This window comes from Vigna umbellata, chromosome 2, assembly GCF_029865625.1.
Source record: "Vigna umbellata cultivar VRB3 chromosome 2, Vumbellata_1.0, whole genome shotgun sequence".
NCBI classification, from domain to species: domain Eukaryota; kingdom Viridiplantae; phylum Streptophyta; class Magnoliopsida; order Fabales; family Fabaceae; genus Vigna; species Vigna umbellata.
Window position 1 is genome coordinate 11433725 of NC_142166.1, and position 110445 is coordinate 11544169.

A 110445-nucleotide genomic window follows, 5' to 3' on the forward strand; every position below is an offset into this window, starting at 1 on the left:
ATGACCTTGGATCCAATTAACAGCGAGGACTGTGCTATTGCTCACGAGCATCTCTCATTTCTTTATTTATTTCTTTATTTATTTCTTTATTTCTGCCATTAAAAATGAATCAAACCCTGAAACTCCAACAATCATATATATATCATGCTATGCGCATATGCTCTCTGAACCATTTACTCATTAAACTATATATTAAACCCTGTTAAGTAACTAGTCCCTTTTATCATTCACCATTTCTTAATTATCAATCTTCTCGAACTTGCTGAGATTTTGATCTCGATTTTTCAGAGTCGGTGTTAACTGCTTCTGCTTTTTAATAATTCATCCCAATAATTCGCCCTCAACTTCATCAATCCATCCTCAAATATTGCCTCATTAAATTAACTTCCCACCAGATTGCTTACTACTTTACTGTACGTGTGATTTAGAAATACGCATCCTATACCATGCCTTTTCTACTAGTGTTATATATAAAAGATAAGGCAACCTTCACAACCACGAGTAATTTTTCGTACCATAATTCATTTTAATAAAACATGTTTATCTGGAAGCCTTCGTCAAGAAGACTTTTGATATAAAGATCATTGTACTCGTCTGAGCCAGTCATCAAGACGAATATGGATTTTAGTGTAGAGTTTATCACTTTTATATAGTGTTTTACTTTTTCATTTCTATCCAATATGTAACTTGAACTCACATTTAAATTTTCAATAATATTCATTATTGTGATATCCGTTATTGGTTTGTTATGATACTATTATTGTTTAATCTCACACCAGAAATATATGCCTTGACATAATAGATGTATTATAGATCCCAAGTAGATTAAAGTTGAGTGAGACTACGAGAGCCACATCCATTTGTATCGTAATTGATGGTGTCAACCGTTACGCAAATATCTATAGGAAATATGAAAGACCCCCAAGAGTGAAGAGTGAGAAAGGAGACGTTTAATTATTCCGAAAGACCGGGTTATTGCGATTAGATTGTATTATTAGTTTGGTTTGAGGTAGCATCGCAGAGGAACGAAAATAGTTAAAAAGGGAGTGCACGTGTTGAGAGTTAGAAGGAGCATCTTTATCTTGCCTCCATGCATTGAGGGAATAAAACAAAGGCGTAGGAACACAACCATACAAACAAAGAGTTGAAACTTAAATGCTTTCTTTAAGCTTTGGACAAAAGGTGAAATCAACGATCGGTGATTCCTGCGAACAAACCGCAGACTCAGAAACCAACAAAGCTTTAATTCCACATTTTTGTATTTGACAAGTTTCTAGGCTTAACTCAACCCACTCACTTCTTCTTTCCTGCTTTGCATGCAAATTTCCACTTAGCTTCTCGTAAAACTCATCATCTACACTATCATTATCACTTTCTGCACTTTTTACAGAACTTTAATTTCACCAATGCAACTGCTCTAAATTATCTAATGTTGTTCATCTTCTCCCAAACAATAATGTCGGTAGCTTTCCTTAGTATGCAATACCTACATATGGCTACGTGAATTAGATTTGATGCTTCGACTAGCTAACATAGGCTGTAATCCGTAGATGTAACATATTGCATTCGAGGTTTGTTGGAAAATCCATGTTTTTGTTTTGTTCTTACAAAAAATTATTGTAGAGGAGTCAAATCAGAGGTTTGACGTGTTTTCAAAATAGTAGATGATTGATATGGAGATAGATACAAGGACTTGTTACACTACAATCTGCTTGATAAAAATATAAAAGAAAGTGATTCTTGTCCATTAAGAATAGTAATGACTTTATATATTTAAAGAGAGAATCAACATAATGAATTTATAGAATATAAAATGTGATTAGAAGACAGATAAATAAAGAAAAATTATGTTTAATTAGTATATATAAAATAAAAATGCATTTGTATTATTACTCCACCTTAATTGTAAAGTTGGAAAGAGATCACTCAATATATTCGTATTATAATAAATCTAAATCTTTAAGAGGAATAATACAAACATATAGATGGACAAGTTTGAGTGTGTATGGTTAGAGTAATGCATGATGGGCTACAAAGAGAGACATTTTTTTCTTTTAGCTTGGAAAAAGTCCCGTTTAAACATTATAACAAACATTCTTTTATATTGAAAACAAATTGAAAAAGTAGGTTTGATTAAGAACAAAAACAATTATTAAAACCGAAATTAAAATTAAATGTAACACTATCAAGAACCCAATCACATAATTCATATACATAATCCATTAAAATTAAAATAAAATCACAAAACACATAAGAACGTAAGATTGAAGCACAATGTCTGATTAAATATTTTCCCTCTCTTTCTGTCCATCAAAATTTTTCCCTTCCAATTTGATGTACTAAATAAGAACAATTTGAAGTCCTTTTTATAATCGTAATTCTAAGACTTAATTTAATAAAATTGGTTTATGAGAAAAATTTGTTCAATTATAATTAGGGAATAAAACTATGTTATCTCCAAGATTATCTTTAAGATTATCTCTAAGATTATATTATCCTTTGGATTTTGTGTAGAATAAAACCTTAATCAATAGCTTTTTAGAAAGTCTAATTTAGCAAATGATCTAATGGGCTTAACATTCAGTTAAGCAAAGCACAATTAGAACGCATAGGAACATGTATGCATTTTATTAAATTATTAAAACTAAGTTCCTGGATAAATGTTTTAATTTAAAGTTCATTTTATCCTATTTGGTCAAATTCCACTTAAAACAATATATTTAAAAATAATTTTTATTCAATGAAGAAAAAATTAAATGAGGCATGAGTGTATAAAAGTGCACTCATCAATGTCACACCATGATTATTTCACATCCTATATATTGTTGGAGATTTTGGACATGTGAATATAAGAAACCAAGGGGTAAGCAATGTTGTTGGCATTTTGGAGAAAGTGATTGCTTTTTGTTAGAGGTATATATATCCCTTGAAACTTATTATGATTGTCGTTGGTAAGCAACATAAAGTTTCTTGTTGCACTTATCTTCCACGTAGAAGAACATATGTCTTAAATTTAATTCACATTGATGTTTTCACTATGGATGTTGAATCAATTAATGCTTGCTTTTATTTTTTTCACTTTTATTGATGACAATTCTATAAAGATTTGGAATTTTGTTTTGAAATCTAAAGACCAAGTACTTGAAGTGTACAAGCATTTACATGCAAGTGTTGAAAGAGAAACAAGCATATTATTGAAATGTGTTAGAATAAATAATGGTAGTGAATACATGAATCCTTTTAAGAATTATTGAAATGAGCATGGCATAATTGAACCCACTGTGTTCATTGGTTATAAATTGTACAATGTTGAAACTAGCTAGCAAGATTGTAGTTTCTATGAATATTCTCTTCTACGGAGAAATTATGCCCTTTATTCTTCAGTAGATCAAATCCCTACCAAAACTCAATCAAAATCAAGATCTTTTTAGTCATATTATTATTCCTAAGCTAGTAGCTAATCACTCCATTGGGCCTAATTGTTTTGATAAACCTTTAAATACAAACCAAGATGCTCCTACTCTTCCTATTGGTGGAACTAATATAACGTCAACACTAATAATCAAACTTTACATACACTTATACTACAAGAAGATCATCTAAACGAACCAACCTTTGTTCATATCTAAGTGAGTACCAAGTCTCCATTCCCAACCTAAAGTTTTCACACTTAATACACAACTTCCTTTCTAATGAAAAATTGTCAACTACGCACACAAAATTTTCTCTACAAGTAGGGAGTGCCTATGACCTAATATACTATCATCAAGCTTAGTTTCTCCAAATGGTGATGACTTGGGTCCAACCAATGGACTCATCACAAGGAGTATGGCTCGAAGGATCCAAGAAGGCTGAAAGGATAAGACACTAGATGCAAGGGAATCAATTCACAACATGTTCACTTGGAAAGCTTGAAGACTCACCCAATGAGCTCTGTTTTTCGCTCAACGACCAGGCGCTAAGTGCGTGCTGCTTGCGCTCAGTGTTTTCCACCTCCCGGTCTTTATAGCTACCTTTACATGTTTTTAAGTACATGTTGAATGAGTTGGCCATGTGGTATGCCACTTGACAACTGATCCTTCAATCACGACTGATCATAAGTCAAGTAGTTGTTAAGTAAGAGCATTGTGGCTATTATAAATAATGAAATTGTTCATCTGTAGAGATCGTTCCAATGCACTTTTTTTACCTTGAGAGTCACGAATAGAGAGTCTGAAAAAGCATCCTTTAGCCACCTTCCATCACCGAGACTACCTTTATTCCAAACCTCCATAAACTCACCATTGATCTTAGCCTATACACATAAAACACCTTTGCTTTCATTTATCCTTTTGGCTACATCATCCAAATCGAGTTATGGCCATTGGTTCATCCAATTGTTGCTCATCAACAATACATGGGAAATATTTCCTTAACTAAAGAAAAAAAAGTTATAAGTTGTAAGTGGATCTATAAGGCAAAGTACAATGTTGATGAAACTCTAACCAAAAGAAAAGTTAGACTTGTTGCAAGAAACTTTACAAAAAAATCTACCATAAACTTCCTTGACACTTTTTCACTAGTAGCAATTATAATTATTATAAGAATCCTTTTATCCCTTACAACCATTTAGAAAGGTCTTTTATTTAACTAAATGTCCAAAATGATTTTCAAAATGATGTATGAATGAAGAAGTTGAAGATACAACGAGTTAAAATATAAAACAATAAGATCAAAGTAATCTTGTGTGAAAGTTGAATAGGTCCTTATATGGTTTAAAACAAGTCTTAAGATAATGGTTTAAGGGATTCTCTACACCCCTGCAATCTCATGATTTTATTCAGTGCACAAGTAATTATTCTCTATTCAGGTTTGGTAATGGAAACAACATAGTTTATTTTCTAGTACATGTAAATGGCATAATATTAGCATGACTAAATACAAAATCTTTAAACAGTTGTCAAAATTTTATTCAGAATTTGTTCAAACTCATATTGTAGGAGATATAAAGTTTTTCTTTGGTTTTGAAATTTTTAAGTCAAATCAAAACATTCACTTACATCGAAGGAAGAATATCATTCTCATCTTGAAAGACATAAGATTCAACCGTGCAAAATTTATTATAATTTCAATGTGTCATAATCAACATTTTAACTTAACTGATGGAGAACTTCTTCAAGACCCTTATGCTACTAGGAAAACTATGTACATATGAACATATTCATATTATTGATCAGATTCTAAGATATCTAAAGACAACTCCTTGATCAAAGGATTATTTTTTCTTCAAAATTTAAATTTGAGTGCTTATACTGGTGCTGGCTATGGAAGTTGTATTGACAACAAAGAGTTCACCACTAATTTTTGTATCTTTATGAGAAATTATCTTCTTACATGGAAATAAAAAAAGCAAACTATTATTTTTAGATCTTCAACAAAAGTTTACACTACAAAAATTATTAATATTACCGATGGAATTTTACATACAGATACATTTCCGTAGGTAAATTTTCATTACCGACGGCGTTATCGACGGATTTTGAATTTTATTTACCGACGGTCATAAACCTTCGGTAAATTTGTCGGTAACTGACATACACATTATCGACGGACATGTTCCATCGGTAAATCCATCGGTAATGTCAATGTCACTTACCGACGATTTTACCGAAGGCTTTTGACCGTCGGTAAAAAAAGCGGAAATTTTCTCGCCCATTATTTCACTTACCGACGGATTTACCGAAGGTCCATGTCCGTCGGTAAAAAGAGCGGGAATTTTCCCGCCCAAATTCTGCCTTCAGTGTCAATATATGTGGCAAAGACGTTCATTTCTCCTCATTTTCTTTACCAACTCAGTTTCACACCACCACTACTCATTTCTCCTTACCGTCTTATGGCTTCAGCTCTCTACCATTACGGGTTGCTCTCCACCATCGCAGGATAGTCTCCACCATCACGGGATGCTCTCAACTTTTCCAGCGAGCTCCACTTTTCCGGCAAGCTCAAGTTTTTTGGTGGGCTGTTGTAGAGTTTATTTGTGCAATTAGGAACATCACCAGTGCTAAACTTTTCCGGCGAGTGTTAACTTTTTGGCAAGTATACCAAATCGTTCCAAGTAATACAGTGAATAAGTAAAAGTATCGCCTCCCAAGGGACTTGTGCAACACATGACAATTCTTCCTTTTATAACTCAATTAGACATCAAAATGCACAAAACAACACAAGAAACTATTTTTGGTATTTTATCAAACAGTTGGTGTGCAAGGAATTTATATTTAAAAGAAACTTCGTTGGAATTGGGTATCATGAATCATATGAATATAAAACTCTGTTCAATATTTCATTACTTCATTCAAACATTCACATCAAGGCATACTAGTCCTAACCCCTTAGCAACTAGTTCTAAATTAATATATTAAAATGATAATCCTTTAGTCAATTTAATATACAGTTTGCATTAAGTTTGATGTTAAGAATGATCAAGTTATTGAGTCTATCCCTAGATCCCAAATCACTTAAGTGCTCTATCTACGTTCATGTTCAAAGTTACTTTCCAGTAATCAAAGACATTCAAAATGATAATAAATTCAAGAAAGAGCATATGAACGAACAACGATATATTGAGCAGGAAAATTAAATCACAATGAGTTCATTACATCCAATCCCAACGAAAGAGAAATTTAACTACTCCTAGTCATCTAAAACGTACACCTTTGAAGCAATCCCTTGCAACAATGGTGTCTTGATGCCTTGAAGTAGTCTCCGGAAGTTCCTGAGATGTTTTCGTTTCTTTCTTTTGTCCGGAACTTCTGTTAGAAGAGAATGTTTCTGTCTTTATGTCACGTCTTTTAAAGCCACTTAATTTTATTAATTCGCTCAGCGCACATGTACTAGTGCGCTATGCGAATTTTCTTAATTGTTGTACTTTAACTGATGTTATTCGCTCAGCGCACAGGTACTGGTGCGCTATGCGAATTTTCTTCTTCTGGCAATGCGAATTTTGGCTTTCGCTTTGCGAAAATTGGCTGACAGAGTCTAAATAATACACCATTTCCTGTACAATATTTTACATAACAATCTACTACCTATTACAACTTTTCAATGAGAAACAACATGAATAATTACAAGATTGAGCTCATTTATAAGTATAAAAACAACTCTTTTTCACACTTATCAGCGAGCTCAACTCTGCATGATAAAATGACACAACATCACCGGTCCTAAACCGGTCCTAAATTTTTTCGGCGAGCTCAACTCTCTATGATAAAATGACACAACATCACCGGTCCTAAACTTTTCCGGCGAGCTCAACTCTCCATGACTCCATATGGTTATTCGCGTGATGCCGTTTTGGTGGCGGAGTTCGTGGAAATGAAAAAAAAAATTGACACAGCGACGAAGAAAGAGGAAGAAGATGAACCAGGTCGCGACATTTACCAACGGATTTACCGAAGGCCTAGATCCTTTGGTAATTACCGGAGGCTTTACCGATGGCCAAAAGCCTTCGGTAATTACCGACGGACGAAAGATTCTTCGGTAAAGTTTACCGACAACGTTTTTACCGACGATATATTGGTCGTCGATAAGCCGTCGATAAATGCTAATTACCGACGAATTTTATACATTATCGACGAATTATGACCGTCGATAATCTCAATCATTCTTGTAGTGTTAGTATAAGACTATTAATTCTATAACTTCGTAATTATATGGCCTAAACAACTTCTCAAACTCTTTTAAAATCAATCTCAAATAGAGTTGTCAAAACGGGTAACCCGGTCCAACCCGACCCACCACGGGTTGGCCACTTAGTGAGCCAACCCAACCCGGCTCATTTATTAGCGAGCCAAAAAAATTCGAACCCGACCCACCACGGGTTGGTGGGTTAAACGGGTTAGCTCATTGGCTCACTTAATTAACTTTCTTTTCACCCTCTTCTTCTCAAATTTTTATAACATGTTACTTTGATCGATCAAATTGAAACAATAATAATTGGACCAATTGATATAAAATAAAATGAAACAAGAGAAATATATTGTTATATATATTTTAAGCTATCAAGCATAAAATTTTGTCAATTTAGTTTAATGAGACATACACAATCGTTTGACCAAGAAACTACATATAGTCGTTAACAAAAATATATAGCACAAGATAAAACTGTCATGATAGGTCTAAAAACAAGATAAAACAAATGATATATTCCTGAATTATCCAATCTATAATACTATCCATCCATTAAATTGGAGTCCTTAATGGATAAATCCATAGTATTATGCTCTCTTGAAGCATCTTCTTCTTTATCTCCATCTATAATATTATCCAATCTATAATCTTAGGGTTTTATTTGCAAAGAGAAACTTTTGGAAAGACAACAGTGTGAAAAGTGTGAAAGGCTCTATTGCTAAGTAAAGGTTGTGCATTTTTAATAATTAATTTGATTTTAATAAAACAAATAGGATTTGAATAATTAATTTAATTAAAAAAATAGGTGGGTTGGTGAGCCAACCCGACCCACCACGGGTTCAACCCGTGTAAGCCAGGTTCTTAGTGAACCGGATCAAAATTGGCTCACATCAAAACTTTTTGCATTTTTTTCAACCCAACCCGGTTCAAACTCGTGGTGAGCCGAATTGACTCACGGGTTTCAACCGTTTTTTACGACACTAATCTCAAATGGTCATGGTATTATATGATAATATTTATGTTATCTATTTGTCAAAAATCCTATCTTACATCATAAATCAATATTAATGTTTATGTCCATTTTTTTCATAGAATATGTAAAATATGGTTTCATAAGGCTCATCCATGTGATGTGAAGTTACATCAACAAACAACCAATAACTTTACAAAAGCTATTCAAACACAAGTTTAAACATCTAACAAGTAAGTTAGCTCTAAAACATTTGTTTTGTCCAATTTGTTAATTTTCTTCTTCTTCTGTATTTCTTGAAGCTTATATATCTTTGTATTCCATCTTTTGTCAATAAGATTTTTTTTTCTTTTCTGTATCTTCTTCTATTTTTCTATTCTTTATTACCTCATCCTCAATTTCGAAGAATCTCTAAGTGCTTGATATCTGAAATCGTTAATTAAGTTATTTAATAAAAAGAATAAAACATATAACCAATGTATTTGGAACATTAATAAAATTATATAATGTAAAAAAAACAAAACATGTTATTATTTCCATGCGTCTAAAAGGCTGTGATTACTATTCAACATTATCTTCCTCAATTCCAGTTTTTTATCTCATTTTGTGCCAATAGCTATGTAGAATTTACTATTTATGTAAAAGTTAAAATTTGATTGTAACTTAATAAAGATTAATTATCTTTAAATCACTTTTAAAAAAGATTTAAATAAAAAGTAATTGAATAATATTTATGATTATAATAATGAATTATAAAGGTAGTTGTGTATGAGTAGGTGGTAGTATAGAAATGAAGGTGGTTAATTAGACTCCACCATGTAGATGATGGAATTCCAGGTGTCAACATATGAAAGAGGGGATGGTTGTACAGTTGTTATTTATTCCTTTGTGTGAAAGTTTTAGTCCTATAATTAGAGACAATAAATGTGCGTTATGAACTAGGACCATACATTAAGGAAGTACTTAGAAAAAGTTTGTATGACGATGATCGTAAATCTCCAAGAATATGGTAATAGGTTTTGTCCATTTCTTAGCCCAAAATGAGAAAGCACCTTCACTAGTGAATAGGAGGGATCGAATCAGCTTCCTATTGCAAAAGGAAAGTTGATAGTTCCAATGGGATCGTTAATTATGCCACCTTCTTATTTGATGCTAAACCAAAGCTGTCCAGAATAGAATCTTACTGTCAAATCCCCCAAGGGCTGAATGGGAGAGAGACACTATCAAAGCTTTTCTTTCAACTTCAATTTTTCATTAATAGAAAAGAAATAAGAATAATTTACGGTATATAGAATATCCGTAAATCTCATTTCAAAAATTTATTTTATAAAATTAAATTAAGTATTTCTTAAGATGATACTAAAATTATTTGAAATATATTTTAATAATATTTATTGTTTGATAAATTTATCATGTTTTTATTATTCGACTATCTATATAGTTTCATATTATATATATATATATACTCTTTAATGTTACTGTATATAAAATGATTAAAAAATTTATTTTATAAGTTAATTTTATAAATTAAATTAAACTTAAAATATAAAATTTTTGAAAGGGTTACATAACACACTTTGTATTTTTAAATGAATAGCAAAAGGAGATGATTTAATGTATTTAAAGTTGTAGTTCTAAAGTTTAATATTTCACTCTTTCTCTTGTTTTATATTTAGAGTTCTTCACTTTTACAAATTTACTTGCCAGTGTATTTCAGTCGTTCTCACCCACTCACTTGATTGTAAGTTCTTTTTAAATAATAAAAAATTACAATTCTTTTTAATTCAAATTTAAATAATTTTACTGTTAAATGATGTTAAACTTTAAAGACAATAAAAAATAAAAAATTAACATATATCTCAAATATAATCCAAAAACAAATCCAAAAAGTGAATAAATAAGTTTATAATTTATAATTTTTTGTCACTTATCCATTTATAATATTAGAGTCTTAAATGGATAAATTTGCAATATTTTTCTCACTTAAAACATCTATTTTTATTCTCACTTACAATATGATAAAAAATATTAACTAATAATATTAAAACACAATATAATAAATAATTAAATTAAATTAAGTGGGTTGGTGAGCCAATCCAGCTCACAACGGGTTCAATTCGGATGAGCCGAGTTTTATCCCAATCCGACTTAAATTCGTGATAGGCCAAGTTAGACTATAGATTCTAATCCATTTCGACAATATTATTTGTGTAGTACCATGAAGACTTAAATTTTTTTTTTACAGATTGTTCATATAGGAAATAGTTATTGAGCTACTGTAAACTATATGTAATGTTCACGCATAGGTTTGGATAAGAATGTCCAAACCAACGTTTTTATTGCTTAATATTGGTAAAGAACTTAAGCAATTAAAAAACTAATTCAATTAAGAGTTAATGGACCTTTGATTTGATTAAGACAAGCATTTAGGGTTCGTATTTCTTAACCAGGTGATCTAGGATACTAATGCATGATGTCATTTATATATATGTTTCGAGAAAAAATATATTCACCTTATACGTTGAAAATATTTGACTATATATTAATCATTGTGTCTGAAAGTAAAACGTTTTTACAAAAACTATGATTAAGAAATAAAATTAAATATTTTATTTGTTTTATATTAATTAATTAACTTTATAAATGATAAATATATTTTATTGGTTGGATGTTGTTCTTGAAGAAGCTTGTATGAATATCTATATCTATTGGTAGTTTGGTTATTAACTCAATGGGGGTTTCTTGGCCAAGACAATAGTTGACTTGTTACAATTTTTTTATTTTTATTTTTTGTTTTGTTTTCCTGTAGCAAAAAATATCTAGGTTCATTCAATTTGTATATTCCATATGCTTAGTTGGACCAGTTACTATTAAATTTGATTGATGCGGTTTTAATTCAATTAATCCAAGACTTGGACAAATTTGGTTGGTTCTATTTAAATGCTCAAATCAGTCAATTAATCCAAATAATTTATCACCTCTAATTATTTCGGTATCAAGGTTCACTAAATTAGAGCATCGGAAAATTTATATTTCCTTTTTTTTCTTTTATAATAGTTTGTTAAGTTTTTTTTTTATTTTCTTTGAAATACTCTCTTTTTTTCTATTTTTTATACAATTTTGAGCCTTTTTTTATTAGAATATCTTTTACTTTCTCATTTCAATGTATTCTTTTCATGTGTCATTATATGTTCTGGTTTTTTTTATCTTAATTCATTTTTTTTCTCTTCACATTAATTAAAATGATAGGATTAAATACGTTTTCCTATCCTTAATCTATTTAAAACATTATGTTTAGTCCTTAAAATATATTATATATTTATTTTTATCAAATTTGGATTTTTTTATTGAACTTTTGTTGTGTTATCAATATTATATACTTTTAAAATATACTTATATTTATTGACTTTAATGTTTTAAACTCTATTATTATTTTTAATATGTTAAAACAGTGTATTTTGAAAACATAGCAGAAAAAAAGAAGAAATATTAACAAAACAATTGAACTCCTATTTGTCTTTACATTATTTTATAAAATTAATGTGAATTATATAACAATATAAGTATTTTCTATATAATAAATAAAATTTCTCAATTAATTAGAATATAACATTTACATGTTTTAAGAATACATTTTACATTACTTTTATATAGTGTTGAAATGAAATATATGTATTTGATTTAGCTTAAAAATAAAGAAAAAATGTATTTAACCTGAAAGATATTTACAGATTCTTGACCAACAAAATCATCACATAATTATTGGAATCAAACGTTGGTCTCTGATATAAGAATTTGTTCTTTATTGACTGATATTTTATTTTATTTTCTTGCTTTTGAGAAAGGATGAGATGCTTTTATTCTTTGAATAATAATAGTTCCTTCTGGGTATTTTTTTTCTTCTCTCTTTCAGCTCATGAATAGATATGGCAATAATGGTAGGTTGTAGCTATCTAATACATATGTTGTTACTATCATATCTAATATCCAATAATTTTTTTATAATTAGTTATTTTTCCAATATTTCGATTAAAAGTTTAGGTTTTTACTATATTCAATCATTTCACATGGTTTAAGATATTTTAAATATTTTTTCTTTTTTTTATCTTCTAAACACTTTTTAAAAAAAAATTCTAATAGAAATCCAATCTTCATCTTTCTTAGCATCTGGTAATGGCGGATGCAGAACCATATTGAAAATGCAATATTATTCCATTTGGTTAACAATTCCATGAACGATCACATCATATAAATTCCCATGCATTCTTTGATAGTTATTATGAATACAAACTGAATAGAGCATCAGCATGTATAACTTGGACACGTTTTCTTATTCCCATTACTGATGCATTTGAAGAATATATAAAGAAGGGATTGAAACTTTTCCACTTCGTATTCATTCTTTCAGCTTCCAAGTTGGGATAGTAATCTTAATATTTTTATTTCATTTTCTTCACAAAGGCAGACAACTAATTAACATCATTAATTACTTGCTTCCATCTTCATTACATATCTCTTCTGTCTTCAGGAATGACAAAACCATTTTCTTTGCAAATGGGTTTAATTGTGATATATTTTTTTAATTTTTACTCTTACACTCTTATTCATCTTTTATTTTATTATTAATATACTATCAGAAAATCTTTAAATAACAATCAATTTTAAATAAAAATAATAATTGATTAGTATAGTAATTAATTTATATAAATTTACAAACTAAAAATTGGTTAGTCTCTAAAATAGTTACAACTATAAATAAAAAATTATTATTAGTGGATAATTAGACTCTAAATTGGTTACTAACCTCACCGATCAATATTTTTGTTACTAACAAAATTGGTGTCTTAATATATTAATTAAATATTAATTCCTTTGGTAATAGACATCAATTCCTTTGATAACCAAAACATTCATAACTAATGTTAATGACCAATTTAAAATCTAATTAGTTATTAATTATAATTTTTTATTTATTATAGTAATTAACTACTTTAGAGATCAATAATTTTTAGTTTATAAATTAGTCACTATAATAACTAATTATTTTATGAAATATATATTTTTAAGGTATTTTTTTTTCTTATGACTGATGATCTTAATTAAGATTCTGACTCTTAATTTTTATGTTATGTCCATCCTTTGATACACACTGTTTGTCGTTCCTACCCATTGAATGGTCTAGTGAAGTGTTCGGATTGGGGCGATGCAGGCAGTTTGCTGCTCGCGACATGGTGAGAAGTTCAGTGAACCTTATCATTTAAAGGTAGGAGAATTTATAACAAGATTTTTTTTTAATTATAGTCTTAATTAAATGTTTACCTTGATCTTGCATGAATTTTGATGTTGGAAGAATAATTTTTGTTTGTGTATTAAATTGTCAAATAAATTAAAAAAGAAACAAATATATATTAAAAAAAAGAAAGAAAGTAAGGAACAAGTTGGCTTTGACAAAGTGGTTTACCGATACTGCACATTTCTTTTAAATAAAAAAATACAAACACAAGGCAACATGGATATCGTAATAAACGAAAATAAATTAGATTTCTTAAATTTTCGTTGTGATTGAATTGGTCATTAAGAAGTTAATTAGGTACATTTAATTCTGTATAAGTATTCTTTTATTGTATTTCAACATTTATAAGTAATTTATGTGACAAATACAAATAAACATTAATTATTAAAAAAAATACAATATTTACGTATGTACAATTTAATAAAGAGAAGACTCGTGATTTTTGTACTGTACTTTTGTTCAGTAGTGTATAAAATGCATGAAAATATTAAACATAGTGACATGATTAAGCCAGAAGGAAGTGAAGGGCATGTTGGTATAAAAGTTAGTTCAGAACGGTGGTTGCCCTCATGAGAGTGTGGGAGACGCACGAACAAAGAAATTCATCAGAGATTTGATCATAGAGTGTGGTTACAGCCATGTTTATGCGAGAAATAAGCGAGCTTGATCATAAGAGAGATATAATATCCACATAGTTATTGAGGGTATCGTGTAGAAAATTGAACAATAGATTTACCACTATGGTGTGGCTATGCCCATATAATTGGAGGAGGTGAGCTCCTATAGGAAAAGGTTCGACCACACGAGTGTAAGAGACACTATATATGTAGAAAAATGCACTTAATATTTGACCACAAATATATATATATATATATATATATATATATATATATATATATATATATATATATATATATATATATGAATGATGTACATAGTTGATTTTACCTCGATTCACTGTATCCAAGAGCTACATTACCATATCAATCAATATAAAGTCTTTAAAAGCATACAACCAATACAATGAAAGTAAATAACTCAATAAAAACATATTTTGAACCTTACAAGATTGGTTTACACACCAAATAGCACCCTGTCAGTGCATTGATCTAGAAACCATATCCAAAGATAGTATAAGAACAAAAAGATTACTAAAAAAAATGAAAACAATATCACCTGAAATCAAGATAATCACAACAACAAAGAATAAATCGGATGAAGATCTATGTTTCTTTTCAAACACAATTTTCATATCATATTTGGATAAAAGGAAGCTTTAATAATATTTTTCAACTCACTTTGATGAACCTTGTCTCGATAGTAGAAAAGATTTCAAAGACATATGTTTTGATACTGTGTAAAATGATTTTGAAATGAGAGACTTGTATAAAATTCAAATGATTTTTTTTAATGGATTAAGATTATAGAACCCAGTAGGATCATTTACCTGGTCTTATGCTCACATATAATACATATATGATCATTCTAACACATTCAATATCAATATATTATAATAGATCGTGTTCACTAAGATTTACAATATTTACCTATAACAATTCTAGCCTAACTAAAACTTCATATCAAGAATCCAATGTCTATAAAATAACACAACCTTCATGACTAAACAATATAACATAATCCCATGCCTTAACCATAATGTACCCGTTTGATTCTATTTCTGAAAAACTAGTGTATTAAGAAATTCAGAGACTCTACACTTGTTATAACCTATTATTGTCGCTCAAGAGCTATTACTATAGATTTTATATTAGGACTGCAATCCCTCTAAAATGACACTAGTTATTTTCTCAATCCGCTAGAAACGATCTTATTTCATATTTGAACCTTTAGACGGGCTAAAATCTCCTAGACTCTCACGACTAGATCTCTTCCTCTATATAAATCCATTACTAGTAGAGTCAGGATAGTCTCTTCGGAATCTCTCTCAATATACTACCTAACACCGTTCAACATCTTTGTACTTAATTCGAAGAAGTTATTACATTCACAACATCCAAACACATTAATTTACATATCACATACTCATATATCATCAACCACATATTATTTATTTTAAATACTAAAAGTTTATCATTAAATTTTCTTTTCCACATTTTAACTAGTCTTATCTCATGTTATGAAATACCTAACTCGTATTTTCTTCTCACTTATAAACTCCATTTTCATACATCATAGTAACTATCAATCAATGACAACTTATATTGAATAAACATCATATGCATGCAATCTGTTATTCAAACCAACATATTTCATAACTCAAGGTTGTTCAATCATGCCCTTTCTAACTTCTAATTTTTCCTTTTTCACACTAATGATTCATAACTAAATTATTTTGCTATTATAAATCAAGATTACGAGATGAATTTTTGTAGTCCTTTATTTGAAAATCACAACAGTTAAATTGAAGAGACATATTTTATGATCTATATATAAAAAACCTTCAGATCGATCCAACGATTAACAAAGTAGATATCATGGTTTTACTAAGACAACACAAAAACAATAGAAACAAGATGGCATTCAAATCTCTCCCAAAACTTTGAACTAATTCCTCTAACAACAAACCTTTATTTGAAAATACCCATAGTCAAAGTAAAGAACCACTTTTTAGGAACTACATATCAAGATTTTAGCTTGATCTAATCGTTGATGAAATGAAAATTGAGATTTAACTCCAAAGACATAAAACAAGAGTGAAATGTAGGAAAACACTAGAAAAGGGGGGGTGAGAAGGAGGGAGGGAAGGTTGAATAGTGTTTTAAACATTTTTTAAATTCAACGCTTAAAGACTATTGCGAGGGTTAGACAATCTGTAATAGTTATTAGACGTGTGTATTTTCAGTAAGGCTTTTAGGAAAACATTTTAAACTAAAGAAGCAATAACATAAGTATTTTCATACTGATTCACTAAACCTAAGTTACGTCCAATCTCCCTGAAGACCTCTCAAGGGGTTCCACTAATCTTTTATAAGATTACAACGAGTACAAACCACTCTGAGGATTATCAACCGCTCTTGGTTCCCAAGTATTATCAACCACTCCTAGTTTTAACCCTAGTCAACCTGACTAGATTGAGTTTAACTAATCTTGGTATCCATCTTAGATAAACTATCTAGAATGTTTAACTCAATTGAGTTAAACAATACAAGTGTTTTGATTCACTTCTGAATCTACAAACACAACAAGTGTTTTGAGGACAAGTACAAATTCAAATAACTCTCAGAGAAGAGAGGATAAATTCAGTGCAATGAAATTTGAGAACTTGTAAAGTTCTTTCTCTTAGAATGAAAGACTTTAGACGATGTAAGCTTAGAGCAGTAAAGTAAGTATTCAATGATAGCTCTCTTGTTCTTTTATGTATTGTTTTTTTTTTCTCTTCTACGAGTCCTCTTTATATAACCTTCTTCAATAGATGACCTCTAGACACAAAGTTGACTTCTAGATAAACTTAATAGCCTTTTTAGGTAGTTATTCATAATCAGGTCTACGTTGTAGAGTGACAATACTTTATCAGCGTTTTCTTTCATAAGTAGCTTGTACAGTCTTTCAGAGCTATAAGCTTTGAGGAAACATTCCATGAATGTCTTCCTATCTCTCAACATCTTTCTATTCTTTGTGCAAAGCTTATGAATAAAGTTTGGTGTTGTCATTACCTACACAGACAAGGAGAGAAAAACATACAAGTAAAGAAGCACTTTTTCATACAACATTAAATGTTTTATATGTTGATGATCATAACGTACATTGTGTGTTCAAAGCATATTGGCACATGTTAACATCGTTTGAAGCAAAGTGTTTGATGTATTAGATTAGATTATATAATTTTTAAATGCTTATTTCATATAATTGTCTAAGCTACTTTACCTCGTTTAGTAGAGCTAAAGTTTATACGCTTTATCATTTGCTCAGACACTATATCTTTTGTTCAGAAGTTATAATGTTTAGACACTCTATTAGGAGTTCTATAGCGCTTAGCGCTTTTTGTGTCAATGCTTTATAAGCGTTTGAGATATCAAATAATCATATATCATTGATAGCATTTAGCGTTGTACAAATAATTCGATCATATGCTTAGTTGCTCAGCACATTTGGATATTAAATCTTAAGCATTAACGTTTAACTCAACATTCACTTGGATGTTTTCATTATGTCAGACGTTTTTAGTTGTTGGACATAATTTACTTAAAACACTTCATTCATTACAAATGTTTATCTCGTTCAATACTTTAGCTAAACAATTATATTTGATAAACACTTATTTCATTCAATATTATTCTTTAGCACATACAATCGTTAGATGCTACATTATAGAAACAATATTTCGTTGAGTATTGTTTGTTAAACTTCAAAATATGAGTTGTTAGACAATTTAGTCTTTCTAGACAATCTTGTCTTAACAAAGAGAAATCATAAACATAAAAACAAGATAATGTTAATGTAAGTATACACAATCAAATCACGTACGAGAGATCAAATTGATGAGGCAATAGTCCATGCAATACTGGCTAAGGGAAAATGATATATGAAAACATAAAAACTTAGAAATCTAAAACATAACTTATCACACCAAATAAACATAAACATGCATAAAACATTATTTCTAATTTTTGTGACAACTATCATTATCACACAAAATCCAAAAATTTAACAATAGATTAATCATAAATCAACTCAACATAACACTCCAATAAGCATGCCGTTAAAATCAAATTATAAAATTCAAAACAAGACAATTTTAAAATTAAACTAGCATCTCTCACCTAGATTTCTCATTGGCATAAAATACTCCTAAGCAATCTAACTAAACTACAATGTGTTACCAACTTCTAGAAAATTTGAAAGAATTGAAAAATATAGGAATGGTGTTATGTGGAAGAGTAGATGAACACCCTCCTTTCTCTTCTATTATATTTCTCAATTCACACTTTATTACATTATAAAATATAATTATTTACCTAAATAATTATTTTATATTTATGGAGCATTATGTGGTAGAATGGAGTAGATGAAGATATAAATAAATGATACCAGTATATACATCACTATCATGATTTATTTATTTATTTCAATTATTTCTCTTTACTTTACATAATTCACACTTATTACATTATAATAATACATCATTATTTATCTAAATTATTATTTTATTATGGGTGAAATGAAGTAGATGAGGACATAAAAATAAGATCAATATGTTCATCATTATGTTTATTACTAATTTTATTTATTTATTACAATTATTAGTTTTCTTTACTTTACATTTGACTTCGTAATCTTAGAAAATACTAGTTTGTAGATGTGGTGATTGAATCTGGAAAACACAAGTTTTTTTTTTATGAATCTTTTTTTATTTACTTATTAAAATTTTTTTATATATTCATATTTAAATAGATTCATTAATTATTTTTTAACCTGTTATTAGTTCTCTTGAAAAAAGTAATAAAGGGGAAAAAGAGAGTAGTAAAGGGTTAGAGTTTGAAAATAGATACGGTGGTGAGGTCAGATAAAAAATAAGAGATATATTGAATGAGGTTGTATTATGATCATGTTAAAAATTATTCATGCTTTTGTATTTCCTAAGGAATTTAAAGCGTTTTAAATGAATGTAAAAAGTACATTTTTAAATAGATATATAAAGAAGAAAATGTATGTGGACTAATCTCATGATTTTATTGATTTTGAAAAATAAAATATGTATACAAGTTTTAAAAAACTTTGTATGAGTTAAAATAACCATCAATACTTCATATAAAAGGTTAAGTATTTTTTATTAGAAATGGATTTACTAGAGATAAAGATTATTCCATCTATTCATTCTAAAATTGAATAATTATATTTTAGTTGTACAATTTATGACATAATTTTTAGGTCAATTCATTTTTCTTTATGTTAATAGTTTGCTAGCATGATGAATTTGAAATGACCATGATGAAAGAATTGATTTTTTTCTAGGACTTCAAATCAAACAACTTAAAGGATGAAATTCATATTTGTCCAAACAAGTATTATAATGAACTTCTAAAAGAAAAATCCAATTTCTCTATAAAAGTTATAAATGACAACTAATTTCTACTTAGATGCAAATAAGGGATGTAAATCCATAAATCAAACCACTTAAAATATATGATTGGATCTATACTTTATCTCACTGCAAGTAAATCATACATCCTGCATTTGTACGTGTTTGTGTTAGGTTTCAAGCTAATATATAGTAAAGAATTACATGTAATTGCAGTAAAAAGATTAAAAGGAACAATCCATTTTGGCTTTTGTATCCTATAGGAGAATCTCTTATCTTAATAAATTTTTCAGATTAAGACTTTGACAGTTGTAAAATACATAGAAAAGGCACAAGCTACACTTGTCATTTGTTAAGAAGTTCTTTAGTATTATGGCATTATAAGAAGGGTTAAATATGTTTTTATCCCTTAACTTTTAGTGAAAATTGGAATTAGTCCCTCTTCAAAATTTTGGACTAATTTAGTCCCCAAACTTTAGAAATGTGTGAATTTAGTCCTTTTAACCAAATTTTGTTAACTTTATTTGATGTTTCTAACGCATTTCTTAGTTAACATTGAAGCAAAAATGTGTCAAATGGTATAAACAACTCAAATGCTATCATGAAACGCACTTGAAACATCAAATAAACCTAACAAAATTTAGTTAAAAGGACTAAATTCACACATTTTTAAAGTTTGGGGATTAAATTAGAAGTTAAAGAATCAAAAACATATTTAACCCTTCTAAGAAATAGACATGCGTAGTTTTGTCTACTAAAAAAGTTAAATACATAGTCGGTGAAAACTCTTGTGCTCAAATTCTTTAGATGAAAATATAGTTGGAAGACTTTGATATCTTCCTTAATCACATTTTAGTGAGAAGTGGTAGTACCGATTTAATAAATTTTTACTAGGAATTCAATTTTTCATTCTCAAACAAAACATATTGAGGTATAATAAAATGAGATTGCATTATAGAATATATGAGCACAAATGACCAATTAGCTTATATTTTCATTAAGCCTTTACTCAAATATCAATTCTATGAAACTAGAAGGAATTTAGAAATTATTGATGAATCATAAATTAATTAATGTGTTTGATTAAGCTCAAGTTTCATATTTATACTACACATTCAATGTATATTATATGTTCATAGTTTCAGTTTTAACATTTTAAAATGTGAAATATTGATTAAATTGGTCATACAATGGATCCAATAATCATATATCAAATTAAAAACTCATGAAATCCACTTTTATTATGTTTTCTAGGTAAATAATCAATTTCAAGATATGATAATCCACTATGTTTCAAAAGAGTTGTGCATTTTGAAACTAAAGTTTTTGTTTAGTTTAATTAACTGCCTTTTAAGCATAATCAATTATTATGTAATTTTCCAAATCATTCTTATATTTTTCTCTTACCGATGTTGTTTTGTATAATTATTATTGTTTTGTATAATTATTTTATATATATTTTTCAAATGGTTTGAGTGGCAATGGTAATGTCCAGCGATATGCTTATATATGTTTTGAACTCTTAGTTCTGACTCTTTTGCTATTGTTTTTCCTTGTACTTTATATTGGGAAAACTTACAGAAAAAAATGTCATAGGGGAGTTCATATGCTATGAAATTTTATGCTTCTACTTATGAAATTTTATGCTTCTACTTTCTCTGTATCTCTTTTCTCATTTCTCTACAAGAATGAATTTGACAATGTTTCAACATTTTATCTTTTCCTCTCCATCTTCTCTTTTTCGTCTAGGTCTTCATATACAAATACATATATGTATATACATATACATATATGTATATACATAGTTACCCTTGTATCACTTGACCGTTGATGTAGAGTTGATTTTAAAATATCTTAGTATCTTCGTAAATATTATTTTTCATTCCTCACTCTGGAAGTTCTTGATAATAAAAAAGATGGTATTCCTTCTTGTGAATTATCATCTCTTTCCTTTTCAGCATTTTGACAACTTGAATTTCAAATATTCTAACATTGAAGCTTCAATCATTTAGAGATTCTCTTGTAGTCTTCTATATGCAAAGTCCTTTTCTTGTCTCGTAATTGGTTGATATTCATATAAATATATTTTAGAATAATAAATCACAAAAGAATTTGAAATACTTCCTTATTTGGATAATTTGATATGTGATCAACATTTTGGATATTCTTCAAATATATATTCATCAATATCTTCAATTATTATTTGTTTCCATATTATGTCTTCAATTAGAATATCTACTAATATTTTTAGACTTGTTAAGCAATTCTATTAATCATCTAAATCATCAACTTCAAGGTTCAGATTCCTTTGATCAATTTGCAGTTGACTTTGATAACCTTATAATTGGATATAATTCTTTCGCGCTATTCCGAACTTGATTTGCTTGATCAATTTGATACTCGTTTAGTACATATACTCTTGACTCATCTAGTCATCCTTCTAGTTAGGTTGTCTAATGGATATTACATACTCGCTTAATGGGGGTGTTTTCATCATTCAGCTCATTGAGTTGACTTTGACCCATCTTATGGCTATGTCTTGTCTAGCATAGATACTCGTCTAATGCTTTTGTGTGTAATTGTTTGACTTGTCTAACATCATGTTGACTCATCTAATAGATACTTGTCTAATGTTTTTGTATGCTAGCTTTGACTTGTTTGATACATACTCATCTAGTATCCTTTATATGTCTTTTGCATTGACTCGATTAATGCATTATGTTAACTTGTTCTAGTGCTTCTGACTCGTATAATGCTTTTCCTCTACTTGTCTACTTGCTTGCCTTGACTATTGTAATGCTTCTTTTTACTCATCTACTCCTTTGTAGAAGTCTAGTGTTTTGTTACTCTAGGTTGACTCATTTGGTCAATGTAGTTGTTTGATACTATATTTTGCTCTTTCGCAATTTGAATTATTTGGTACTTATACTTTGACCTATTGTCTTGAGTCTCCTAACATATTCAACTTCACCTAAGTTATCTAAAACTTGTGTACCTAGTGCTTTCAACTGAGCTTGTTTAAGCCTTGCCTTTTCATGTGTTTGCTTCTTTCTTTCCAACATTAACTTGTTCTTTGTTGCATTATGTTATTAAACTCATTGAACACACATTAGTTGAACAAAACATATGCATATATACATTCATATTCACAAGCAGTATGTGCATACACATTCTTGGGACGTTTAATAGTCATGTTCATATATCTAATGAAGTTTAATGCTTGTCAGACCCTTTCCTATGTCCAAAGCTTTGTCTAAGATATAGTTCTAATTAGTCTAAGTTTATTTTGAGTATTTATAATTACTTAACTCTATTTGCTTCATCATACATTTTGTTATCATAAAAATCTATTCAATCTTATACTCGTCTAATAGGGTTTTCTAGTGTTTAATGCTAACACTTTGACCTACAAAAACATTTTGAATTAAGACAAGGAAAGTGAGTCATATGGAATAAATACATGTTATCTTACCCTTTTCGGCTCATCTGAAAGTTTCTTTGCCGCTATCATGTTTTTAAGGGTTTAAGAATGTATCTTAGGCATATACTATCCAGGAAGTAGCTTAGTCCCTGGTTTCTTCCCATAGAACAAATCTAGAATAGAATTTGAGCTCTTTTAGTATCCAAACCTTTATTATTTCTTTCCTATTAGTTTTATTAAATTGTTGCTAGTGTCTACATCTAACACTTTTGTATTCAAACTTGTGGTAAGGAAGACAAACACCTTTAACTTTTGCAGAAATGTTTTCTTTTTCACTTTCTTACCAATAAGATCATATCCTAGTCTAGATTTTTTAGAAGAATGACTGGAAGTAGAAAATAAGTTAGAACTTTTTGAATGTTTTTTAAAATTATGATTATAGCATGGTACTTTTTTTTTGTAAAGTTTTAATTTTCTCAATATTTGACTTTTGAGTTTGTTTCGGTTAGAGATCTTTTCATCAATTTCTACTTTATCTTTTTTCAAATTTTCATTTTTAACTACCAAAGTTTGAAACTTTTCCTTTAATTTGAAAGTTCGCTTAGAGATTGAGTTGTAGCTTATGAGAAAAATTTGTAAGAAATATAATTCTTGTCTTCTTCACTAGATGATAAATGTGAAAAATAAGTTAAAACACAAAAAGGATAATTGAACTATGTTTTAGAACTTGTTTTTAGTGTTGGCAAAATATTGTCTAATGATATATAGTGAAACAATGGCTTTACTTCACAAATGTATTATCAAGTCATTTTCTTAGTAGATTATGTTTGATGAGAAATGTCAAATGCAACTTCAAGTTTCATAAATGGACTATTTTCATAAAACTTTCCTTTTGAGATTAGTTAAAGTTAAATACTACGCAATTTAAAAATATGAGATAAAGATAAGTTACATTGTTTTTCTAATAGTTCTCTTGTTAACAATACATCTAATTCTTAAACAATAGATAAATTTTACTATAGAGATTATTATTTAAAAATACAAATGAATATTATTTAAACTTTAGTCATTGTTGACTAAAATTGAGTATTACTTGCATAATAATCACTCATGGCTAAGACTTAGCATTATTTAAAACAAAATAACTTTTAGGTAGGCTTAAGTATTATTCGGAGCACAACCACTCTATATCAAGACAAAATATTATTTGGAATACAACAACTTCTAACTAAAATTAAGTATTATTTGAAACATAATCACTTCTAATTTAGATTGGGTATTATTTTGAATGTCATCCACTCATTACTAAGATTAAGTATTATTTGAAATGCAACACTCATGATAAAGACATAATATTATTTGAAAAAGGTTTGCATAGATACGTTATTACAAACATCTTATTACATATATAAAGTTCATTCATTCTATTAATCTACTATTTGAACATAGTGTTCTCGTGATAATTTGGTCACTTGCTACTTCTCAACCTTATTCCCATAAGAAAATTCTAACTATTTATTGAATATTTGAATTAAGCTATGAGACAATTCACAAATACTTTACAATATAAATATACCGAGTTCTCTTATTGTATGTTACAATTGGTGATATTACATAACAAAATTTGCCCCGAACATATTCTTTATATTGGAATATTATAGACAGGGTTGATGAAACATTGTGTCCATGAAATCTATAAAAAAAAAAGGGTTAAATATGTTTTTAGTCCCTAAACTATTGGTCGTTTTTGGTTTTCGTCCCTCTTCCAAAGTAAGGTACAATTTGGTCCTCATTCTTTAGAAAAACGTTCGTTTTAGTCCTCAAATTTTTGTTTTTAGTCCTCGTTTTAGTCCTCAAAACGTTCGTTTTTTCGACTAAAACGAACGTTTTTTAAAGATTGAGGACTAAATTGTACCTTACTTTGGAAGAGGGACGAAAACCAGAAACGGTCAATAGTTTAGGGACTAAAAACATATTTAACCCAAAAAAAAATTATGTTTACGCCTTACAATTTGTACATGGAAAGTGCCTTCATTTCTTTTACTTTGAAGAACTAAAAAATTAATTCTGATATTTAAATAAAAAATTAGTACTTACTCATTATAATTATTGATATTTAATAAACCAATTTGTACATGTAAATAATTAGTTTAAATCGATAAATATTGATATATTTCAACTTTAATATAATAAAAAAAATTATATTTTCAATTTTATTAATTTTATTTGAATTTTATTAAAAAGTAAGATAATAATCAGTGTTTAATAATTATCATATATATTTTTAAAAAATTAATGTTAATATTTAATTAGTTTAGTTGTTAACGAAATTCACCTTCTACCTTTATTAAAGATTTAGATCATGGCAACACGTGCACAAAACAGCCGTTAACTTAGCCATCCAGGCCAGGCCACAATTCAAACGGCGACTCCACCCATCCCATTTACCATTACCAATTCCTTTTCTTTCTTTGTGTTTTAATCATTTTTCTCTATTTTCTCTTTCATTATTTTTATTATTACTATTCACACAAAAAAAATTATATAAATATATATAATACTTAGATTCTTCGTTCTGGCGGCTACAATTTGTTTATTATTACTTTTATTTATCATATATAATAAAATAATTAAATATATTATTTATAATATTTTATTTATATAATTAACTTTTATGTATTATTATAAACTTTGATGTGTTAATTAAGTTGATTCTATCACTAATTTATTAATTTATTAAAAAGAATAAAAATATAGAATCATATCAAATTTATAATAAAAAATTATATTTTACGAAATCATACTTATTATAAAAAAAATTAAATAATAAAATATTAAACTATTTATATTATTTTTAATAAATTAAAATTAAATTAACTAACTTATACAGACTTAAACAAAATATAAGAAAGTTTAGATTATATATGTTTAAACATCGTAAACATAACATCAACTTTTCTAATACTCCAAAAATATTTAATGATAAAAAATCATGACAAACTAATAATATGAATAAAATGTTTTCTTTTTCTTAATTTTATTATTTAAATTTTTTTACATTGATTCTCTTTTTATCATCAATTTTGTAACTTCACTTTAAGATACTACGAAGATAAAATAGAAAAATAATTTATACAATAAAGAATCTATTACATATTAGCATATATTATAGTAATATTATTATTATAAATAAAGAAATCTCACCCTTGCATCGAGTGTTCTATTGACACAACATGAAACACACACATGACAGAACAGGCTGCAACAACAACATAGCCCCAACTAAATGACACCCACGAAGAGGGAGAGAAAGAGAGACGCCACTACCTCTCTGCGTGGCTCGCTCGCACAACCGTGACCCAGAGAAACCCGTTTGGAATTTGCTTCTCTTTTATCTAAATTCGTAAGCTTTTCTATCTGCCTTGGTTTTTGTTTTGTAATCTTTTTGGGGGGGAGGGGTTAATTGATGGTTTATTTTCTTGGCTTTTGAGCTTTTGTTGCGTTGTTGTCTGTGTTTCTCTTTCTTTTTTCCAGACTTAGAGCTCGGAAAGGGGAAAAGTGTATATGGGGTTGCTGCCAATGTAAATTACAAGTGATCTTCTTTTGTTTATTTTAATTTTTTATTTTTCTTCTGTTGATTTATTGGCGGATGAGAAACTTCGGGATTTGAATTTTTACTTACACGTTGTCATTTTGATTCTACTTTTCTGTTTTTAATTCGACTAATTCTTCAAATTTTACGACTTTTTATTAGACTTTTATGCCAATTCACCTAATGAGATCTGTCTTTTTTTGTGGTTTAATTTTCTTTTGAAGTCTGGTTATTATGTGTGATTGTTCTTGTGAACACTTGCATGTTTGAAGTAGTGCTTCTGATCTGTGTGCATGCTCTAAATTTTTTGCCACATCATGATTGTAAACTTTCCAATTCTGGGTGAGTATTGTTAATATTCCTTATTTGATTGGTATTTGATTGATATCAGATGTGCATGCGTTGATTATGGGTATCATGTTGAAAAATTGATGCTTGTGGTTTTTGTGATTTTAACTTAAAATTGTCATATGTTTGTGGTAAGTATTTTTGTCATCGGTATAGTGGTGTTGTCCTAGTTAATGTTTCTAATTTTGATGAATAAAAATGAAGACTTTTTCTTTGTAACCAGATTGATTCTTTCGGTCGACATGTTGGAGGGTCCAACCTTTCTTGTTTCGAGGGACTTACCGAGCTCATGCGAGCAAGAGACCAGGTGGATTTACAATTCCTTCTGCGTGATGCAGCTGACAAAAAATAAGCGTGGACTGGAGCTAGAGGAAGAAGCTGTGCTGAGAAAGTCATGCAAGCTTTCAGATGCTCCTGAGGAAGGGGAAACAAAGAAGAACATCCAAGATCTTTCCCCATCCCTTAACCAAGCAAATGACCAAAATCATGCAAGTGACCAGTCAGACTCGACTTCACTTATCTACCAACTTGGTCGGGACATCTCAATTAATTGTCTCCTACGATGTTCAAGGTCTGACTATGGTTCGATTGCCTCATTGAACCAAAGTTTTCGGTCTCTCATCCGGACCGGAGAGCTTTACAGGCTGAGGCGGCAGATGGGTATCATAGAGCATTGGGTTTACTTCTCTTGCAATCTCCCTGAATGGGAGGCATTTGATCCAAACACTGGTAGATGGATGCGCTTGCCTAGAATGCCTTCTAATGAATGCTTTATCTGTTCAGATAAGGAGTCATTGGCTGTTGGTACAGAGCTTCTTGTTTTTGGAAAGGAGATAATGTCTCCTGTCATATACAGATATAGCATTCTGATGAACTCATGGTCATCTGGTATGGAAATGAATGTTCCTAGATGCCTGTTTGGTTCTGCCAGCCTTGGAGAAGTTGCCATATTAGCTGGTGGTTGTGATCCGCGTGGCAACATTTTGAGCTCTGCAGAGCTTTATAACTCAGAAACTGGGACATGGGAGCTTCTACCAAACATGAATAAAGCTAGGAAAATGTGTTCTGGTGTATTTATAGATGGGAAATTTTATGTCATTGGTGGGATTGGAGTAGGTAACTCACGGCAGTTAACATGTGGTGAAGAGTTTGATCTGCAGACAAGAAAGTGGAGAGAAATACCCAACATGTTCCCTAGGAGAAATGGAGGATCTGAGGTGACTGATATTTCGGCTGCTGCTGAGGCACCTCCGTTGGTTGCAGTTGTAAATAATGTATTGTATGCTGCAGATTATGCCCTACAAGAGGTAAGGAGATATGATAAAGACAATAATTCATGGGTCACTATTGGAAGATTACCTGATCGAATAGTCTCAATGAATGGCTGGGGATTAGCCTTTCGTGCATGTGGGAATAGGCTAATTGTTATTGGTGGGCCAAGAGCTTTGGATGGAAGGGTAATTGAGATCAATGCATGTGTCCCTGGTGAAGGTGTTCCAGAGTGGAACCTGCTTGCTAGCCGGCAATCAGGAAGCTTTGTGTATAACTGCGCAGTGATGGGATGCTGAGAAGTGTGCTTTTGGTGATAAAGCTGTATGGATTTCTTCTGAATGGAATTAACATTCTTCACTTTCAAGGAGAGATGATTCTGCTAATGGGTAATATGCCCACTTTTTGGGGTAAATGTTTACTCCTATTTAGAGTAATAGATACAGTTTTAGAAGGTTCACAAATATGGGTCTTTTCATTTTAAGTGATCATGATGGTTTTCAAATGTTGACACCATGAATGGTGAATAATTAGCTCTCGGTACATGTTGGGTTGCAATTACCTTTTTCATAAGTTCAATTGATGCGTTGCAGAATTGTAACTGATCTCAGTTTTGTCTGTTCTGCTTTCTCTTACCCTCTTTAAATATGTATTCTAATTGTCTTCAGATGCTCTCATACCCTTTTTGTGTTGCCTGAAATTCACCACCTCCTGCCCAAGTTGCAGAAAGAAATGAGACATAAGCAATAACTTATTTTTTGTCTTTTGACTGTTGCTTTAGTAGGTCTTGATTGTTTGGGAAACTGTTCAATTGCATAATCCAAGCTGTATCATTCTGTTTGTCTCAGTTTGAGACAAAAAGAACTCAAACAAGGTTGTGTGTGCTTCTATTGTGATAAATCTTGGAGAATCAATGATATTGTTTTCAATTTAATCAATCACAATACTCCACAAATTGAGTTATAGAAAGCAAATTAGAATATTTGGAGATTTTATTTCATTTTTAACATTAATTATCTATATTAGGGCTGATGAAGTTAGTCGGAGGCTAGAGCAGTACACACTTTAAAAATATAAAAGATGAGCATGAAATCTAGTTTGGAATGATATTATTTACATAATTTCAGAATTTGTAAACTTTCAGCTTTCTTGAACGCTATCTATAGATTGTGTTTAGATACTTATTTCATGATTTTCAGTGAAGTTTGTGTTGATGATGATACTATTGAACTTCAATAATTAATATTCATTGTTAATTGCAGTTAGTTTATTCAACAAAATTGAAACAAGCAAATCATAGTTTTCTTAAACGATTTGGATGTAAGATAGAATGGTCTTGTGTTTTGAAACTGACATAACAGTTATTGAGTCTTAATTGTTAGAAAATACAAGACCTAATCAATCTTCTGAGAAGATTCTACTTTTCAGTTCCAGCAATACTGAAAGTATAAGGTCTGTTTGTATCAAGATTTTTTATAAACACATTTGAAGTAAAATAAGAAAAAATAAAATAAACTTGTTTGAAAGATAAGTTTAGTTTATGTAAAAGATAGTACCTAGAAACATTCTAGGATTGGTTTTTCTGAGGTAGTTTTTAATGTATACATAAACTAATTTTGGTTTGTTGAAAAGCTTTTTTCTTTCATTTTTATAACTAATAATGGAAAAATTTATGAAAAAAAATTATTTAGTTTGAGAGATGATTGTTTTATAATGGAGCAATTTTGTTTTTTATTATGTACAACTTTTTATGTATGTAGGATTAAATAAATGCATAGAAAAAATGTCTGGTCAGTCTTGTTTCTTTGTCTACATCATTGTGGAAAAATACACTTATCATTGATCAAATAAACTAGAGTTTGGTGATGATATGTTGTTGATATTGGAAAACATTAGGCTTTTAAGAGACAACCAAAGACAAAATGTCATGTGCACTTAGTTTTCATAGTAACTATTTTTAGGAGTGTAAAACTTCTATCACATGTATCTGTAGCTCATCTTTATCAGTGCTTGCTATCAGATTCTGTAGTTCATGATTTGCCAAGTTGGGAATCAAGTATTTTCCTTGTTGTATGAAGTGACAGAAGAAGAGTTTCACCAGCACACTCACACCACAACCATATTTTTCTTTTTTTGCTTCTATGAGGTTGGATAATGTGAGTTAGAAAATAATAAATATATATATGTTGGAGACAACATGGAAAGTACAAATTGTACAATGTAACTATGCGAGTAATGGAAACAGATGGTGATGTGTGCCCCATCAACATGTGCACTGACCCATGATGAAACTGTTAGAGTGACACGTGTGTAGGAGTGGGTGATAACATCTAATGCTTCACTCATGTTCCAACTTTTTTCCACTACCATCTTACTTCTTTTGTAATTTGTACTTTACTATCTCTGTTGTTTCAGATTTTGTCTAAATTCATTCAAATGTCTTAGAAACAGAAAAATAAAGCAAATAAGAAGAAACATGCAAAACCCATAAAAAAGAAGAAGAAGCAAATCTAGACACAATAACCCAAACCAGCATCAAAATTGCTTTCTGGTTGGACTTCACTTTCACCTTGCCCTAGAAGTACATTATCAGTATAGAAAGGATTCAATTGATATATGATAGTCATAGAAGAAAACTAGAGATATTACCAGAATGAATGCATATTTAGGCATATCACGTTAAATCAGAAAAAAAAATGAATTTCTTTTAAGTTAAATATATAATTTATAGATAATAGATGACAATATATAATAATGATTTATTGACATATAGAACAAATTTGAACAACAAAAGAATATAATAATTTATTATGTATAATATTTAATCCTATTTCATAATCATTTAATACATGTAATGTACTCATGTAGAGCAAATTTATTTGTACACCATACAAAAAAGAGAGCAAATGCATGTATAAAGAAATAATTAACACTTACAAATAAACATTAATTATCTCATTATCATTACTACAAAGGTAATTAATGTCCAATGTAAATTTTGTTATGATGTTTAACAAAATTTTATTATCTACCCAAGATGTAAACTTACTAAGGCAACCATTTTCTTTTTTACTTTTTATGCTATATTGTGACAGAGACATTCATGGATAAAATACTCCAAATATTAATATTTCCGAGGTAATTATAGAATTCATAAAAACTAATTCCACATTTTTATTTTTATCAACAATTTGAATAGTAGAATTAACTTTTATTTGTAATGGTTAACTTTATATGACATTTTAACATCTACAAACAAATCATAGTTTATCATCTTTCATGGAATAAAATATTCCACCATACTAACAGTGACAGGTAAAAAAAATATTTAACTAACAAATTGAGTAAAACAATTATTAAACTAGCACCTTTTTTAGAAGAGTAGAAGTCAAATTCTGACATTAGTTCTGTACGCCTTTATAGGAAGCCTGACCCGAATTAATTTGATCCTTGGGAAGATCAATCCTCGTTACATCTTCCAATACTTTTGTTTTTTTTCTTATATTTAATAAATTAAATAATTAATTGATCTTTTGTAAATTTAAAATTAATTTTTATAATTAGTTTAAAATAATTAGTTGTTTGATAAACTATACTTTTCTTAAGTTTAACAAATATTTTTAAATTTAATATATAAATAAAATTAAGAAAATAAGTATTTTTTCTATATGATAAATACTAAAGAGTGTGATATGATAAGGTTTATTAAGTATTTTCATTATAAAACCAATCCAAACCTCAATTATAATCATATATCATAACTAATTTCGGTAATTTAGTATTATGGTTATTATTTATGATAATGTATTATTATGTTATTATTAACCACACTATTAATTAAATAGAAATATAGATTTACCATTCATGTTAATCTCATAAATACAATTAGTATTTCTTAAGAAATACTCATATCATAATCACTTACATCATATTCATAAAGATCTTAAACTCTCTTATTAAGAGTTTTTTCAAGGTACATCTTTTCTCTTTTAACCATAATGAGATTGTAAATCATCAACCCGATAGGGTTCGCGTGGAAACCGTGATTGTAGTCCGTCAACCTGGTGAGGTTCATGTGAGAGTCGAGCCCATAGCCTGCTAGTTCGACGAGGCTCACCAGAGAGCCTGAACTGCTCTCTTCAATGTCGGGCTCGAAGAAACTGAAGCATATCAACTTGACATCGGACTGAAGAAACCCACATATATAACACTCCTTTCAGGATGCCACAAGTAATGTATAAAACATTCTTTGATTGTGAAAAATTAAGATATCATACCATTGCGGAAAAACTAAAGTAATAAAAACCTTAATTCATTTAACACTAAATAGATAAAAACATAATCCTCACGTTTAAAACTTCCAAATAATAATATGAAATCATTACATTATAATAAAATGAAACCATTTAAAACATAAATTGGAAAAATCCCCACAACACTCCCTAGCATCTCGATGTGCATATGTAGGATCGTTTGCTCCCGTATAACAACACAAGTTATATGATCATCGCATAACACAACAAACAATAAGGGTGACCTAACAGAAAAACCATTGAATATGAGAACACAAATACAATAAACATTGATCATCTTATTAATACTATCGACATGTCACACCAAAAAGACCATCTCAATTATAAGTCACACCCATAACACACCACAATCAAGCAATTCCAAAACCATGTGTCGTTCTTCCATACCCTGCTATACAAAACTTGTTCACTAAAACAAGTTCATTCGAGTCATCTTCTTCTGCAACTTTGGACTTATTTCCCCTGCTCCTCAAGTACTTACGAGTATAAACTTTGTTGTTGCTGACAGTGGGCATTATACTTAGCACAAGTCGGAAACCTACGGTCAGGACATCCTTCCATTTCTACCGCCTCGAAAAACAAAAGACAACACTCGAACCTCTTTTCTACCATCTCTCATAAACAAAGAGATCCATTTTTCTATGTCTCTCATAGACCAAAGGTATGACTCCAACTTTATAAGGTACGAGGAGAAGACATATCATCCACACATCATTACAATTAACACTACTGAGCACACATTTTAACCTATGATAAACAACTCAACAACTAATCAAAACAACACAACCAAAATGTACAGATCTCAAAAACACAAAGCGGAACTCAACATTCACAACAACAACTCAATCGACCTCTCAAAGAGCCTAATAACCACAACCAATAGCACAACCAGGGTCTAAACCCCATGTCGACCTCAAAAACATCCCATATGAAGCTCCATAACCCCAAAACCAAGGTCCAGAATAACTCAGACAAGACAGCTCGACCAACCCAAGCCGACCATCCTACAACTTGACCAACTCGGCCATCATGCAGGTCGACCATCCTATAGCTCGGTCAACCTAGCCACTAAGTAGGTTTACCACCCAATAGCTTGGCTATCCTAACCACTAGACAAAGTGATCACCCTGTAGCTCGACCAGCTCGAACACTAAGAAGGTCGACCACCCTATAGCTCGACCAATTAATAAGTATGAAAAAGACTTGCTTTTCATACTTATTAATACTCTCAAATTTTGTAATTATCCATGAATTATGTGTTTTCCTCAGTAAAAATTTAATAGTTAGTAGAAAAGTTTGTGTAGCTTATTGTACAAAAACTTCATACATTAGGGAAGATCAGTCAGTAGTTTCTCGTTAAGCCATATATGACTTACTTAGCTAAAAGGAAGACCACTCACCCAGCGAGCAGAGTGGCTGGCTCAACAAGTGGGATCAATTAAGTGAGGATTAGTTGAGTTTTCGCTCAGTGCATGTATATCTATGCAATGAGCGAATAATATATTTCTAGAAGTTGTTATTAGTTCGAGAAAGACAGAAAACAAGAAAGTCTGGTTTGAAAAGGCGCGAAAATATTCATGGAACTGCAAGACATCATTCTTCACTGATTTTCATCAAACGTGTATATTTTAGATAACTAAGAGTAGCTAGATTTCTCTTTCATTAGAATTAGATGTAATGAATTTATTGTGATGTAAAATTCCTATGTAATTTCGTTCATATTCTCTTTCTTGAATGTACTATCATTGTATGAAAATATAATGCTATTTGAATGTCTCTGTTTACTAGAAAGTAATTTTGAACATGAACATAGATAGAGCACCTAAGTGATTTGGGATCTAGGGGTATATTCAATACTTAGTCATTCTTAGCATTTGACTTAATGCAAATTGTATGCTAAATTGACTAACGGATTAACACTTTGATATATGAATTTAAAACTAGGATTAGAACTAATATGTCTTGATGTGAATATTTGAATGAAATAATAATAAGTTATACAAAGTTTTATCTTTATATGATTCATAAAACTCAATTCCAACGAAGATTCTCTTAAATTTTCAATCATAATATCTAAAATTATTGTTATTACAATTTATTTTCATTATCATGAATTCAATCGTTATCTTTTCTAAACTGATTTTGGTAGATAATTTTGATTAGACAAACAAAACACAAATCCCTTAGAAGAATGATACTTAGAACTTACACTTACTACTTGAAACAAATTTGTTCACTTGCCAAAAAGTTATCATCATTCCGACCACCAATGCAAGCCGACCACCCTATAACTCGGTCAGTTTGGTCACTATGTAGGTCGACCACACTAAAAAATGCAGAAAAACAAAGTAACTAACTATGATACAACATAGTTTCAACACAAAACAGACAAAGAACATACACCAACACATACTAACACATTATGCATCATAAACACAACATTATGAACCAAAGCTAGCATCTAAATTCACGACCACTCTCCAAAGCTTGCATGGATGAGTTCTACTGCAAACCATACCTAAACACAGACTTTGATTAACCCCTCCTTAACGCTTCACTACTGCCAAAATCATTTTCTATGACAATACCAAGGTTCACATTGAATTTGACCCTTGCAGCAAGTTATAAACATTGAAACAACATTGTCTCAATTATGATTTTACTCAAACCTGATCCTACTATTAGAAAACCATGTAATAGACCCATTACTAACCAAGCTCACTTCAATTAACACTACCTGGCTCAAAGAACTGCAAATACTACATGATCCAGCCAACCACCGCTAAACTCAGAACAATCCTTATAGTATATATTATTTTAATGTTGCAGAATTCTATTCTAACCAATGCCACTATCAGAAACCATGATACCATCATAATATCAACTTCAAACAATCACTAGTGCAGCGAAGGGCTTTTACCGCGGTTCATTTTCACTATACGTCGCGGTTCTTGAACCGCGGCATATTCAGCCGCGGTAGTAAGTCAGACACTTTATACCGCGGTTCGAACCACGGTATATAGGCTGCGGAATATGCCGCGGTTGTCTAGGGAACCGCTGCCTAAACCCTAAAAAAAATTTAAAAAAAAAATTAAAAAATGCACTATATGCCGCGGTTCAACCGCGGCATATAGGCCGACGAATATGCCGCGGTTAGTGTCAAAACCGCGGCCATATGTCTCGTTTGTAAAAAAAAAAACGAAGCACTATATGCCGCGGTTGTGGTTAGAACCGCGGCATATTCCCCTGCAGTTTTTTAAAATTGCAGGTCTGTTTTTGTGATATCCATTACCACAAAAACAGACCTGCATATAAAAACATTTACAGAAATTCAATTTCAACATAACAAACACATGTTCAAATGTATTTCAACATCAAATAAAGTAGAGAGTCTAAGAAAATTCTATCTAATCAAATGCATTGTTTAAATCTAAATCTAAGAGCTATTGTATAATCTAACTATATACTTCGCAGCAGCGTTCCTAATGAATAGTAGTGACTTCTCAGGAACTGGTGTAGTAGTCTTGAATCTCTGCAAAAGACAATTCATTTTAATTAGTGTATATGAATTCAACATTTGTTAAAAAATCAAAATTTGTTAAAGTTAAATATTACCGTTTCCCAGCTTCTTGTGATGTGAGAACGAACAATATGGGTCATCCAATACATTACATAGTATCCACACTCATATGACCCATTTTGTCTGTTACACTACAATATATCATCACAGTTGATAATAGTTAGTGAATAACATTTGTTATAAAACAATTATAACAAAGTCAGACTTTAGCATATGTCAAACCTTGAGAGAAATCCAAGCAATCTTTCTACTCTTAGCAATTGATCTCCCGTCCATCATCATACTTGCTGGAATAGAACTGTATATAAAAAAATGTTTTAGCATTCAGTTATATAACAAAGAAAGTCCAAACATTGAGGTTCTTACCAATCAATTGCTTGTCTGAGTTGTGTGGGAGGAGGCCTGTGCAATGAGCAGAACCACAAAGCATAGTTGTCTTGCACAGACATAACAAGAAGTTGCCAATGGCGCCTGAAATTCATAATAACGTAACTATTAAATATTAAAATCACATATGGAACATTATTATGTTAACAAAGTTCACTTACCCGGATATATAAGGCAAAAAGTATATTTTCTTGCCCCTTCCAAAACTTCTTATCAGACTCATGTTGATATGGTCAAAATCATTTGATTCATGAATTTCTTGGGGATCAATGAATCCATAATCATCAGAACGCCCCAACTTATTAGCGACCCCAAACATATACCTGAAATCAAAAATTAACTTTGATATAAGGATACTTGATATATAAATCAATTTTATATATAAATAATTGGTCATAGACTTACATCGTCCATAGTTGAATAATTGAAATATTCAACTCTTGTGTTCCCGACGCAAGCTCACGGACATCTTGGCTATTAAGGTATATTGGGACCTCAGAGCCATGCCCAAATACATTAGCATCTTGGCTACAAAGGTGTTTCTGCATCAGTCGACATCGTCTCATACACATGAGCTTTGGCAAAATTTTCTGCTCCAACATCGCGGATCATGTCCTCCAATTTGTCTTCATCCGATCGATCTTCTTCCATGGTGGAATCAGTAACATTTACACTTTGAGAGTCAGTGGGAAAATCCATTTCTTCGCCGTGCCAGATCCATGTTGTATAGCATCTTAGAAAACCATCACATATAAGATGTTCTCTAATTTGAGTTGCGTTCAACTTTCTCCCATTCAAACAGTTCACACAAGGACATCTAAACTTCACTTCATCATCAGTTCTCCCCTCATTACGTTGCGCAAATTGTATAAATTCCTCTACACCTCTCTCGTACTCAGCACTAATACGTGGTAAATTAATCCAATTTCGATCCATATTCCTAAATATTACATAAAAAGATAAGCTACTAAAAATCAAACTTCCAATTACATACAAGAACTACAACACACATTACCAAAACTATAGCAAAAATCATACCATACATTACCAAAACTATAACAATTTCATGCATTATCAAAATTAAAGCAAAATTATACCATACATTACCAAAACTATAGAAACTTCATACATTACCAAAATTATAGCATTATGTAAAAACTAATGAAGAAACCACGTTAAAGATGCAAAAGGGCATAAATACCTGGAAGAGGAACGGCGAAAACGCTTGGTGCAAAAAAAACGAAATCGCAGCGGAGAGGAATGACGCGTTTCAAACGATTTTGATCGGCTAAAACTGTTTTTTCTCGTCAAAAATCAATAATGACCGAACAATATGAAGTTTAAACGGTGAAAAATGATGAATCGGAGATGAACAGAGTCGGAGGGAGAAGAAAAACGCGAAACAGAGACGGGCACGCGAAGAAGACGACACTGTTCCAAGTTTTGTTTTTTAACTCTGAACGAGGGAATCTACCGCGGTTCCCTACTTAACCGCGGTATAATAGGGGTATATGCCGCGGTTTAACCCCCAACCGCGGCATATACTGATTAAAAAAATTATCCGAAATGGCATTTTTGAAATTATTTTCAAACTATATGCCGCGGTTCAGCGGGCAACCGCGGCATATACCTCGAAATATTTCAAATTAATATTAAATTAATTTCAGATGGGAGAATATGCCGCGGTTGCTCGTAGAACCGCGGCATATACCCCTGTAACGTGCTCAACACAACTGCCCCCCAACTGCCTTCTGGGGAATTTCAGAAGTTACAGGGGGTATATGCCGCGGTTCTCTGGGGAACCGCGGCATATACCCCCTGTAACTTCTGAAATTCTCTGACTGGCAGAGAAGTTGAGACGTTACAGGGGTATATGCCGCGGTTCCCCAGAGAACCGCGGCATATACCCCCTGTAACTTTTCGAATTCTCTGACCCAGTCAGCACCTGCAATAAATTGGCAGGGTATATGCCGCGGTTGTGCAGAAACCGCGGCATATACTCTGTTATTTAATTTTTTATTCATACGTGGCGTCAAAGGCAATGGTTGACTGGGGTATATGCCGCGGTTCCCCGTAGAACCGCGGCATATAGGTTCGTTTTATTTACAAAACTGCCACCGCGCACCATTATGCTGCGGTTTTCGTTGAACCGTGGCATAATGTGCGCTGTAAAAACCCGATTTTTTACTAGTGAATTGATCATGCACCTAAGTCATATAACAATCATCCCACACCACATATAACAATCCCATTAAATATTAGACTTAAAGTACTGCACCAAACCACGGTTGCACCAAAAACAATGAGCACCCTCAAATTCAAAACCAATCAATAACAATTCCCATCTTTTATAAAAATATATATAGATGACAACGGATCGGATCGGATCGATAGAATCTATTTAATCTGCATGTAAAAGAATATACCGGTTATCCGCGGAATACCCGCATAAAAACAACACATAAATTTTTCCTAACTCAGCATATACCTTTTTCAACCCGCAAATACTTTTTTAAAAAATATAATATTTCATGATTTTTAAAAAGGTCAAATTAAATTGATAAAATAACCTATAGTATTTAAAATATATATATATATATATATATATATATATGAATACAATTTAATGGACAATTAAATAAAAGCTTGAAAATACATAATTTTATTATTTTAAAAATTTGAAAATATAATATATATTGAATTTATTTAAACTTAAAAATAAAATAATTTGAAAAAAATGTTTAAAATAAGTTATTTTTTAAGTCTAGAAATTAATTATATTTTAAAACAATTGTAACAACATATTTTAATTCTTTTTTGTTTTGAAAGTTTTTATAAATTTATTTTGATAAACTATTTAAAAAATATTATACATAAACAAAATTTTAACTAATATTTGGTTTTAACCTCTAAAATAAATTTTTAACTAATACTTAAATATTTTTTATCAACTCACCCCACTTCCATTGACCCCGTCACTGCTACCAGATTGCTACCGGAGAAGAAGAGAAAAAAATGCTAAAAAATCCAATTCCAAAAAGATGTTTCTAAAAAATATTTCATGCTTCGGAAAACTCTTTCTGAAACATATTTCGTGCAAGAGTATTATGAAAAAATCATTTTGAAAAGTATTATATGTATTTCGAAAAGTATTTTCCAAAAATATGTAATGAAAAATATGTTCCAAAATATATTTCACATGTTTTGAAAATTTTATTCTAAAAATCTCGTTTCGGTCATTTGTTCTGAAAGTTTTGTTTCTGAAAATTTTGTTCCATAGATTTTATTTCGAAAATTTCAAAAATCAAAGATAAAATGAAATTTTCAAAAATTATGGGGTGCGGAAGGAAATTGATGGGGTGCTTAGCAATTACGTATTTGACAATTCTAAAACGGAAAGCCCATGGGTTGGTCTTACAATTTAGAGTGTTGTTTCTCCACCAATCACTAAATGTTCTCTACACATCCTCATACTTTTTTGCTCCTTCAATAATATTTATTTACTGTAATAAATTTTCATCAACATCCATGAAATATTTATAGTCCCCTTATAAGAATGCACCCCCACACACTCCAACTTCACGGAAATTAGCTCTCCCTCTCTTCTTTCTCTCTAACTATTTCATTGTCCTCTATGTGAGTGTGGTGGTGCTGTGAGTGTGTGTCTTAGTGCTGGCTGTGCTCGGTAGGAGGTTGCAAGTGATGCAAGGAATCAGTGGTGGCAAAGTTTGGTGTTTGTGATGGTGCTTATCGGAGGTAGTAGAGGAGGTTTCGTCTCAGGTGCGCGAAAAGATGGTAATCCTTCAACAAATGTGATAATTCGTCAACGGATATCAACATCTGTAACAAATGTGATAATTCGTCAACGGATATCAACATCCGTAACAAATGTGATAATTCGTCAACGGATATCAACATCCGTAACAAATGTGATAATTCGTCAACGGATATCAACATCCGTAACAAACGAATATCATCCTTGAAGGAAAACATTTTTAATACATGTTAATACATGCCTCGATCATGTGAATTGCTTGGTGGGTCTGCAGAATGGTGCTAACAATCATACAATTTCTTGTTCAATATGCAATGAAAAAGAAGTGAGGGAGAATATTGTTTATAGGATTGCTCTTGATATGATAGCTGAGATTGTTGAAACGTTGAACAGATTATGTTGGCTTCTACGAACCTGATGTTGTTTGCTGAAAGGTTTGGATTGGCTCCATCAGCGAACAGGAAAGCCACTACAGGGCTAAAGCTTGAGGTGAGGGACTCACTCTTGCAGACACCTTGGCCTGTGGTGCTGTCGGCCACATCATTGGAGTTGGGGTTGTTCTTAGTCTCAAGAACATTGGTGCACTTTAAACACCTTCAAAGCCTCACGCATCATGCATCTGTAATCAATTAGTCATGTACTTTATTTTCACTTCACTCTTTCTTCTTTCTCAAGCTTAACTTCATCTTCATCTTATCCTCTCCCTTCTAAACACAGCAAAATGTAACTATCATGAAAGCATTCCCTTCGATTCAAACTTTATAACAACGTAAAAAAAACCCACAACTAAGAGAAAAGCATTACATTTAAAAGAAAAAAAAAGTTTTACATTTTTATTTCACACTATGAAAAAGAAAATAGGTTACCTATCCATGGGAGACATTCAATAGAACTTAAAAATGTTTTAGAAATATTTGGTAAGATGCAAAACAAAAAGGTATAGTTGAACCTACATACGCTTTTTAATTTTATAGAATTCAGATATTAAATACACTATCCATCCACTTGTAGAGTGCAATAAATTTAAACTATAAAAACTTTAACTTTCATGTTGCTTTATAATTTCAAGGGCAGTACAGTGCAAGTACTCATCCAATTAAGCTTGGGAAAGATTGCACCCCTAAGGGACTCAATGGATTCCTTAATTTTCAATTCAAGGTCCGGAAAAGAAGGTGCTTGAAAACTTTCTACTTCATCTCTAGATCCCTCTGAAATCTGAAAATCTTCTCTTCCTCATATGGATTGTGAATTCATTTGGTAATTCATCTTCATTATTTGAAATCTCATTTATGCTCTTACATACATGTTTTGATCGTAAGTATGATAGAATAGAACATCATTATATTTAATTACTTTAAAAATATTGTCTGCTTTAAATCTCAAACTTTCATCACAATTTTTTTATTAAAAAATCTCTTAAAGAATTGTTTCGATAACCTAATAATCATACATCACTTAGATTAAGATCAATAATAATTTAAATACACATTCTTTCTTTTAACCCTCTAAGACAACATTTAAAAAAAAAAAGATAAAACTATGAGCTCCAAAATCAATAATAACTCAAATGTCAAATGTGGAGATTATGAACTTGAGATCATATGAGAAAATGAAATAACAATTCTAAATATTAACTTTCATTCTTTTATATTAAATTTCGCCTAAATACAAACTTTCAGTTCTCTGTATCAAATCTTATCTAAAATATAATATGAAGTGAAAAGTGAGTGGGAGTTCCATAACAATGAGAAATCCAACATAAACAATAATTTTTTTTTCTTTAAATCATTAGTTCTTTTCATTGAAGATAAATTAAAAAGTAAAATGAAACCAATTGAGGAGAGAAACAAAGGGACTAGTGAAAAATAATAAAGGAGATTCACACATCTTTTAAATTATTTCTACTATGTTTTGAGAGTAAAAAAAAAGGTTTTTCGTTAGATTGGATTATAAAACTGCTATCTGCCGTTGATTACTGAATGCATTTATAAAAATAATATATAGAACATATCCACTCTCCTTTTAGCTTTTAAAAAGCTTTAAAGTTTTGAATATTCATTTATTCTCCGAGCAAATATTTTTTTACTAATATTTAGTCAACAAATTGGATGCTTTTTAATATTTGAAGTAATATTTAATATAATTTTTAATATATAAAAGAGTTCTTAGTCAAAATAAATAACATTTAAGAGTGAAATAAATTTTTAGATTAGAAACTTTTAAAATTGGGCAAATGGTCATCTCATTGTCATACTACTTCGTAACTAAAGAAAAAATAAATAAAAATTTAAAATATTAAGGTTTTATTTAAGTTCTTAAAATTATTTTTATTTCGGTCCTAATATAAAAACTTAAATAATAATAATAATAATAATAAAACATATTAAAAAATAAAAACGAAAAATAAATTGATTCTACAGATTTCAAAAAATATATTTCATTTTCTAATTTAATAGACTTTAAACAAATTATGAATATATACAAAATTTACAAAATAAGTTAACCATTTATGTATATAAGTTATACTTTTTTTTTTGTATAAGTAAATACTTAAATTTGTTTCTAAATATTGAGGGTGATAACTAATAGTATAACATCCCAAAAATATATAGCATAAAGCATATATAAAGAAATTATCATATAATAATATTGTAGGACAGTTAAAGATGTTATAATAAGATTACACTTATCTTAAAATAACCATAAAATTTAAAGCTTTACCAAAGTTCTACACCATCTCAAAACTATAAACCTAACCGATCGGTAATACAGTATAAAAATGTAACCGAACGGTTCAACCCAAACACTAGAACAGTAATATGACCGAATGGTCATATTTTTAAACTACAGGGTTCTCGCCTTCCAACTCCTGCTCCGACGAACACTCCACATCCTCTGCTCATACCCCAAAAGGTGATAATCGCAAGAGAGAAAACCAAACGAGAACATGGATAAAATAGGAAATAAGGATAAGCTAATGTAATTTAATTGTGCAAACATACATGCATTTCATACAAATACAACCAATACAAATACAGATAAGCATATACAACTGGACACTATACTTCATGCATAAACCGAACACTTGACTTGACCATCCGGATTGTATGAATATGTAGCTTGAGGCCGTTCATGCACTCGGGTGGTGTAGTAAGTGGAAAACCATTAGCTGCCACCTGAGGTTAGTCCGTTATAACTCACCCAAGAACCTATGGGCTAGGACCTCCTGCCATTCTCACACAATGCCTTACCCATCTCTACTTGAGAATTGTTAATCATCAGAATATCAGGATGAACTCCGTGAATTTCACTATCCATATTCATACTATAACACCACTTTGATACACTTTTCACTGATACATTTACCACTTCAATACACTTTTCACTGAGACATTCCTCCTTGGAATTCTCTTCCACATTACTTGAAACATATGCCTTATTGAAAAGTCAATACAATTTCCCATATGCAGTAGGTCAATACAACTATCTCAATTCATCCAAGTCAAACAACGATAATAGCATTTAAAGATCAAATGTTCATTCATAGAAGAAATCGAACGTTAACAACACAAACTCCGAGTACGACCAAACGGAAAAGATCAACATAACCTATAAACAAGACTGGACGGAAGAACACTCTCAATATGTGAACATGACCGAACGGTCATTTGTAGAGTAAGACTCAAGCATGAGCCAAACACGATTTTAGGGTTGAACACCAGAGTATCTGAATACTAAAGTTAAACTGAATAATAGAATCTTAGGCCGAACACTTAGGGCTTAAGCCGAACGCTATTGGCTTAGACCGAACACTATTGAAATCGAATACTTGTACAAGACTTAGTACTACAAAGAGACCGAGTGCTAGTACAAGACCGAGCACTACCAAGAACGATTGCTAGTACGATACAGAGCACTACCAAGGACGAGCCCTAGTACGAGACTGAGCACTACAAAGAACCCACCCACACACCTAAGGACGAACGATCATGAACGGTAAGACTAAAGGGACCAAACCCAGTTAATGACCGAGTACCTGAACATGGCCGAGCGGCCAATCAGCATATGACCGAGCTGCCGATCGCTATGACTACCGAATACTAGTGTATGACCGAACGCTATAATCCTTCGAATACTACCAAAATCGAATGCTAATACATAATACTATTAATAACGAACACTAAACCTATTACGACTAATAACAAACGATAATACCCACCCTAAGACTACTAAGGTCGAAACGAATACCTTTAAAACTGAACGTCAATATTAAACCAAACCACACTTAACCAGATTATCACTACGAAACCGAATACCGTTTAAACCCGATTACATGACTGACCAGGCGTTGCTTGATTGATGATCGGAAGAAGAAGAAGAAGAAAGTGAAACTTTGTAGAAAGAAGAAAGAGAATTATAGAGAGAAGGAGGAGGAGATGAAGTCAAAAACTTAGAGAGAAGAAATGCATGCAGAATAGAGTGACACAAAATTTTTAAAAGTTTCTTTATATACTACCGTCAAAATCGATCGGCCACTCACCTATGCACACCTGACTTTCACTTTCTGAATTTCTAAATCCTTACACCTACATAATGGTTCGTACAAATAGTGGTTTCATTATTTTTTCTATAAAAATAAATAAACATTTGTACTAATTAAAAAATCTATATCATATCAAATAATAATAATAATAATAATAATAATAATAATAATAATAAAAAATAGGTAGATGAATATTTCAAGTAAATAAAAAATTTACTCCGAACCTGTGTGATGAAAACCTATAATAAGCCCCACACTCCTTTTTTTGGTATTTTCTTATTCTCCACAAAATCCTCCTAAAAAATCCTCAACTTCAACTTTGTTTCTGTCATGAATTCATCTTTTGGTATAGCTTCATGTTCGCCGTACCCGAGGCTTCAATTTTTGCAGTGCTCGTAGATTGTGTTTTCAGGTTTGTTTTGTTTTCGAGTTTTGGTCTGGTTATTTATTCTTTTCTATTTGAAGTATGTGAATCTGATTTCCTCACTCTTGTTACGGTGATGTTTGTGGACTTGAATATTATTTATTTCTTTGAACCTCATATGATTATTTGTTTGTGGTTCTGTTGGCATTTTCCTTTTGCCCGCAAGCTGTTTGATGTGTGGTTTGCATGAAGGAAAAAAGATTTTGTTTGCGAAAAGTGATACTGGTATCTCGTTTTTATTTGTCATTGTTAGATAAAATACTTGATGTTGTACTTGAGTTGAGACTCTCCGATCTAATGAACTAGAATGAAGGAATGAGTTCTCCTCAGTCTTCACGTGGTTAAGTCCTAACAGAGTCCCACTTCATTCCCTGAAACCTCCACCTTAGATGTGACCCTCATGTCTCTTCTCTTAAGTGAACTCAACTACTTTAGGAAACAAGCAAATCATAGTCCCCAATGTTGTTTAGATCCCCATTTTCTTTAGTCTGGTTTCTTGTTGTAACTTCTTCAATCAACTTAGATAATATCATCTTGTTAATAGATGCAGAGTTCCTTATATCAAATTGAAGGTCTTCATTCTCATAAAAAAACTCCCTTCAACTTCATGATCTCTGCACTTCTTTAGATGAATGAGTATATTTAATTGAATTGAGTACTACTTGTATTAAATTGTCAATTTATTGTCTTTATAGATGGATGATCTAGGAGAAGAGAAAATCCTTGCATTGTTTAGAAGCACACAAAGACTTGAATGGGTATTGCTAACACTTTGGGACCATATAATTAATAACAATTTTGTTCTATAAATAAAATGAAAGAAACATAAAGTGCTTAACATCAGCCTAAAAAATTAAAATTCCAGAAATAGATTTGAAGTTCACTCTTTAGACAGAAACCAAAGCAATAGTATTTAGTTAAAAGAAAATTTTATATACTCTGATAAACATCTGATCTACTTTTTAGTTGGACAAATTATAAAAACCACTAATGCTTTGTTTGGATTGGAAAATGAATTTGACGGAGTTGGAAACGATTAATTTGAGAAAAAAAGAGGTGGAAGTGAGGATGTTTGGATCAAGAGAAAAATAGTAAGAACAGTAAGAAAACGAAAGAAAAGTTTGTGAATGTTTGTGAGTGATTTGATTTATATGAATGATAAAAAATGTTTTAATGGAGGAAATTGGGATATAACCAAATTGCCCATTTGGTGGAAATTATTATTGTTATTAGTTAAATTATAATTATTATTATTTTAACTATTACCATTATTACTGTATTGGGATTTATGGGTGTGGCAACAGATTTTGAGTTCATCAACCTAATTTAAGAGATAAAAGATGGAGAGGTTCATGTTCGTCCCATAAAAAAGCTATAGGCCTAATAACTGATTTTTCACTAAAATAGACAAGTTCGGCCCAATCTTATGCCCTTGGCATGAGTTCAATATTCTTATGGTCTTATTTTGTAAACATTTAACACAGAATTAGTCCATAGATATTTAAAGAGTTAAATAGCTAAAATATCAGAACTTTTAGAAATAACTTTTTCAATTAAGAACATGATGGAAGCATGTAGAGTGCCAAACTGCTTATCATCTTGGTATTGGATTTAAGTTCTGGTGGCTTTGTACAATTTAAAAAAAAAAGGCCCAACAGGCCAAACTGGATTTTTTTAACATCCTTGGAAACTTAACCTGCTGCACCTTTTCTTATATCTCTGAGCACCTTTATATGAATATGTGAAATGAAAAAAAAAAGTGGCAACTCAAAAATGGCGACGATGAAGGAGGGAGGGAGCGAGAAAGCCTCTACCCAATCTCTTCAACCATCGTGAATGAGCAGGTTCTCTTTTTCTTTTCTAATCTGTTCTGTGTTCATTGACCAACTGAACTGAATTTATTTTTTTCTTTGGCTGCTCAATTACGATGTGTCTTTGGTGAATTGTGAGAACTGGAATGCATTCATATTTGAAGCTTCTTTTAAACTGTCTTTCCATGTTTCTATTTTTGTGTGCTTTACTTTACTCATTGCAAAACTCGTGTCAGTCATGTGAAATTCCATTATAAACTGTATCAAAATCTAAAATATGTTAAATAAACTTTGGCCAATTTTGGATTAATTTCTCTGTAATTGAAAATGCAAGTTAAAATCGACATATCGGTTCAACTTTTGGACAAGTTAAGCGTAAAAACTTGTATAAATGTTAAAATGCATAGAGAAACTCAATTCATTTTACAGTTTTACCTTCTTATTTTCTTCATTAGTTTTGCATGGGCAAGTTTACTTGAACAGCACTTTAGTCAATGAAGCGACTAGAACTTCTAGCATACAGACCAAGCCACCGATTGCCTTTTTCTTATGCTTTTATCTAACCCATGATTCTCTGGCTCTTTTATTTTCTGATCAGATCAGGCTTCTGACACAAGGAATCAGATAGGATACTCGGATTGCTAGTATATAATTTGTACTGTTGACTTGATTTCTTGGATTGAGTTCTCTTGTTGGATCTGACCATAGTTGTACAGGGAAACATTTTTCAATTCTCAAACAAACTAAATGACTTCGATAACTTCCCAGTTCTCTTGGGTGCTTTCCAGTTCTTCGTCAGTATTGGTAGCTAATGATAAAAGTAATAATGTGAGACATGCTAATTTTTCTCAAATCCCTTCCTGGTTCTCTTTGAAAAGCAGTCCTCCTTCATTGAGGACCAATCCAAATAAACAAGGCGAAGTTGAAAACTTGCATTTGATTTCTTTGACCAAACAAGGGAAGCTTAGAGAAGTGCATGAATTCATTGAAAGGATGGACAAAGAGGGTATTTCCATTAATACCCAATCTTATGAATATCTCTTTAAAATGTGTGGAACGCTGAGAGCATTGTCTGATGGAAGATTATTTCATAATAGACTGCAGGGATTCTCCAACAGCAATAGATTCATTGACAATTGCATCCTCCAAATGTATTGTGACTGCAAAAGTTTCACAGCTGCAGAGAGATTCTTTGATAAAATGGTTGATCGGGATTTGTTCTCTTGGGCCACCATTGTATCCGCTTACACAAAGGAAGGGCATACAGATGAAGCTGTTAGATTGCTCTTGCATATGCTGGATTTAGGGATTAATCCGAACTCCTCTATCTTCAGTACACTTATTATGTCCTTTGCAGATCCTTCAATGTTAGACCTTGGCAAACAGATACATTCTCAGCTGATAAGGAATGGGTTTGCTGCTGATATTTCTGTGGAGACATTAATCTCCAAAATGTACGTCAAGTGTGGGTGGTTGGATGGTGCTGAAGTTTCCATTAATAAGATGACTAGGAAAAATGTTGTTGCATGCACCAGGTTGATGGTGGGTTATACTCAAGCTGCAAGGCACAGTGATGCTATGTTGTTATTTTCCAAGATGATAAGTGAAGGTGTAGAGTTGGATGAATTTGTCTTTTCTATAGTGCTCAAGGCTTGTGCTGCTTTAGGAGACTTATACACTGGAAGGCAAATTCATAGTGTTTGTATAAAACTTGGCTTGGAATCTGAGGTCTCGGTTGGTACTCCACTTGTGGACTTTTATAATAAGTGTGCAAGATTTGATGCTGCACATCGAGCTTTTGAGACCATATGTGAACCTAATGATTTCGCATGGAGTGCTTTAATTGCTGGATACTGCCAAAGTGGTAGATTTGACACTGCTCTAGAGGTATTTAAGACAATAAGAAGTGAAGGAGTGTTATTGAATTCATTCATCTATACCAACATTTTTCTAGCGTGCTCTGCTGTCTCAGATTTGATGTGCTGTGCTCAAATCCATGCAGATGCAATAAAAAAGGGGCTAGTTTCGTTCTTGTCTGGGGAGAGTGCTATGATCACTATGTACTCAAAATGTGGCAAAGTAGATTACGCAAAACAAGCATTTTTGACAATAGACAAACCTGATACTATTGCGTGGACTGCAATAATATCTGCTCACGCTTACCATGGCAAAGCTTCTGAAGCATTGAGTCTTTTTAAACAGATGCAGAGGTCTGGTATAAGGCCAAATGCCGTCACATTCATAGGTTTGTTAAATGCTTGTAGCCATTCGGGTTTAGTTAAGGAGGGGAAGCAGTTTTTGGATTCAATGAGCGACAAATATGGTGTGAACCCAACAATTGATCACTACAATTGCATGATTGATATATACTCTCGTGCTGGAATGCTACAGGAGGCTCATGAGATGATAAGGAGTCTGCCGCTTGAACCTGATGTGATGAGTTGGAAAAGTTTATTGGGAGGATGTTGGAGCCATAGGAATCTTGAGATTGGTATGATTGCAGCTGACAACATCTTTCGCCTGGACCCGCTAGATTCTGCTACTTATGTGATCATGTTCAACTTGTGTGCTTTGGATGGGAAGTGGGATGAGGCGGCCCAATTTAGGAAGTTGATGGCTGAAAGGAACTTGAGGAAGGAAGTCAGTTGCAGCTGGATTAATGTGAAGGGTAAAGTCCACCGTTTTGTGGTAGGTGATAGACACCATCCTCAAACAGAACAAATATACTCAAAATTGAAAGAACTTAATTTTTCTCTCAAAAGGGATGGGGAGTGCCTTCTCAACGAAGAGGATGCTCTATCTGACTTTACTGAACGCAAAGAGCAGCTTCTTGTTCATAGCGAGAGACTGGCTATAGCCTATGGTCTCATGTGCACCTCAGCTGAGACCCCCATTATGGTATTCAAAAATACACGGTCATGCAAAGACTGCCATGATTTTGCAAAACGAGTCTCAATAGTAACTGGTCGTGAATTAATTGTGAGAGATGCCACTAGGTTTCATCATATCAATTCAGGGGATTGTTCTTGCTGTGATTATTGGTGATTTCAGCTTAGTTTGTTTAATGTTCTTAGCGGGATGATTTTTCTTAATGCTGCATCAATTACAGTATGGAATCATATATCATTTTATATTGACAATTGGATATGCAGAGCTTGTGTGAGGTTACTGCAGATAAGGCATCATAAACCACTGCATTGTACAAAACTCCTTTTTGCACTGTAGATATGCAGAACTTTGTCACCCTTCATGTTAATTCATCTAGGTCGATAGCTGGTTTTTTGCAGAAGTTGTCAGAGAAAGGACTATGCTTTAGTGCTATCACCACTAAATGCCTGAAAGTCTTCGATCTCTATGGTAGTTATTGATTCTGGTCAATCCAAGAGGCATGATGTGCATGTGATGTGAAGACACTTCAACGTTCAAGGCTTCATAGCAATCATCAGAGTAATAAATGTGTAATAATATAAATGGTAAATACCTCGAAATAGTTGTTTATCTATATTATTTTTAGTGAAATGAGTATAAGTATTTAAAGATGAGGTTTTAGTGAAATGGTATAAGTTGTTTTCTGCCAAATTCTGCAAATATTGGTGTCTTTGTCTTTTAGAATGATTGAAACAGTCTTAATACATATCTCTTGATAATTATCTGTACAAAAACAATATACATTGATCCATATGGTTCACACGAACAGAAGAAAAAGAAAAACACATTATATTGATGTCTTATATCTTGCATCTTCCTGAAAAAACATTTCTCAATTGTTCTTCATCATTCACCAATGTGATGGGTCTTTAATAGGAAAATTTTACTAGAGAAAAACAACATAAATATAATTTAAAACTCCATCCAACCCAAAATCATATGATAATGAATTTATGAATGTTTTATTTCATAAAACAACTTGACACATGCAAACAACTGAAAAGATTATAAAAGAAAGTCACTAGAAAGGGAATGGACAGATAAATAAATAAAAGTTAACCATTGTTTCACACTCTGATAGAGATGGAGATCAGCATGTTCTCTCATGTGTCGAGTGCTTTCTCTTCTTATTTCATTAACGCTAAAATATTTGTGAGACAAAATGTATGATAGCACAATTAGATGTGTAAATATTCTCTCATGAAAGAAAAGTATTTCTAAAGATAACTACCTATCATTGCATAAGTTATATGACATATTTAACAATCACAGCTCCAGATTTTGGTGTTATTAGAACTCACACACACGTGTCTTCATAAAACCTGTTTACCTAGGAAAAAGCAAAATGTTAATTCTATTGTAAAAAGCTGACAAAACATACATATTTCCTGAAACGTGTAGATATTTCTTTGCGTAAGTCTTTTCGGATTTGAAGACCTCAAAACTAGTAAGGATTTCTAAAAAGAGTATAAAATAACCTAAAATATTTTTAAAAGAAAAAAAGAGGATAAAACTAAGAAAGAAAAGAATTAGAAAGATAAATTTGGTGTGTTTTTAGAATGGAGAAAAACTCTCTCTTTATAGAGATAAAAAAATATAAAATCAATAAAAAATAATAAATATATTTAAATGTTGGAGCACTTAAAATTTTGATCATTGTTCTTAAATGACAATTAAAAAAATGTTAACGTTGCCAAATACTAACATTACAGTACAAAGTTTTCATATTTTGCAATATAATAATAATATATTATAAAAAATTCAACATTGATATAAATTATAACAAAAAAAATCATAAAAAAATAATGTATTGTTTGTGCTTAAGATGAGATTTGATATGACTAAACGTCTAGGCTAAGTCAAAATGCTTCTAAATCCTTCCCAACCAATTGAAACTTTTATTGGAGAGATATTTAAACAACAACATCTCGAACGTTATCAATCAGTATCCAGGTCCAATCATATTGTAGAAGAACACCATAGATGATTAACTCTCCCTCTAATTGTTGTCCAATTATGACTGGATGTGGAAAATTATCTTCAACATTTTCAACTCATACTGATTTGTATATGCTTATTATTTCAAGTGGAAACTCAAAAACAAACACACATGGCCATAAAAAATTGATTAAAATAAAAAGATATCTCATTTACTTTAAGTTTGTCAATTAATTTGGGCAGAATCACGTTATTAAGTGATTTTATATTAAATCGTCTAATGCGCGATACCAAATTGTATAATGCAATTTTTTTATATGCACATAGTCAATAAATTGGATTTGTCTAATCTCTAACGATTTTAGACTAAATGAGTTACAAATTCAAATCACCACCTGTTTTAAGTGTTATAAACCAGTGGGTTGCCGACATCTTTCTTTAAATATTATTTATATTTGGCAACTTTGTTTTTATTTTATTTTTTTACTTTTTTTTTTTTATAATTAAAGTTCATTCTATATACAAATTAAAAAAAATTAGAAAGATTCCATTAGAGAGGTTTGACAAATTAATTTATAAACAAATTTTAAACTATAAAAAGTATTTTATTTTTTCTTCTCTTAACAGCGCTTACAAACAAATTTATCTAAACATGATAAAACACTGACAAAATTATTTATTAAAAAGGTGGGTAATGAAATGTTGCATATAAAAATACGATTTAATTTAGTACTAAATTTTCAAATAGGTTAAATTTATAATCTATTCGAGTTTATAAATCCTTTTTCTAATTAAATTAAATTTTACCAATTTAACTTTTATCACAAATTACTTATATCATAAGTTATTTGAATTATTATAAGAATTAAAAATCTAAGTGTACTTTAACATATATCAGATATAATAGTATAGTTATTTCTAAGAATGCACGTTGAGTAATAGTTTATTGAAAATATTGAAAGAGTAGATTTTGTATATGAAAGAATATACAAGGAAGTTGTTTTTTAACAATTTTCTTACAACTTTTTTATAATAATATATGTGATAGTTTATGGTTTCGTTTTAAATATACAAATTAATTATTAAAAGGTTGTTAAAAAAATTATTGATATATCATAGTTTTGAAAAATGTGTTTTTAATAATTTATTTTTCTAACTTTGAATCGCCCGAAAGAGTGTTCTGAAATAAAATATGATTGCATCGTACTGAAATACGAAATAGGTAATAGACAAAATGCACGAAAACAAATGAGTTTTACAAGTTTTGCCAAAACCGAGCCATTCGATGAACATGGTCAAAAACTTCGACTGCACAACGCTTTCTAATATTTTTTCAACCCAAAACAAAGATAACTTAAACTAATTGCTAATCATTATAACAATATCATACCAACGTTTTTGCTGAAATACTTTTCAGATTTGATCTGGTTGTCATTTAACGTCGTATTTTGGTCTCATTTGATCTGTTTCTAGGTAGCCTTAAAGTTCTTCACTTCGTCTTTTATAAATAATTCTCACTTTCAAAATTTAAGGATTAGTTTAAGTTTTATATTAGATAAATATAAAGAAGTTGTAAACAAGAAAACAAATTTATAAATTTATAATCTTAAAATTTATTTTCAGTTGAAGCAATGTGAAATTTATGTAGATTTACTTCAAATTTAATCGGTATTGTATTATTTTAATATATTTCTTTTCTTAAATAATTTAACAATCAGTTTTTAACAAGAAAAATTATAAATATTAAAAATTTAAGTGAGAGTTTAAGTTTTATATTACATAAAACATTATATAATAATAATAATAATAAAGAGTCATAAATTTATTATTTTAAAATTTTAAATTGAGAGATAAAATCAACTATATATATATATATAATTAAGTTGGATTTTTATTAGTATTGTAAAACTCTTCCTCCAGGATGGCACATGTCTAGTTGGCACCAGCTTCCAAATTTAGGCTGTCTTTCAACTCACAAATTTGTCTTGAATTTATGTGACAGCACATTATTTGATCTGATATAGATATGGGGTTCTTGAATATGTGACAGCACCAGCTTCCATTTTTTTTTCAAAAATAATAAATTGCGATGATATTTAATATTGGTATAACATGCACAATTTGAGGCTAAATTAGAATTTAAATTTAAAGTATCTCTCATAAGAAAATATTTTTAATGACTGTTTATGCATCTTAAGTATATGTCTATTGTTTAGATTATTGTTCATGTATGGTATTTAAAGGTTTGTACACTTTTTAAATGATTATTTATATTTTCTAAGTAAATGTTTATAAATTAGTCTTGTCTTATTAATGTATTTTTATATATTTATTATGTATGAATTGTTTTTGGAAAAATAAATTAAAATTTAATAAAAAAAATCATTAATGATGAATTATAAAACTATTATGAATTTTAAAATTAGTTACTGAAGTTGATCAGTAATAGTTACTACAATAAATCAGTCGCTCACATAGGTAATTACTTTTAATAACTAAATCCATCATTAAATTCTATTACTAAATTGTTAAATCACTAAATTACTTTGTTGACATTTGTTGTTGAATTAGTCACTATGCATTAGAATTATAATGACTGAAGTGAGCTGGTGATTATACTTGTAATTTATTATTTATTGTTCCAATTTCAGTCACTATTTGATGGTTTTATTATAAAGAAATTCTAATTATTGATGGAAAGAAAACCCGTGGAGGATGCCAAAAATATGTCAGTAACTGGATATTAATAATGGATACAAATTGATTGGATTGACATAATTATTTGGTTTAATACATCATTTGGTCTCAAGTTTAGAGAGTTATGTTCAAAGTCGTCGTACTTTTTAAAAAAGTTTACTATTGTCCCATATTTCGCTAAAAACGGTTCAAGTTGGTCCTTTTGGCATACGTCGTTAAAAATATTACGGTGCAATGATGTGGTAACTGTGACCTGTCCAATTTTTTATGACGCGACAATTGTGACCCAATTGACATGGCTAAAAACCCTAATTTCCCTAAGGCCAGAAACCCTTGTGCCACCACCGTGAAACCCTAGCCGCCGACGCTGCCGTAGAACGAAACGCGCCACCACCAAACCCTCTGGCCACCATGTCGCCGTTACCACCATCAACACACACCTACAGTTCGAAGCATAGAAAAGTAACAGAAAATCCAGAAATCAAACCTAAATCGCCTAATTCCAACCAAACTCTAATCACCATGAAACCCTAAACCGCGTAGCTAGTAATCAGGGTAAAGTCTCCACCATGCGTCGCGCCTCATCATCATTAAGCAAGAACTGAATCGAAATCCCTAACCTGTAAACTAGAAATTCCAACCCAAATATGAACAAGAAATCGCAATCGAGACACCTAGAAACCCAATTCACACCTGTAGCAAAACATAAACATACATAATCGCTACCCAAATTGCAGAAACCCTAGTTCGCAAGCAACATCCATGGACACCAACCTGCAAATTGCACAAGCCAGAAACGCAAAAACAATGTGCCTCCATGCATCGTGCAAGAAGCCTATTCACGCGTCCTCCATCTTCGTCTTCTTTGCAAAGAGCAAAAGCCTAGAACGAGAGCTTCTTCTTCGTTAATCCTGATCAAATGCGTTGCGCCACCATGGGCTTCCGCGAGTCAAGGTGTAGAATCACTGAAGGCTCTCTCGCATAAACATTGCACAAGTCACAGTTTCTCTACTTCGAATTGTAGGTCTGTGTTGATGGTGGTGACGGCAGCATGGTGGCCTAATGATTTGGTGGTGGTATGTTTCGTTCTGCGGCAGCGGCTGGGGTTTCACGGTGGTGGCACAAGGGTTTCTGGCCTTAGGGAAAGTAGGGTTTCTGACCATGTTAATTGGGTCACAGTTGTCGCATCATAAAAAATTGGACATGTCATTGTTGCCACATCATTGCACCGTTATGTTTTTAACGCTGTAAGCCAAAAGGACCAGTTTTTAACGAAATATGGGACAATAGTGAACTTTTTTAAAAGATAGGACGACTTTGAACACCACGCCCCAAACTAGGGACCAAATGATGTATTAAACCTAATTATTTCTAATGAAAATTTAATATTTTATTTTAATAATTTTTAATCATTAAAGGAATCACTACACATAATATAAATAACTTTGTTAACTCATGAGAAAATACAAAATGTTATTAAAGTTATTCAAATATAATTATAACACCAAAAAAAAATATATTATTAAGAGTTTTAGTATTTTTAAACTAAATAATAATATTAGAATTTTACAAAAGCATATATATATATATATATATATATATATATATATATATATCATTTTATTTTACGTTTTTATCATATCATTACTTTGTACTTAGTGTACAGAATTATCATCTGTTTATATTATTAAAGTTATTATTGTAAATAAGAAAACAAATAAACATACAAACATAGACAAAGGTAAACTAATTTACCAAAAAAACATATTGAATTTTGAATATTAACACTTAAACACAAGTATATTGAACAATCTTCAAACATACAACCATTAACTTTAGACTTGACCATCAATATACATGTATTGATGTTAAACTCTGACAAGTTATACACTTGTGGTGGCTTGCAAAGTCATTATCAATAGGTTTCACTTTATCACATACAAGATTAGCCTGTTAACGCCTTAAGCCAAGTTAAAATCCCTAGACAAAGACTTCTTGTTCCTCTCACATTGTACCCCACCTTTCTTTACTTGAGATTGGATGGTTATTAAATATTATGATAACACCCAATACAAAATCTCTATATCAATACATACACAACTTGAAACCATACAAGAAACTTCTCCTTGAAATTTCTTTCATAAAATACTTGTGACATACATACAGTCATAATATATTTCATGAAACATCACAAATTCACACTAAACATGCATAACATCCCTAGAAAATCACTTCACATAAGCAAGGATTAGGAAATTATAGCAAACCACATCAGCATTCAGGCTGACGCTCAATGCGAAAGCTCTAGCAAAAGAAAGCACTCAACGCTAAAGCTATCGTACTTTTGTTCGCTTAGCGAAACACATTCGTCGTTCAAATAGTTCCAAACGTGTAGTGGTAACTAGCGCTTAGCGATACCCTATCAGCTAGAACATTCACTCATTTGGCTGTTAAGTGGTGGAAATTGACGTTGAGTATCATACCAGAAACCTGAAACATTCCAAATTGTGATCTGATTGAACTAGAGGCCTATCGGGATGACCAAATTGGTATTCATGACTTAATGATTGATCTAAAAAGGTGTTTCAGTGTTAAAGAGAATACCAATTTGCTCAATTAGCTAGATACTCAATCCATCAACTGAACTCCAATTTCAAGCAACACAAACATACTTCATACTAAATTTCAGCAACAAATTCCACTAACTAAAACATCAATTTCATTAATATCGAGAATAAGAACTCATTCAACAAGCAATCACAATAAGATTTCCCCATACCAGACTACTAATCTCAAATAAAATCCAACATGCATCACAAACTAAAAACGTATTAATAACTTTAAAATATGGTAGTTAACTTTCCTTACCAGTTAGAAGATCAAACTACTCTAAGAAACCTAGAATGACTCCCATGACAATCATATTTGCTCCTACAAACCATAGAACCACAATCAGTGTATATCTTTGGTATCATTGATTAGTAGAGAGTCTTATAGAAGACTTAGATAACACATGCTAGGAACAATATCTCACATGAATAGGAAAACACACAAACTAGAAAAAAGAACAGAAATTAACTTACTCTTCTACAAAAATTGATCGGATAGACTTGAAGCCTCACCTTACTGATTACTTAAACAATATCTAATATTCAAACAAATGAATTATAGATTAGAAGATTAAAGAGAATAAAAAGCCCTTAAAAAATAATCTCTAGAGAAATAGTATGTTTGTATATAATAAAACTCGTTAACTGAAATTTATTTATATTTTTGAAATTTTAATATTAAAAATAAGTAATTCTTATTATTTTAAATACATTACATCTAATACATGACTTTTTAAACCTTTTACAAATTTTATTTATATCTTTATCGATGCATTGTTCGACAAGAAAAAGTAATAAATAGATGAGTAAAATTAATCACTAATTAAGTCGGTTATCAACTTTCATAAGTCACTTTAATCTAGTTAATATATATCGATTAATAGTTAAAATTACTCTACTATATTGATGTCTTAAAGCAGCGATTAATTTGGAAACTGAAATTAGCGACCAGTTTAATGATTAAAACAATTAGCAATATAATTACAAATTTTGATGTTTTCATAAATAACATTTACCCAATTAAAAAATATAATTAATTATCTTGCTTTTTATTCAATTTATCCATGAATATCGTAGTATGTTAATAAAATATTATAAAAAATATTTAGTTCTCCTAAAGCATTATCAATTATTTTAATTTATTAAATATATTAACTTAATATATATGTTACTAAAAACATTTTTAAAATATATCTGTATAGATGTATCTTTTAAATAAATACTAAATATATATTTTTGAGCCAACCCATATGATACACGATCAACATGGTCTTCGATCTCTTAATGTATGTGAAGTGATAGAAGTGATAGACCATCAAATTTCGTGGTAGAGATTTATCCACGATAGAATGCCTTGTGGTGATAAATTTCGTAGAATGGCATTTCTTTTTCTTGAGATGCAACTTTTACTTTTTTTTAATAAGCAATAATATATATATATATATATATATATATATATATATATATATATATATATATATATATATATATATATATATATATATATAAGGGGATATTTTTAAGGATGTTTCAATTCTTTTACAAATTAATACAAAACACAAAAAGAAAAAAGAAGAAAGCCAAAGAGAAAATAGTATATGATTGTAGTGAGAAAGGTTATCATTGGAAACATTTGACAAATTCTTCTCCTTGATTGAAATTAAAATCTTCTTCGATTTCCATCTTCTATATACAATTTCTAAATAGGTTCACATCACTTATTTTATTTCCATTTTCTCTACTATAGAATTTGGTCTTAGATCCTTTTACTATTATAATTTATTCCATACTCCCTTTTTCTATTACTGGTTGACGCAAAGTTTCACTTAACTCCTCATGTCCTCATGTTAGTTCTCAAAATATTCTATTCTCTTGCAACAATATATTATTCTATAAAACTTTATAAAATATATCAAATACAGCACATATATTCGGTTTGCTCTGTTTCATGAGAGGACATGCATACACATAATTAATGGTTAAGTTAAGAACTTATTCTATGTTGTAAAAGATGTTCTTACTTCTACTAAGATGATATCAAAGGTTAGATCAATTAGAAAAAAATAATAAACTAATTTTATGAACTACAATTGAATCAATTATATTAAACTAATAATTAAAGTTGTTACCTATTTATATTAAAATAGGAGAGTATTTAGATTATACAGATATAGAGTAAATAAATAAATTTTAAATTTTCTAAATATTTTAAAAAATATCGTTTTATTCTCTGTCTAATTTAAATGCTTTCTCATGTCTTCAAAATGAATTTGATCTTATAGTCCGTAACTATAAAATTTGTACCTAAATGCTTAATTGTTTTTTTTATTAGTGACATATTTAAAAATGACAACGAAGAAGAAATATTCCTTATCATTCCATGTCATCATTACTTCTGTGGTGTTCAAACTATCACATGTGGTTGCATGCTCATACAAATCTTCATCAAATTTCACAAATACTAAAATGAATTCTAAAATAATAGTATATTTAGTAGTATATAAAGTTATTTATGTATTAATTTTTTTTATATGGAACAATGAGATTGTGGGAAAAATATTATATTCAACTATCTATAGCTTCTCCTTTTTTGTTATTTTACGTATGATACAATGAAATTGAAAAGTTTGCAAGGTTAAACAAAAGACCGGAACTGCATGTAAACTATAATAATGATATTTAACTTATTTATAAAATTGAAAAAATTATTGTTTCTGCTTAAATGGGGACGAGATACTTCTCGTGTGATGCTCCTGTCTTGGATGAACGTGTGCTTCCTCTATGTTCTTGGTGACCAATCGGTTTGAGGGGAGTGACTTGTAGAAGACACTTCAATGCTCAAGTCAGAATCTTTCTCTGAAGGTATAAAGTAATTCGATTATGGAAAAGTCTCATGTTACCTCGAAGTTAAATCTCTATTTATAGATCTTACAAGAATTTGACCAATTAATTTACTACTTAATGGTCATTAATACCAGTCTTAACCAACCATCAATAGTCGTTACCATATCCAAAGATAAACAATAGAAAAATACAATAACAAAAGACAATTTTAATATCTTAAATTTATTTTTTTAACTTATCTGTCGTTTATCGGGTGTTGACTACTAAAGTTAGATATTGCTTACTTGCTGCTTATTAGGTGTCAATTATCAAAGTTAGATATAATTATCTACCGTGTGACTAGTGTCGACTACCAGAGTCAAGTAACATCTACCAGAACTAAGTGTCGACTACCAAAACCAAGTGTTGTCTACCAGTACCACACACTGTCTACTGATAGTCAAGTGTCGCCTACTGAGAGCTAGATGTTGTCTACCAAGAGCTCTGAGTCGTTTACCAAGGCTAATGGTGAATTATTCAACCATAAGCCGATCTGTGTGAGTGCTTCTACCTGGCCACAAGTCGGTTTGTTTGAATGTCTCTACCCGACTACAAGTCGATCTATGTGAATGCCTCTACCTTGACATATGTGAGTCCTGTTATAACCCAAGTGAAAGATTATTTGCCCAAAAAAAATAGAACTGTAGCTCAACATATGTTCTTAGCTAGGATTTTCTCAAGCAATGAAATTTTCGCTTAATTGAACCAACTAAAATATATACTTTTTTTTCTCTTTTTTATCTTATGGTATTTTTAATGAATTCAATGGGAATGTCTTTATATGTGAAATGAATATTAATTTGTATAGTTGATTGATTAATAGTTATTTTAAATTAGCTTTGTATGATAATGATTTTTTAGAATCATAAAAATTGTATGAATTTAGGTTATAAAAATATGATATGATATGTGAATAATTTTTTTATTTGTGAATTAAGTATTGACACCAATGATCTAACAAATATCTTTATAATTAACTAATGTTCTTAGTCACATAAACTAAAATATTAGGTGGTAAGAAGTTAAGAAAAAGTTCTTACTCACTATGACATATGTAAATGTCCAGACTTAGGTTACAATGAACTTATTAAATCCATTGTTTTTTAGGCTCATTTATAAATCTAACTATTAGTTTGAATCAAGTTTTAGTCTTTGATGAGATATACTTATGTGTCAGTATTTGTTTTCAAATTATGTTTTTAAAACACTATAAAAAGAAGAATATCAACCTCAATCTTTGTAAGAATTTATGCAATTATTGGGAGAGAAATATATACACACATTTTATATAAGATAAGAACATATTTTGAGATAAAAATGTAATCACCACGTGCTTTCAAATATTTCAAGATTTCTCAAAGGTTGTGTTGTGTAAGTGAGTTATAAGTGTGTTTATGTTGTGGTAACTTCTTTTCATTTTGATTTTCTAAATTGTTTTCAAGTTTGTTTTTGTGTTGTTATTTGCTGGGTTTTTCAGTAGTATTTTTTCTGGATTGGTTGTTATAGAGTTGATAAGGCTAGACATTTTATTCTATAACCAGAAAGTATATAAGATCAGAATCCTTTTAAAGTGAGTCAAGAATGGAAAAGACAAAGAATCTCTTTGATATCTAAAGTAGGATTGAGACTAATAATATCCTTTAGAATGTTACAATTGTTTTGTACAAACTCATTTATTATTTCTTGAGGAAATACTAATAATGGATGTAGAATCTATTCTGATATGAACTAGTATAATATATTTTATTAAGATTGAATATAGTTTATATAGGTTTAAGTTTTGAATATTTTGTTATTTATAAGGATTCTTTGTTATTTGTTAAGTTTACAATATATTGGATTCTTTTTAGTGTTTTTGATAACATTTTTATTATATATTTTATATTGTCATATTATAAATATAAAATCATTAATGAGAAGTGTATTTATGTTAGCATGACAGAAAAGAAAAGGGTAAGCTGCTAAATTGGAAGCTTTTTTTCTTTTGACTTTTCCAAATTTTATGGAGAAAAAAATTACTTACACTGGTGTAGAATTGGGCTTTAAGTTACCCCAAAAACGTTGGACTACAAAATAACTAACATAAATTATTGACTGGTAGCATTTTCGTAAATAAGTGGACATATAGACGTCTGTTAGGAGAGTCCCAACGTCTATAATATTAAAAACGTCGGGGTCCCTTCTAACAGACGTCTTAATGCCTGATAGGTAGGTGAAAAGTCATTTCTTTCCACCTTAGAGACGTCCGATCCCGCCACCCCGACGTCTATATTCAATTATAGATGTCGGTGTCCCACCTAACGGACGTGTATATGTTTGACAGGTAGATGAAAAGTTATTTTTTTCCGTCGTATAAACTTCGGATCACGCCATCCGACGTCTAAATGGCCTAATGAAAAGTTGTTTTGGACGTCATATTAGTGAGGGCTCCGACGTCTAGGCCAGAATAGACGTCGTTTCACCTGGGGAACCGACGTCTAATTTACTGTTAAATTAGACATCAAACCGCTGTTACGAGCACTTCATCGTCTTCCTTCTCGCATTTTCTCTTTGCGACATTGCTTTTTCAGGTGCGTTTTTGTCTCTTTTGAACTGTTCAAACGTACTTTTATTTTGATTATATTATTCTTTGGTTGATTATCTTTCATTAGAATCGGTTAAAATGAGTTTTTGTTGTGTTTTGGTGCAGTTTTTCTCGTGTCTTTGGGTAGCGTAGTACCGCATTCTCTCTTTGCTAGTTTCCTCGTAAGAAAAACTTGTGTCTTTTGGATGTCTTATAGCGTTTCAACCCAAAACCGAACTTCGGTCCTTGCCTAGTTCTATTGTCACCATTCGTTTTCATTGGCGGTTTTAATAGACCCAAATTCGGTTTTAGGTTGAAATGCCATAAGAGATCCAAAAGAAGCAATATTTTCTATGACGAAACTAGCAAAGGAAGAAGGTGCTACTACGCTATCCAAAGACATGAGTTGTGTTAGACGTCGGTTAATGCAATGTCCAACGTCTATGGAACCCTTTAGACGTCTGACATTGCATTGTCCGACGTTTATGGATCCCTTTAGACGTCGGGGTCATGCAGTAACCGACGTTTGAAAAGACGTCGGACCTGTTTGAGTCCGACGTTTGATTAACATCATCTACAAAAACGTCGATTCTAAAGCTGACGTTAAAAGGCCAAAATAACATAATTAAATACTCTCTAGTGTTATTATCGGTTAGCATAATTTTAGTGAATAAGAAGTAACTATTTTCCTAGTAAAAAGTAAGTGAATTATTTATTATTTATAGACTTTCTCTTAAATGACTATTAATATATTTATCTTATCAATACCGATTCAAGACCAATTTGCCACTTCAACTTGATGCAGCACTAATAAGATAAGACCAACAACTGAATCACATCTTCTTATAATTAATGACTAATAAGACCAACAACTGAATCACATCTTCTTATAATTAATGACTACTTGCATGTAAAATGATTTTATATTATATATATCAATATATATTCTTTCATTTATATTTTAAAATTTTAGTTTAACTTCTTAAATTCAAAACTTCCCCTTTCATTTTTAAATTAGTTTACAGTGTGACTGAATTAGTATTTATCAGTTTATCTTATTAATTTAATTAATTAAACAATACACAAAATTATAAAAAAATGTGATATTATACCTGTTCAGCTTTTTAATACTGCTATTCGGTCAGAAATTAACAGCTAATATATAACTCTGTAAAACAATGAGATTCATGTAAAAATTCAGATTTTTGTTTTCCAATATATATTTATCCATACTTACAAACATCATGTTCGTCTTTACGTGGAAATTCTTTTCTCATAATGATCCCACTTAGTTTGAACAAATTTTTATAAATTTACAACAGATTTATCTAATTTTTTACAATATATATTTTAAAATGGTTGGTGTTATATTTAGAACATACTTACTAGAGTTTCTTTATAAGAAAAATAAACAACTTTTCTACAATTAGAACTAATTTATACACTAAAAAATATAAAGAAATTTCTTTAACTTAAATATACAATTTCAATATATTAATTCTGCTTTTGATAAGATAGGGTTAACTGAGTCATATATTACTGGAAGATAAACCAAGATGAATCGAGAAAGATCCAACGTTCCACACCTTATAAACCCCTTGCATACACACACAATTTGCATAAGCGTGAAAACTACGAGAGAAGAAAAAAAAAGTATATTTTTGTTCTTTTCATGGCAGATCCCACCCCTCTCCTCTGCCAACCCAATCCATCATCTGACACGCTAGAACAACCACCATCACCACCACCCAACAAACACCACCCATCCCTGGGATCCACCGTCGAACTCTGCATAGGCGAGTTCAACTGGTCCCAGTTCCTCCAATCAGTACTTGTCTCCGTCGCCTGGCTCTTCGACGCCCAACAGACCTTCATCACCGTCTTGACGGACGCCCAGCCCTCCTGGCACTGCACCAGCGCTGACAATGACTGCTCCGCCGCCGCCACACTCTGCGACCTCCCAAGGGAGTGGTGGGCGTGGAACGGGCCTGCGCATGCTTCCACCGTGTCAGAGTGGGGTCTGGAATGCGCGAACTCCGTAATCTCGGGGCTTCCCGCTTCGAGCTTCTTCGTGGGGTGCTTGGTGGGAGGATTCGGGCTGGCCTCGCTGGCTGACTCCTCGCTCGGGCGAAAGAACATGCTCTTTTTCTCCTGCCTCACCATGGGCATCACTTCTCTTCTCGCCACTCTCTCGCCCAACGTTTGGATCTACTCCGCGCTCAAGTTCCTCTGCGGCTTCGCTCGCGCCACCATTGGCACTTCCGCGCTCGTGCTCGCCACCGAGATCGTCGGCAAACGGCGGCGCGGCCAGACCAGTGTCATCGGCTTCTTTTTCTTTACTATAGGTAGGTCAGCACGCGCGGAGCAAGTGGTCGTAAGTCACCTTCTGTCCACGGGTTAAAATAAAAATCAGTTAATATTGGATCACAATTTAAGAATAATTTTTTTAACTACTTATCGGAACTTGAAAGAGAAAAGTCAATGGAAATAAAACCACTATTAAATCAATTATATTATCAAATAAAATGAATAAAATTATTTTTATTTAAATTTTAATAAATTAAGTATACTGAAAGAAATGCCTCAGGTCAATTATTATTGAAAAGCCCTACAGGGACCCAAACAAAGACCACTTTATAATGTATGTTATTGACAAAAAGGGCAACATCAGCTACATGCTTTCCTCTTTATTTGTCCACGTAAGAGTCACAGTTGTCTTACAAGTATTATTATTATTATTATTGAATAATATAAATAGCTTAATTTATTAATTTTTATAATATGAAAAGTAAAGTGAGAGTTTTGAGGTGTTTGTGGTGTGCATATATGTAGGGTTCTTGTCCCTACCAGTCATGGCTTACGTAAACAGGAGTTCTTCGTGGAGGAACCTTTATCTGTGGACATCGATTTCAACGATTATCTACTGCATATTGGTGAAGGTGTTCGTTACGGAATCCCCAAGATGGCTTCTAGTGCGAGGAAGGACAGAAGAAGCCGTGGCCACGCTGAAATGCATCACATCTGTCACTAAAAGCAACCTGGATTTGGCTATTAATAACATGTCCCACAAGGAAGAAACTTGGAACGTGGATTTGTTCTCAGCCCTCAGAATTCTGCTACAGAAGAAATGGTCATCTCGAAGGCTCTTCGCAATTATGGCAATGGGTATAGGCATAGGATTGGTCTATTATGGCATGCCACTAGGTCTTCAAAACCTCTCCTTCAACCTCTACTTGGGTGTCACTTTCAATGCCTTATCCGAGTTACCCTCTGCATTGATTGTCTTCTTCTTCATAGACAACTTCAACAGGAGAATTGCACTCCTTCTCTTCACCATTCTCAGTGGTGTTTTCAGCCTCTTGTCCATCGTTGAAGTCAAGCCATGGAGCAATCTCCAAATAGGGTTCGAGTTGATATCATTCTTCAGCGCCTGTTCTTCGTTTAACATCTACCTCATCTACACCACCGAACTCTTCCCAACATGTGTGAGGAACTCAGCACTGTCCATGGCAAGGTTAGCAGTGGTGCTCGGTGGCGCGTTCAGTCCAATGCTGGTGAGTGCTGGAAGAGCGAACAAGTTTCTGTGTTACGGGGTTTTTGGGTTGGTGATAGGTTTCAGTGGGGTTTATGGAATATTCTTGCCAGAGACAAGGGGAAGAGCACTCTGTGATACAATGGATGAAGAAGAAAGCAAAGAGAATATTGCTTCTGGCATGTTGGCTTAAATTCTGCGGAATTCCACAAACATGGAGCACCGTCTTTGGTGGATTTGCCAATTGGCAAGTGTGAACTACTGTATTTGTTTTGTACGTCAACAATGCATGGTATTTATGTTACATATATATGTGTGTATAATGTTCATTGGATAAAGAGGAAATTTGAGAATGACTTCAAGAAATTTGAACTCCTTTGTTTCCATATTGTTTTTAAGAAAATAGTCAACTTTTAACAAAAAAAAAAAACAACTCAATTTTAATTCATGTTAAGCTATTTCGAATAGCTGGTTTTCTTAAAGTAAATTTCTTTTGAAAAAGTAGTTATGAATTATTGCACATTTTAGTACTTTAAATGAAATAATAGTTGTGATGTAATATTTATCTGTATGTATAAATTAAAACAGAACGTATATGTATGTATTTATGTGTGGTTGTGATTGTGATTGTGTGTAAAATTAATTCAATTTGAGTGTTGTATTAAGTTGTGATGGATATTGTGTCAAAATCTATTTTATTTTTGTGCAATATTTAATTCATACTTAAATGTATTTGGAATAAAACTATTTTTTTTAGGCTTAAATGTTTACTTGTTTGATATGTTAAGTGGTTTTTTTCAATTTAGTATCCGGTTTTAAAAGTGCATAAATTGGGTTTCAAAATTGTAAAAATTGTATGAATGAAGTCTTATCCGTTAAATTGGTAGCAACAGCGTTAACTCCGTACGTGACAAATGAATCAGTACTTTTTCTCTTTTCTCCTTTGCTGTGTCCAGTTTTATTTTTCTCTTCTATATTAATAGTTTCTAATTTCTTTTTTTCTTTTCCCTAACCGTCAAATCCACTAATTTTTTTTATTATATTAACTTTCATGTTCTTCAATTTCTCCCATATTACTGCAGCTGATTGCTTATCTCTAATTAATAATTAGTTAGCCAAACTTTCTACCAACAAACTATACTCCCTTGTTTATTTTCTCATACGTACACTATAACACGTGAGCTGAAGTATGATGGGAGTGAGGGAAAGGTTGTTAGGAATGAAGGACACGTGGAGCTGGATCAGCAGGAAGTGGAGAGCAGGCGCAACACTAGGATTCGTAAGAAAAATTTCCTTCTAAAAGGATTTGTGCGCTAATTGGGGGCAAAGTGAAATGTGGCAAGTATCTTTCTATTATTCTCTCTCTTCTGAAATTCCTCAATGTTCTTCCTTCTCTCTGACATTACATCATTTTTTTATGCAGGATGATTCTCTGATTTTACAACAGATATTGTTTTGGAATTTTATAATTTTTACACTTCCTTCACAAAATTATGGAATTTCATGTTATAGTGTGGTTGAAACAGACACATATTCATATTAATAGAGATTATTCTCCTTGTGTTTTTTTTCCTATTACAGTATTGTTACATTATTGTTACATTGGTGCTTTCATGACTCCAATGGCTGAGAACACCCGTTTAAAGGAATTACAGATACAGGTTACTTCGTTGGTGAGTTGGATGGAAAAGCAAAATGATAGAGATAAGATGAATCAAGAACTGATTGATAAAACAGAGCAGCGCATGAACCAGATGCAGATAGCAATTAATCATCTAATCAAACTTCATACTCAGCACGTTGGTGATACGAACTCAAAGAACGGATCATCGACGACAAATACCGAAACGTTTTCGGTAGCGATGCTTGTTCGGGACATATCGTTGGGTTTTCCTCACTTCGATGGTCAAACTCCAGTGTTAGAATGGATCGTTAAGGTAGAAAAGTTCTTCAATTACCACAATACTCCGGATTTGGAGAGGGTGGAGATAGTTGCGATGCACTTTGAGAAGGATGTCATTCCATGGTTCCAGATGTTGCAGAAGGAGAAGGTCTTCCAGTCTTGGAGCGATCTGAAACGTGCTTTGGAGTCACAATTTGGTCCTTCCCCGTTTGATAATCCCATGGCTGAGTTGTTCAAATTGACACAAACTGGTACAATTGCTGATTATTATCTGAAATTCATGAGTTTAGCCAACCGATCTAACGGTTTAACTTCTGAAGTTCTTTTAAATTGCTTTTTAAGTGGATTGAATAAAGATATTAGAAGAGATGTTGTAGCTCAGAGTCCTACCAATTTATTGAGAGTTGTGTCACTAGCTAAATTGTTTGAGGAAAAATATGTCCCTGCTGCTACTGGTCTAACTCAAACACATGGCCATAGATATTCTAATATTATCTTCAATTCTAACCAGAATAATGTTTCCGGAAACCCTCCGAAATCTCCTGACATTTTCCGGCCTCTACCTGCATTATTACCCACCCCTTCAGGACCTCTTTTTAGAAATTCCAATGTGAAAAAAATTAGTCCTGCTGAAATGAAACTACGAAGAGAGAAGGGTCTTTGTTATTTTTGTGATGAGAAATTTTCTTTCAATCATAAGTGTCCCAACCGACAGTATTTAATGTTACAAATGGAAGATGATGAAAAGGAGTTAGAAGTCCCGACACCAGAAATGGAATTTCCCAATATTACAATTGGAGCTGTGGATACTGAGGAGGCATTGCGTTTGTCCTTCAAGGCTTTGAATGGAGGAACATGTGTTGGTACCATCCGTTTTGTTGCACACATTGGTTCCCTGCCTGTCCAGGTTTTGGTTGATCGAGGTAGCTCTGATAATTTCCTGCAACCAAGAATTGCTAAGTTTTTTGAACTACCTGTCGGACCAACTCCTATGTTCAGAGTCATGGTGGGGAATGGTAATTACATGGCTGCTGAAGTTAGCGAGTTAACTATTCGGACACAGGGAGTAAAATTTCAATTATCAGCTTTCTTACTACCCGTTGTTGGAGCTGACGTGCTAGCTGGTTAAAATCAATTGGGCCACACATTGCTGATTACTCTTCACTACAGTTGAAGATCTTATACAATGATAAGTATATCACATTACAAGGTGATCATACAATTTTGCCTACTCTTGCACAATGTCACCATATTAAAATACTTGTCCATACCAATTCCATTGCGGAAATTTTTAGTATGCAACTCATATAACCGCATTCTCAGCAATTTCCTGAGCTAGAACTCCCTACAGATATGGAACTTGAATTGGTTTTGTTGCTACATAAATATGTTGTTGTGTTTACAAATCCTACGTCCTTACCTCCCTTAGGACACATGACCACTCCATTCCTTTGGTGGAAGGTTCACAACCAATTAAAGTTAGACCCTATCGATACCCTCATAGTCAGAAGGAGGAAATCGAGAAGTTAGTGGCAGGTTTGTTGGAAGAAGGAGTAGTGCAACACAGTACCAGTCCTTTCTCTTTTCCAATCATCTTAGTCAAAAAGAAAGATGGATCTTTGAGGGTTTGTACTGATTACAGAGCTCTCAATGCCATTACCATTAAAGACATCGTTCCTATACCTACTGTTGATGAGTTGATAGATAGGTCTTTGGTGCTTGTTTTTTTTTCAAAGCTTGAGTTGCGATCTGGTTATCATCAGATATTACTTAAACCGGAAGATAGGCATAAAACAACTTTTAGGACTCATCATGGTCATTTTGAGTGGCTAGTCATGCCATTTGGACTGACAAATGCACCAGCCACATTCAAGAGTTTGATGAATGAAGTTTTTAAAGGTGTTTTGAGAAAATTTGTGTTGGTATTTTTTGACGATATCTTAATCTACAGTACTACATGGAAGGATCATCTATCTCATTTGGAATTTGTACTGAGAACATTACAACAACATCAACTTTATGCTAAATTTTCTAAATGTTCCTTTGGTGTCAGGGAAATTGATTATTTGGGCCATACCTTAACTGGCGTTGGGATAGCTATGGAAACTAGCAAGTTAGAAGCGGTTAAAGCATGGCCTCAACCGACCACACTGAAACAATTGAGAGGATTCTTGGGTTTCACTGGGTACTACAGAAGGTTTGTTAAAAATTATGCCTCTATTGCAGCCCCTCTAACTGAGTTGCTTAAAAAGGACTCTTTTAAATGGTCTGATTCAGCCACTGCTGCTTTTAATAAATTAAAGAAGGCCCTTACTTCAGCACCTGTACTAGTTGTGCCCAATTTTAAGGAAGAGTTTATTCTGGAAACTGATGCTTCAGGCTTGGGAATAGGGGCAGTTTTGAGTCAGAATTCCCATTCTATTGCATATTTTTCTAAAACGCTGTCAACTAGGATGTACAAACAGTCAGTGTATACTAGAGAGTTTTATGCTATTACTGAAGCTCTTGCAAAGTTCATACACTATCTCCTAGGCCACAAATTCATTATAAAGACTAACCAGAAGAGTCTCAAGGAGTTGTTGGAGCAGACTCTACCAACATCGGAACAACAATAGTGGTTACCTAAATTTTTGGGTTATGATTTCAAAATTCAGTACAAGCCTGGCAAGGATAACATTCCAACTGATGCCTTATCCAGAAGTTTTCACTTGACCTGGTCTGAACCTCGAAGTGGGTGGTTAACTAAAGTAATTGAGTTAATTCCTAAAGATGAATGGTTGAGCTCTCTGTATCATAAGCATTTAACTAAGGAAATCAATGACATGGATTATACTGTCAAAGATGGCTTGTTATTTTGGAAAGGTAGATTGATGATTTTTGATGAATTGGCTCTCAAACAAGCCATCTTACATGAGTTTCATAGTACGAAGATAGGTGGACATGCTGGAGTAACTAGAACTATGGTGAGGGTGAGTCAATAGTTCTTTTGGCCGAAGATGCAAGCAAATGTCAGAGAATTTGTCAGGAAGTGTAATGTTTGTCAGCAAGCCAAGGTTGATCAAACGCTCCCTTCAGGGTTGTTACACCCTCTTCCTATTCCTCAACAGATTTGGGAGGATATCAGTATGGATTTCATAACTCAATTACCTAACTCCAATGGTTTTTCTACAATTATGGTTGTGGTAGACCGATTGTCTAAGTTCAGTTACTTCATTCCTCTCAAATCAGATTTTAATAGTAGGACGGTTGCTGATGCTTTCATCCAACAGGTGGTCAAGATCCATGGTTTCCCTAAGACAGTGGTGTCAGATAGGGATCGAGTATTCTTTAGTGCATTCTGGCAACAACTCTTCAAGGCTCAACGTACAACGTTGGCTATGACTTCAACATATCATCCTCATTCAAATGGCCAAACGGAGGTTTTAAATAAGACCTTGGAAATGTACTTAAGATGTTTTGTGTATGACAATTCTAAGTCTTGGCATTCGATGCTTCCTTGGGCACAATTTTGGTATAATTCGGCTTATCATCATAGTATTCATATGACGCCTTTTAAGGCTGTATTTGGGAGAGATCCTCAATCATTGTTCCTTATGTTAAAGATTTGAAGGATCCAGTATCTCTTCAAGACACTTTAACAGCTCGTGACCAACTGATCCATGAGCTTAAATTCAATTTGGAGAAGGCTCATAATTACATGAAAGGATAGGCTGATAAGAAGAGGAAGGAGGTATATTTTGAAGTAAGGGACTTGGTGTTGGTTAAGTTACAACCATATCGTCAACATTCTGTGGTTTTGAGGAAGAATCATAAATTAGGGTTGCGTTTTTTTGGCCCATTTGAGATCATTCAAAAGATTGGTGATGTTGCTTACAAGCTGAACTTACCTGACACTACTAGAATTCATCCAGTATTTCACATGTCTTTGCTGAAGAAGTTCCATGGAACTCTAGTTGATCAATACTTGCCTTTGCCATTTACTACTTCAGAATTTGGACCGGCCCTACAACCTGAGAAGATTTTGGATTCGAGAGTAATTGTTCGTGGTGCGGAAAAAATTCCTCCAGTGTTGGTTCAGTGGGAGTCAACCAAGCCCGAATTTGCAACTTGGGAAGATGCTTTGTTGCTGCAGCAATCTTATCCATCCCTCATCCTTGAGGACAAGGGTGTTTTCAAAGGGAAGGGTAATGTAACACGTGAGCTGAAGCATGATGGGAGTGAGGTAAAGGTTGTTAGGAATGAAGGTCACGTGGAGCTGGATCAGCAGGAGGTGGAGAGCAGGCGCAACACTAGGGTTTGTAAGGAAAATTCCCTTCTAAAAGGATTCGTGCGCTAATTGGGGGCAGAGTGGAATGTGGCAAATATCTTTCTGTTATTCTCTCTCTTCTGAAATTCCTCACTGTTCTTCCTTCTCTCTAACATTACATCATCTTTTGATGCAGGATGATTCTCTGATTTTACAGCAGATATTGTTTTGAAATTTTATAATTTTTACACTTCCTTCACAGAATTATGGAATTTCATGTTATAATGTGGTTGAAACAGACACATATTAATATTAATAGAGATTATTCTCCTTGTGTTTTTTTTCTATTACATTATTGTTACATACACTTCCATATTTTTTCCTATACGTCAACGGCTTAATTGATAAATTCTAAAGTCACTAAAAAAAGAAAAAATAATTTAATTTTTTCATAAGTTTAATTGATAAATTCACGCTTACACTTTCATAGTTTATTTAAATTTTAACTAAATTTATACTAATTCAATTAGTTTATAACTTACAAGCTATTTAAATTGTTTCTATTACTATTCTTTATCTTCAAATACACTTTTTTTTTATCATTTTAATTTTGTTTTAATTATCATTGTTTATTAGATTAAATTAAGAATTAAATAGAAGTATTAAAAAAAACAATACGAATACCATTATTTAAAAAACCTAAATTAGTAATTATGTTTTGAGGTCAAGCTTGGTAGAGTGGATTTTGAACAATAATAAATTTATATTTAAAATTTATATTCATTATTAATCTTGTTGATATGATAAAGATAATATTTAATATATTTTTATGTAAAAAGTATTCCTCTCTTTATTTTAAACAATTAATATTTTTATTTTATCATAACTGTTATTTTGAATTTTTCTAATAAAACTAAAATGTAATTTTTGAGTACTTTTTATAATGCTAAATATAAGCATTTTTTATTTTTAATAATTAGTATATCACTCATAAAAATTAAAATAATTAATATAGTTATATTATTTTTTGGAATTAAAATGTAACACTTAACTTCATGCACAAAAAATAAAAAATAAAAAAATTTAAAGTCATCTATAATAATTTATTAAATGAATTTATTATATTATATCAAATAAATTTTTATATTATCTTCTTATTTTAAATATAATACAACTTTAAATATAATACAAGTATATCAATTAATATATATATATATATATATATATATATATATATATATATATATATATATGGTTAATAATAAACACATTAAGGATTTAATAAATTTTAAATCTTTATTCATTTAATAAAAAGAGAAAAAAAGATTTAATATTTTTTATTTTTATTGATAACATTCAACATTTGTCTTTAATAAGTTTTATAATAGTGTAACAATTTAGATGATGATGTTATTTAAAAGCTATATTATTTCTACTTAATAAAAAAAGAAACATATTGGTTTTTATATTATAAGTTATAAGTATTTTTTTATCATGTTTGTTACATTCTGTCATGAATACTTTCTTCGTTTTGAATTTATTTTATTGTTTACTTTATTCATTGTATTATCTTGATATTTGTCAATTAAATATGAAATCCATATTCGTGCTTTTACTCTTGTTTGAATAAAAGATTTATATTATCAATTTTCGTAATAATAAAAAAAATAGTGAATTTGACTGTTAGAAAAAAGAAAAAGTAAAATTGGATAATGAAAGAGAAAGAAAAAGTTCGACACTCTAATATCCCAAAAATAAAGTATAAAACCATATAATAGAATAATTACATTAATAATACTACAGATCAGTTCTACACATAACGAGGTACTATTATGGCCGAACGACCTTACATAATAGCAGGGAATTAAAACCGCCCATTGACTACAACTAGACTGAACGGTTTACAAAATAAACTTATACCGAACGGTCTTACAAAATATGAAGCCAACAACTGACCGAACGTTACTAAGGTTCGGCCTTCACTCCCACCTCTTCCAGTGCTTCTTCCTGCAACTCTTCTCCTTCTGCTCACATCCACACGGATGATCATTGCAACAGGACAACAACTGAACGTACAACACAAACAAAACGATAAATAGGGTAAGCTTATGTAATTTAATTGATTCAATACAACATACAATGTTCGTGATTAAATCAAACGACAACCAAAATCATAATTCATACATCATGGCATGCAAAGACCGACCACTTGACTCTGACCGGACTGTATGAATCCTGTGTAGCTACGACGTTTGTGCACCCGGGTGATGTAGTAATTGGGATACCCTCAACAGCTGCCACCCGAGGTTAATCCGTTCCGTCCAAGTTAACCTTATGGATTAGGACCTCTTGCCATTCTCACACATGACTTACTCCTCTCTACGTGAGAATGAGTAATCACGGAATATCAGGATAAACGCCCGCTAAGCTTTGCCCACATTCATACTTTACCAATCAATAACCACTTTCTGAGATATTCCTCCCTGGAATACTCTTTCATAACCAAATTATTTCATTCGCATCACATTTCAAATTCTCTTATACTTCATCATCAATACATTCAACTGAAATAAGATCACACTTTCTCATCCTAGCACAAGTCCGAATGGAATAACACTTCTTAGAAACTAACGTGACCGAGCGTTATTTACGAATTTATCTATTTCAATAAACAGACCCTTAAGAGTTCAAACTGGACGCCACGAAGCCTAGGCCGAGTACTAAGACTCTAGGCCGAACACCTTTTAAAGACCAAAACTATTTGACACCAAATACTAATAACTGATGAGATACTATGAAGAAACGAACGCTATTGAGTTTGGTTGACGACTCTTATTTTAAACACGGTAATAATAGATTACTGAAACGAGACCGAGCGCTTGGTTTAAGACCAAGCCCTGTGGAAACCGTACACTATTGAACGAGCGCTGGTCCAAGACCAAGTACTTATCAGGAACGAGCGATACTGATACCGAACGTTTGGTCCAAGACCGACCACTACTAAACTTATAAAATGAATGAACACACACACACACACACACACACATATATATACACTTGCGCCACATTTATTTTTAATGAAAAATAACGATAACATCTACGACTTTAAGTAGTATAGTATACATTAATTAAACTGTTTAGGAAACATAAAGAAGAACTACACTTAGGCCAAACGCTCATTTACATATATCTAATATTATAAAACGATCTTCCTGAACGAACTTCTCTCCAGAAGAAGAATTTAGTTTAGACGGACGCTCAAAGGAAAACTGAACGGTCGATATTGACTCTCAGTTATAGTTTACAAAATTCTGCTGAGTATTACAGAGTGACTCTTAGACAACATCCCTAAAGCATGAGAAATCAGTTAAGACCATGTAATTCCAGGAAGAATCGAACGATCACTAATGACGCTCGACCATACTACAACATTTACTCAGTATACTATAATTTGAATATCAAACCCTATGTCAACTCAGTTCACACCGTTTATCAATCATCCATCCACACATCCAAACATGCATTAACGCGCATATTTCATACTCATTAAATAATCAAACAAAGTATCATACAAACACACAAACGTTCAAAACAAGAATCTTAATCAAATTATATAAGCTTCCCTTACCTCTAAACGTAACCGAACGCTCACAGATGCAGAATAGAGCTCACCACTACCAAAGACCTTAACGTTCAACGGTCACGCTTTAAGAAACTGATCCAAACAAAAGACCAGAAATACTCAAAATAATACGATTCGCTTTGAGGTCTTGATACATCTTAGTCATGCCTGGATGTATGCTAAAACGACTTTGGTGCCCTTCCTCAAGAATTATTCTTTTCAGTTCCCCATCATTAGGAACGCACGTTCTGCCTCTGAAGCGTAAGAGATCGTCCGTTCCGGTATTAAAGTCCTTTGCTTTCTCTGTACCGATTAATTCTAAGGTCTTTCGCAGATCTTCATCAACTGACTGCTTCTCCTTGATGTTTGCGAACGAGGAGCACGCGACCTTTCATCTTCTCCATAAGGCAAAGTTATGTTACCCAAGGTTGCCGCTTCCTCCGCAACCATTGCATCGTGTGTCCAATCAAAACTCTGACTCGTTGGTGATTGTTTCTCCCTTTCTTCTCCTTATTTCCTTTTTTTGGATAATATCTGTGAGTGGATGTGGGTGCTGAAAATTGAAGATGGAGAAATTAGTGGTAAAAGAGATTGAATATGTGCATATGAAACAATAGTAAACGAGTGTTTGTTGTTCTACTGTTATTGAAGTATATTTGTCTTAAAAAATTAGAGCTTGTTGTTTCTTGTTTTGGTCTAATAAACTTATTCCAGTTATGTTATATCCATGGATATGGATGACTTTGGCTTTTTTGGTATACTCTTTAAACAAATGTTGTTTTGCTTGTTTCCATACTTAAGATTCATTCAAGGCTTATGCATTTAGCCATAGAGTTGTTCAGAGATCATATTGGTTACTTGAAAAATATTTTTTTTATATTGGTTATACCTTTAACTGGTATAAAAAGTGAAATATTCTGTATATGTTCTGAAATTGGTATAAAAAGTCATTACTTTCTATACTTCTTGCTTCTATACTGGTTCTAGAACCGACATAAAATGTCATATTTAGTCGGTATAAAAAGACTTTTGTTCTACTATTGCTTATCAATATATATATGCCTTGGGTTTTTTTACCAGTTTATTTATAAGAAAACAATTCTCAAATAAATATACTATATCTAACATCATATTAGAAGCCTATTGAAAAGAAAGTTATTTTCATATAAGATTATTTTATGATCATGAGATAAAATCTTTTTATAATTAGGTCCCAAAATTGGAGATTGTAAGAATCTTTATATTTGAAACAACTTTCATAGAATATATCTTAAAAAAGTATTTGTTGGTATTGTCAATACCCAATTTTGTCCAAATAAATAAAATTCATCACAAAAAAATAATTTTAAAAAAAATAATAAAAAGAAAATAAAATTATAATTTGTTTTCCTGTTTGCATCCCCAAATTAATTTTTACTCCTTATGCCAAAAGGATAACTAATCCAACACATTTTTATTTCTTCACCATCTTCTTTTTCTTCTCACACCTTACTCTCCACATCACCCTCCACATCACTTTCCATATCATATTCCACATCATCTACCTTTTCATCTACTCTTTCCACCTCATTTTTATATTAATTTTTTCATACTACCTTTTTCAATTATTCCACTTACCTTTTCTAAATTATATTTTATCCATTATTTCCTTCATCCATTTTCTCCATTTACTTTTCCACCCCATTTTTATATTAATCTCTCACACTAACTTTTATTTATTTCATTCACCTTTCTAAATTATATTTTATCCACCACCTTCTCCACCAACCTCTTTTTATTATTTTCTTCATCTATTTTCTACATCCACTTTTCCATCCCATGTGGCCATGATGCCTATTAGAGATGATGTTGTTAAAGTTCATCTTGGTGTAGATGGATTCAATCGTCTCCTTGTTTTCCAATCTTTTCAAAGGAATCCACTACTTCAAACCGTGCCAAAACAACTTCTTGTGGATGGATTCAAAGTTGAAGAACGATTGATTCATTATATGATCGTTTGGGTTCTATGTCCTCGAGCCACCGATCATGCTCAATGCTCGGAACAAGACCTTTTTATTATCTATGGGATTCTCAAGCACATTCATATTGATTGGTCCTCTCTCATTGTGGACAGTATGATGAAGGCACAACGATATCCTATTTATCATCTCCCACATGTCCTTCTTGTGTCTCGCATCCTTGAGTACAAAGGAGTCAATGTTGATGGTGAAAGTTCTCGTGCCATCCAAGCTGTTGGTTCGGAGATTGGAGAAACCACCTTGTGACAAATGGGTTTTGTTGCTCGTGGGAACATTTTTGTTCACAAAGATGAAGCAGATAATGACGATGAAGATGATGATATAGATGCTCATATGATAGAACCAGTCAATGTAGTTGATCCCTCTGAAGCTGCTCCATTAGCTGCACCTTCATCCTCGTCCTTCTCCATTGAAGAACATCTTGCAAATTTCACTCGTCAAATGGAGCATATGAGAAATTTTCAAGAGCAGATGAGCACTCTCCACCAGACTAGACATGGAGAACTCCTTGAGATGGATCAATCTCACTATAGTTATGTGATTGAGCACTTAAAAGATTTTGATACTAGGATTTACAACATTAAGGATCATCTTAACCTTCAACCTCCTAATTATCCTCTTAGTCCTAACTTTTAAGTATAATTGTATTTCTTTTAAGCTTTAAATGTATGTTTCTAGTATTTTCTAAATTATGATGTATTATTGCTTGACTTTATCAATCCAACTTTTATTGTCTTTGATTGAACTACTGTTTTGTTAAGAAGGAGCCTAAATTGAGGGGGAGTCTCTCCTTCTCATGAGCCTTTATGTTTATGATCAAAAAGGGGGAGAAAACAACATAATATGTTTTTATTGTTTAAAGCTATTAACCTTTATGTTTTTGTGTAAGTTTAAAATAATGCAGGAAGTCATAAGGGATTTTAACAAAGAAGAGGATTTTTTATCATCATAAAAAAGGGGGAGATTGTTACCCATGAGAAGCATTGTTATTACTTTGAAGAGATTATGATGATGATGCATTTGAAGACTTGAAGAAACAAATACATAAATTGTTAAAAGCATTCTTTGTAGAATTCATTTGTATAGGAGTTATTTTTCAAGTGTAAGCTCTTATGAGTATTATAGCTTAATCATTTCTTGCGGCGATAATCGATTATCATAGGGGATAATCGATTATCATCGAAAGTTTTTATATTGTCCAGGGTTCAACAATAATTGATTATCCGTAAGGATAATTGATTATCACATTTTCGAAAACCCATAACGGCATGAAATAATCGATTATCACTTGTGATAATTGATTATCACTAGCAATTGAGAATTGTCTTTTCATTTTCTGACCCCTTACCTATATATAGAACTCTCCTAAACCTTTTAAAGGTTACCTAAACCATTGGAGAGCACATAATTGGTTGTGATGAAGTTCTCTAGTTTAAGTCTTAGCTTAATCAACTCTTGAGAAAGGAGAAACTTGTGTTTAGTGTGTCTAAATGTGCAAGCGGTTCTCCACAAGTTGATTGAGTTGGTGTTCATTCCACCATTTGTCGAAGGAATGTGTTTTCTGTTCTTATTGTTTTATCGTTCTCATTGTAATCTGAAATTGATTTCTTGTGAAAAAATTAATCACTCTCTTATAGTGATTAACGATTGAATGTATAATCTTTTAGTTCAAATTAGGATAAAATTTTGTGAGTACTTTTATTTATCTCTGCATCTTTCATTCATAAATTGTTCAATAAAAGTTTTAAAAAAAAACCAAAATTTTAAAAAAACCAATTCACTCATCCCTCTTAATCATTGTATGTTTACACGTTCTTTAGAACATACCATTATGCAATACCAATTTCAACAATAATCAATTGATTTTTAATTATTTACAATACATACATTATTAAAATTATTTTAAAATGGTTTCCATTTTTATTAGCTGTTCTTTATACTTAAAATTAATGAAAATACATTCGTTGTGTCTATTTTTTATGATAACAAACAATAATAAAATTATTATTATAATTATAAACGTAAATTTAAATAATTCTTACAATTTTATTATTAGATAATTTTATTATAAATATTTATTTTAATTTAAAATAATAATTTTAGGAAAAAAACAATCAAATTAAAAAGATTATTAAATTAAAATAAAAATTACTTGAAAGGTAGAATTAATAAAATAATTATTTTAATTTAAAAAATATTTAGAGAAAAAAATTGAAAAAAAATGTATATAAAAAAGATAAGCATGTTTATATAGTAGTATAGATGAAACCTTTTCTATATAAAATACTTCGTGAGTTTATAATCTATTTGAGAATTGTTAAATAAAAAATTATGTATTCCTAAACTTAAAAAAGTAATTATTTATAGTAATTTAAACGCTTGATGATAAAATTGAATTTTTAATTGAGTTTCAATTAATAAAATTTCATTGTATTAAATATTTAACTTATTTTTAAACTTTTTTTAAGGTGCATTTTGTTCCTAACAAAATAACATTGTCATTACTTCTCTTAAATTTAATAGTCATTTTGTGTTTTCCTTGCTTACAAGTGAGTTAGTTGATGAACAACAAAGGGACAAATTAAACATAGGGTTGCAAATATAAACCCTCAAACTATATTTCGTCTTTCTCCTCTTCTCTGAAAAACCCTTAAACCCCGACCTCAATTTTCCTTTTCTTTTCCTATGAATTCATCTTGATAGTTTAATCTCCACTTCATATTTGTAGTGCAGTCTGGTTACTTCTTCAGGTTTGCTTTTTGCTGATTCCCGTTTTGCTTTGTTTTTCATTTTTCTAATTTTCAGTTTGTGGATCTGACTTCCCCAAGAACTAAGTATTATTTACTTACCTGTTTCCCCCTTTTGTGAAGTCTTTTTTTTTTTTTTTTTTTGTATCTCTAATTTCCCTCTGTACGCTTTTGTTTATTTGTTGTCCACAATATTTCATTTTTTATCATTTTGCAATATATTTGATGTTGCTCACAAGCTGTTCGATATTTGGTCTGAATCATAGAAAAGCATTTTTCCTTCAAAATGCGATTTGGTAGTCTAGTAATCCTAGCATTTTTCGGTTTCTTTGCCAGATCTCGCTTGCCTACAAATATTTTTCGTCCAGTGTAACCACAATTTAACCCGTACGCGTACATTGATATTGATGCTGATATAGGCATATGCAATGTTCGTGTGAACTATGAATCCAATTTAATGTTCAATATTTCTAAGTAGACTTTTTTTTTTCCTTCACCATCATCAATTTTGTCTATTACGAAGGCTCCGTTTCACTGTCAACTAGCCAATTGAACATTTTGGCAGGGTGCCTCACGATAAATATTTGACTCTCTGAATATTTATCGTGTTTCCGCCGTTTCTTTTGCCTCTCATCTGTGTGTTTTCTACTAGAATTGCTTCATCATATGAATATCGCCACTCTTCGAGGGTGCATTGTATCAGTTTATGTCTCGAATCTTGGGATTATGTACTAATACAATATTGAACTTGTAATGAAGTGGGAAACTTAGTTTATCAACATTTTCACTTTGTTTTAGGGTTGCCTGTGTCCTCCGAATACTAATTTTTCATTTTTCAGTGATTTAACCTTAATCTGTATGGTCACTTTGGGTGTTGGCCTTGGCCTAAGTGGGGATAGAATTGAAGGGGATTGCTGCTATATATTGATAGCTCTGTATGACTGTAAACCCAACCCAACCCAGTCCTTGCATGTATGGGTATAAGGGAAGCTAAGATTGATTTTTTAATTTCATAGTTGCACTTTCTTCGCACTGTTTACCTAAATGATGGAATTTTTCAACTGTTACTTGATCATACTCAATGATACATTGTCGGGAAAATCCGTGCATTTAAGGCAATATTTTATTTGATTTTGATAACATTGTATGGCATTTTCTTGTCCTCTGGTTTCTTACATTATAAAATAAATATGGATTGGCAATGCAGCCATGTTTTTGTCTAGAACGCTTGGACGAACACTCTTTGCTGCTGCTGCTAGATCAAAACGTTATGCCACTACAGCTCCTGCTGGTGGCAGAGAAGTACGCAATCCCCTTCAGGAGTTCTTTGAGGCAGACAGGAGCCCAGATGATGACAAACCTGTTGTTTATGGTATGCATCATGCACCTCTTATTTTATAACAGATTTGGATTTGGTGTAAACAAATTCACTGATTTTCATGCAGTAGCCACAATTGTTCATTACAACCAAAATTCTTGATTTTCTCTGTTGAGCTTTGAAGGTTGTGCTATTTTTGTCTGATATAATAGCTGTCTCTTTTTATTATATTTCTTAATGTATGTTGCTAGGTCGGGGTTGGAAGGCTTCTGAACTGCGCCTGAAATCTTGGGACGACCTTCATAAGTTGTGGTATGTGCTGTTAAAGGAGAAGAACATGTTGATGACTCAGCGTCAAATGCTTAATGCACAGAACTTCCGTTTTCCTAACCCAGAGCGCATACCTAAGGTATCACCTCACTTTCCACTTGTTCTGCCTTACACATGTGTTGCTGTGTTGCTCTTGTTGACCAATGGATTAATGGTATAGAACAGTCACAGTGGTCTTGCTCTTATTCTCTTTTCCTGAACAGTGAAATACAAATGTTAACTGTGTATGGGGAACCAAAAAGGCACGTATGCATTTTATTGATTTATTATGTGAAATCAGGTGAGGAAGTCAATGTGTCGTATCAAGCAAGTACTTACCGAGAGAGCGATTGAAGAACCAGATCCCAGGCGGTCTGCTGAGATGAAGAAAATGATAAATGCTCTTTAATAACTTGAATTGGACCTATTCCTGTGATGACATTACTCGGTATGTTGTTACAATAGGACATCTACATTTGAAGATATAAGTTTGCTAACTTGAAGCAATGTCCAAAAATATTATTTTGAAGGAGTTTACCTTTTAATGTTTGCTTTGTTCTGTATTAGTCAGTCTGGAGGGAATCTAATGAAGCATTCATTAACTGGATAAGGTGTTAAGTGAGTTACAGCATAATATTTTGCTGCCTAATTTCTATTTTCCTACTTTTAGATGTCTCAAACAAACAAGTGCTAGCATATTGTCCTATTAGAGGTTGTGTAAAAAGCTATTGAGGAATGCTTCTTCCTGCTCTCATGCAATAGAAATGTTTTTTGTTTTGTTTTTCCCTTGAAAGGAACCTTTGAAGTAAATAATTGCCGATTAGAACATGCAGCAAATTACACAGACCCCTCTTATGTTTTTCTGTTGAAGAGGATATTTGACATGTTAGAAATTTTTTTTGAAGCAATGTAGTTTTTGTCTGTCGAAATTTGGCGTAACATGGTAAGGGTAGCCCATTTTTATATGGGAAGCACGACCTCAGGAAATATGATGCTATACGTTAAGATTTCTTCGATTATATCCTTGAATAAATCAAATTTAATTCCTAAAACTGAATCATGGAAATAGTCTTGGACTGGACTGAATTAATAAAGAGATACATGTGATTAACTTTCCTAAGGGAAATTTAACAGTAATTTCTGAAATCAATTTGGATTCTATGCTAACTTTTGTGTCCCTTCTTTAAAACATGTTTTAAAATTCTCTTATGTGTTTCTAATATTGATTGTTATTCATAATTATTTTACACATCATCTTATTTAATTATGTATCTTTAATTAGGATCTAATGTAATTTATCAAGATTAAGTTCTCAAATCAGTCTCACGACTTGCATTATCCCCTTTGGTGCCTTGTCGTGGTTTCTTCCTCTCTGACTACGCATGTCGTCAATCCGGTGACAGTGGTAAATCCACCACCTCTCGTTGTCATCTCTTCCTATCTAGCAATGCATGTCAGCAATTTAACAATAATGGTGAATGTGTTGTCTCTCATTGTTGCCTCTTCTTCATAGTTGTTCTGCTAATGATTCTGAAGTGAGATGCCTCATGCATAGACATTTGATCTCAAGTTGAAGTCTTTGACAATACCAATTACTCGTAGGGCCATAAGGGGTGTGATTTTGAGGGAATCGTGGGTGTTTCTGCAAAGGGGTGAGCAAGTCTGAGAGAATGAAAGTCGTAATCTATACGGAGGGTTAAGCCATGGCCACAATCCCTGCCATTTCTCCAAATGGGGTGTTTGGTACCAGATTTTTAATCCACTGAAGTCTTCTCTTGACCACTCAAACCAATCTCCCTTTGGTGGTCGTCACCAACATTCCCAAAGTTTGAGCAACATGGAGAGGAGGTTAGTCGTAGTCACGACGACAAATGAGAGGTTCTAGACCATGGCAAGAACTAACCCCAGAGAATACCGCATTCACTGTCATCGGACCAACAAGAAGACAAAGAGGTGGCAGCGACGAGGCATGCGAAGGAGACAGTGCAAGCAATACTGCAACGAAACACGAGATTATTAGCTGCGATTATGGTACTGATTTCAAAACTTAGTAAATTACATTTAAGTCCTTTTTAAAGAAATAAATAGAATGATGTGTAAAATAATTACAAACTGCAACCAAATGAATAAAACACAGAGTGTTGAAACATGTTTTAAAAAAGGGCATACAAACAATTCGGTTGAATTAAAACGATTAGTTAGATTTTTTTTCCTTTATTTCTCTTTAATAAACCTTCATAATTGGAGGTCGTTTCTTAACATAATCAATACAGAGTGTGTGTCAAAATATAATTAAGATATGGTTAATGTATTGTATGAACTGATGGATCAACGTAATAGTGAGCGATCAATCAATTTTCCAAAATTTTTAAAACAACATAGATCAATTGGTTATTATTAACATCAATGATTTATTGATATCTTATATATTAAGAAAACTTCAAGATATAGTAAGATAAAACATGCTTATTTGACATTGGGTTGTGATTTGGATCAGTTCTAAACAAAAGTTTATTTCAAAACTTATAAATACAGAGACATGATAAAGAAGTAGGTGATTATATTTATTGGGTATTTAAAATTGTACCTGCTACCCGACCCGTTACCCGCTTGGGTATCTATTTAAAAAATATTTTCGGATATTTTAAAATCCGCGAGTACCCACGGATACCAACAAAAAAAAAATATATTTAATACATTTTTAAAATAAATTTAATTAAAATTACAAAAAATATATATATAATATAATATAAATTAAAATTTAATTATAATTAAATTTAACCTAATAAAATATAATTATATTTTATTTTTAATTAAATTTAATTAAAAAATATATAAAAATTATTTTATTTTAATTTTTTGCGGGTAACGAGTACGCGCGGGGCGGGTAGTATACTATCCGTATTCGACCCGTTTAGAAGCGGGTATTAAAATATTCACTACCCGTTACCTGCAGATACTCGTGTCCGCAGGTAAAATTGCTATCCCTACTTGAGCAAGAGAGTGCATTTAACATAGGCCCACTCGTTCAGATTTGGACATTTAGACTTTAATGAAAAAGATTTGATAAGACATTAGAGAAGATAGACAATCTTCATTAAAAGAAGTAACAAAGTGTGAAAATATAGTTGTCGACTTACATATTGAAATAGTTAATATAAGTTAATGATCATTATTGTTTAATAACTTAGTAATATTACTATATTGTGTGTACAATAGTATGGGTTCTGACAACATTAATGTTTCATGATCCATTATCCTCTTATGAACTTGGAGACGTGATTCGCTCAATCAATACAATAATTGAGACTAATTATCATCATCAATAATTCAACCAAACCTTCTAATTATATTATTAATCAACATTAACTCAAGTAATGTTGACTATCAAGTTCTCAGACCCGACTATAGATAGTAGAGTTAGGTGACTCAAAAAAATTGTTACTAATTTTTGACAGTATTTATTAAAAATGACTAAAATCGAAATTGAATTAAAGGTTAGAATGTTTTTACAGTGTAGATCGGCTCTGATTTTGATGGCCTAACCTACAAAAGTTCCATGACCGAGGAGAACATTACATATTACGGCTGGTTGTGATTGAAACCAACGGACAAAAGGAATATTGTGCAGGCAAAGACTGACAGCGAATGCAATGTTTTGCCAACCTTAATTTCCCACAAAAACAAACAAGATACCGTTAGATTTGCATTCCACTCCCAAAATTCTTGAGGCTGTCTTTAAGGATACGTGTACATCAGATAAGTTCATGAGTATCATCATGGTGTAGTAAACTGTAAGGATTATGTTTGGCAATGAGTCTCTCAACCCTCAAAACCACTGTAATTGTGGGCCATGTAGATCTAATTCTCACTGTTTACAGTGTCAACAGAGTATATTATTAGTATAAAAGAACAGTTTTCGCCCTTCCTCCATTCAAGCATTTTTCAGTTTCTTGGTGGCAACTCACATCAAAGTGAGCACAATTGCAAAACTGCAAACTTTCAGCATGTCTGGCAGAAAAAAGTCCAGAACTTCAAAATTCAGAGAAAGTAAGATTAATGATCTGTTGTTGATGCTAAAAGCAGTGTTGCCACAACAAAACCAAACAAGCGACTCAAGGGTATGACATAGCTCACTATGGAAGTTAATGTTAATCCCAAAGGATGAAAATTTCTTCATTCTCTCAATAAAAGCTTATCTATGTTTCGTTGCAGGTATCAGTGAGCATGATGCAGATCATAAAGGAAACTTGCTCTCACATCAGTATGCTTCAGAAAGAGGTAAAAGAGCTTGGTGAAAGGGTAGCAGAGTTAGTGAATTCTGCATATACCAGTGATCTTGACTAGGAGTGTCTTAGAACACTTCTGCAACATTAACAAAAGAGTTATCTTTTTTTAATACATTTTTTTATAGAAATACAAATTGATATCAATGTCCTTCATTCTTCAAGCTTTTGGAAATTAAACAAAGATTTGAGATTGGGGGAAAAGGAATTTCGGGATTCCTGAAATGAGATGCAAGAAAAAGGGTGAATAAGATTTTGGATCTTTATGTCCATTGGTGTTAGTTGGACATGTGTTTTTGGAGATTTCATATTGTCAATAAGTAAATGAATAAGATCATTGAGTTTCTATTCTGAAAGTTTTGCCTCCACAGTTTTATAAAATGTTCTAATTGATTATTTGGTATTAGAATTTTAAATCGAAAACATTTTTTTAATAAAACAACCTCTTAATAATTTCATTTAAATAATATAATGATATAGATATATATTAATACTTGAAGTTAAAAAATAGAAAATATAATTAAAATGTTAATATAATCAATTAATAGCTTTTTTCATGAGTGGGTGTCAAGAAATGAAAAAAAAAAAAAAAAAAAGCCGACTTAAATCTTTTGCTGTGTGGAATTTTTATTTTCTCACAAGCCTTGTAGATTTTAATTTGATACTTCATACTGTTTGATAGAATTGGCAGAAGATGTGAGTGACTTTCCATCATCAATAAGAATGACCTGCTAAATCTGATTCGAAGGTGTTAACAGAAGATATGAATTTGATGTAAGAAAATGATTTTACTTAATAATAAGATAAGAGACAAATGAGTAAAAATATATATGCTTTGAAATATAATGTTTAATCAGTAATAACTAGCACAAAAGTAGCAAGTAACAACTCAAATAGCAAGAGTTCAATTTTATTATTCAAAGAGTTCATAATGTAATATATAGGATTTCACAATCTGAAATTGTTTACAAAGTTCTTATTTATATGATCACTGATAATTAATTATATTTAAGACTTAAATAGTTCAATAAGTAGATGGTTTATCATGAAGAAAAGAATAAATTGTGATTATGATGAAGGGAAAGAACTTAATTAAAATTTGAAACTCCATAATACAATATCATACTATTAATTAAGGATCACATATTTACACACACAAATTCCAAAGCTGTTTCGAGTAGAAAAAATGCAACGATTTGAAAGGTTCAATGGAGTTTCATGTTGAAATGGCGTAACAAATTGCGAATATTAGCAACAATAGCCAAACTGTTACTCGTATACTCCTCGGACCTCGTCATCATTTTCTTCATCTTCTCAAGGCTCGCCGCGTCACCCGCCTCTTCCAGTCCGTCCAGGCATGTCTGCTGGTCCGTCACCGCCGCGCTCACCCACGTATGCACGTCGCTCACTGCTTTGTCGGTCAGCGCCGCTGTGGCCGACAGCGAGTCGTTGAGTCGACTCAGCGCGTCGTCGAACTGGTCCTTGCAGTCGGCGAGTGCACCTCCCTTCGTCGCGCGGAGCGAGGACGCGAGGCTCTGGAGCGCGTGGAGCGAGGCGCGGAGCGAGAGGGTGAGGATGGTTTGGGGATCGGTGGCGTTGGCGGAGGGCGGGATGGCAGCGAGGCACGCGGCGGGGAAGCGCGTGACGTTGCAGACGAATCGGATGGAGTCGGCCGAGTTGGAAAGCTGTTGTGACTCGGTGGCTTGGTGGTGCGCAATGGATGCGATAGCGAAGGCGAGAGTTAGAGTGAGGGAAAGGATTGCGAGGACGGAAATTGTTGTGCTGATTACGGGTTTTGAGATTTGGGATTTAGGGTTTGGTTGCTGATCTTCGATTCCGTGCTGATCGCGTTCTATTTTGCCGTAACCTTTGAACATTTTGAGAGAATCCATCTTTCTTTCTTTACTCTGTTGGGACTCGCAAATTGTTTATTCTGCGAGGAAAGTAATAACAACAATTGCCGGAGGAATACGAAGTCAACACGGTCTGTTGACGTTAAATATCTTTTATAATTATAACTTCATAAAAAAAAGTGTAAATAATAACTAACTTGAGCAATTTAAATAACATAGTCTTTTTAAGTTAAGACAAGTTCAAACAGAGAAAGGTTTATAGTGGATACTTAGGGTGTGTTCTTTTGGGAGATTTGGGGGAGATGATTTGAATGGATTTGTTTGGATTTGAGGGTAATTTTTTAATTGTTTTTTTGAGTGGATTTGTGGGTAATTGAAAGTGGATTTGGAAGTAAAGTTTATGAGAATTAGTGTAGGATTTGATTGATGTGATAGATTTTAAAAATTAGTTTAATTGGTAGAAAATGAAGATGACCAAATTGCCCCTAGTTATAAAAGTATTATAAAATGTTATTTTGTAATGTTATATTTAATTGTATAAATGTTTATGAAGAGGAAAAAATTAGAAATAATTGTTAAAATTAATGTTTAAAAATTATAAAAGTTATAATGTAGTAAAATGATTGTATTTTAAAATGTAATTTTAAATTGTAATATAATTTAGTACGAAGTGATATGAATTTATAAGTCATTGAAGTGAGAATGATTAACATTAATCAAACAACCACAATTAAGTAGCAAGTTATAATATTACATGACCTAAAAAAAATTTAAAAATTCGACATACAAATATCCTTTTAATAGTTCATCATGACGTTGATTCAGCAAGGTATCGTTGCAATGCATTGAAACGATATTGTATCGGCATCCCTATTAGACGTCTTGTATGAGATGGATGCGAAGATAAAAAATCGAAGCACTGTCTGATTAAATCATGGTCTTCAATGTTCATAGTCCGTAACAAGTTTTGAATTTGTTCTGTAGTTGGATTAGATGATTGAATCCTAGCATTTACCAAGGTGATTCGACGCTCCATGGCCTGTGTATGTCGTTCAAGAACAGCAGACAGTCTTGTTGATAAATTAATTTGTTTTTGCACTTCATCAATGATTCGAGAGTTCATCTAATTTGCAGACAACAAAGTACAGAATTAAATAAACTACCAATGCTCGTGTCAAGGACAATAACATTAATATATAATGTAATTTTTGAAAGTCACATACAAAGAAACTTATATATATTAAAGTCATGTAATACATTATCGGAAATATAATGAACTTAATCATCTAAATGGTGAAGAATCGAGTTCACATTTTGATTGAGGTGAGCAAATTGGCGGTTCATGTCTAGGGAAAGGTTTGCCAAGTTATCTTCAATACGTTGAACCCGCACCTGTATTTGTTCCATACCCTGCATTCTGTGTGTCAAGTCTTGTACTCCTTCCCACATTTGAGTGATCATGTTAGCATTAGATAGAGGTGGAGGAGGCTGCACAGTGTGGTGATGAGGGTCTTCTTGGTCTTCTTCTTCATCATCATCCAGATCGTGTTGCCAAACACCGTTGACATTAATAATTTTCATCCTCTTCAAAGAATTGATAGAAAAGTGATGTCGGGACCCTATATGAGTGCTGGCATTAGCATCGACGTGAACTCCACAATATAGCATGATCTGTGTGATAAGGACACCGTATGGGAGGGGTGTGTCACTGGCCTTGCATTTAAGCATATGCTGCATGATGTGATGAGGCCAATTGATTGCTATATTATTTTTAAGCACCCATATCATAAAAATATCTTCATGCAATAACCTAGCAAAATTCCCTGGTCGTGGAGTCAACATATGCACAATAATATAATGCAGAAGCCTATCATTGATATTCAAACAACCAACCGTTAAAACACCTTGACCACCCTGCAAATCTGGTATGATCATAGTAGTTAATGCCATGTCGCGGTCATATCGAAAGTCCTGTGGGAGATTTGAATAACACAATTTCTGACCGTCGTACTTCAAGTTGGCTACATTCAACCAATCAGTAGGTTTGAATCTAATTTTTCTCTTGTTTACCTCACTCAGCATATATCCATTTGATGATATCTTCAGATTTGAATAAAATACCTTGATTAAATCCGGATAGTAGGGTCCCTGTAATGTAAGAAATTGGCTCAACCCTTGAAATAGAAGATGCTGCTGGAAAAATAACCCTGCACCGGTAAATGAATCAAAATTCATTATCTTGGGAGGAACTATAGTCCTTGTACAGAAATCAGCTGCATAGTTTTCCATTTGATGACTGTGTGTGAAAAAACGACGCTGATCTAATTGCTCCTCTACAGATGGTCTTACAAGGGGTGCATCTTCTGCCTCAGTGAGAGTTTCTTTTCCCTTACGGGTTTTTCTTGGCCTTTTTGTTGATGATGAGGCCATCTGATAATTTCTTCAACAAATCATTTCATTAAAATAAGAAGAAAGTACATCATAAGATATTACTTATATTTCATAATAACAATGCATAACAACACATAAGAACAAATGTCATACATCGTAACCATTAACAACTACAAAATGACATCGACCATACAAATATAATAATTCATAACTGTTTCGGTGTACATTTTCCTGCGTTGCTCCTGGCTGTCTGGGACGCGTGTTCTGCTGTCTGGGATGCTTGCATTTCTTCAATTGTTGTTCTTCATGTTCGTCAAAGGAGGGGGAGGTACCTGCAAAGATACTCCGACGCTCAAGTCAGATATGAGTTATGGAGCTGAAGCTCAGAAGAGAGCAATTGGATACTGCTCTGAAATATTATTCAGGATTTCTAGAGCATAAAGAGAGCGTACCTGGACTTTGGTCCTGTCACTGTATTTATAAGTAAACTAAGAATAACCACCTTACCTAAAAATGTGGTTAGTGGCTTTGACCAATATTTTAACTGTCTAAAATATCTAAGATATTTATGTTATTACATAAATATCCTTACTACATAACATGCCCCCCAAGTCCGAGTTAGCCGTTCCGTTTTATGAACGTGGTAACTATAGGACTTATGAGTTTGAGGGAGGCTGTCTTCGCTGTAATTAGAGAGCGTGTGCAAGTGAGGAATTTGATGGACCAAAAGGAGGCGAAGATGAACGGCAAAAAGCTGGAGCAAATGAGGCCGAACGCTGATTGAGTGGACGCTCGTTAACAATTGAATGTCGAGCGTTGAGACCGAACGACGGACTGAGTGGACGTTCGTTGACATTTGTTTGTCTAGCGTTGAGGCTGAATGACGAACGCTTTGAGATTTTAATGTTCTTGGGCGAACATAAAGTTAGGCTAGAGGATGGTCCCCGAGGTTTGATGGTCTGGGTGTTCTAGGGCGAACATCTACCAGCGGGAGTGTGTCCCTTTATTCAATGCACCTGGGTGTTCTAGGGCGAACATCTACCAGAGGGAGTGTGTCCCTTTATGCACCTGGGTGTTCTTGGGCGAACATCTACCAGGTTGAGAAGTGCTTCAGTATGGATGGCTCTCAGGTGTCCGTTTTGATGTATAAGAGACGATTATCTGCACTGTAAGAAATAATATTGAGTATATAAGTGAGACCGTTTGGTCAAATTGCAAACCTGGTGGCTAAACGTTAATTAGGTCGAATGCTGGACGCTTGAGGCCGTACGTCAAAGACACTGATTGCCCGGACGCTTGTGAGTCCGAATGACCGAACACTTCCTGCAGATATTGCCGAGCGTTAATTAAGTGATTGGTCGAATGGTTGAAGCCAAGATGCCGAACGTCATTGAGGACAGAGTGGACGAGCGGTTGAGTTCGAGTGGACGAATGTCGGGGACAGTTTGAACGTTCGTCCCTTGAGCGTGAGGATTGTTTGAACGCTCGTCCACAGGCGTTGTCGAGCGTTCAAGTCAGAACGCTCGTCCACAGGCGTTGTCGAGCGTTCAAGTCAGATTGCGAGGACGAACGGTCCGAGGACGAGCGGCTGATTGTTTGAACGCTCGTCCACAGGCGTTGTCGAGGGTTCCATTCCGAAGGGCGAGGACGAGCGAGGACGAACGCCCGGCTTTTTGGACGCTCGTACACACTGATTGTCGAGCGTTCGGTTCCGAAAGTCGAGGTGGAACGTCCGGCTGTTTGGACGCCCTGAAACATGAGTTGTCGAGCGGTCGAGTAGTACGTGAGGTCGAGTGCTCGAGCGTCCTCGTAGGAAACTAAATGGCGAACGCTTTTGAGACTGGTGGCCTAATGGTTAAGGCCATGGATAGCCGAACGCGAGGCTGAACATTGAACGTTTCAGGACGAACGTCCTTGACGTACGCGAGGCTCAGCCTGAGAAGCTTCAGGACGAATGTCCTTGACGTACGCGAGGATGAGGTTGGGACGCTTTACGACGAACGTCATTGACGTACGCGAGGGTGAACGTACGCGAGGCTAAATGCGGAACGTTTCGAGGACGAACCGCTGATTGCTTGAGTGCTCGTCCACAGGCATTGACGAGCGTTCGGAACCGAAGGTTGAGGACGCACGGTCTTCTATTTGAACGCTCGTCCACATCGAGCGTCCGAATCCAAAGACGGGGACGAGCGTTAGAGATATCGACTGACCGAACGCACAGAGGCTGAACAAGAGCATCGCCGAATGAAGTGACGAATGGCCTAGGCCGAACGCATGGAACCGTACATCAATGACTAGCGAAGTTCCGAATGCTCTAGGCCGAATGTCAACGAGAAAGCATTGTTGGCCGAACGCTATTCAAACGAATGGTCAAATGGTTGAGGCTATGGATGGCCGAACGTTGGTGACGGATCGGACGAACGTCGATGACTGAGCGGACGAACGTCGGGGAGTGTCGAGCAGTGTCTGAACGCTCGTTGACATGGGTTTGACGAGCGCTCGTTGAAATTGTTGGACGAGCGCTCGTTGAAGTGATTTGACGAGCGATCGTTGAAATGGTTGGACGAGCGCTCGTTTAAGTGGATGGACGAGTGCTCGTTCATAGAGATGGACGAGCGCTCGTTGAAATGGTTGGACGAGCGCTGTTTAAATGGTTGGACGAGCGTTTTGTTGACAAGGATGGACGAACGCTTTGTTGAAAAGGATGGACGAACGCTCGTTCACATTTTGATTGTCGAGCGTTCGTCCTACAAAGCGAGGGCGATCGGTTTATTATTTGAACGCTCGTCCAGTTGTCGAGGCCGACTGTTGGGACGCTCGTACATAGTGAACGCTCGTCCAGTTGTCGAGGCCGACTGTTGGGACGCTCGTACATAGTGATTGTCGAGCGTCCTCGAAGCCGAAAGTCGAGGTCGAACGCTGGAGTATTTGAGGAATAGAAATTGGGTTGGATGACGTGGAGGCAAAACTGAATGACGCGTGGGTTACGCGAGGGTTGCGGAAGACGTGGAGAATGGGTCTCCCTAGAATCCTTTCTGCCCCAAAAAAAAAGAAAACCCTAGAATCAGCCCTATTGCGGAACGGCTGATCCGGAGGCTGCCGCGATCCGAGGTGATCGAAGACAATGGAGTCTCCAGGCTTGGGATGAACTGGAGGCTTTGCAGTAGCATTTTGGTGGCAATGGCCCTGATGTGGTTGTCGCTTGATCCGCACCTGACGGAGTTTGGACATGACGGAGGTGGTGCCCCTGCTGCGATACCGGAGAGGATAAGAGTGCGATAGTGGCTCTTGAATCACGACGGTGATGCGTGGTCTGGACAGAGCCCGAATTGGGGTTTTTCTGTTCTCAGTCTCGATTCCGATCTTGGGGTTTTCGATTCGCAATTTTGAATTCATGAAGATGGCGAGGGCCGCGACGCAGTGATTTGAAAAAGCGGCGGCGCCATAGAGCTTTGGGTTTAGGGTTCCTGCTGTTCTCCGATTTTGGGGATTGGGGTTTGTGGAAATTTGGGAAATTAGGGATTTCTGGTGTGCCTCTGTATCCTTAAATTCTAAGGAGATTGATGGAAGGGTGTTCCAGTAGACATGGGTGTTGTTTGGTGAGGAAGAAGATGACGGCGTGGAGATGGTGATGACGGCATAGGTGCATGATTGCTGGTGGAAGGTGAGTTTGGTGGCATCTGTTACGAGACCCGCATGAGGGGTTCACAGATTTGGGAATTTTAGGGCTTTCGGTTTGCGGATTTTCATTGATTGGAATTGATTGGAATTGTGATTTTGATCTTGTTTTGTTTTTGCGAGTAGAGATTGTGAAGTTCTCGAATTGGGGTTGATGTTGATTGCGCGTTTTGGGACCTGAAGAGTGGCGCCAATGAAGGTGTTAGCGTGGACTATCATGGCGTCGCAGTGATTGGCGAGAAAAGCTGAGACTGGACCGAACGGTGTAGCGTTTGTCACAGGTGTCGTGGATGACACAGAGGCTGGTATGTGACTGATGACCTTGACGTGTCTATGAATTTTGGCGGTGCATCCAGTAGTCAGGATGAACGGCAAGTTGAAGGTGTTTGATGGCGGGGTGAAGCTTTCCAAACAGCTATTATGGTTGTTCCCGGGGTTGAACCAATCTTGAAGCCAATGATTGGGGAGGTTTCAAGGCCTCCGGTTGCGGAATAGGATAATGGGAGAATGTTGCTGATGAGGAATCGCATGGAACTGATGAGGTGGTTGCGGTGGAGTCAATGGCTCACGGAGGAGATTTCTGGCGATGACGCGGCGGCTTCATCTTGATGGAGTAGTTTTATCCGAAGGAATGCTTGGTAGAGGCCGAGGCTCCTTCTTGTGGTTTCATTGGGTTGGCCCTCGGCCCCACGGTGGGCGCCAAAATGTTTCGGTGTACATTTTCCTGCGTTGCTCCTGGCTGTCTGGGACGCGTGTTCTGCTGTCTGGGATGCTTGCATTTCTTCAATTGTTGTTCTTCATGTTCGTCAAAGGAGGGGGAGGTACCTGCAAAGATACTCCGACGCTCAAGTCAGATATGAGTTATGGAGCTGAAGCTCAGAAGAGAGCAATTGGATACTGCTCTGAAATATTATTCAGGATTTCTAGAGCATAAAGAGAGCGTACCTGGACTTTGGTCCTGTCACTGTATTTATAAGTAAACTAAGAATAACCACCTTACCTAAAAATGTGGTTAGTGGCTTTGACCAATATTTTAACTGTCTAAAATATCTAAGATATTTATGTTATTACATAAATATCCTTACTACATAACAATAACTAAATTACTGATACACAATTTCATTTAATACTAATAGAAGTAAGTCTGATATGAAGATTCCTAACAGTCACCGCCCGATATCATTTTTAATAATTTATTCCACCGCTTATGTGGTGGCAGTCCCATCAACCTCTTTGTACATGTGGGGTTTCCACATAAGAAATCATAACATTGGTCCAGCAAATTCTCGTCAGCAATGTTCATAGAAGTCAACATTTCATAAATGTCCGCCTCTATATATGTGTAATTCGGGTTGCGACGGAGTATTTTATTTCTATCTTCCATTGCTGACACTTGACGCACGACTGCATCAGAGATCACACCAAAATGAACATTTGATGAGCTTAAGACATTTGCAAACCCATCCAGACTAGTCGTCAACTTATCAAATTGAGAATCAATAGAATCGACCATGGGTGCCTTCCTTTTCGACCCTCGTGACGATGAAGTCCCACCAGATGAGACGGAAGGCACAGATTGAGTCTGTCCCGGACTATATTCATCGACAGATGAAGGAGGTGATGGTGGAGTTGGGTCTCTATACCCTGTCCACTGAGGCTGCTCTGGAATGTACTCAATATTTTGATTCAAATCAACACTGACATGAGGACCAACCCGCTGTCTTCGAGCTTGACGAGCAGTCCGAACACCACTCACAGTCGCCCGATCAGCTGCCCATAACTCGACCATTAAATCGTAGTGTTTTATACTATTAACTCTCCACTTTGTCGCGCTTGGCCGCGACTGCAACAACAAACAGAATAAACACATTGCTTCAGTATATGTATAATAAGGATCCACAAAAAGTAAGTATTTTTATAAATACCTGAATAAGGTCAAGCCAGACTTCGTCCTCAGCATGAAATGTCATACTTACCGGATTCCACGCAAATCCACTCAATCCAGAAAACAAGTCATGTACCTCACGCCATTTATCTTTCAAGACTTTCTGACGATTTTTAACATTATTTTTTGTAACTACGACATACCCAACGCTATGAAGATGATCAACTATGTTACTATATGCTTGGGTTGTCCAGCTTCCGTCAACCCTATTACCGATTCATGATTCCTCAATCATACAGTGTAGTAGACGTGCGTCCATGTCCTCTGTCCACTTCATGAACTCTCTAGTAGGACCAGAGGACTGAATGGCGGCTGCCTTACCTCTATTCATTTTATACCTAATGAGTCAAGAAATATGGAAGAAGTTAACATTAAACATCCTTAATATAATGTTGTTGTCATACACATAACAAACAATATGAAAATACAGTACAATAAAATACAATAACTACGATGCTTGGTAATCTCGCCACATATGATCGGCTATAGAATCCCTAATACTACTACCAATCCTATGGTCCTCTTCTCTAACTTGAGATGATGAAACATCATGTTGTTCCCTTTCATTCAACTCGTTATCAACTTCATTGAGTAATGAGTCATCATGATCCACGCTCCGAAGGAAGTTGTGTAATATACAACACGCTAGTATTATATTCGTCATCGTCTCCAATCCATAGTGTGGTTCAGTGCCACTTCCAATGATAGGGAATCTTTTTTTCAACACACCAAAAGTTCTTTCAATTACATTTTTCAACGATGAATGGCGATGATTAAACAACTCCTGTGCATTTTCTGATCCTCTGCGTGTATATTCTTTAAGGTGATATCTTACGCCTCTATATGGAGTCAAAATTGTGCTTTTCAACATGAATCCTGCATCACCGAGGTAGTATTTTCCTACAATTTTGCACATACAAAGGTAATTAGTCACTACTAAATAACTTCATGCACATGGATTGTTTAGACATTGACCTTGGGGGATAACCAACGGATCATCTCGATCAAGAGCATTTTTTAAAATTCTTGAATCCGATGCAGTGCCTTCCCATCCAGCAAGAACGTATGTGAATTTCATGTCAAAATCACACGCCGCAAACACATTTTGTGTTGGCCAATCTTTTCTTCCTCGAAATCTCGAAGCTTCAGACGTTGGAACCCTTACCCTAACATGAGTACCGTCTATGGCCCCTAAACAATCCTAAACATAAAAATATGAACTCATCATATGACTCATAATTTGTTATCATCCTTTGTTAAAATAACATTAACATATGTAATCAAATAACTACCTTAAAGTACGGATAAAATCGATTGTTGTTCAACACATGTGAATGAACCTCATTTCCTGATGGTTGAATTAGAAATTCTGATTCTAAAGTTAAGATAGCGTCCAACACATTGTGAAAGTGTTTGCTAACCGTCGAACCTGATCGATGAAAGAAAAAGGCCACACTACGATTCTTAACATTATGACCAATTATATGAAGAAATTCAGCAACTTGTTCCTCCACTGTCGACCGAATGGCGTCCTTAACTAACCCAGTTGATCTTACTCTCTCACAAAGATTAATAAATGCTTCTGGATCCATCCGAATAATATCGCGGCACCGATTAGTATGCACAAGATATGACATTAATTGCTCCCTACGACGGTCTCTATCAGGTAGGTAATTGCTTACACTACTCGAGTCACTGGAGTACATATTCAAGATACTCAATGCGTGTCCAACAATGCATAGCATTGTTATTGCCGCTAATGAAGTGGTTATTTGTAAGTGTTGACGTATCATTGCCATAATCTTGAAGTCTACACCAACCACATCATCATCTATATCTTCGCGGTCCAAATATGATAAATCTATATATTCTTCCATCTATATTTACTTTAACAATTACACATACTACAATCAAAATCATGCATTACAATATTCATTAAACATAATTGATATATACATTAATACATTCAACTAATCATTATAAATAAACAACAATAGATACCATGACACAACGAAAACTTGTCATACATTTTTTTTAACTACATACATATACATTTTTTTTACTACATACATATACATATAACAAATCAAATCCAGCTTTGAAATATTAATACATTCATATACTAAATAACATAGAAATATAAATGACCATAATATATTTCATTCATACATTCCAACTTGTAAATGTACACATAACCACCACTAATTCAATCATTCACATATATATATTACATCCAAATCATGTAAAACACTTACCTCTTGAAGACGTTGAACACGACGTATATGCACACTTGAATATAGTTTCACCAACAGTTTTCCAGCAATGAGTTGCACAACCAATTTTGGTCAAATCACAACCAATTTGACCTTACATGCTACCTTGCATTCAAACCTAGCAATATAATCATATTGGTTTATTAGATAACAGCCTCATATTTCAATGCTTGCACATCACTGAATTCAACTTCCAATCTTACATTAACCTTTGGCAATATGCACAAACTTCACGTGTCCACCACGATCATAGTACCTCCAACCACAGTGAACACCTGCATCACAAACACTATGTTAGACCTCATCGTCTTTCACCCACCATGCACTTACGTCTAACAACCACTTCGCACAACAACCAAATGCAAAGTGAACACTCTTTCATGCATTGCAGCACCTCGCTTGCCCTCCAGTCACCAACATACACCACTGCATCATGTTTCACTGCATAGGGAAAGGGATGAGCTGCTCATTATGTAAGTATTTGGTCTCTGCCAACCATGGCCGGCCACTCACTTCTTCCTCCAGTACGTCTCCATACCCTTAATTTATTCTCTGGAAACACCTTACGACCCTTGATGATATGCCCCCTCAACCTCGGATCTAAGACCACATCACAACATCTCAATGGCGTTCGGACTCATAAGCCTTCCAGCACCAGGGGTCTCCAGCCAGCTCTTCCAGTTTCAACGTAATACCCCTCCAAGTAACCAAAACAACCAAGTTCTGTAATCGGTTACCACGTTGACGTAACCGATTACAAAAATGCTCACATTCCTTCACACCACTGTAACCGATAAACCAAAGGCTGTAACCGGTTACGGCTGAGACTGGCACTGTTCATCATCTTCTCAAACACGCGGATCCAGATTCTTCATCTTCAACCACCAGCTGCTGCATTCCATCAACACGCACAACGTCCTTCTTCCTCCTCCTCTACAACCCTGCAAATCAAAACCAACAATATGTGCTTGGATACCCGAGTTTTGGTATGTTACTAACCTAACCACTTTCTCTTCTTCGTCTCAGCAAAACCTTGTTCTTTTCCTCGAGTCAGCTTATAGAGCGGAGCACTGTCTCTTCGCACAAACCTTAACACTAGCAACCAATTTAGTAAGCTTCTTACCACTCAATAAATAACATCACCTACTCACAACCAACCACATATGAATTCTGGTCAATGCAACTTATCTTTACTGAATTTTCACTGTGTGTGGATGCAGGAATCTTTCCTGTTCAATGCCTGTATGAAGCACCGTATCATCAGTAGCTCAAGAATTTTTCAGTGGCCACGCCCCCACGCCAACCTAAGCTTTCTCGTGTATGCACAGTGGTAAAGCTAACTGTTAACTGTAGAGTCTATATTTTTAATATATATCCCTTCACCATGTAATCGGTTTCTCTGGTGCACTGTGCTATGGAATCGGTTTAATTCTGCATAGGATTCACTTGAATGGAATTTAGTAGAAAGGCTCAGGGCACACACGACATTTCATACCAAATCAGCGCAAATCTTTTCACATCCGCGGGTGACAAAAAATGGATGAATCCCGCAAATCCGTCTTCGCTTTTCCTCGCTCTCTCCCTCAAACGAACACGACGCAGCTATATTTGCTCGCTCTCTAATTCACATGAACAGTAAATTCTGTTAATGCGAACACAGCCTTAGAGATTCAAAGACGAAGAAAGACATAAACGATGAAATGCTTCAAGATGTGAAATTATGACTTTCTTTCTAGTGGTAACAAGATGGCTTTAAGAGTGATTACAAAGATTGGTGGAAGTGGTCGATCTTCTCCTAAATTTAATTTCATATATGCGAAAACAAAATTACATAACTTCACTGCCTCCTCATCCATGTTTTCCTCCATCTTCATTTTCATGTTCCTCCCTTACTGCTTCTAATCTCCCTCCAAACACCACCTCATCAAAACTCATTCCCAACTTTTTTCTAAGTACAAATCCACTTACGATTCTCTTTGGTACTCAGAGACCCCTAGCCAAACTGACATTCTCAGTTTCCTCCAACAATTCCTTCAAATCAAAATCCAACTCGACAAAGACCAAAATCATGATCTTTACTTTACCAACTACACCCTTTATTGTGCCAACAACAACATTTTGTAGCTTCAATTTCTCCTCAGAGAACAAGAGTCGTAGTGAGGAGAGAGAGATTTGTAGGAAGAAGAAAGATAGAGTTGCAAGAAGACAGAAAAACTTTAACGTCGTTAGGTATCGTTTGTTATCGATGACATTTACATTCTTTTATAAAGTGTAAAAATAAAATTGATATATACTTAAAACATAGGCAAAATATGATTTTAGTGAACAATTTAAAAATAAAAATATATTTAATCATATATATAAACCTATAGTTTTAGTTCCTAAAGAGAGACAAAATATTGTTTTTTATCTTTCTTTTAAAATCTCAAATTTAACATTTAGTGATTAAAATATTCCTTCTTAATTATAAAAAATAAAATTAACCTTTTTTTTAATTTGGAGACTAAAATAATTAAGCTTAATTAATCTTTAAATCTCATAAAATATTAGTGTTATTAATTAAGCTTTTATTAAAAATATTTTATTTTATTGAATACAATATTTGTTATTTTTCATTTGTCCTCAACTAAGATGTATGGTGTTTCTTTGCATTTTTATTGCTCCACGTGAAAAATATTAAAAAGAGTAAATTTTAAGATCTTTATACATTTGAATATTTTTAATTAAATTTATATTTAGTATGTCCTTATATTGTGTGTTAAAATATGTTATACTTTTAAATTAAGTTCATGTTATTAACAATTTGATTATGTAATCTCAAATAGAATATGACGAATTTGGAATACTTGAAATTCTTAAATACTAATTATTTTTATGAAAAAAATACTCATTTCATTTCATAAACTAAAATATTAAAATAAAAATAAAAATCAATTCTACATGTAACAATAACATTTAGTAAAAATAATTAGGGTTTCAAAACTTCATTTCTTTTCTTATATTCTAATGCTATAGTACTCTACTTGAGACTGCACAATCAAAAAGTCATGTGTAACAACTCATTCAATTGAGAAATATAAAAAATTTTAACATTAGTAGAATAAAAATGTTTAATAGGAGTCAATTGAAAATATTTAAATATATGAGATGATGATGATGCAAAGTAATTGTCTCGTCATCCAAGTTAATAGTAAAATGAAATAACATAGCAAAATGATATCAAGTGTCTTTTCTCCATTATTGTCAACTCTTCCTTTATCGTTGTCTTCTAGTTAGATTTCTTGATGCCTTGCTCAAAAGATATTAGTGTTGTCACTACCAACATAGCAAAATACATTATATCCATCTTTATTCACTCCATGGTCATTAATAGATGTAAAATATCTAAAACTTTGAGGTTATTTTCTATTTTCTTGAGGTGTTAGTGGTTGAATAAAGTATATTTCTACACAATCAAACTATACATGTGATTGATTCTAAACCATTTATGACCATTTTCAAACTATATATCAAGTTGAATTGGTACAAACACTTTATCACTTCTAGTTGTAGACTATCAACTTCAACCTTTACTTTCCTCAAGAATATATGTTTATTACTAACTTTTTGCTAACAAGGTTGTAATCATGTCACCTTTCTTTTTACTTCTTCATCAAGACTAACAAATCACTCTCTGTTTCATTTCATATTTGAACATCCAATGTTCAAATACTAGCAATTAAATTTGGTACAATTTGATGCTACCACCATAAGAAAAACATATATGAATCAGAATCATCATTATCACCTTGTGTAATTTGAGTTTCATCCTCCTTCACTTGTTTTCCTTTATTATTGAAGCATTCATGTAAAAAATGATCCTATTTTTTACAAGCATAACACTATTTTTTTTCATTTTTTCTCAATCTCCTTTATTTTGATCACCTATCTTCTTCACAAATTTTCCATGGCCTCAACTTTTTTTGTGGTTGTCACCATTTAAATTCTAATTTCAGAGTTTATTATAACATTCACTAAAATCTTTCACTTTATTCTTCAATTTTCACGTTTTTGTCATCCGAGTAATTATTTCTTTCAAATGTTTGTGCTTGCAAAGCTTGAATTGTAACTTTGCCAACACTCCTCTCAAGAAGCATTTGTTAATAAGCTTTAAGTGAATTTTGCAACTCCTTCACCTTTATCTTTTCAAGATCTTTTAATTCCTCAATTTTCACTACAATATGGTCAAATTGTGGAATCAAAGTTCTTAAAACTTTCTCAATTATTTGTTGATTTTGAAAACATTGCACCACAAACTTTCATTGAATCACTAGAACTTGAATTTTATTAAAGTAATCTCCTACTAATTTGTGGTCAGATATAGATAGCAACTCATTTCTTTCATGGATTGTAGTTTCACTTTATTAATGTTATCAACACCTCCATATGACTTATTCAAAATATTTCAATAAAGTTGTCAAAGATATCTTCTCAAAATTGGTAAAATCCACATTGATGGATCAAGAAAAGAACTTTACAATCTTTCTTCTTAGATTCTATGTTAGTTGCCCTTTGCACCTTTGTAGCACCTTCCTCCAATTCTTGAACATCATTCTTTACAATTTTTAACATAAAACAAAATGACACTCATTTTAAAATATGACACTCATTTTGATACTCTATTGATCAAAGTTCTTTTTGTAAGAATTGACAAATTGTTGTGAAAAAAATCCATTAAATTCTACCGTGGTCTGCAGTTTAAACTTTGTTTAATTTTATATTATTAAGATTTGATAAAAAAAAATAGAAAATATACACAGGAAGAGTTTCTTACACATTAAAATACCTCACATAGACATCACATATAGATCCTCAACCAAAATAATTTCAGAAACTACTTATTAAAATAGACTCACAAAAACAAAGATGAAAATAAATATTAAATATAAAATTTTGCATTTCGCACATATATATCACAATACATCATTCCTGTTTATAAAACTATTATAAGAAATTAGTCAACGTACCACTAACTAGCTTACTACACAACACTAATTAAATTATCTACAACCAAGTAAAAGAAAAGGAAGGTATAGATTAATGAATAAATAACAAAATTATAGAAAAGAAAAACTAAACCCTTCACAAAATCCTAAAACATGAAAACATATCTTGTAGTGATTTTTCATACAAATTTTCTAAATTTTTAATTTAGTTTTAAATTGTACAGAACTTTATTTTTTTTACCTCTAAAAATGTTTATATGTAAGCTTATCCAACACAAGAGCATAACCTCAGGCTGACAAGTGGAGATCGACGAAAGTTAGTTAACTTCTATGTGTTGAACCAAAAGGAGACAACCTCGATACACCTGACTTTGACAGAGAGCCAAATAAAATTACCATCTAAGCTCCACTGGTTCAAGTGGATAAAGTTTATCAATTCTAACATAATCTGGATGCTTACTTCTACGGTTGAGAAAATGCTGTAGATCAAAGAAGTGTCTAAGCAGCTTAGAAACAGCACTTCTGTGATTAGATTACATCATTGATTATATATCATTTTGTTAATATATCATTTTGCGTACCATTATACCAAGCCAAACTTCTTAAGATTGGGTTGACCAAAATTTAGCAATATAAAAGCAAGTTAAAGCATATGGGTTCGTGTAACCTATTATCACATTGGTTCTACATGTTATATGATTCAAAACAATGGACATTGACCAGCATCAATTTTAACCTTTTGGAGGATGAGCCACCGCTTTACTTTGACGTTCATCACAACAACTCTTCTACTAAGAAATACAGTCTAACCAAACACTAACTTGTAGATTAGAGGTAAATTACTCACATCTCTATAACCCAATTTCTATGATTGATGACAATTTTTTCCTGCTCAATATCTTCAAAATAATGTGAATGTTAGATGCGTATAAAACTTGAGCCATTCCTACAATTAAATATTCCTATAACTACATATGATTGTGATGTTCTATATGAAGGTCAGAAAAATTATTTAATGAAAATCTTGATACTTTAAAATATATAACTTCAAAAAACATAATATGTCAAACAAAATGTTTTCCCAAACAAGGAACCGAGAATGAAAATGTATAACAATCAAAAACCATAATCTAGGCTCGTAAAGTAAAAGGTGACACAATGTGTAAATGCAGTGGAGATGGACATAATTAATAGTCTAATCCTCATCTTCCTCATCTCCATCTCCACCTGCGGCCTTCTTAGCAGCAGCCCTTTGGTTCCTTCTTTTCACTCTTCCAGGGCGTCCTCCACCCAGGGGACTTGTAAGTGAAAAGTCAATGTGCTTCTGTGAGTCAACCCTCACCAAGAAAGATGGGATGTTCACCACTTGCCTACCAACCCTGCCTCACCCCAAATGACACAATAACAAGGTCATTCTCCAAACAATGCATGTATTACAGATACAAAACAAATTGGACTGATACATCAACATTCAGTTATTGCAAAATATTCTGCTTTAAGTTAAAAGAATTCAAAAATTCAAAAGCACAGAAAGCTGATACATCAACTCTCCATTCTGGCTAAACGGGGACTTTGAAAACTTGATACAAGTGTAACTCTAAATTCTAGCTAAACAGGCGGTTTTGAAAAACCTGATACAAGTGCTTGAGAAAAGTTCGGAAAAAAGCTCACAATATAGTGACGGGTTGCTTTTGGTCTTGTTTGGAAAAGCTCTCTTACAAAAATAACTTCACCCTATTTCATCTTCAATTATTAAAGCAACTTAGCTCCATATATATTACCTCAAAAAGAAGGTACAATGAATTAACTTCTGCAGCAAATTAAGCTCATTATAATTCACAAAAGAAAATGAATTCTTTTTCTCATTTCCTTGTAATATAATTACTTAATCCATTCAAATATAACCTAATTCACAAGATAGGGACTTAATCGACTACATAAGCCCTTCAAGTATAAGAAACTAAAAAGCTAGAAAAAAATATTATCAAGATCATTGCATTTTTCTCTTTATATCCATTTTCGAATTAATCAAAAGAAGCCTACAATTTAACAAATGCAAACTCTGGAAAAAGATTCAATCCAATACTGAAAAGATACAATTTGTAGTGATGAGCAAAACAAGTAACGAGAAACACAATCGATATAAAAACAATAGAGAATTTGAAAACGGAAAGGGACCTGATGTGTCTCTGCTTGATGAGAACCCTAGCATGGTGGATGGACTTGGCCATGCCAGACTTGAAGACGAGGGTCTGGAGGCGGCGCTCGAGGAAGTTCTCGACAGTGAGTGCGAGGACGTAATCGAGTTTGTTCTGGGTCTCATCGAGGAGACCGTAGCGGAACATGCGGCGGAGGAGAGCCTCTCCCTCAAAGATCCGGCGCGGGTTCTTCTCGTCGAGAGTGAGGAGGTTACGCGCGTTGTTGCGGATGCGGCTGAGGGCGTACTGCACCCTCCACAGCTCCCTCTTGCACCGTAGCCCGTACTCTCCGACCAGCTTCAGCTCCGCGTCCAGACGCTCCTTCTCGTACGGACGACGCGGCTTCTTGAACGTCTTCCCATCTGCCACACAAAACAAAAGAGATCAATGTTGTTGTTACTCTTGACCGACATCACAAAACGGCGTTCTGAGGGAGAGTTCATCCATCTACTCACAATTTCGGTAAAAGGAAACGTGAACCATGGCTTTTGTCTTCTAAGGGGTTGCCGTTTTCCTTACCACTGCTATGCTCTTGCAACCTGAAACTAGATCTTCTGTTGCCTTTGTTTCGTCCTTTTACATGAGAAAAACCCTAATTCCCACCTATTATTTTAGTTTGGCAAAAATTAACATATCTGGGCCCAACTTCTTTAGACACCTCAATAACTCAAATATTAGGCCCAAAGTGTTATTAGGTAACTTATTTTCCTACACCTCCTACACTCGTAGACTTGTGAAATGTCTCATTTACCTTCATTTTCTTCATCCATATCTTTTTTTTTCTACATTTTCCTTTCTCCCCCCATGCACCCATCTTTCTCTTCTTCTTCCACTCTCACGATGTCTCTTCCTTCACCCAGCTTCTATTCAGTTCTTCTTTTTCTTATCTCTCAAAAAGAAAAATTTAATTACACATTTTTGTGCAAAATAAAAAATGTAAAATTTTATTTTAAATTATAGAATTTAAAATATATTTTTAATATTATATTTCAGGAATGTTTTTTAATTTTGTATCTTGAAATATACCATCAAAATATAAAATTTATATTTCGAAACATTTTTAAATTGTAGATTCTAGAAAATAAAATTGAAATTTTAAAGTGTACATAGGTGCAAGAAAGAATTATGAAGGTGATGAAGAAAACAAGTCAATTACTTCCCACACCCTTCCACCTACTCCAGAATTCTCACACCCCATTTGACACTGTTTTTTCACTCTTACAATGTGTTGTTTATGTTAATTTAGGACGGAAAGAACTTGGAAGGATTGAAAGAGGTCTCAATTAATAACTTTCTCTACTTTGGTTAACATGAAAATAACAGTGAGAATGTAGAGTACTTTTGTTTCTCCTCTTTATCAAATACATTTTTCTTGAAGTCTAATAACTTATTTATGTTTAACAAAATATAATATATTAAATACAAACTTTTTAAACAGTGTATTAAAACATAGCACTTTATTGAATAGGTTTAATGTCTCTCTAGGTCCTTATTTTGACCTAGAATCTCAATTAAGTTCCCTTTTTTTTTGCCGTCTCAATTGGGTCCTCATTTTTGTAAAATTAGAGCAATTAAAGGCATGCCGTCAAATTGGACAAACGGTCGTTTAATTGTGCGTTATGTGGCATGGATAGTGTTTTCACTAATCTCACGTGGCATTAAAAACGAGTTTTGTTTTAAAAAATGAGGTTAAATCAGCTTTAGGAAAAGGGCACAGTGGGAAAACTCATTACGATTCCCACTTCAGTAATTGGTCTTCCCCTCTCCTTCTCACACACAACCAGAGTGGCGGTGGAGATGCAGTTCGAGAAAGGCGAAGGAGATGCAGTTCCGTGTTTCATTCGTTAAAGTTCTGGTTTTTATATTGTTAATTAATCTCTGGAGCATTTATCTCCCTCATCCAAGCTTTTCTGATGTTCCATCATCATGTTGTGAGTGAAAGGTGTGCTACATTGAACTTAAACAAAACCCTGTTTCTGTCCACGAATATCAAGTAATAAGGCTTACCATCTCAGGGACACTTGAAATCAAGTTATCTGATAAGAAATTTGCATGAATGATGATAAGCAATTTGCATGAATGATGGGACCCCTTCTAGTACTCATATCTCTAGTTCTCATCTAAGTCTAAAGCCACAAATGTTGCAATGATGTGGAAGATCATCAAATAATCCACTAATTACAGATGAATGGAATTCTCGTAACACTGCTTCAGGACACCGGTACAAGAACATACAGACGATGGCATGGTTGACTCATCATAAGCCACTTGGTTCAATCCCAAGTCCTGACCTTTCCTAGATGAATCAAATCCCTAATTCCCAAATGAATCAATCTGTAGAGAAAACAGATGAATCAAATCCCTAATTTCAATTTAAAAAAAAAACCCTAATCTGAAACTCAACCAAGAACGTGATCCCCACCACCCACGAGAACGGCCATTGAGATGCCGAAACGAACCCTCCCTCCTTGCACCACGAAGCGGACCGACCAACGTCCTCGTGCAGTCGCCGCGACCTTGCTGCTCCATCAATTTGTTATCGTCGCGCCTCCGCTGCCCCTCCACAAGGTCTCTGCCTGTGCTCGAAAACGCAGAATATTCTCTCCCCCAACGTTGAGTCTGTTTGCGTCAAAGGAGAAAGGGAAGAAGCTTCAAGCTTATGGAGTTTTGCTTTTAACTGGAACAGAGAAGAGATGGGAAAGAGTTTTCCCTTACGCGACCCTGGGGCTGCACTTAAATTTTTACATTTTCTCCACTTTGCCCTTCCCTAAATCTGATTCAATCCAAATTTTTAATACAAAACTCTTTTTTAATTCCACGTGTGATTAGTGAAAACACTGTCCATGCCACGTAACGCACAATTAAACGGTCGTTTGTCCAATTTGACGACAGACCTTTAATTGCTCCAATTTTACAAAAATGGGGATCCAATTGAGACGGCAAAAAGAAAGGGGACTTAATTGAGATTCTGGGCCAAAATAAGGACCTACAGAGACATTAAACCTATTGAATATAATGACACATCTTGAGACTTTATAAATTATAATTTATAAAGACATTTCTACATCATTACACATACTATCTACATATGCTTAGATAAAAGTATAAAGTAAAATGATGTTGGCTAACCATAATGTTATTTACCATCATGTATAAAAAAAATGGTGATATCGAAATGAATATTTGAAACTTAAAGGCCACTAAGCTCGTGGAATTCATTGAATATCAAAATCAACTAAAGCAATCAATCAGCTTGAAAAATCCATGATATTTTATTTTTATTAGCAAGTAAAAATTCACTGTAACAAGTAGTATCCATTCATATATATATATATATATGAATGATGAAAGCATGAAGAATATGGAGGTTAGATAATCCAAAACAAGTAAGAAAACAAAAAATATCTATTGTATTGTTTAATTTTTTTTTAATAAATAAAATATCTGAAATTAAAAGATAATGATGAAAGAATATGTGATGAGACAAATTGGCTTTTGGGTTGTAATCTATTTTAAGAGCATTAACTCTAATAATCCATATTAAAGACTTAGATACATTATTCTACAAGAGCTTTAACCTTCATCTTTCTAAAAAATTATAAAAAGACCTCAAATAAAATCATACAAAAATGAAGAACGACAAGAAGATACAAAAATAGTAAAACAAGAATCAACAAGTGAGATACAAAAAGAAAGACAACTTTGTGTGCTTACAAAGTCTTACATGCATCATTTGTCTTATTGAGATATCATTTTGAGCTTTTATTTATTGTGAAGGCATACCTTTTTGAGGTTTTATTTATTCTTTTTTTTAGAATAATTTTTTTCTATCTTGAGAGTTATTAAATTCAGGGGGAGATTGAAAAGTATTATACATGGAGAGGCTATACTCGTTGTAGTTAGAGTGTTTCTACTCATTGTAACTAGAAAGTTTATACTCGTGTAACCTAGATAGATTTTGTACGCACTATGAGTTTGGGTGAACCAGTATAATATTTTATTTATGTTTAATTTGTTTACTTTTAATTGTTTCAATTTTGCATTGTACAAAAAAATAAATTGTGCCTCTATTCAACCTCTCCTTTTAAAATC

At 32.9% G+C, this 110445-nt stretch overlaps 7 protein-coding genes and 3 pseudogenes across 12 annotated transcripts; 7 read left to right on the forward strand and 3 right to left on the reverse strand.

The window, feature by feature from the left end:
- The first annotated feature begins 26600 nt into the window (after window positions 1-26600).
- LOC124842572 (F-box/kelch-repeat protein At1g74510-like) lies at window positions 26601-29203 on the forward strand. Of its 2 annotated transcripts, XM_047319084.2 has the most exons (3): window positions 26601-26792; window positions 26924-26970; window positions 27553-29203. In XM_047319084.2, the coding sequence occupies exons 2-3, from the start codon at window positions 26954-26956 to the stop codon at window positions 28895-28897; spliced, it is 1362 nt and encodes a 453-aa protein (XP_047175040.1). In that variant the 5' UTR covers window positions 26601-26792; window positions 26924-26953; the 3' UTR covers window positions 28898-29203. The 2 variants fall into 2 exon arrangements, with proteins under 2 accessions (XP_047175040.1, XP_047175041.1); XM_047319085.2 differs by lacking the exon at window positions 26924-26970.
- Window positions 29204-45477: 16274 nt separating this feature from the next.
- Window positions 45478-51063, forward strand: RARE1 (Pentatricopeptide repeat (PPR) superfamily protein). Of its 5 annotated transcripts, none has more exons than XM_047319081.2 (2): window positions 45478-47464; window positions 48030-51063. In XM_047319081.2, the coding sequence occupies exon 2, from the start codon at window positions 48179-48181 to the stop codon at window positions 50474-50476; it is 2298 nt and encodes a 765-aa protein (XP_047175037.2). In that variant the 5' UTR covers window positions 45478-47464; window positions 48030-48178; the 3' UTR covers window positions 50477-51063. The 5 variants fall into 5 exon arrangements, with proteins under 5 accessions (XP_047175037.2, XP_047175036.2, XP_087962272.1 ...); XM_047319080.2 differs by having other exon boundaries at window positions 45478-45608; XM_088106146.1 differs by having other exon boundaries at window positions 45482-45608; window positions 46316-51063.
- A 13496-nt stretch (window positions 51064-64559) lies between these two features.
- Window positions 64560-66947, forward strand: OCT3 (organic cation/carnitine transporter 3). The gene is made up of 2 exons (XM_047319089.2): window positions 64560-65394; window positions 65882-66947. The coding sequence occupies exons 1-2, from the start codon at window positions 64722-64724 to the stop codon at window positions 66772-66774; spliced, it is 1566 nt and encodes a 521-aa protein (XP_047175045.1). The 5' UTR covers window positions 64560-64721; the 3' UTR covers window positions 66775-66947.
- Window positions 66948-68326: 1379 nt separating this feature from the next.
- On the forward strand, window positions 68327-69239 carry LOC148203420 (uncharacterized; annotated as a pseudogene).
- A 17-nt stretch (window positions 69240-69256) lies between these two features.
- Window positions 69257-70317, forward strand: LOC148203421 (uncharacterized; annotated as a pseudogene).
- A 10623-nt stretch (window positions 70318-80940) lies between these two features.
- Window positions 80941-83530, forward strand: LOC124842576 (ribosomal protein L29 family protein). Its single transcript, XM_047319091.2, has 4 exons — window positions 80941-81120; window positions 82325-82489; window positions 82687-82844; window positions 83046-83530. Exons 2-4 carry the CDS (start codon window positions 82327-82329, stop codon window positions 83151-83153), a joined length of 429 nt encoding a protein of 142 aa, XP_047175047.1. The 5' UTR covers window positions 80941-81120; window positions 82325-82326; the 3' UTR covers window positions 83154-83530.
- Window positions 83531-86487: 2957 nt separating this feature from the next.
- Window positions 86488-87438, forward strand: LOC148203422 (transcription factor ILI7-like; annotated as a pseudogene).
- A 660-nt stretch (window positions 87439-88098) lies between these two features.
- On the reverse strand, window positions 88099-88996 carry LOC124842578 (pectinesterase 3-like). Its single transcript, XM_047319093.2, has one exon. It carries the CDS (start codon window positions 88920-88922, stop codon window positions 88236-88238), a length of 687 nt encoding a protein of 228 aa, XP_047175049.1. The 5' UTR covers window positions 88923-88996; the 3' UTR covers window positions 88099-88235.
- Window positions 88997-90161: 1165 nt separating this feature from the next.
- Window positions 90162-91313, reverse strand: LOC148203423 (uncharacterized). The gene has a single exon (XM_088107547.1). The coding sequence runs from the start codon at window positions 91311-91313 to the stop codon at window positions 90162-90164; it is 1152 nt and encodes a 383-aa protein (XP_087963673.1).
- A 13850-nt stretch (window positions 91314-105163) lies between these two features.
- LOC124837285 (small ribosomal subunit protein uS4y-like) lies at window positions 105164-106967 on the reverse strand. Its single transcript, XM_047312609.2, has 3 exons — window positions 106809-106967; window positions 106334-106715; window positions 105164-105534 (listed from the first exon to the last, which is right to left on the reverse strand). Exons 1-3 carry the CDS (start codon window positions 106834-106836, stop codon window positions 105351-105353), a joined length of 594 nt encoding a protein of 197 aa, XP_047168565.1. The 5' UTR covers window positions 106837-106967; the 3' UTR covers window positions 105164-105350.
- Between the last annotated feature and the right edge of the window lie 3478 nt (window positions 106968-110445).

Bases quoted from the DNA above. Each gene is read 5' to 3' on its own strand.
- RARE1 (XM_047319081.2), top strand. From the start codon at position 48,179: ATGACTTCGATAACTTCCCAGTTCTCTTGGGTGCTTTCCAGTTCTTCG.
- OCT3 (XM_047319089.2), top strand. From the start codon at position 64,722: ATGGCAGATCCCACCCCTCTCCTCTGCCAACCCAATCCATCATCTGAC. The intron at 65,395-65,881 runs GTAGGTCAGCAC...GCATATATGTAG, and splicing joins CTTCTTTTTCTTTACTATAG to GGTTCTTGTCCCTACCAGTC.
- LOC124842576 (XM_047319091.2), top strand. From the start codon at position 82,327: ATGTTTTTGTCTAGAACGCTTGGACGAACACTCTTTGCTGCTGCTGCT. The intron at 82,490-82,686 runs GTATGCATCATG...GTATGTTGCTAG, and splicing joins TGACAAACCTGTTGTTTATG to GTCGGGGTTGGAAGGCTTCT. The intron at 82,845-83,045 runs GTATCACCTCAC...ATGTGAAATCAG, and splicing joins ACCCAGAGCGCATACCTAAG to GTGAGGAAGTCAATGTGTCG.
- LOC124842578 (XM_047319093.2), bottom strand. From the start codon at position 88,922: ATGGATTCTCTCAAAATGTTCAAAGGTTACGGCAAAATAGAACGCGAT.
- LOC148203423 (XM_088107547.1), bottom strand. From the start codon at position 91,313: ATGGCCTCATCATCAACAAAAAGGCCAAGAAAAACCCGTAAGGGAAAA.
- LOC124837285 (XM_047312609.2), bottom strand. From the start codon at position 106,836: ATGGTTCACGTTTCCTTTTACCGAAATT. The intron at 106,716-106,808 runs GTGAGTAGATGG...TTTGTGTGGCAG, and splicing joins CGTTTCCTTTTACCGAAATT to ATGGGAAGACGTTCAAGAAG. The intron at 105,535-106,333 runs GTCCCTTTCCGT...GGGGTGAGGCAG, and splicing joins ATCAAGCAGAGACACATCAG to GGTTGGTAGGCAAGTGGTGA.